The 144,179-nt window shown below is 39.8% G+C and overlaps 1 long non-coding RNA gene across 1 annotated transcript; it reads right to left on the bottom strand.

Annotated features, from left to right (window-relative positions):
• Positions 1 to 65,092: 65,092 nt before the first annotated feature.
• Positions 65,093 to 106,754, bottom strand: LOC132351957 (uncharacterized). Its single transcript, XR_009498546.1, has 4 exons — positions 106,674 to 106,754; positions 105,501 to 105,544; positions 104,277 to 104,339; positions 65,093 to 65,126 (listed from the first exon to the last, which is right to left on the bottom strand). It is a non-coding gene; the product is annotated as an uncharacterized LOC132351957 (long non-coding RNA).
• Between the last annotated feature and the right edge of the window lie 37,425 nt (positions 106,755 to 144,179).

Raw genomic sequence — 144,179 nt, 5'->3', positions numbered from 1 at the left:
CTGGTTGCTGGAAGAATTAAGTGTGTCCCAGGGGACTCCACTGGGAGAGACTCTGGGAAGTTAGCACCAGAGTCCTCTGGATTTCACCCCCTGCTGAATTTGCTTTGTATCCTTTTACCATAATAAACCATAACCGAGTATAATGACATCTGAGTCCTTCTAGTGAATCACCAAATCAGTGGGTGATCTTGGGGACTCCTGGCACAGATAGTATAATATAATATTATTATTGAGAAAATATTTACTGCTCTCCTTCAACTTTCATGGGAAGAGTATACATTCCCATAGGATTGATTTTGAACTGGGTCATATGACTAGCCAGTGACATATGGAGAGAAGCGACTTTGTACCAGCTCAAAGTTGAGACCCTAAGAGGCATTGCATGTTTCTATCTGACCTTCTGGGAGCATTTGACCGTGGGAAAAACATGTCCTGTGAAGCTGCCGACTCTGTCAATCCTGGGCCACGGAATGAACACACACGGCGTAGACCTGGGTCCGAACTGCAGTGTGGTGCCAAGCCTTGGTCAGACCTGCCGTCTGAAGCAGAATCACCCTGCTGCCCAGCCGAGGTCGGAGAGCCAGGAGTACGAGAGGAATGAAACAGCGTCATTGTGGAGCAGAGAACTGACACAGGCAGCCCCGGCAACCTCCTGAAAGAACAGCTGGTGTGTGTCCTCTCTTCCTTTGTCTATTTTGCTGTCTGGAGAACCAGATTTGGTCCTCGAGCTCTAGTCACTTTTGTGGGGAGTGAGGATGCAGGCCAGACCCTAAGGAAGGTTAGGTAGAGGCTGGAAGGCACACGGATCCCTAATGACGTTGGGGAGCCGTCGTATTTCTATGCTGTTTAGACCACTGTTAGTAGATTATATGTCACATGCAGCCTCATTTGATCCTAATACAATCAGGAAATCCTTATTCATCCGTGGACTCTGAGGCTAGAAGACCTGAGGGACCAACGCAAATACAGAAAGCCCGGGGGAACTGCTTTTATGTCTCCTGGAAGGTCCTGAGCTATTATCAGAACACGAGCCTGTCACTGGTTTTAGTTTTGATATTTTCCCCTTTCCTATGTCTGTCTTTGATGGATTTTCCATCAGACAATTTCTCTGTAAAAAATGTTTTTCCTTTTTTACCTCCAAGCTCTTTCAAATGAAACCTGAGTGAAAGCCAATAAGTAAAATAAACATGAGGCAAGATGCTTTGAAAGAAGGATGGTGACCAAGTCCAGCATTGTAAATCTGCCCTCTCCCAGCCCTGGGGGGCTCCGCTGAGGCACTCTGGCCTCCTGAAATCCAGGACTGCACCCAAAAGTGGTGCTGTATTCCCTTCTCCTCTGGATTCCACCCCACTCTTCAGCCCGACCCAGGGCTTTGCCGAGAACACTTTATTGAATGTCACATTATTATTCTCTTCAACGCGCTCTCTCTCTTCCATCTGGGGTGGAAGGGAGACAGTGAGGCAGACAATTACATTGCTGATGTGGGATTTTTAGAGGAAAATCGAGGAAATTACAGGGACTACCCAGCTGTGATAAAAACTCCTCACTCTCTTCCCACAGGACCCATTATTTTACAAACTGCAACTATTAAAAATGATTTATCCTCACTTGCCAACTTTACCATGCTGTTACATTCACTTGAATCTTACCCAGCTCTTAAAAAGAGTACAACGGTCAAAGCAAGTCCTCTCTCAAAATGGCGTGGATGGGATTTGATGACTACTGTTTAGAAGGTTGAAATCTACGGCCCCATCAAGGTCCAATCTTATCTCTCCAAGACCTCCTATTCTATTTGATCTTATTTCCTAGATCCTGTCTCCTATATCAGCTTATTTTTACCTCAGAATTTTCTCTCACCAAAGATGTCTCTGGACTTTCGCCTATCAGTCCTTTCTTTCCAAATATGGAGGAAAACTCTTGAAGTTTTTATCCTTACCTTTTATTTAAAGGCATTCACTATGTAATTATACTCACTTTCTTCCTTTCTTCCTTTCCTGTTTCATCAAGAACGACAGTTACCTGGGATGAGTGATAATCCTGTAAGATTGACCCAAATCCTACTGGCTTGGTGAGCTGACAGGTCCTAGTTTAGCTTAATCTCCCGGTTGCCTTATTATCTTAGAATTTTGAAGAGCTGTGGTACAGATGAGGGTAAACAGTGAGGTGTCTATACGGTAGCAGCCCTGAGCAGATCTGAAGCTAATTACTGAAGGGCAGCAACTCCAAAGCTTCGTGTAAGCTTTGGGGACCTGACTTTAGAAGGGAGCTACTATCTGGTTCACTTCGTTTTTTCACTTCAGTGGCTGCGGCATTATACAATTAACACTTAGGAAATGGAAAGTTTCTTTTCTGGAGAAAATGCTCAGGAGACCTCCCAATAGTTTAGATGGTAGCAAAGGAGATGTCTTGAGTGTGACAAAAGTACAAATGAAGCAGGGATAAAATGAGTCACTTCCAAGATGCGTGTTTAAGAACTGGAGAGTAATGAGCTACTTTGAGGAGACGCAAAATGGATAATCTTACCATCTGGCTATCGCATTAGGTGACTATTTTTTTTAAAGGGAAAGGAACTGAGATGCTAGCTGGGTAGCTTTTTTTTTTTTTTTTTTAAACATGGTATAGAAGAAGGTTTTAATGTTTGGTTTTTATATTATAAAAGTAACTCATGCTAAAAAAAATGTCATGCAGTGGAGGAGAATATTGCATTGTTCAGGGCAGACTGGGCTATGCTGTGTGTGGTCGTCAGCCTCTGAGATGGCCCCAGTGAGCCACCTCCTGTAGTCACAGTCTGGAAATTCTCATCCTCCCGAGCGTGGGCTAGATTTAGTGACTCACTTCAAACAAACAGAACAAGCATAAGTAATGTGATATAACTTTGGAGATTAGGTTATAAAAAGACTGTGACTTCCATCTTGGGATCGTGTGCTCTCTCTCTCTCTCTCTTAAATCTCTCACTCTAGGGAAGCAAGTTGCCTTGCCTTGAGCAACCCTATAGAGAGGCCACTTATGTCTCTGGCCAACTTCCATCAAAGAGCTAAGACTTGCCAACAGCCACATGAGTGGGCTTGGAAGAAGATTCTCCTGCCCCAGTAGAGCCTTGAGATGTCTACACCTTGGCCAACACTTTGATTGCAGCCTCATGAGAGATCCTCAGTGAGAACTACTCCTGAGTTCCTGACCAGTGAGATTATAAATATTTGTTGCTTCTAGCTGCTAAGCTTGAAGGGGTGGGGGAAATTGGTTATGTCCAATGGATAACTAATACGTTATATTAATTAACTCCTAAATCTCAGTGGCTTTACACGATCAGCTCCTTCCCCCAGTACACACACTCACACTCTCACACTGCATCTTTAATTCAAGTTCCTAAAGGACCGGCAATCGGTCCTCCGTGGGAACTTAGCGACCCAGGCTGCTTCCATTTTGTGGCAGGAAAATTGCTTGGAGGACTCACAACTTAAGTATCCCAGACAGAAAGTGATGTATGTCTCTTTTGCTCACGTTTCATGGGCAGCAACCAGTCACACAATTCCACCAAAATGCATGGGAAAATGGAAAATTGAAGAAGCATATGGATAGCCAATGAGAGTCAATGAGAATTAAATGTTTCTGCCACATGCACAGCGTAAAAAGTGAATATCCACTTTTCTCCTTTCATCAAATATTTTATATTTAACTGCTTGAATTGTGGCCTTTCAGGTAAACACACTTATCCCACAAGCATATAGGCATACACATACTGTGTGTGTATATTATGTATATGTATATGTGTAACCACATATGTATATCATACATATCATACATATGTCATACATATATGTGTTAAATAGGATCAAATTTCTACATCAAGCTCTATCTCATTCTCGGTAACATCTGCTTGGTATTCTAAAGTAGGGACGTATCATAATTCATTTAATTGCTCCTCTATCAGTAAAGAATAATCATTTCTATAGTTACAAAAATGTCTTAATAGCTCTATTTCCACTAGTTACATTTCTAACTTGTCCATGTGACACCATGTGCATGCATTGGAACCAGTCCACAGAGAAAACAAATCCTGTTTCCACAGCCCTTGCCTCACCCCACTCTTGCTTGCTTTTTAAATAAAGGGCATCATCATGTTTTTCCCCATTTTTTGAATTTTTTATTAATTAATTAATTTATTTTTGGCTGTGTTGGGTCTCCGTTTCTGTGCGAGGGCTTTCTCTAGTTGCGGCAAGTGGGGGCCACTCTTCATTGCGGTGCGCGGGCCTCTCACTATTGCGGCCTCTCTTATTGCGGAGCACAGGCTCCAGACGCGCAGGCTCAGTAGTCGTGGCTCACGGGCCTAGTTGCTCCGCGGCATGTGGGATCTTCCCGGACCAGGGCTCGAACCCGTGTCCCCTGCATTGGCAGGCAGATTCTCAACCACTGCGCCACCAGGGAAGCCCCTTTCCCCATTTTTTAGGGACAGTGAGAGATGTTAGGGAGCTGGTGAAGTATTCACCTTCACTAGACATCATTCTGATATGAATATAAGGAAAGGGGCAGAAGGGCACTAGCACCTATTAAGCACAAAGTGCTTCTGCACTGTGCTATGAATTCATACACTGTTATCACTAAACCCTTATAGTGCTCCTGTGAAACACGTGATTATTATTTAGCTCCTGTGGTAAAAACCTCTTCATGAGCTTTAAGCATCCCCACCACACATACTCACCATGTAATTTCTTTTTCTTTTCTACTTTTTGTTTTTTTTCTAGAATGCAGAGTTAACAGGCTGTGGCGATTGTTGCTTTTCTTATAAAGATCCTTGTGTCCTTTCCCAGAAGATAGACCATATGTAGTAAAAAAGAAAACATGCAGTGTTTGCAAATTTCCTGGGAAAAGTCTCTGTGTTTAAAAGTATGCTAGTTTGATTGCCATGTCTCTATTAAAGAACAAAACAACAAAAAATAAATATATCCCAAACGATGGGAGAGAGATATGACCGACTCTCTCCATTGGTCCACCATTCCTCTTGGGAATCTATTAAAGGGCCAGAACATCCTCTGCCTTCAAAGCAGTTGCCAGATCGTGTCAAAGTTGTATGAGGGTTGCAGATAAACTCCTCTGGGTCTTTCTCTCTGACCAAGGAAGCTGTTCCAGTTTTGAGGCTTGGGACTGCCGGACGGCAAAGTAGTTCAACTTTGGCAGAGAGATGGGAGCAGGGAGGGTAATATCTGAATTTCCATAGCGTTTTCTCGGATGGGAAATAAAGGGAAAGAAGACTTCCTTGACTCTGGCTTCTGGAGTCCTGCAATTTCCTACTCTCTGCACTAAAAGAAGTAAAATGAGGCTCAGACTAGACAAAGAACCATCTCCAATCCTGGCAGGTACTGAGATAGTATTACCATTTCAACTTTGTAGCCGAGCAAACAGAGGCTTCGAGAGATTAAGGAACTTGACACCAAACTTGGAATAATTACACCAAACCACACAGGCCTCAGGACATGTAATTTACCTGTTCGGATTGCAGCAGGTGAGCTCTCGAGGCCTCTTAACATTTCAAATACATGACATAAACAGAGCTATGGCCAAATTACACACATCTAGAAGAACCCTCCTTCATCCTAACACCTGGAATGCTTTCTCTGGACAACTTAAAAATAAATTCTTACACTACAGCCCTTTAGCTGACGAAGAGTTTGGGGAGCATTGGAGAGAACATTCTGCTAAAGAATTTGATGTGTCCAAAGTAAATGAGAAGTTTAACTATAGACTTGCGCCAGGTTTTTCTGCATATGAAGGTGGTAGAGAATAAAGTTGTGGCTGGATGGATATTATAATGGGCCTTGTTTTCTATGTATCTGCAGGTTCCAGGACATTGAATGGAACCAGTTAAGGGGAACTGAAGCTTCTCTCTAAACCAGGGTTAAATGGCATATCTGTGCTCAGATGGGAAGGTTATACAGATTAGGTAACATCAGTGAACGATTTTCCTTTTCTTAAATAAAATTGGACTGTCCCTTCAAGAGTTATTGTTTATCATCGCGGTGAGTGTGTGTGTTCTAATAGTCCATGCATTCATTATTTACTTAATAAATATTGAGTGCCTACTATGCAAGAAACACTGATGTAGTTTCTGGGAATAAAGTAATGAACAAAAAAGACAAAACTTCTTACCATCTTGGAGCTTTTTTCATTCTGGTGGGGGAAGAGAATCAAAGCAATAATTAAGTAACATAAGTAGCTTGTCATATGCAAAGAATTACTATGGAGAAAAACAAAACAGAGAAGAGCAAAAGTGAGTGCAGGGTCGGGGGTGGGGATGTTTGCAATTTTAAGTAGAATAGTGAGGAGGTGACCTATGAGCCCTGATGTGAGTGAGGGTAGAATGTTCCAGATAGAGGAGCAGCAAATGCAAAGGCCACCAGGAAAGGCTGGGGAGGCTGGGGAAGAGTGGAGTTGGGAGAAAAGTGAGAGATATGGCCAAATAGGTAAGGGAGGGGCCGGACAGGCAGGACTCAGAAGATGCTATAGGACTGGAGCTTTCATTCAGAGCGGGATGGGACACATGGCAGGGATTCCAGCAGAAGGCTGATAAGATCTGACTTATTCTGTAATAGGATCACTTTGACTAATCTGTTGAAATTCAGCTGTAGGGAGGTCATTTGGAGTCTATTGCAATAATCCGGAAGAAAAGTGATGGTAGCTTTAATCAAGATCAGTGTGGTGGACGAGGCAACAAGTCCTTTGATTCTGAATATGTTTACTGACCTATTGAATGTGGGATGTGAGAAATGGGGGCGCAGATGACTCCTACATTTTTGGTCTGAGCAATTAGATGGATGGAGTTACTATTTAAGGGCAATCAGGAGTTCAGTTTTAAACATGCTAAGTTTGAGATGTCAACTGGATATTTAATGATAACCTATGAGTCTGTATTTCAGAGGAAAGTTTTGGACTGGAGAAAATAGTTGTAGGCTGGTACTTATGTCTTGATATTGATGAGCTCACCTAGGAAATGGATGTAGACAGAGAAAAGAAGTCCTAGGCCTGAGCCCTATTTTTTAAATTACAACTGAAAAAGCCTTTACTCTCTTATATGGGCAGTAGAGTGGGGAATATATTTTTAAAGTAACTTAGTTATCCAACTGTAATGAATAGAAAACCGTCAATAAGGAATGGGCACGCTATTTTTTCCCCCTCTTAAAATATTTGCATTTAGTTATATATGAAGCACACACAGGCAGCTTTCTAATCCTTTATCCCTTTATTTGCATAGTGTTTTAAAGCTTCATAATAAATTCACATGCATTATTTCATCTTGTCTTTGAAAAATTCTGGGAGATAAATAATATTGGTGGAAGTCCATAATGAAGCTCAGAAAATAATACCTGAATTATTTACAACAGCCCCGTTAGGTGGGGTTATCGTCCTAATTGTTATCATCTCCAATGTGCAAGCAAGGAAGTCGAGACAGAGTGAGATAAAGGGATTGGATCAAATTCAAGCTTTTCCAATATGTTAGCAACAGAGCTGGGTTTAGAATGAGTGTATTACAGTCATTGTAACTAACTGAGTGCTGATGACAAAGAAGTGAGTCCCATGCAGCTCTTGCCTCTTTCCCAACCTCCGCTTTCCTCTCTCCTTGTTTAGGGCAGGGCTTCTCAACCTGAGCGCCACTGACACGAGGGGCTGGATAATTCTTTGTCGGGATGGGGGGTGGTCCTGTGCCTTGTAGGATGTTTACAGCATCCCTAACTTCTACCCACTGGATACCAGCAGTGCACCCCACCCCCACTGCGGTGACCAAAAATGTCTCCAGGCATTGCCAAATATGCCCTGCCGGGGGACGAAATGTCCCTGATTGAGAACCACTGGTTTCCGGGCTCCACTCTGCTTACACTGGGCTGGGAGCAGCCCCTCTGTCACCAGTTTCCCAGGGCAGCTGAGTGAGGGCATCAGAGGCTCTGGGCTGCAAGCCCTCTGCCTGGAGGTGCCTGGGGTCCCAAGGCTGGCCCGCCGTGGCATCCCCTGCCTGGTGGGATCGCTGTATCGCCTCTTCCACAAGGCCCTCTCCTTTGCTAATTCCTGCCTCTAAGGAGGTTGCCCCTTATACCCTCATCTTACTGCCTCCATTTGCTCTGTTCCCTCCAGTGTCCAGTAAAGAAAGCCAAGGACAGGCCCCTGGTGGTTCTCCTCTGATTCCATGTCTATTAGCTAAACGAACAGCAAGTGTATGTAGCTGTTAGACTGCAGGGGAAAATATTAGATACCTGGACTTGATTGGATTATCTCTGATCAGGCTAAGTCGAGAAGCGGATGGATATTTGTTGGTAGAAAAAAATCCTATCACGTCAATCAAAAAGCATTTACTGAATACCTAACGTAAATTTGCTTACCACAGATGTGCCGTGTCCCACAATGCTAGATGTGACATTTCCACATACCAATAAAGAAGCATGAATTTGGAATTTTACTCTAAGTATCTTATAGTTTTTTTATCTTTCTGATCTTCCCACCCCCTGGATATGCTTAGATTGCTTCAGAAAGCCTGGCTCGGTGCTCAGATTTTGTGTGTTTCAGTATATTCTATTGGAATGTTTTCTTTCAGACACTTGTGTCTGCCAAGTTGGTGACATTTCCCTCATGCATGCCTCGATGAGTCACCAAATGCTTATTGTTAAGCTGGAGCTTAATTTCTGCCTTGACTAACTCAGCTTTAGGCATCCGAACCTGCAAGGACTGTGCTCAGGAAGTGGGTCCAGGAGTGGCTAAGGAGAGGGCAGGGAGCTTTCTGCAAAGGCAGAAAAGGGGGACCTTTACCAGTTTGTTTTCCGATTTAAATTCATCAGGACAATCTATTCCTAATGCAGAGCATGTTGTGATTTTGTGAAAGAATTACTGCTCACTCCTCCACTTTTGAATTATTAGTAAGTGATCACCTGGATGATGAAAGGCCTAGGATACCATTTGGTTGGCAACGTGAAGCACTTGTGAATCTTCTCCCGTATTCCATTTTCTGGTTTTCTTTTTGAATTATTTCCTTATAGGAGGGTTTTCCTTATAGTCACCATGTGAATTATGCGGGTTACTGCTTGATTTGCTATATGCTTCTGTATTATTACAGAGTCATGAAGCTCCAGGAAAGGTTTAAATAGAGCAGCTCTAGAGCATTTTCCCAGGAGGGGTCTCATTTGGTACTGTGAGGTTTTCAGGACCAGTAACTGTCCCAGTTTTGTCGAAAAACCTTCTCCCCTGTCTATCTGCCACTATAAAGTTTGATAAAATTTCCCACTTTCCCAACCTCCCTTTAAGCTAGACCTGGTTCAGGCAAATGAGATGGGTGAGGGGATTTCTGGGAAGGATTTTTCCTCATTGATAAAAAGAGAGTAGTAAACAAGGATAGTACTTTCTTACCACCTGGCTACCCACCTGCTTCCTGCCTTTGACTTTAGCCAAGTAAGATGGCTGCAGCTGCGACAGCCACCTTGTGACCACGAGGGCTAAGTCTCTCTTCAAGGGAGTTGCAGAGATGCCAGACTCAGTACCATAACAGAAGAGGAAACCCAACTAAAAGGGGTTTAAACAGTAAGGACATTTATTGTTTCCTTCGTGGTAGGTGTTTCCATAATCTACAGCTAAAAACAGCCTAACAACAGCTAAAGCTCAATCTCCAAAGTTCAGAGAGCTAATGCTAAAGCCAAGGAATCTTCTCTACAGTAATTCTCTTCCTTTATGCTTCTCTGACTCTGTATATGTAGTGTATAAAGTTAAAGAAACACAAACTCCTTCTACAACTGAACAATAAGAGGTATGGATAATAGTATAGAAAAAGATGTAATGTCAAATTATGTTTAATTTCAAGAATCTTTAAAATTGACCAAATCCAGCCAATAAGATAGCAAATGCAAGACTGAGAGTAGGTCCTAAAGATGCAAATATCTATATAACACTGAAGTCTGAATTAAGGCAAAACAATGTGAGAGCTTTGCAATCTCATACTCTATGATTTAAATGACTTAATAATAATTTAATTTGCCCCTGGTCTCCTTTAGATCCTCCTCCACCCTGAAGTCAAGCTGTGAGTGAGCACATTCTCTTATTATCTGCAAAATAACCAGCATAAACTGGGAGCAGTTCCCCGGTGCTCTGAGCTGGATCCAGACACTTCCCTTTGGCTTTCTGTATCAAGTCTCGCAGTGTAGAAAGTGAAACTCCTCTCTAACGTTCTGAGCTTTCCTGAAAGGACTTGGCCTTTTGTTCATGTTTTGCCTACATTAGAGGCAAACGTAAAGTTGGTAAAAGGCTTGGGCGTGCAGATGGCATTTTGAATATAACCCTTTAAGGTACAGAACCTATGGGATTTGAAAATCAAAATTACGTTTGCACTGGCAGCTTGTATGCAATAAGGTTCATCTCCAAGTAACTTGAAAGAGCCGAGATCCTAAGCTGCCTGAATCAGCCTTTTGAAAGGAAAAGACGAGCTCAGCAGGCCATGACTGTGTTACTTCAGCGACTACAAGATGCTCAAATGTGCCAGATCTAAGCGGAGTAACGCACTGTGATGTGTTCGGAGGAAGAATTGGATTCCACAAGACAAGAAAGCCACTGATAGAGACTTTTATGCAAGTTGATTAATAAACTTCTGAAAGGATTACACCAAAATCAATGGCTTGCTCTAGAATAACGTACAACAGGACGTGAAAACTCCACTGACATCTGGCAGCAGAATTCACTGCAGGAAGGGAGCTGGTGCAGGTAGGATGACTCACGGGGAAGAAGGTGAGATCTGGAGGGCTTGGGTATTGACTGGCCCTGCAGAAGCCTGGAAGGAAATGGCTAACTGTTCAACTCAAGGGGCATTTTTTGTGCTATTGAACGAGGGTATGAGAGGAGAGGTGGATGGGAGGGGAGAGGCGTGAAGACATGGTGTGAGGCTGAGCAACTATAGAGCATTAAGTAGTCCAAGCACAAGGATGCTTGAAGTTCAACCTGAAGTTCTTTGAGAGGTAAACTCTTGTTTGGTCTCCCTCCAAATCTCCAATACAGTTATCTGATAAACACAAACACTGCCTTTGCGTGTGAATGTTTTTTGTGGGATTTGAGGAAGGGGCTGCAACTTACATCTGAATCTGTGCAATGCAGACCAGAGATAACGTCCATGGGGTGGCAAGGCAATGAGTAGATTGAAGAGGTGGGAGCCAGAGGGGAGCATAAGAATTTAAAGGCACCCTTCCCCCACCCACATTTGCTGGAACTGTTTGGAAATCATGGAGAGGGTTTGAGGGCTTGAGTCATACCATCCCATTACTTGCATTAAGACTTGTGAGGCCCCTATTGGATGGGGAGTTGGGTGCCTTCCTCAGGCTCTTCTGTGCGCCTGTGGGGTGAGCTGAGTCCTCCGTGGCTCTGGGCGCATCCTCTACTCTCCTGCCTCCTGCCCTCTGCCCTGAACGCTGGCCAATGTGACCCGGCTTCCCGTTGGCCTTGGCTCATGGGGAGCCCAACGCAGAGCCTCTGCAGGAGGTTAGAAGGAGGGAGGAGAGTGAAGTCAGCATTTCTATTCCCCTGACCTCCTCCCTCTGAGGTCACTCTGAGTTAAATGTGGCCTTGTCTGAAGATCACTTGCTTCCTTGTATAAGGGGACTGTCTCTTTCCAGGTTTCAGTGACCATTCCTTTCTTTTCTACCTCAGCACTAGATGGGGTGATCAACCATCTTCGTTTGCTGGAACTGAGGGTGTTCCCAGGACATGGGATTTTGAGTTTTAAAACTGGGACAGTCCTGGGCAAACAGGGACAAGTTTGTTCCCTTACCCTAGGAACGGTTAATAGCTCCTCTGCTGTTTCTAACTTCAGGTTACTAAATTATCCCTTGTGGTCCCCCTACACCCCATCCCTTTCTTTGTAAATTGTCCTTTTGTCAAACAAACAAACACACTCTCCCAGAATTATTTTACTCAAGGGCGTTGTCTCTTTTCTGTTGGGACTTGACACTTGGTATCCATGAATACTCATGTCCTCTCTACTTAGGTTTCTTCTACTGCCCAATAAAAGGTTTACACTAGAACATTCCCTTACATCTTTCCGGCTCCAACATCATGAAGTTGTTGAAAAGAACATCATGATCTTTATCTCTCTTTTTTTTTAATTTATTTATTTTTTATTTTTGGCTGCGTTGAGTCTTCGTTGCTATGCACTGGCTTTCTCTAGTTGCAGCGAGTGGGGGCTACTCTTCGTTGCCGTGCTCAGGCTTATTGTGGTGGCTTCTCCTGTTGCGGAGCACAGGCTCTAGGCGCGCAGGCTTCAGTAGTTGTGGCGCACGGGATCAGTTGCTCCGCGGCATGTGGGATCTTCCCGGACCAGGGCTCGAACCCATGTCCCCTGCGTTGGCAAGTAGGTTCTTAACCACTGCACCACCAGGGAAGCCCCGATCTTTATCTCTTAAAATTTTGTAACTCTACTTAATTCATACTGTCATCTTCTGGTAATTCTGCCTAAAGAATTCTTGAGGGCATCCGATTACCAGGCCTCAGCTCTGCCCTGGGGAAACTGAGATGCAGGGTACATAGTCCCGGCCCTGGAGAGGGTCATGTGTGGTCTAGGGGGAGGGAAAGAGGGAGATGCCAGACTGTCAGCAGATTATTTCAGCACAATGTGCTACATATATGCTAAATGAGATTTATACAAGGTGTCCTAGAAGCCCAAAGAGGGGTAGCCAACTAAGCCTAGGAGGTCACGGAAGGCTTCCTGGAGGAAGGGACACCTGAACTGAGTTTTAAATAAGGTGTAGGGCCCAGGTGTTGGGGCAGAGGACATGAAAAGGGCAGACAGAGTATTCCTTGCAGAGGCCTGGAGGAGGCCAAGGACATAAGTCCTAAGAGGAATATGGGAGGATTTGGGGGTGGAGTAAATTAGCTGTTCAGTTTGGGTGGACCCTAAGATGTGAGGCAGGAGATGAGTCTGGAGAAGTAGGCAAGGCCAGATTATAGAGGGTCTGGCAGGCTGCTGAAGAAGGTGACCCTTTACCTTGTGGATGACGGAAAGCCACTACATGATGAGCTTTGTCATTGAGCAGGGTGATCTAATATTTAAATATCCAGTTTCTTTCTGAAAATTAAACACAAAGAGCCCCTCTGAACCACCACCAACAAAAAATAATGTGTGTTCAGCAAACTTCCTGAGGTCTTGCTCATACAATGGAACTTGAAATCCACATTTTTAGTTATATGAAATGATCAAGTGATGCTGCTATTAGGAAAAGTCATCAAACTCTGCCCCAAAGCCTTCTCTGCAGGAAAAATAGCAGATACTAGGCTTGATAGATTCACCTTGATTGTCTTCATTCATTTATTTCAATATTCATTTTGGTTCACCCAAATTTTGAGGTTTTGAGGACAAAAACTATATCTTATTTATATTTGCCTCACCAGCAATTAAGACATTGTTTGGCACATGGAGGGGTCAATAAATATTTGTTCCATGAAAAATGTCTGTTCCACTGAGTGCCTGCTGAACAGTAAGTACCAGCTGCACTAAGGCCAAGAAGTAGAGTAACAAGACCCAAAGTTTCTGTCCTCAGTACATTAAAGGCTGCGGGTGGACCTTGAATTGAACAAACCAACTATAAAAGGACATTTTTGTTCTTTTAGTGAAATTTGAATGTGGAGTGGGTACGAGATGAAATCATTATTATTTTGTTAGGTGTAATAACAGTATTGTGGTTGTATGACAAAACATCTTTTTAAAATGGTAAAATTCAAAGTATTTAGAGTGAAATAACACAATGTCAGGAATTTACATTAAAATATTGTCACTTATGCCTCAAAAAGTTTGTTTAAAAACAAAAAAAATATATAAATTACTGCCAAAACAAGAAAGAAAGAAAGAGAGAAAGAAAGAAAAGAAAGAAAGAAAGAAGGAAGGAGAGAAGAGAGGAAGGAGGGAGAGAAGGAAGAAGTTAGCTGGTTCCAGTCTAGGAGAAGCTTCTAGATTTGAAAACGCAACATTTGCAGTGTTATATACACTGGTGAGTAAATTCGTTTTGCGATGGGGCGTGAAGAAAAGCATAATTACAGTGTGGGTAGAGACCAAGAAGCATGAATCCTAGAAGAGGTATATTTTGAGTCAGGTCTCTTAGGTTCATAACAAGAGCTCATGTCAAATTGAAGCCACCCTTTCCTGTTCTCTATTTTAGTAGAACAATGTTTCTCACTTCCTCTCCAAGTATAGCATCCTTTAGAAGAAACATAATGGGGTAAGACACTCTCTTGTGATAACTTGGTTACAATAAATAAAAATGATCTGAGTAGTTATCTAGAGATGATGTTCCTTGGTGGCTAACCGTGTGACCCTGGTTACTGACAATAGTAACATGATTGTTTATTTATTTCCCAAATTCATGAAAATCTTACAGAGTATCTACTCTGTCTTGAGTGATGCATTAGGCATGGCAGCAGAAAACAGGACAAAGTTCCTGCCTTCATGATGCTTACATGCTTGGGCACTATGGTCATAGTTTACAAACAGCTTTTGTGTATAGGATTGTTTTCTTGGCTTCGATCTTGAAAACAATCTGGTGAGGTTAGCTGCGGTTTATATGACCTTCCTTTCAAACGTAAGGGTGGGTTGGTTCATGCCTTGCTCATGGTCACGCTAATAAATGGCAGCAAGTATGATTCAAACTTGGATCTTCTCACTTGGAGTCCAGCCCTGTCCCCAGCGCACCACAGGCTGCTCTTTCTTATGTTGCATCTGTGAACCAAAATGCAATGCAGGTGCCATGTGCACATGGCTGGATGTCTAGAAGGGGGGAGCAGTGCCAGTTCTTCTGGCCACAAGCACACTTTCTACTTGGAGCTGCTCTGTGGTGCAGCTCTGAGGGCGGCTCTGTTAACTACCAGCACGTTGTGACACTCCAGGGGAGATTTTCTGTTACCAGTTAATTATCACTTAAATTTGTCAAGAAGGGAAAAAGCGCCTCTCACATCTTATTTTAAAATATAAAAAACCTTGGAAAAGTTTGAGGGTGATTTGCTGCTCTTCCAGCTCCACAGGCGGCCTCAGCCAGACCTGAAACAAGTATTGGCAGAAGGGCTGTCAGTGTGGTGCCCCTGAGGCACTCCACGGGGGTGGCAATCCCAGGCCGGAGACTGTACACCGAATAAGATGCAAACGACACTGGTGAGTGCCTGGGAAGGGAAGAGAGAGGATGGAAATGGAAGATGGATCTCAAAGCAATGAACTGGAAATGATTTGTACCCAGAAGGGTTGCTGATGCCAAGAGAATAAAGCCAGACACAAAAGACCACATATCGTAGGATTCCATTTATGTAAAATATCCAGAGCAGACAAATCCATAGAGGTAGATAGAAAACAGATTAGTGGTTGCCAGGGGCTGGGAAGCGGGGAGGAAGGATGGGGATGCAGTCGTGGGTCCTTAATGGGTATAGATTTCCTTTTCGGGTGATAAAGATGCTCTGGAACAAGGTGGTGGTGAAGGTTGCACAATATTGTGAACGTACTAAATGTCACTGATAGTAATTTTTATGTTAGGTGTATTTTACCAAGTTAAAAAATATATATATATATATATATACACACACACACACACACATAAACTTAAAAGAATCATCTTACTGGTTGGTTAATCTCAAAACTATTATAATTTTGCAACACACCTGATGAGTGGTCATCCAGATTTTATCAGAATATCTTCTCTGAGAAGAGCATTGTCATCTCAAAATTAAGCTTATTTCATTTTAGGAAGCCTTGATTGTTAGAAAGCTCACTATTAAAGTGACTTAAAAATCTACGAGAGCGAGAGTGACAGAGAGAGAGAGAGAGAGAGAGAGAGAGATTGCCCAGTGATTAGGATGAAAGGGTATCAGGTACCTCAGACATTTCCCTCATTTATATTTATATCTGTGCCTTGAGAGACTGCAGTTGCATTTCTGGGCAAAGGGCAACAGTCTTGCAAAGACAGCTGAGTGAGAGTGTGCTCCAATCTAGAGCGGAGTTGCTACATTTTGGGATGCAGAAGTTCTGTCTGGGATTATTCCAGACCTTGGACTGTAGATTATTCAAAATCTAACTTTATGGAGCACTGCACCTGATAGACAGGAATCTAGGAAAAATTTCAGAATTTTCTGTGGGAAGAAATATACACCCATGCTCGTTTTAAGATGAGAAAATAGGTTCCCACCTGAAAAAAAATGCATGAGAAAAACCACATTACCAGAAATCTTATGGGTTTTATAAGCAGATCTACAATACAAAAAGTCTTTAAATGATGAAACCCCCAAGGACTTTGATTTGACTTATAAAATATAATTTGTCCACTTTTCCAAAAAACGTCTGCTGTGTAAATTCAAGCACCCATGCGCCTTTCCCTTTATTTATATGCTATAACCTAAATAGCACAGACACATACATAGTTTAATATTAGGAGAGATTAATAGTCTAGAAATTATTTTATAATCTGGTTTAATTAATAGTGAAAAAAATCAGTAGAAAAAAGTAAGTGGTTCCCTCTGAGCAGGGCTCAGGGAGTACTGGTGGGAAAGGACGCTAGCAGTTTATTTTGATTCTGATTCACCCAGGGCAGGGCTCCCAGTCCCAGCTCCCTTTCGCGCTTCTCACAGCTCCTCGGAAGTGCCCTGAGTAATGAGAGCTCCCTTCTATGGGGGTGCCAAAGAGCTTTGTGGCAGAACAAAGGAAGATGTGAATTTTGTCCCTGGGAACTAGCGCTGTTTTTTATTTTGAAAGCCCTGCTTTTAGATGGTTCCCAGCATAGGAACATTTGAACAATGTCTTATCTTTTATCATCACTGCAGCGGAAAAATACTAGCCTGAGGCTGTGGGCTGCTTAAAGCTGTCAGAGCCTGCCCACCTTTCGTATTTCGTGATGACTTGATGACGTTAGAAGCTTTCTGCCACCCATACTCAGATCTGACTCAACATGGGAAGAATCCAGAAATACCAGAGCAATTCAGGAAAAACGGAAGAGCAGCAAGGGAGAAGCCAAGAGGAGAGGAAGCTTTGTTTTCGACCCGGATTGAAGGAGACAGAACCAGGTTAAGACACAAAGGATGTGAAAAACATTTATCTTTCCCAGAAAGTGGTGAAAGCTGGGGAACACAGGACCCACGCAAAGCTCCTATTCACTGAAGCTTCGAGGCCTATGATTTTCTCTAACTGTGGGAGGGGCAGGTGGTTTGAGATGAAGGAGAGGCCCAGAACGCAGTGTGATGGTGACAACTTTGCTTCTCCCTCCCTTCCTGTGGATTGATTAGGCGGGCAAATCGGTGTGCAAAGAATAGTTCTGCTGGATAACAGCTGCGTCAGTGGCACGTTATGCAGTTTTGCAGGCACATACTGATCTGCAGTCGCAGAGAAATGAAATTATATGAGGCCAAGGGCTCTGCGGTGCCAGCTTCAGGACTAAGCGTTGGCCTGGCCACTCTCTGCTCCCGGAAGGGTTTTATTTGCAGTCTGTCTCACAGCCTGCAGTTCCCTGCTGTGCCCTCCCTAGCCCGGAGGTGGTGTTTACTCACTCAGGTGAAGAGGACATTTTAACTCTCCATCTTCTCCTCCAGCGTGCAGTATTGATTTTCTGCTGGAAGGAAGGAAGAAAGACCTTTCTTCAAAGTACCTTTGGAGGCAGAGTTGGCCGTGGATCGGGTTTAGTGAGAAAGGACCCATATTCAGGGAACGTGGAATCTCTTTCTCAGTTGCAAATTGTGTTTGTGCAATTTACTAGTCATAACAAGTTCATGTTTCACTGTTAGTTGTTCAAGAAAAATCCAACAGATTGAAGCTGCTTCATCACTTGATTAGTCTAAACAAGTTCGGATAATTAGCTTGGCTAATTAATACCTATGTCTAGTGTGCAGTTTGAGTTGACATATTTTGAAGGTGGTGACAGTTCAAAAATGTAGAAATAATTACTCCATAAAACTGGGCATGAGGCATAGTTCCATGGGATTTCACCTTGAATATGCAAATGCTCTCCCTTTTGAAATGTGATTTGCAACAATGAGGAGTATTTGAAAATTCTCCAATCTGGAAATGCTTTTTTTTTTTTTTCAGGAGTTTATGGAAACGCTGATCCTGCCTTAAAGGCATAAAATGCTTTCCAGTAACATCTAATAAAGGAAAAAAATGAACAGAGCTATCTCTTGCTCTAAAAACTCAGGTATATAGTATGCTGAATTTGTAGTCTTGATAAAGCAGAGAATTTGTTTTTTATTACTTTGAAATTAAGTGCTCAAGTTCAATGCCTCCCCATCACTTCCCAAATTAAGTACAGATTCCCCAGCCTGGGTTTCAAAAGGCCTGAACCACATACCCAACCTCTACAGGCCAAATGTGAGATTGCAACGTACTTTTATTAAATATAAATACCACAAGATACTGTACTTAGGTGTAGGGGAAATTCCGGAGGCCATGAGTGAGAGGAAAAGACAGGAGACCAAAGGAAAACAGATTTATCGATTCATTGATTCCTTCGAGGTCTATTTCCTGAGAAGTAACCGAAGGAGATGCATGGTGAATGGTACTCAAAAGAATCATAAAATGAGAAAAATGTCATTAATAAGTTATTGGCAGCTGGAGGTGGAAATACTAATTTACTCTGCAGCATGCCTTCTTTGTTTCGGAAAGGACCAACTTTGGTGGTGCCACGTAGTTATTAAGATGTTGGGCAGAGAATTCCCTGGCGGTCCAGTGGTAAAGACTCCGTGCTTTCACTGCCCAGGGCCCGGGTTCGATCCCTGCTGAGGGAACTAAGATCCCACGAGCCGCGCAGCGGGGGCCAAAAAAAAAAAAAGATGTAGGGCAAATGTGGATTGGGACCAAGGAGGGTTCTTGGAGGAAGAGAACAAATCCCTTTGCGTTGAAGTTTAACGTTCTGTGTCTGATGGGTTGAAGTGACCATGACTGAGGACAGCTGTTTATAAATAAAGATCTCAAGAGGAAACTCATCTTAAGGAGGAAGGCAGTCTAGAGTGGTGGCCAAGGCAGCGCATCATTAGAAAAAGACACAGGGCATCAGGGCATGGCTGATGCTAGAACACCTCTTGGCCAAGGAGCGTGTGTGTGTGTGTGTGTGTGTGTGTGTGTGTGTGTGTGTGTAAACGTAAAGAGCTGAGTCAACAACAGATTATGGCTTTGGAAGGCCAGGCCAATCACAGAGTTCTGTGAGCACTGCTGTGTGTGAGCCTGGAGGAGAGATGCTCCTCCAGACCTTCCCTCACCTGAGGAAATACCATCACGGCAGCAAGTTCCTGTGGCCTGAGCATGACCAGGAGTGGACAGGGCTGCTCGGGGCTGCCAGTGCCTGGTAGAGGGCACTTTTTTTGGCAGAGACTCCATGTTGCACAGCATGGGGCTTTTCAAAATATAGGCACGATTTTCCAGCTTATTGGAGTTCCTGACTTATCTTGTAGCTGGGGGGTTGGGAGGAGACTTTCTATTGAGGAAGGCATGCATTATTGAGATAAATGGAAATAGGGATCTGAGATGGTTGGTTTTAAAATAAAATTAAATGTGACCTAATCTTTCTTGTGCCCCAAAATGGGCAAATCAGTCAGGGCTCTTCACACAAACTCTATCTATCTATCTATCTATCTACCTATCTATCTATCTATCTATCTATCATCTATCTATCTATCTTCTATCTATCTATCTTCTATCTATCTTCTATCTATCTATCTATCTCCTATCTATCTATCTATCTTATCTATCTGGCCTATCTGTCAGAAATTATACCAATAGGAAGGGAGAGAGACAGAGAAAGAGGGAGAGATTTATTTTATGGAATTGGTTCATGTGATTATGGGGGCTGCCAAGCCCCAAATCTGTAGGGCTGGCAGGAAGTCTGGAAATTTAGGTGAAAGTTGATGTTGTAATTTTGAGTCCAAGATCTGTAGGGCAGGACAGCAAGCTAGAAACTCAGGCAGGACTTCTATGTTACAATCTTTTAGGCAGAATTCCTTCTTCCTTAGGAATCCTCAGTTTTTGCTCTTAAGGCCTTTAAATGGTTGGATGAGGCCTACTCACATTATGGAGGATAATCTACTTTACATAAAATCAGCTAATTGTAAACGTTAGTACATCTACAAAACATCTTCACAGTAATATCTAGACTAGTATTTGACCAAACAACAGGGCATCTATAGTCTAACCAAGTTGAACTGTAAAATTAACCATCACACTGGGGAAACAGGCCAGGCTGGCCATTTACCAAAGAAACTTCCAACTTGATAATGGAATAGTGAATTTATGACAAAACGAAGTATGCAAAGTAGTATGTGGTATGTGTCATAAAAGGGATGCAAACTAAGTGATATAGGGGTTCTGAGGAGTGGGAGCTGGCAAAAACCTGGGGGTGACCCAGACAAGGACATTTCGGATAGAAGCAAAGGCCAGAACAGTTTCAGAGGAAAATCTCAGAGGAAAACATTGAATTGACATAGCAGAGCATAGCATGAGACATGTAGGAAAGCACTAGAAGACTGCAACAGACAGGACACTGAGACTTAAATGGAAAGAGAGGGGGCCTGGTGGGAGTTTCTGAACACGGGAGTGCTTTTGTATACAGTTACAGGGGGTTAAGGGTGTCATGGAAGGCTTGATTTTTTTAATATGGTAGAAATGTGATTAGAATTGTGCTCCAGGAAGACTACTATAATAAAGGTTTTCTGGATAAATGTGACAGAAAGTAATTCAGGATAAACAGTTGGAAGGCTCATAGCTATTATGCAGTGAAGGATGGAAATCAAGGTTGAAGCTGTAGCAATTAAATTAAGGGGTCATGTTTTAAAGATATGACAGAAGTCAATCTATAGGACATGTCAATTAATTGAGGGTAAAGCAAACAGGAATGGGAAGAGTAAAGGCAGATATTAATATTTCCAGACAATATGAATGAAAAAGTAAGGGTAATACTAACAGGACTAGAGAATTCAGGAAGAGAAACTGGTATGGAAGACAAGGTAATGATTTCATCTTCTGACATCTTGAGTTTGACATGCTGGAGGGACAATCTGGTGAAATTCTTTAGAATCCAGTTATAAACATGGTCTGGAACTCAGGAAGGAGGTCAGGATTAGAAATCTATGTTTGTTTCTAACGATTGTCTAGGTTAAGGTATGTCTGTGATACTCCCATGGTGGAGTCTTTGCCCTTCCAGGCAAATATCTCTTCATATTTACAAGGACAATACCATAGAGTGGTTAAAATTTTTCTTTTGGCTTCAGCGAGGTCCTACCCAGTTATTTACAGACTCTGTAAACATTGGGGGTGTTACTGAGCCTCCTTCTGCCTTGGTTTCTTTATCTGTAAGTTGGGAACAATAACATCAGGATGGTTGTATTTGCTAAGTTAATACGCATGAAATACCTGGCTGGGCTACTGTTATGCTCCTGGGACTCTTAACAGAGGTGCCTTTCCTCCTGCAGCTCAGATCCTCACCTGTGGATACCAGACATTCCTCCCTCTCCTGCCCACCCCAAATCTCACGTGAAACTCCTTTTCCTCTGCCAGTACGAGGTGAATTCACCTGGAGTGGTGAGAAAGTGCAATCCTTACCTGTCTGTCTATGGATATTCTTCTTTATTCTCCTCTGTATCTTGAGAGATTAGTTGATGATGTGAAGGTTGGGTTGTACCCTTAGCCTGAGGATGTGTATCTCTGGTTTAGGTCCACTTATATAGACAGAAAAGAAGTTTTCTTTACCTGTTCCCTGGAAGAAGAAAAATCAATCCTTAATCAGACAAACGTACTTGTGTAGAGATGATGGCTGAAGCTGCAGGAGTGGATGGCATTGCCAGTGGAGTGGGTGTAGAAAAAGAAGAGCATCTAGAACAGAACCTTGGTGGATACTATCATTTTTGAGTCTTGGAGAAGAAAAACTTGCTATAGTTATCACTAATAAGACAACCATAATTAATAGCAAGAGTCTTATTTCTTTTGTTCACCGCTGTATCCCCAGCATTTATTCATTCAACAAATACTTATTGATATCTATGAAATATAAACCACTAAATAGGCATTGTGCACATAGCAGTGAACAAATTAGGCAAACAATTTTGGCTTTCATGGAGCTTAGACTGTAGTAGGCACTTTAAAAAATACTTGTTAAATGAATGAATAAATATTTGAACAAGAAGCATGTCTGCAGAAAGGGGGCCTCTAGTATGTGCAAGCACTGCATTTGGTAGGCACTAGGAAGTCTGTAAAGGAATAAAGATAGGAGGTGATTCTTGGAGGATGGACAGGATTTAGAGGAATGGAAAGAAGGGCGAATGTTCGGAAGACGGATGCAGGGAGAGCACAGAGATGGGTATTTGCATGATGTCTTTAAGGAGTAAGAAGACAGTGGCTGGCAAGTTTGGGGGAGCATTCAGCTGCCCACAGGAGTGGAGAGGCAGAGAGTAGAGATAATGAGGTCAAAGAACTTGACTCATGTTGCAAAATAAAGAACATGAGGTTCCTATTTTGCGCAGGAGCCTTCATCCATCATCTCCAAATCAACAAATTTGACCATTACAGCATTTGCTGGTCAGTAAGGAGAGGAAACTAGCATCTGTTAAGCTTCTACCAAGTGCCAAACATTAGATCAGCAGCTATGCGTATATGGGACTTAAATGAATTTATCTCCACAACATTCATGTGCACAGCCATCCTATTTCTTTTCTTATTAAATCAGGTTTTATCTGGATTGGCTCAGACCAGCCAGGGTTGGTGAGAAATTGAATTTCCGTTTTTGCTGGAGAGGAATAGGCTTCGGCTCCCTTGCGGGGCGGGGCGGGGGAAGTGCCGTAGCCTCAGGATCTGCACAAGCCAGGAAGCTTAAAAAGGACTTCTGGTGTTTGGTCCACTGTTACTAAGACGTTTATATTGTGTCTCCTCTCTTCGTCAGCTTAGTGCCTGGACCATTGCTCCTGCCTCCCAGCCTTGAGGTGCTTGATGTCAAGTCCCCACTCATCCACTGGGGACCTCCAGTAGGGCTTCTGCCATCTTTAGGAGCAGGTTTCTGGCTCTCCTCCCGGCCCCAGTCTTCTCAGTACCTGGGGTGGGACACTCGTTTCCTCATCAAAGCACCTGCTCCCCCCCATCTCTCGTCCATAACTGCCCTCCCATACTCTCCTGTGCGGAGGTTGTCTTCAGGGCAGCTCATGCAACCAAAGAAAAAGTTCTTTCCCTCTGTGGTCAAGAAGTCTAAGACACGGGCCTATTCTGCCAGGACATGGGAGGGGGAGGGAAGAGGGGAAAAAAGAAAAAAAAATCAGTTCTTCATTTTCTGGCATTTCCTAGAGAAGCAAGAATAATACAAAAATTAATATGCCAGTGTGTTATCTCGCCATATGCATTATCTCCTCTAATCCTCCAAATCACAGCATGAGATAGGTACTGTTACTAAGATTTTATGGAAGAATTAATTCATTCAATAAGTATTTATTCTCTCTGCCTTACAGTGTCCCAGGCTCTGGAGAACAACAACAACAACAAAAAACCCAGCAACAACAAAAAACAGTGGGGCTTCCCTGGTGGCGCATTGGGTGAGAGTCTGCCTGCCAGTGCAGGGGACACGGGTTCGAGCCCTGGTCTGGGAAGATCCCACATGCCACGGAGCACCTGGGCCCGTGAGCCACAACTACTGAGCCTGCGCGTCTGGAGCCTGTGCTCCGCAACAAGAGAGGCCGCGATAGTGAGAGGCCCGCGCACCGCGATGAAGAGTGGCCCCGGCTCGCCGCAACTAGAGAAAGCCCTCACACAGAAACGAAGACCCAACGCAGCCAAAAATAAATATAAATAAATAAATAAATTTATAAAAAAAAAAAACAGTAAATAAGACAGAAAAAAATCCAAATGAAGACACTAAGTCTCTGAAAGTAAATACTGTGCTTGAGATCACATAATCCATAAGTGGAAAAGCTACGATGAGCCCAGGACTATTTCTCCAAAGTCCACACCATTTTATGCTGCTTTTGCAATATGAGTTATTCTGCAGAAAACTGCTTGGGCTTTTGACAGACTTCTTGGGAGAATAAAGTGTGACATCACAAGCAGTGATAATAATAGTACTTATCATGTAGTGATTGCCTACCGTGTAGCAGGCAATGGAAGAGATTGCCGGCAGTATCTCATTTAATCCTCACAAGAAACCCACATTGTCATTTTTCATGGTTCAAGGAAACTGAAAATTAACAGCACGTTTCTTGCCAAGATCACTGGACCAGCATGTGAGTGAGCAGAACTTCAATCTAAATATCATTATTCCAATCTGGGGTGCTAAAGAGTACTGTTCCTCATCCTGATTGCCTTGGGGTCTTGTTAAGTAGAAGCTCCTCCTTTCTCCCATCTTGGTTCTGCCTCCGGCTGGGAAACCTGTGGTGGGTCGGGTATGGATTAGCCAGCTTCTCATTCTTGTTCCTCAGTTACCAGCATCTACTGTTTTGGGTTTCTGCAGGTCTGGTTATAGAGGTCAGAGAGGACAGGCAAGGCACAGGGAAAGTCTTATGACTTGATCCCTTTCGTGGACAGTGAACGTCCAGCATTAATTCTTTATCCCAAGGGTCCCTACAGACGTTTCTTGTGGGTCCCCCACTCTGGACTAGGCTTCCAGAGGCCCCTTTGGGTAGCCCAGACTCTATTTAGACTTCTCAGACATAATTGAGGGGCTGGTCCCTACAGCCTTTAAACTCCGAAGAATACATGTTTCACTCTCTAAATGGTTCTTTTGAAGCCCCCTTACCTGGTTTAATGTGGCAAAGGGCAGGATCACCTCCTTGTCTTCTGCCCTGGATGGGTGACCCAGAGGGAAGGGAAAAACCTGACCCAAAGTCATCCTCATTGCCTGCCTCTGCAAAGGCTCAGTGAATTTCTTAGTGTCTTTTACACACCCTGGAGTTGGAGGGTGGGCTAAGGTGGCAGGAGTATCCCAGTGGGACCTGCACAGATTGTGAGACTATTTGGAACCTCTGCTGAAAACACAAAAAAAGTGTCATTTAATATCCAGTTTGCATTGGTCCCAGAAGCTGCTTAAGGATGCACAAGATCATAGGCTTTGGAATCAAATTGCCCAGGTTTGCATCTTTTTTCTTTTCCTTACTAGCTATATGAAGTGAGGCAATTATTAACTTTTATGTATATCCATTTTCTCTGCATATCCATCTATAAGACAGGGATTCTACCTACCAACCTCATAAGGTTGTTGGAAGAATATAGGAGGCAAATACGTGTTAACTGAAGCACAACGCCGGTCATGTGGCTAATGTCCCCAAACTGAGCTGTTATTATTCTCACCACGTTGTCCTGTACATCAATTTCTGAGACAGATTGAAGATAAACACTTCTGAGTTTAGAGCACAGGCTTTTGTAAAACCGAAACTCAAGAGGCAGATATAAGAGGTAAAATATATATGAGTTCTTTTAGAACTATGGCTTAATTGGATTTAGGGCTGCCATGATTTCATTTCCCTTTCCAGAAAGGGAGTTTGCTGTCTAGTTTGGGCTGCTGTATTTCTTCCAGTGTGGTGTTACTATTTTCAGGTTGATCAGAAGCAATGTGCCGTGGTAATTAAGCCAGAAGACACCGGGGCAGTCAGACTTAGCCTCTGATCTCGGCTCTGACACTTGATAGCTACTATGACTTTTTGCAAGTTACTTAATTTCCTCATCTGAAACACAAAAACAATACTTGTGCTTACTTCATAAAGTTGTTGTGAGGATTAAATAAGATAATGTAGGTAAAGAGCCTGGCACAAAGGTGGGCTCAAAAAATGGTAGCAATGGTATGGTAGATGGTGCTAGAGTTTGGTTATTGATCATGGATTAGAAGCAAAATGTCTTTTGACTTTTGTTGTCAACAGATCTAAATTGTTAGAACTAATCTCCCCAAAGTAGGTTGGATCTGCTACAGAAAAATTTGAATGTATTAGACTATGAACACACAATCTCAAAAGCTGACATAATGATTGGTGCTGGTGGAGAGGGGTCTGGTTGACTTATTGAGAAAGGCTCAGGTTTCATCTAAATCCCTAAAAATAGTGCTAGAAACAGGGACGGACCATGGGGGTTCAAGGCCCCTCACTGGGAGGTGGAGAGCTCTCTGCTTTCCTCTCAGACTTTGCCAAATGTTTCTTCCACCTTCTCTTCAAAGTATGAGCCTGTTGGTCTCAAAGTCATCCCAGAAGGCCCTTCCCTCAGTCCGAATCCTTGGCATTTATCTGACCATTGGCTTAATCCAGTTCAGGTTAGGATATGCATTTTGTGTCTATTCTTAGTTGTGCTCAGTTCTTTTTACCATATCTTCCTCTTCAGAATATAGTGGAACTGCTCTGGGGACAGATGTAATGAGCCAGGCTCTGACTCTCTCGGCTCCACTCTGTTCTGAAGAGACTCTGCCTAAGCTGCTTTCCTCAGAGGATGCCATCTAGGCTGGGTGTCATCAATGCTTGTTAAATCCCAATATGCACTGATCTTATCTACTTTCTAGCAATATTTTCTTCCGTCCTCACCTTGTAGTTTCGAGTCTGGGCTGGTCATGGCTGAGTGGTTTACCCAGAGGACACAACGATCAAATTGTTACCTAACGCAAGTCCATGTGCCTAGCGCACAACGAGGCCAAAGAAACCAAAATGTCGAAGTTTGGAGCAGAGAAAAGTTTATTGCAGGCCCGAGCAAGGAGATCGGGTGGTTCTTGCCCCCCCAGACCCTGAACTCCCTGAAGGGTTTCAGCAAAGCCTTTTTAAAGGCAAAGTGAGGGAGGGGTGTCTCAGGGTACATGATCAGCTTGTGCACAATTCTCTGATTGGTTGATGTTGAGGTAACAGGGCAGTTAACCATTATCAATTCTTAGGCATCTGTAGGTCTGGGGGCTACATGCTCACGATCATCAAGTAGTTAATTTCTTCCATCTGGCAGTGGTTTCTATTTATTTATTTTTTAAACTATTTATTTATTTATTTATTTATTTAGTTGAGGCATGCGGGATCTTTCGTTGTGGCACGTGGGCTCTTTGTTGCAGTGTGCAGGCTTCTTTCTACTTGTGGCACACAAGCTCTAGAGCGCACGGGCTCATTAGTTGCGGCGAGAGGGCTCTCTAGTTGTGGTGTGCGGGCTCAGTAGTTGCAGCATGCGGGCTTTAGTTGCCCTGCGGCATGTAGGATCTTAAGTCCCTGACCAGGGATCGAACTGGCGTCCCCTGCATTGCAGGATGGATTCTTAACCACTGGACCACTGGGGAAGTCCTCTGGTGGTGTGAAAAACTCAGGAAATATGTATGAGATACTATTATCTGAGTACTTCAGAGAGGAGCTAGAGCAGAGTGTATGGGAGAGGGCTCTAACCCGAGAAGGCCCCATAGGGTCCTACTTGGTTACAATATGGCCCCGTTGATTGGGTCGATTGGGATCCTGTAGATCTTCCTTCTGATAGTGCACTTTGAGCTAGTATTCCTTCTTGCTGGTGCTCCGTCCCACAGGCTCCAGGGTGCTGGTTGTCCAAGGACGCCCCCCCCACCCCCCCAGGGCTTTTGGATGCTGCTTGGGGGACTGTCATTCTCTTTTTCACAAGTTGTCTTCCTCATGTGCTTATCTTCAGATAAAGATTAATAACACAATTAGGAGCTCAGATTTTTATAATTTTTTTAGAGAGAGAAGTAGAGAAAAAGAAAGAGGGAGAGACAGACAGACAGGGAGAGAGCAACTTCTGTACGACAAGAGGTCTTCTTGTCACATCAGAATCATCTGTAGAGCTTTTAAACACACATGCCTGGCCCCATCTCAGATTTTTTTCTGGGCACCCATCTAAGTTTGTTGACTATGAATATTTGTTGATACCAGTCTTTCCACTTGTGTAGTTTCCCTGTCTGGATCCTCTGAGAGGCATGAAAGAGGCAGTGAGGTGGACTCAGCCACAGATGGAAGTTAGACAGGAGAGTGGATGAAGAAAGGACAAATGAGCAAGGATATTGAGTATGTGGACAAGGGGGTGATTGAAAGATATAGAATCAATAAAGATGGGAGAGCTGTTGAAGATCCTGGTGAGGTCTCAGAACAGGTATAGTGAAGCTGGTTGTGCAGGTCACTGGAAGGAGAGGAGGATGTTATCAGAGCGTGACATTTTTCCGAATTAGGATTCGGAGGGAAAAAACTGCAAAGACAGGACAATAATTCAGGTATGCAATAATCAATATAAATGAGCCTCTGGTAATCTGAAAATGGAATGATTTCTCAATCACCCCAGGCTTTAATTCAGTCCTTACTTTTCCTCCTGGTTGCATTACAGTCTCTATTTAACCTCTGATCCCCTTATTTTGGTGTCTCCAGTTTATAGCTTTTCCCATGTCCCTTCAACTATTGACAAAACTTGGACTCTCTGGCTTTGAACCTCGGTGATAGATTTCTATCCTTCTATTGGTATTTCCTACTGCTGGCTGCTCCAGGGAACCATCTGAATGAAACCCTGGCCCTTACACCACATATCAACACTGATTCCTTACCTGGGTCTACCTTGGCCTTTGCAAAAAGTATTGGGTACCAGGTTTCTTGCCTTAGTCCAGTGCTTTTCTTCACACACACACACTGTCATGTTCTCCTACATGCTTCAGAGCCTGGCTTTCTGTTTGTGACTAAGGACCCAGTTTCACCCTCTGGTCATGCACCCTTTAGAGCTCTCTCTTTGGGTTCCACTGACTCTCCAGATCTTCACTCAGTTGCCTTGAGTAGTGATATGACAGCACTATGGGGGTGACCTGTCTGTTGCTGCTCTCAGCTTTTCTCTAGCTAAGTAGCCCTATTTGAGCTCAGCTCTTGAAATATTTCTGAGAATTTTCTCTTGCTTAACTTGTTTGAGATCAGTCAACTCAACTGATTTTCCTAATTCTGAAAGTGATCAATAAATGACTCAGGAAGCCACAGAAAAGACAGTTAGTGTGGAGGCAGAAGATCCATCCTCATGTGATACTGGTGCTGATTTGGGTAATTTTGCATTGACTTGAGTCAGAATGGGAGTGTGCTGTGCTTTAGAACATGAACAAGGTGACAAGAAATAAGGTTAGCTGCTTTCAGGAGTCACTGGCACTCAGTCTATATTTGGAATCCAGGAACTTTTAGTGAAAAATGGTATTTCTTACCAGGCTCCATGCAACCTTACACTTACCCAAACCTGTCGTTAGACGTTAGTAAAAAGGCAAAGATTTCTACCACAAACACATCTTCCCGGAGATCTAGGGTAATGGTAACAAGATGGCAACAACAAGGGATACACTTTGTTAAATTTCTGTTGTTTTATTGTTTAATTTACTTTAAACCTATGTGAGATGCTACTAACTAAGGCACTTGTAAATAACTAGAGTGGTAGAAAGAACGCAATCTTGAATGAGGCAGATTTGATTTTGAATTAGAGCCCACCCACCCCTATGCACTATGTCATCCGGGACAAGTTCTTACTCTCTCTGAGCCTCTGTCTCCTCATTGGTAAAGTGGAGGTATAGTACCTGCCTTACCCAGTTGGCAAAGTGCCTACCACATAGGAGATACTCGTGGATACTATGGATTGGCTATTCAACATCCACTCCAAACCCCCTATGCGGTACCCCCTCATTGCAGAGGCTGGAAAGCTGAAAAGGAAATTTCTCAGACTCTCTTGCAGCTAAAGTTCTGGATTTGATTTCAGTTCCATCAACTACATGCACCCAAATAAGATTTGAATATGGAACAGAGTTAAGGGGAGAGAGAGAGAGAGATTGCAGGAGGTAAAGTGCCCGCTTTGCTGACACAGACTGTGACGGAGACAAGGTGACAGCTGTGAACAGCTCCCCGAAGGAGTGGCTTTCTGCAGCAGCAGGGTCCACTTTCCTTATTATGGGGATTCTGGGGGCTGGGAGTTGTTCCTGGAAGTTTAGTCTAGAGTTCGCTCCCCTAGCCCTTCCAGTAATTGCGGAAGCCCCTGAATACCTGATATAAATCTCTTTATGCTGAAATTGGTAATAACAGTTTCTGCTACTTAAAACTGTAACTGAAACAAAACTGAGTGAATGGTAGCCAAACAGCAGCTAGTCTCCTCCTCCTCCTTATGATGACATATACACTGGGCTATATGTAGGTTCTATATAGGTTGTAGGAAATGCAACAAGGGATGGGGCACAGTTCCCCTTCCTAGGGAGCTTATTGTTTTGTGGAAGAGACACACTTGCAAGTGAACACACTTTAAGATAATCTAAGCACCATGTTATCACCAAACTGCTTTGAGAACCAAAGGATGGGGTAAAATAGCAATGGCTTGATGGGCTGGATCAGAGGGATGGCATTTTATAGTATTGGGAATAAATGCTATAAAAAGATCAATAGGTGGAAAGAAGGGAAGGGGTGAAAGGGGAGAAGAGAGCATTTCCAAATGAGGGGCCCAGTATTTGCAAAGGGGTCAAGATGTGTATGTGCTGTTTAGAGAAGCATGAGAGGCTTGGTGGCTCTTGGCTGCAGCTGGGATGGAGAGGGGTGGGTATAGGATGGGGAGCATTAATGAGTTTGAAGAGTTAGGTTCTGACCAGATTGTGTAGAAATATATGTGCCTAATTAGGAAATTTGAACTTTATCATCCAGTGCTAGTGAGCCAGCAGGGATTTTGAAGCAAAGGAGTGAAAATAAACAATTTTTCTCTTTATGAGGAAAATTCTGGCATCAGTGTGGAGAATACATTGCAGGATGAAGATCCTCAAAGGCAAACAGGAGGCTGTTTAAAAAAAAAAAAGGTGAGAGAATGAGAGTGGCAGTAGTGATGGGAGGAGGGGCAGAATTTAGAATAGGTTTCTGAAATAAATATGTACAGAATGATGAGCAATTAGATTGGAAGGAGAGAAAGTAGAAGGGAATGAAGTAGGTAGTCAGAATACAGGGTTCATTGGAGTAAGAACTTTGTTCATGGAAATATCCACAGTACCTAGAATAATGTCTAGCACTGAGTAGATGGTCAATAAATATTTATTAGGTGAATGGGGTGAGCTACAGTGTCATGAACTGGATGATGAGATTATTTTTGGCTGCCTGTGGAACATCCAGGTAGAAATGTTCACTGTGCCAATCTGATGCTTAGAGGAAAGATCAAGCCTGAGGTTATACACAGAAGTCTTAGAGAAGTTGAGCTTAGATGAGATGTTCCAGGGAGAATATGTCAAGTGCGGAGAGAGCTAATGGTGGACTTCCGGGATGCACCAGACCTTAAAAAGTTGGCAGAGTGGGACTTCCTGTGAAGAAGCTTGAGATGCAGTGACCAACTAGCAGTCAGATCCAGACATGTTGGAAAGGTAGGTTAGGAGAAACTTGTTGGTACATAGTGTTAACTCCGTGCTGAGATCAAATTGGATAAAATCCTAAAACAGGCCATTGGGTTTCTAAATTAGGAGGTCTTTCATCTTTTTTGCTAGTCCCACTTGAATAGAGTTGTAGAGACAGGAGTCATATTGTCAATCGGTTTGGTACTGAATGGAAGGTGAAAGATTAACGAGAATAAGTGTTGATTTCCATGTCAAGAAGTACAAGGACAAGGAGAAGGAGGGGGAGAGAGTAGTAACCAGGAGAGAAGCAGGGCTCTCCTCTTTAGAAGTGGCAGAAACCCACCCAAACTTGCTTAAGATGCGGATAAAGAATGCCGCTTGCCACATCTAGTAAACAAAGGATGTTGTAGACATCAGCCACCAGCCACTGCAGCCCCCCGAACTGTGCACCCTGCGGGGATTCAGGATGGAGAAGAGCAGGATGTTAGCCCTAGATAGTTAAGGTGCCTATCAAAGGAATAATTTCAATCAGCCCAGACTCTTGCATCTTCCCACACATAGAAAAGTGCTAAACTTATTAACTTGAGATGTCTGGTTTTCTTTAATTAGCAGTAATTTTTTGATGTTCCGACTACCTAATCTTTGTTGCAAAAACTCCTGTATATCCTGGCTTCTACCCCTACCTCTTCGGAATAGTCCCTCCGAGCTATCTGAGAGGCTGTGTCTCAGGCTTAAGTCCTCAGCAAGTCCGTGGAATAAAACATAATTCTCAACTTTTAGGTTGTGCATTTTTTTTTCAGTGGACAATGGATGTAAAAAGTTTGGGGAGAGTTACTGGCTTATGTAACCAAAACATGGGTAGGGCAGGGATGCAGCTGGTCTAAGAATGGTCGCATGGGAACTCTGACGGAGCCGTCTTTTGGTCTCTCAGCTCAGCTTTTCTCTGTGTGCCAGTTTTATTCTCTTAGCAAACTTCTCTTTGAGGACCAAGCTACTGGCAAATTCAGCTTCCCACTCATATAGTTTTACCACGAAAGAGGAAAAAAACTTTTCCCTTGCAGTTTTAGTTTGAAAAATTTAGGGAAGGCTTTTGGTTGGTCTTATTTGGGTCATGTGACTGGCTGCCCATTGGACCAGTCACTGCGGTCAGGGACTTGTTCATTGGCCATAGGATCACCGTATAATAATCACTGGGACTAAGTTGATGTGCTCCTGTAAGAAGATGGCAGCTCCTATGTTGCAGTGAGGAAGGATCAGGATGGAGAGAAATTTCTCCCAAAAAAGCAGGGCAGGTCAAACAGGGTCACTGAGGGGATAACTGTGACCCAGACATTTAACCCAAATGTTCTCTACTGTAAGAAATGGCAAACAGAATGCAGTAGATTGAGCGGTGCCTAGGAGAGGGGGGCAGCTAGGACAGTAAATGCACATTTCTCTTTCGAGAAGACTGGGGTTTGTTTATATAGAGAGTGGCCTCGGAGTGGGGGGGTGATTTATCTCTCCCTCAGAGTCTGAATATCCTCACAAAACATCCCCCCCAAAACATACAATACAGGTAAAAAATTACGATTGCTAGGCAAATTTGGTCTGAAGGCCAATCTCCTAGCTCCTGCACTTGCTGATGAAGGGGAGAAACCTAGTGGAGAGGATGAGATTAAAGATACAGGAAATGGAGGAAGGGGCTCGCTAATGGAAGTTCTAGAAGCTGGAAGAGAGTATGTTTGGTTTTGAAGAGGAGAGTCATTTTGCCTCTAAGAAAGAATCAAAGGAGGAACGTGGAAATATATAGATATTGATATCTATTGCTAAGGGGTTGCAAACAAATATGTTTAGAGTGGAAGGGATGGAGGAGAAAATACTTCACGTGGCCATCATCTGCGTTGGGAAGCGAATGGCACAGCCTGGCTTAAATGAAAGGGACAGTATGCACGGAGTCAGGGATTTGAAGAGAGTGGTTGGAAATATTGAACTTCCATGGCGGAGAGTGTGAATAGGAGCAGCCCATGGATAGAGTAAAGGATTTTTGAGCAGCTTTATGGAGCATTGATGATAAACCTGACTCAGTAGAAAGGGAGTATTAACTAAATTTAATCATAAGAGCTAGCATGTTTTGAACTCTTCCTATACACCAGGCATCTTGTGAGGTTCTTTATTTGAACTGCCTCATGTAATCAACTCAACCACAGGTGAGGGAACTAAGACAAAGAGAGGGAGACAACTTGCTCAGTTCATGCATTTGGAAAACAGCAGAGATGGGATTTAGTTCCAGGCCTGTCTGACCTCAGAGTCGGAGCTCTCACCTCTACAGAACACTCTTCTTTTTGGCTGCTTTTCTCATTACATGCCCAGGTGGGCTGTCCACAGGCAAGGGAGGTAGAAAGCTCAGAGCCCAAGTTTTATAGCTTCTCTTGCATTGGGTCATGCAAAGAGCATTTGCATCCCAGCACTGACATTCTTAGCATCGTGGCTTTGGGCAAGGCGCTCAGCTTTTAGGAACAATGAGGTGATAAGCAGCAGAAATGAACCAACTGGCTAGAGTCAGATGGAATATTTGAAGGTACATGGGATTTAGAGGTAGAGAACCCGAATTTGAAATGGATCTGCCACTTTTCAGCTAGTTTAGGGCAAGTTATCTAAACTCTGTACACATTTTTTTTTTTTTTTGCTTCTCACTTTTGAATATAGGTCTGGAAATATGCTCTTGGCAGGAATGTGGTAAAAATGAGAGAAAGTAAAGCATTAGAAGAGTGCCTGGCGTACAGTAGATGCTCAAATCTTAGTCCTTACGTTGTTGCCTTATCATGACAAGGTGGATGGGGGAGAGCCACTTGGCCCTTTGTCTTTACTAAGATAAGCCAGTATATTTGTGCTTTCCTATCTTCTCTCCTAGTTGTATAATACATAGACCAGTGTTCCCAACTGGGAGAGATTTTGCCCTCCAGTGGACATTCGGTTCCATCTAAAGCATTTTTGAATATCACAGCTGGAAGGGAACTACTGGAGTCTAGTAGATAGAGGTCAAGGTTGCTATGAGACATCCTCCAGTGCACAGAACAGTCCCCAAGAACAAAGAATGATCTGGCCATTGGACTGATGTTGAGAAACCCTGCTAAAGAGGACAACACTGATGAAATGAGGCCAGTAGGAAGACATGGTGAGGCAGAGAGGAAGAAGAGGATATTTTCTTCCTTTAGATATGTGACCCAGGTTCATCAAGTAGAGCTTTAAAAAGCTCTGTCAGTGGAATATAAACAGACTAAATCAACCAGCTGAGCAAATGGCCTCCGGAATATTGCTGCCTTTTCCTTTTCCTCTTCCAGTTCTGACAAGAGTGGCTTGATTTGGAAAGCTTGCTGCCACTTCTCCTTGTTGTGAGGGAACACTGCCTGAGGACTCTGTCGTCAGCGTTACCGGGTGTGCAATCAAGACTTCGACCACTTTTTCTGAACTGAAAATTGGGTTACCTGATGAGTCAAGTATGAGCGTATCTATGGGGACAAGGTGACAGGACTTGTAAAATTGGGACAACCTGGAGCTTCCAGCTTGTGTCCTTGGAAAAGAGAAGACAGAAAGAACTCTGGACATGGAGCTGGGAGATCCAGGTACAAATCTCCACTCCCCTGATTACTGGCTGCCTGATCCTAAGACAACCCTAATCTTCTCTGAGCCTCAGTTTCTTCATTTGTAAAATTAGAGTAATGATACTTGCCTCGGTGGTTGAAGTACACATGAATGCCAGGATGCATTTGAAAGTGCTTTGGAAATTGACGAGTCCAGTCAATTAACATTATTATTTAGGGTGTTTTAATAAATAGTACTAGTGACATATATGAGGTGTGAATATATAATAATAACATTATATTTTCTATATAAAAATGTACATAAATGTAACCAGAATTTGGATACTCAACCAAATATAGACTTCTTAGGGGCAGAATCCTTGGCTGCTTTGTTCACTTCCTGGCACGTACGTCAGAGGAAAACCACATGAACAATGTTGGAGTCTTTCTATATTTTTCTTTGCAAATGTAAAGCATATGCAAAGTAGCCGAGCTTTCCAATTAGCTGGCTCTCAGAATAAAGTGAGAAAGTGATACATGTAGGTAAAATTGTTATATGATTGTCAACAATTCTGATTAAATACATTTTGCGTCAGTTTTTGAAAACAGAAAGTTTTGTCTTTGATTAAAATAAAATTTGAAAAACAACACCTCCTCCCTAACAGAATGTTCCTAGCTTTTTTTCCCCCTTCTTTTGTGGCTTATCTCAGGATAGAAAACATCTGAGAAGGCCCTGTAGTTCATTCATGGCTTAGCTCTTACGAGTGAAAGTCTTCAGAAATGTAAATGTTCTGGGTCACGACTGACCATGTTCGCTGGCACTTAGGCTAAGTTTTACTATTTTTGCATAGTAGGCATTTAATAAATAATTGCTGAAGGAAGAAAAGAGGAAGACATGAGATCAGGCATGTGAAGTGGTTATCAGGATGCCTGGCTCATAGTAGTTGCTCAATAAAAGACAGATGCTTGGATTTGTAAACGATGAGATGCCCTGAGTAAGAGTATTAAAAGGAATGTGCTGTGGATTCTGAAGAAGACAAGAAGTATTCTAGGGGCTCCTATAAAAGACTTTGGCCTCTTGGTAAAAGAGATGAGAAACTGCCTTGATTCTCCTTATTTTTATATTGAACCCAGACATGATGCCATTTGTGGCATAAAATGACAGGGGTGAGGACAGAGGTCATATGTCAATGGTGGTTGAGTAAAAGTCCGCCTTCATAACAGCTTAATGGAGCTGACATACCAGCCCTACACTGCTGACCTCCTGACTTGTTGTTGTGTGATTTAGATAAGCCACTAGATGTTGGATTTGTCATTTTGTGCAGCCAGAAGGAATCCTAATGATCCAGCCACACTAGACTCAGCAGGCACATCTGCACATGTGGATCCCACCACCAATGAGGTGCAGTCTTGAGATGGAAAAGCAAAGACCTTCCCCTGTGTCTCCTTTATACTGGCCTTCAGTTTTATTTCTTGGTAAGTTGCCAGTTACGTTTTTATTGATGTTACACACAGGATTATCATTTCTTGAGCTTCCTTCTAGCTCTCATCTCATATTCCCCACGCCTCTTCTTCAGGATGACAATGATGAAGAGGAGGATAGTGTCTATATCCAAGTCCAACTCATCTCAGACGTTTGGTGGCTCATCTCAGAGCCACATAAATTCACTCCTGGAACTGCCCTCTGGACACCGAGGAAGTAGGCAGGAATGTCAGCTCTGCCTACAAGTGCAGAGATGATCTAGACCAGGGGTCCCTTGGAGGTGCATCAAAGACTTACTGAGGTGGGTGGTCTTGTAGGGGTGCCCAGAAGGCCAGGATCCATCCTCTTCTTTCTCTCCTGTCCACTAGGATTTCTCCATTTTGATCGGTATTGCATAATGTACATTAGAAAAAGGGCTCCATGACTACACTCCTGATACACAGATCAGTAATAAGAGGAAGAGAGAGGTTAATCTAGCACACACTTAAACTTATGGTTACCAAAGTGGATAGCAGCGGGGAGAAATAAATTAGGAGGTTGGGATTAACATATACACACTACTATATATAAAATAGATAAATAACACAGACCTACTGTATAGCACAGGAAACTCTATTCATATCTTATAATAACTTAGAACGGAAAAGAATCTGAAGAAGAATATCTCTATATATATCCATATATATCTGAATCACTTTGATGTAACCTGAAACTAACACAACACTGTTAAGTAACTATACTTCAACAAAAAAAGAAAAAAATCTAACATATACTTGTTGAGAGTCCACTATATACGCAACATCACTGTGGGCAGGTCTGTGTGCTGTACAAATCTAAAGGCTGCAGTTCCCATACACTACAATGTGAATGCCGCCCTGGAGTTGTGCAGTGAGGCAGCCCTATCTACAGGTGCCATGTACATGATGAGTACGATGGTGTGCTTACCTTAAGGCACTAAGAATTGTCTGTAAGGAAGGAATGGGGAAGATATGAAGGACACACTGCAGTTCTTACGTAGGGCAGAGTGAGATAAATATAAGACATCTCAACTCAGGATGATGAAAGTTTAAAGAGATAAAAGGTACAAAGGGGGTGGTATCAAACAACTTTGAACAGGAAGCAATATTTAATATGGACCTTGAAAGAAAGCTAGAAGCATGTGTGGATTAGTATAGACTGGGACCACTGAAAGAGGTCTTCACAGAGGATAGGTGATAGGTAATAGGTGAGTACACAGCTCCTAGTGCCTTCATGGGAAGCAAGGTTATTATCCCCATTTTACAGATGAGAACACTGAAGGAACGAGGTTGAAGAGTTTGCCCAAGGCCTTACAGCTAACAACTGGGGGACACAGGATTCAAAATCAGACCCATTTGCTGTCTAAGCCTGAGCTCTTTCTAGGCTCATCCTAAAATAATTTCAGGCAGAGGAGAAGGAAACTACTCTATAACTTGGATTGAAGACTTAATCATCTAACCCTCATGGCAACCCCAGAAGGTCCTGCTGTTATCTTCACTTTAAAGCGACCCCCGAGCCAGATTACACAAATTGGGGTCCTCGTGCAGCCTTGATGATGATCTAAGTATCCTTTATTTCAAGGCAATACACCTTCCTCTCAAGCACATGGCTTCCTCACGTGAATCAAAAAATAAGGTTGGGAGTGGGGTGAGGGAGGATTTGCCTACTCTAGATCTTTCACATAGACGGAATCATACAATATGGGATTTTTGTGTCTGTCTTCTTTCACTTAGCATAGTGTTTTCAAGGTTGAAAAACATATTTTGAAAGGAGTATTTTTGTTGCATCCACCAGCAATTTCGTCCTGCTTGGAGGTGGAAGGCAAGTCCTCCCTGCTGTCACTGCTTGCAGAACAGCGGCCCCTCGTGGACTCCGGGAGAAGTTCGCTTGTCCACCTGCAGACAAGCAGTGAGGAAATGAAGGTTGAGAGGGTTCATTTAAAAAGACGGGGATTTTTTAAAAAATCAAATTTAGCTTGTCCTCACTACCAAAGCCTTACTAAAGCAAGACCGCAGGGGGAAACATCTGTCAAACTGGTGTTAGCAATTGATGGTCATCAAGCTCTGTATTACAGGGAATCTGCAGGGTCGAGATAAGTGTATGGGGTCATTTGCATTGCTTGTGATTACTCCAGCAGGATAGGATGTCCTTGTAAGTTAGCTCCAATAAAATAGCAGCTGCCTTTAGAGAAATCCATACTTAAAGTTATGTTAAATACCCATAAATTAAACCTAAACACTGTTGTGCTATTACTTTGGTTATTAGTAGCAATCAAGTGTTTAAGTGCTGAAAATTGCCCCATCAAAATTCAAGTCCATGGCAACCAAGATAATAAAGAAGAAACATATTCTTATGTTGATAAGGTTATATTTGAAACTTGTCCTCCCCCAGTGAGACAAGCTAAGTAGTTAAATAGATCTTCGGCCAAATATTTGTTCCCATTAATTGGCTCCTCTTCAGCTCTAGCACATTCCTAGGTACATTTTCTTCTCCTGACATAAAATGGACCCAGGGCAATAGAAGAGAGGCACCTAAAGGGAGATTTTGTAGAGAGCAGGTGGGAAGTCAATATTCACTAATCCTAATAAAAGCCTCCTTGTGTGTTTCTTCCATGGCTCCCTGAACTTCTTTCAGCAATTAGTAAATTGTTGATTACTTAATTATTTTATATGTCTGTTCTTCCTCCATGGGGAGATGTGCTGAATATTTATATCTCTGTATCCCTATCTACCTATCTATCTAACCCTCTATGTAACCATCTATCTATCTATCATGTTTCCTAAAGTCCAGAAGAGGGCCTAGCTTATAGTAGGTCCTCAGTAAATATTTTTGGATTGATTGTCTAATTGAAAAGCATTCTGGAAATATGGTTTCTAGTTTTGACTTGGTATCTTGTGTTTTGACTTATCTAAGTTCTTGTGAGAATCAGATGAGATAGTGTGCTTTAAAATAGTACTTTTAAATAGTAAGTTTCCATTTTTTTTACCATTTTTAAATTGAAGTATAGTTAATTTACAATGTTGTGTTAGTTTCAGGTGTACAGCAAAGTGATTCAGTTATACATATACAGATTCTTTTTCCATTATAGGTTATTACAAGATATTGAATATAGTTCCCTGTGCCATGCAGTAGGTCCTTGTTGTTTATCTATTTTATATATAGTCGTGTGTATCCATTAATCCCAAACTCCTAATTTATCTCCCTCCCCTGCTATCCCCCACCCACTAATAAATAGTAAGTTTCATAATGTTACTTATTAAAATGAATGATAATAATTAGCCTTCTGCAGTCTTTGGTTTGGTTCAATGTAATTGATTGAGTGCCTATTGCATGCAAGATATAGGTGTGGACATTGCCCAGGCGCCCCAGAAAAGTTAGGCACAGCCCCTGTTCTAAAAGAGATTTACAAGATTTGATAAAAGAAGAGAACAAGACAAAAACGAAAACAAGCATGTCAGGTAAGCTCTTCAAGTTACTTAACTATTGGTGTGACATAGGCAACTAACAATGAGAACAGAAGTCAGCTGGTAAAGCTGAACATCAATCCTAAGTAGAGGTAAAGTGGGCTTTACAATTATGTCTTCAGTGAAAAAGAGAATAAGGAACAAAGTAATAGTGCTATTCAAACTTTCCCACTGAAGTACACATAAGAGCAAATAAGAGTTTAAAAAAATGTCCATCGATCTGGGCCTGTGTGGCCCCAAATGGCCTGCTATGATTTTGAATTACTTTGAAGTCATGGCTATGTCTCAAACATCATGTACATTTTGCATTCTATACCATAGTGTATCTCATTTACCTTGTGTTATAATATAAAAATACCCTGTATCCCTGCTCAAAACCTGAACATAACTGATGTTCCAGGCAGCCTCAGTGAATTTGTTTAGGACCCTTGGGCATGCTTCCTTGCACTGTGGAGGGTGTACCCCACTTGAGAAGCTGGGGACCCCAGTGGGGAAAGCATGGAGTAAATCATTCAGTCAGAGGTAGACTTTTGTCCCAAAGGATCTAATTCTCTTTTGGGTCTGCACACTGTGTGTGTGAAGGGCAGCGCATCTTCATTTTATTTACCTTTTCTTCCAGTCTTATTGAGATATAATTGACATACAGCGCTGTACAAGTGTAAGGTATACAGCATAATGATTTGACTTACATGCATCATGAAATTATTATCACAGTAAGTTTAGTGAATATCCAACATCTCATATAGATACAAATGAAAGAAATAGAAAAAAAACCTTTTTCCTTGTGACGAGAACTCAGGATTTACTCTCTAACAGCTTTAATAAATAACATACAGCAGTATTTATTGTGTTGTACATTACATCCCTAGTACTTATTTATCTTATAACTGGAAGTTTATACCTTTTGACTGCCTTCATCCAAATCCCCCTTTCCCTCATCCCCCAACTGTGGTAACCACTAATCGGATTTCTTTTTCTATGAGTTTGTTGAAGTACAATTAACCTACAACACTGTTAGTTCCTGGTGCACAATATAGTGATCCAATATTTCTGTACATTTCAAAATGATCACCACGAGGAGTCTAGTTACCATCTGTTATTATACAAAGATATTCCTTTATTATTGACTGTACTCCCCATGCTGTACCTTTCATCCCTGTGACTCACTGATTTTTGTAACTGGAAGTTTGTACCTCTTAATGAGAGACATTTAATTTAATTTATTCCAAGCTTAGAAGACTTGGAATTTTGTCATTCACTGCAGAATTTTAAAATAAAATCTTCAGTTTTCCTGTTTCTAGACTAGTTTGACTCAATTTTTTGTGACAACTATATATTAAATACCTTATATATTGTGCTATAGTAAAAACCAAACCAAACCAAAACAACCTTATTGAGTACTGATTCTTCAATAACCCCATTCTTCCCATGGATGAAGAAATAAAGGACCAAAGAGACTGCCTTGGCCCAGTTCTCACTGTTGGTAGATGGCAGAACCAGAACATCAATTGACCCAAGGACTTGGAATTCAAATCCAGTGCTTTTCCCATCATTACACTTACTTCTTTTCAAATTCAAATTGTGAATATAAATCTTTATTTAGAAAGTTGCCCTTAGGTAAAAAGGAAGGTTGTTTAACGGTGACTCCTGTAAATAATGATGCCCTCAGAAGCTTCCTAAACTACCTGGATGACTTCCCAGGCTCGTAAGGGTGAGCGGGGCCAGAGGTTTGATTAACACTCTACGTCCCCCATGCCAGCCATTCTCTGAGGTCCCTGGTGATTTTCTGAAGACCAAATTCAATTGCTTTTCCTCAGACTCACCTATCTTGACCTCTCTGCAGCATTTGGACATTGGGGACTGTCTCCTCCAACTTGACAAAAAAATTTTTTATTGGACTTCTGTGAAAATACACCTTCTTTCATTTTCTTGTAGTTTCTGCTGTCACTGTTGCTGAGTTTTCTTCTTAAATCTTGCCTCTTATATGTGGGTGATTTTTGATTTTTAACAGTTATGTCTCCCTCTTTACTAATTATCTCTGGGCGACTGCTACTGATGCGTGATGCTAAACAAGAGCCTTCATAGACAATACCTGTGGTCCTAACCACTGCCTGAGCTCTAACTCTGTATCCCACAGGGCAGAAGACTTTCCACTTACATGTCTTCCTATTGCCTCAAGCTAACAAGGCCTGGTTTTCATCTTTTCTAGACCCACCTCACCTCCCGACGTGCCCATTTCTGCCAGTGTCACCACCTTCCATCCTCACAGTCGCTATGGCTCAAAACTTTGGAATCATCTTTCCCTCATCCTTCTCATTTGTATGTACATTATATCCTCCCGGTTACCAATACTTATCAGGTAAATGATTAATGGTCACTGAGCTCTGAAAGAATTAGTATCACGGTTTCACTTAGTATTAATCTTTGTGATTTTCTCATTTTCCTGCCCACACTTTCTGATCCTTTCCCTAGGCTATCTAAGGCAGACTAGGGGGAATTGGGATTTTAAGGGGGAAATTGGGATTTCAATGGACGAATGTAAAGATAGAAAGGTTAGCTTTCAGTTCTTTTGACATCCAAACTGTGTTCTTGAGAATCAAAAGGGAAAGCCCCAGGGCAGGTAGGATTTACTGTTTATGCAAGGATGAAGACTAGAAGGAGACTTGAAGGAGAGCATTAGAGGGTAAAGACCACAGGGATTAGGTGGGAGTGAATTGGGAGGATCTTTTAGGGACGTGTGTAACACACATGGAAGATGGCAAATGCCAATGAGCCTCTGGGAGCCGACCCCTCCCCTGACATCCACCCAGCCCGCTGCATGCCTCACACCTCTTGGAGGAGGTTGGTCCATTCTGGCATTTCATCTCATCCATGGATTATCCCCTAGGGTTCCTGTCTTAACTGCCCTACTTGTTAACACCTACCCCCAACCCAGCAGGGTAGCAGCAGTGGTGTTGAAGTGTCAAACAATAATCAGTATTGAGGCTGCAGAGAAAAAGAGCTTTATTTGGCGGTCTTAGGAATTGTAATTCAGGAGACACGTTTGACTAAAACCGGGAGTTCTGGGGAAGAGAAAGAATCGAGGGATTATAAAGGCAGAAGTCACAAGGTTGCTAAAGTTGTCTGGCAGGAATTATGACTGACCCTGAGACTAGAAGGGATTGATTGCCCTGAAGGGATAGATTGCCATGAGTTATTTAAGGGTAAGGGTCCGATAAGTATCTTGAGTTTCTGAAACATTGGGCAGACGTTCTGGATGACCATGTTAAGACAAAAAGTGGTCAAAATTCAGGTTCCATCCAGGCTGAGACATGCATAAGTCGCACTTCCTCAATGGCTTCCTGGTTCCATTTGGGAGAGTTCTTAACAATACTGACTCCATTTTGATTTTCCTTTCACAGAAGAGAGAGCCCAAAGTTTGGACTTGGGTGGGTCTCTCATTACAAACACCTCAGTGACTAGTATCTGCCAGAGCAGCGTTTTGCATGACATCGTGAAAGGCTGATGGAGAAGCGGAATCCAGCTCCTTTCTTTCTCTCAGCGGAGGTCTCCATAGCCTGGAGGAGGTTTGGAGATATTCGTCTTCCTCTGAGCAGCCCTGAGGTCTGGCCACCTAAAATTAGTGAAACAACAGGGAGACAGATAGGAGGGTATGAAAGACTACCTGGGAGATGATTTTATTTAGGCTATCACAGTAGGGGAAATGTTCGCTAGTGAGAACTATCTCAAAGAAAAGAAAGAAAACCTGGAGTTTTACAGAAAAGCAAGTAAACAAGGAGTGCTGAGAAAAGGTAGGAGCAAGTGAGCCTTATCTGAGTCCTGAAGAATCTCTGCTAGGGCAGGGCGATCCTTTGTGCTCTGCCCTTTCTTGGAACATGATAGCATTGGAGGGGATTTCTTAACTGTAGCCGCTTTCTGGGAACACAGGGCTCAGATAAAGTTCAACGTTGTCAAGGGAAAACTCTAAAGCAAATATGTATATGCTATTTCCCACCTCTGCAGTTAAAGCCTTCTTTTTTAAAAAAATTGAAGTATAGTTGACTTATAATAACATATTAATTTCAGGTATACAACATAGTAATATGATATTTTTAAAGAATATACTCCATAGAAACTTATTATAGAATATTGACTATATTCCCTGTGTTGTACATTACATCCTTGTAACTTATTTATTTTATACCTAGTAGTTTGTATCTTTTAACCCCCTTCACCTATTTCCCCCTCCCCTACCTTCCCCCCCCTCCAATAAACCCTAGTTTGATCTCTGTATCTGTGAGTCTGTTTCTGTTTGTTTATATTTGTTCGTTTGTTTTATTTTTTAGATTCCACATCTAAGTGAAAACCTACAGTATTTGTCTTTCTCTGTCTGACTTATTTCACTAAGCATAACACCTTCCTGCAGTTAAAGGCTTCTTTTCACACAGCTGGCATCCTATCTTGTTCCTGGCTAGTTGTCAACTAATTCTTAATAAAGTGTGAAACACCTGAGGTTCTGATTTGCATAAAAATGGTATTTGTGAGCTTATGTTTGGACTACGTTTTGACTTTTAAAGGAAGAAGAGGCCCATTTTAATAGTAATCTTTAAAAGCGAAGTTTCTGACACATGACAATTCACTTGGACTATTACATGGAAATCCCTGCCACAAAGGGAAGAAACTTGCATTTTCTCAGCACACCCAGGTTTGACAGGACTCCTGTGATCTTAGGTCCTCCTGCAGCTCTGCAAAGTCAGAGTTTCTCAACTTCTGATAATGGGGGCTGGTTAACTCTTTGTGGTAGGGTCTGCCCTGTGCATTTTTGGATATTTTGCGGCATTCCTGGCCTCTCCCCTTTATATGCCATCAGCACTCCCATCCCTCCCTCCCCTCTGCAGTCGGGACCATCAGAAACGTCTGCAGACATTGCCAAATGTCCTCTGGGAGGCAAAACTGTCCCCAGCTGAGAACCAGTGATTAAAGAGTTTATGTTTTAGATTCAGAAAATGTCAGGATTTGAATAGGAATGGAAAATGTAAGCCCTACTTTGAAACAGAGTTTAATAAAAGAATTAGGTTGATAGCGTAGTAACCTGAAACAACATTGCAGTCCATGGAAGTAGGCAGAAAAGCACAGAATAACTAGGACCAAGTGTTAAAAATCCAAAGGAAGGGATGAGGGAAAGACTGGTGCTTAATTAAGAAAGACCTGGGAGTTTCCAAATGAACAACATTAAAGAAAAAATGTGATCAGGAGATTAAAAGTCCACTTAAAGGTCATATGGTATAGTTGTTGATTTCCCATTCTGTTATTTTAATACTTAATTATTTCATATAAAGATGTATATATTTTTATTTTGTTCAATTTATATTAATAAGTGATATTTAAAAGGACACATGTTCAGCCATGGTCTTTTTCGTTTCAAGAGAACTTAATTACTCAGTCCGAGACTCAGTTGTGCCATCTGGTGTTACAAACCTCAAACTGCAGGCAAAAAGAATCCTGAGAAAATTCTCTGGGGGCCTAACAGGCAGGTTTGCTTTTTCTCAGAGACAAAACAAAAGCAAAAACAACAACAAGAACAAAAAAAAACCCACAACAAGGTGGTACTGAAGGCAGTTTAACATGCAACTGTTTTCAGTAATATTTCGTTTTAACAGTATTTTCACTAGTTTTAAATGTCTTGTGGGCAGGGACCCGGTCTCATTTGCCTTTGTATCCCTAGCATGATCCTTAGAATACAGTAGATACTTAATACATATTTGCTGAATAAATGGATGAATACCTGTGGTTTGAGACTCAAAGAAATGGGTCTCCTAGGTAAAATTTCAGGCAGAGACAGGTATGTTGTTCTGGGCAGTGGTAGGACAAGGAAAAAGCATCGTGGCATTTGAGTAGTTTCTATGCCATCATTGGGAAGCGATCCTTAGAGAATAGACCCGTCTAGTAATGTGGGCCCAACATTTCAGCATGGTCTGCAACACTCGTCATGATCTCTGCAAAGAACCTTAACCGGGACCGGGGATGTATTTAGAGCCCTCTCACCTCTGAGCCACAGCCATCATCCTCTGAACTCCAGCTCTATTAAAGAGGACTTAATTCTGCAACCAAAATCCACATAACCAAATTAACTGGTAGGAACTAGAGAGTTTTCTAAGATCCTGTTTACTTGTGAATTTGCATGCCGAAATGAAGATGTAGAAATATCCATGATAGACATTCTCGTGTATTTCGCAATGTGGTTGAGTGTTATGAGATTTATAGCTTGAGAACATAATGCACAGATTTGTAAAATTTCATGGAGTTTTGCCAGAATGGATGGAGTCAGTGATATTCCTCTGATTTTAAGTATTTATTTTATCGACTGGTGAAATGATAATCATTTTTATTCTTTTTTTTTTCTCACTCATTCCTTCTATAAACATGTGCTAACTGAGTGCTTGTTCTGATTAGAGAACTGTGCTAGGAGTCTTTAAAGGTTTGAGGAAGGCAGAGGCTCTTTCCTCTAAGAGTTTAATCCAGTTGGGGTGACTTAGAAGAGGCAAGGCACACTTCCTTTCTACGTATTAAAAAAAAAAAAAAAAAAACGAGAAAGAAGAAAGTTTAATAGTGAAAATGAAAGTTTAAGAGTTTAAGTGAAAATGCAACTGGTGCAACTTTGCAAGCCCCTGACTACATTCTGTGATTACGGTTTGAATTTGAATATGCTTATTTGGTGTAATGAAGGGAGCACTGAGCAGAATAAATTCTCCTTGTTCATCCTGTCGTTCATCGTTTGGTTAATTCATTGAATGCCACTTGAATGGCTGAATATTTGATGATGGACAAAAATGGACAAAATGTGAGTACTGCAAAAAACGCAGTGAGGAGGGGAAAATAGGAACACAGCCTCTGATAGAGGAAAATTCCCACTTTTAGCTAGTTTGCTTTTTGGGCAAGGAGAGAAAGAAAAATTTATTCCTAAATCCTACAGTCAATCAATCTTAGGCCTTACTGCGATTCATATCATCAGTTGAAGGATCTGAGAGGAAATCTTTGTAAACCAACTATAATGCTTTCAATGGAGAAGAAATGTGAAGTTCCTATCTTACCCACCAGCCTTAAGAAGTTTACAACATGCAACCTACCTAAAATCTGAAGAAGGCATGCCACCTGATCTTTTTCTTTTCCATCCTTTAGTTTCCTTTAATTAGCTCTAGGGAGTAGACCTTAACATATCTGGCAGATGGAACATTCACACATTGGATCATTTGCTTTCACAGCCTTTACCTTCCTCAAGCATCACAGTGTATTTAAACAATCATGCATTTTAGTGGTTGTTCTGTTTAGATTTCAGTTTGAACATATGTCCGTTATAGTTTCTGAACTTGAGTTAATGTCTTGAAGTGACAACAGTGAGAAAATCCCTTAATTGGGGTTCTGTTTGAGTTAGATTATTAACGATAATGAGCGTAACTATTTATTAGTCTACTTAAGTCCCTCTGCCATGGAAACATCTGTCATGTGAAAGTACTAAGACTATGTACTACACAGGCAAGTATGGTGTACAATTCCGCTTCAGTGATGAAATGTAATCTTACCACCAATAAAAGGGCCTGCAATTACATAAAAAAACATCCAGCTGAAAAGAGGTGTAAACTTGACTTTATAGAAACGCTGTTGGCCATTGTTCTTTATCCACAAACATTAATCCTAATTTGAACTGGTCTATCAAGTTGTTCTGATCCTGTTCTTTTGGTATGCTCTTCTACCCCACCTTCCAATTTTAATCACTCCTCAAATATTAATTTAAAGCCCCCTTTCATGCTGTAGGTGCAATTGTTGAGAAACTCCTGGAATTAGACCTAGTGGGTGGTATCATGAGTGATTGAGAACAAAGAGTGGGCAGGCTGCGATAATTGCTGGGCATAGAGACGGTTGCTTGTGGCAGTGCAGGTCTCCTCATGGACCAGGGCACGAGATAATGCTGAGTTTCTCAAAGTGCAGATAATGACTCTCTTCACAGTTTTCACCCTATCAATGTATTGCCTGTGCAATTTCTAATTTAAATTTTTCCTTTAAATTAACTCATATTTTAAAAATTTACATACTACTTTAGCCTCATCTTAATAATATCCATGTATCAGAGATGTGATGTGCCTTTTGTATACCTTATTTCATTAGATCTATGGCCCCCATTTTTTCACATTGTTAACATATCTGAAGTCGTGATGTCTCTGTCAATGGATGCCAGGGACCATCCTTGCGTTTTCTGTTGACCAGTCAGCAGTCAGGATGTAATTGTCATTGCCTGACACCTTCTGGTGAGAAGAAGAAGGTACTGGATAAAACCTGAAGAATGGATGTCAGTGGCAAGGATGAAAATCCCAAAGGCAATGCGGGAGCATCCTTGAAGAAATGCAGCCTCCAGTGCCATGCTCTCCATGGCATGGACGATGATATATCATGGGGCAAACCATGGACATTGTTGACCTTGAGTTTCAAGTGATTCAGAAGAATTGGACACTTGACAGTAAAGAAATTTAAGAAATATTTTAGCCAATTAAATTTGTTTGTATGTTCCGTTGTATGTATGCCCACGTGTAATTTATTTTAAAATGCTATACACAAAAGAAGCCTAAAAGAGTTCTTTCAGCAAGAATAAAATAGAAATATTAACTGATAAGAAAACATTGGGTCGTGCTGTGTTTTTTTTCTTAGCAATACATAGTAAAATACTGGTGTATGTTATAATTGAAAGTGTCTTAAATTTAATGAAATATTGTATTACTTTTCTAATACACATTGAATTAAAAATGAAACAATCCATCACGCACCACCTTAAAGCTTCTCAAGTACCCTCAGTGGTACATTTGCTGTGTTTGGGGTAATGTGTGTATAGTGATTAAGTGGAGTCAGTTGTGGGTAGCAATCTGTCCCTATTCACTTACTAGTGGTGTCATGTGGGCAAGTGGCTTACTTGTTAGGCCCCAGTTGCTCTATCTTTTAAATGGGTGTCCCGAGTGGATACCCTCAGAAACAGACCCTGAGACAAAAGTGTGAGTGAAAATAGTGTTTGGGATCCTAGGAAGACGAGGTGGAGGGAAAGTGAGACAAGGAGAAAAAGGAAGCCAGCACAGTTGTGTCCATGGGCAGGTCACCACTGTGGGCAATTAAGCCTGGATCCCAGTGGGATCCTCTGACCCTGGCATGTACGGAACATGCCTCAGAGTTAACCCACCCAAGGGGCGAGGAAGATATTGATTTATCAATTACTTATTTATTAAGTTTTTGATACTTGGTAAGTATTTATTTATTGAGTACTGTTCTGTATTATTGAGGGCTACTTCTGGGGATGTCAACTCCGCAGCAGCTCTGGCTGTCCCGTGCACCTGCAACCTTCTCCCGAGGCAGAGAAGTGCTGGCGCTTGCGGGAGGAAGCTGTTGACACGTGATAATGGTGAGCACTAAGGGAATACAGGCAGGACATCAACAACATTGCCTCCGATGGGAATGATAACACCTCAAAGCACTGTTGTGAGTGTTAAGTGCAATCAGACATAAACACACCTGCATTGTAGTCAAGTTCAACGAACGAATGTCGGCCAACTTATTATTACGTGTCATTCTCACCTTGGACTGTTATTCGTCTCACTAATCTGTTAGGCTGCAGGTCAGTATTTCTCTGGCGGTCTCATACCACACGAGGTTTGGTTTTTGTGTGTCCTTAAGCGTTTCCTTCTTTGCCTCTTGGTTAATGTGTTTTCACTCCAACCGGCCAATCGGCAAAACTGTAAGAAATACGTTCTCCTCTCTTTATTTGAATGTGATACTGCTGCCTCTGTATTTGAATGTGATACGCTTGGCATTTTGGAGGATTGTCCTCTTTTTGGTATTTTTTCACTTGGTTCCACTCTTGACAAATTGTTTTAAAAGTAGATATTTTTTCCCACCAATTCCATAAGAATTACATGCTTATATAAAGCTCAAACAATTACTTCTAATCCTACCACCGTGATAACTCCTGCCAACTTTCAGTGTATATCTTGTCAGGTCTTTCTATATTTTAGTGGGCATTCATCCATCTTCTACCCAATACTGACACCTTCCCTCTAAACTGCACCCAGATTTTGGAGGGTATAGGCACTCTCCACCATCATTACTATGTATAGTAGTCATATGGTTTGGTAGAACAGACCCAGACCACTTCCAAGGATGAGTCTTAACTGGCCTAAGTCTTTCAGAAAATCCCACCTCCTTGATAGAACTTTTGGTTCCGGGATGGGCATTAACCCAGGCCTAAGCCAATCAGTGCATGATATTCCTCTGGTTCAGAAGTAGCCATAACACCTAAAATGGCCCAGTTGGATTTAACGGAAGGGCCTACATTTAATGACTGAGGTGAGAGACTGTCTCCCTTCTTCTGGACCAGAATGAGAAAGTCTATAGCCTTGATTGTTGCTGACAACTTTCCATGCTCTAAATTTGAGAGGCCTGAGCCTTAGCGGTCATTGTGGAGGAGAGAGTAGAAAGAAGTAAAGAAGGAATGGGTTGGGTCTATTTTAAAACACAGCCAACTCTAGAGACTCCTGGAGGGGTGGGGTGGGGATAAATCACATCTCTCCTGATGTTTCCTTGACCTTCCTCATGAAAGATCAGGGTTCATAGAGCTGCATAAGACAAATCATCATTTTTTCATAGACTGGGAGATAGTCTATGGTGAGTGTCATCCTTTTGGGAAGCCATGTGGCCCTAACCAATGTCCTTGCAAGATACCTTCCATCTTGTCTCTGCTATGGTGAAGATGCATCAGGATGTTTGCGTTTCTCAGGGGATGAAGAAGTAGAAGAAGAGTTCTGACATTCTTTTCTTACGAGAGCCTCTCAAAATTCCTCCAAGGTAGCGTTGTGCTCAGAGCCAAGTCACGCAGTTGTGGGAGGCATGATGTTCAACGGTCATGTGTTCAAAGGTGGAAGAGGATGAGAAAGGATGAGAGGTTGCTGGGATCAAGGATTCCCAGTTCTCCAACAGCTCTTTAACACACCTGTAAGTTCTTGAGGGAGCTCTGAGGAGAGGAGATTTGAGGGACTTTTGACACTGGGTCCCTGGTTCAGTTGAGTAGGGTTGGGCTACATGAAGGTACTAGAGCTAAGACTGCCTACATTTGAATCCAAGCTCCGTAATTTCCTACCTTTGTAATCTCAGGCAAGTTACATAAATCCACCGAACTTCAGTTTTCCCATCTGTCAGGAACATACAATAGCAGCACTTACCTCATAAGGCTGTGGTGGGGATTAAATAAGAAAATTATTGTAAAGCACTTAGCACAATACCTGGCACGGAGTTATTGCTTGACACAGTAACTACAGCTGCTGCTGCTGTGGTTGTTATTATTATTATTAATTATTATTATGATTATTATTTGCCTAATCAGACTTAAGTGGATTGTTCTAGAAACAGAAATCCCTAGATCTAGATCCGAAACTTGTGTTTGCACTCTTATCTCTCCCATGGTGAGGAGAGAGCCTTAAGGAGAAGTAAACCGTATGAGTCTCCACCTTTAGAGCTTTTGCTCTGGAGCAAAAGACCTGTGGTCTTCCCAGGTAGGGGCATCTCCTGAGAGAGAAGCTTCTTTGTCTTTGGTCTTTGCTACCTCACCAGCCCCATGGAAGATGTCTTCTCCAAACAGCCAAGCCAGGGAGGCCTTTTCACACAGAAGCCAGGACTTCAGTCTCCCTGCTGGGCCCAACTAAAGCCCTGCTCCCTAGCACAGATGGCTGACTGACGGTGCCCCCTTGGCTGTGGTCCTCCTTAGGTTTCTTCCTGGGTGGTGGGCAGGAAGGAGGGAGAGAGAGTTGTGAAGAGAGGAGGCTTGAGATCTTCCGAGAACAGAGGATCCGGTGGAAACTTTGAAAGTCCAGCTAGTCTATAAGATGTTTTCATCAATATTTCTTTAAAATCCTACTGAATATTAAAAAACATAACAGAGTTCCTTGTGGAAGATATAAAACACATGTGATCCACCTGCATACAAACCTACGTGTACACGTCATACATATTCATGAATGCATTTCTAGTAACCCAAGGAATATTAGCAGTGATTCATTTGGGTAGGAATAGGGCTTGTTATTAACTAGTTTGAGGATTGGGGCTACAAATAGGGAAGAGGAGAGGGGAACTAAGGGGAGAAGGGAACATTTTCTAAGTCCATTTGTTTCATATCTCTTCCCTCATACGCATATGAGCAGTAATTGATAAAAGAGGTCTTATTATTCCCATTGAGCTGATGCCTAATATGGGAGACAGCAAGCAGCAGCGTCCAGCTTCAGCCCCAGGACTGTCTGATTTCGAGGCCCACGTCTTATCCATGAGTGCCACTCTTTCATTTTCATTAAATAGTAAAAAACTGCCTTGCGATCAAGTTAAATGGAGCTTTGATGTCGGTAAGTTCCACTGAGATAATCTGGAATGCCCACCATCCCTTTGTTTACTTACCAGAGTTCTACAAACTCCAGTTCCACCTCATGTATCCAAACTTTTATTCCCTGGATCGCAGCAGAGGCTTCTGCTCTACCAGAGCCGGACCCAGACTCCAGCACATTCCCATCTCTTGTCTATAATGTTTCTCACATCTGGATGCCCTCTTCCCACCAGGGAAACAGCAAACACTCCCTTCCCCGTTTCTCATTACATCTTTCCACCCCTGCCCCCTGGCAGTTACAAGTCTGGCAGTTAGCCCTGCAATTTTCATCCCTAGGTCAGGTGGCAGAAGTCACTGTTTGGGATTTGTTTCAAAAGCTTGGTCCTGGGAAGAAACAAGATATTTAGACAACTGCATGCTAAGTAGGTTGTGAAACCAAAAGTAGATCAAGTTTCCCAGGGCTGGGTGAGGAGGAAAGCAGGAGAATCAGAGGGGTAGGGTTTTAGGTAGGTGGATTCCTAAGAAGCTGACTTTCAAGAACCTGTGTCCTGGGGGTGAGGTGTGCTCATGGAATCTGGATTCATCTGGGGAGTTTGAGAGTAGGGATGGTCTGGGCCCCCAGACAGGAGTTCCTTGTGCTTCCACTTGCTGTGGGGCAGGGTAACAATGCCCTGAGCTGAGAAGGGCCTCAAAGCAGCCCCTGCAGTTCAGAATGTGTGGGGTAAGTAAGTGTTTCTTGCAGAGCAGCTTGGACAGGACATCCAGAGGGCTATCAGACACAAGGGGTCTTGCAGCTGGGAACACGGAGGACACAGCTTTGCGCTGTGTGGACCGATAACCAGATCCCGACGTGAGGGAGACATCTAGCTAGTGAAAGTGGAGGAGGACGACCGGAGGCCCTGTCTCCAGACCAGAATACCACTGCATACCCTCCTCACCCAACTCAATTTAGATCTGACGAGATGGGGGCAGATTATGTTCCTGCCTCTCAAATGGGGCTCAACACCGAAGTTCAGTTCAGTTTAAACAAAAACCATCTGAGTTGGCACAGTAATATTTGGCGACAATTGAAATAGGCCGGTGGAATTGAAGAATGGCCATTCAGGCCCCACAATAGGCCAGCTCCTCTTCTATTCCTTTCCAGGTATCACTTCTCCAATATGGGAAACCTTCTGGTCTTCAATCTCACAAAGCTTGAGGCGACTTCATGCACAGAAGGGACACAGACTGGTACTTCTGGCATTGTCCTGGGTAGCACATGGGGTCAGGGGTACTTTAAAGACAACTTCACTAGCTTTGGAGTCATGTGGAAATTTGCCTGGAGACATTCTATCCAGCACCAGGGGAGAAAGTCACAGGGGAAACAATTAGACATGCAGTTTACTGGCACAAATCAGGTAGAAAGGTTGGCGGGAGTGTCTACAAATGAAAAATATTCCCAAGCAATCAAGCAAATATAAATTAAAACAACAGTTACCATTTTATGATGATCAGATTGGCAAAGATAAGAAAGGAAAGATAACACCTAGTGATGGTGAGGAAAGCTGGTGGGAACACAAATTGTTCAGTTCCTTCTGGAGAGCAGTTTAGTCCCATGGATCAAAATGGAAACTGTTTCACTTTGAGTCAGCAATTCTTCTAGGAATTCATCCAAATGGAAGAATCAGAAGAATATGAATATGTATGTATGAGGAAGTTGATCTCAGCTTGGTTTATAGGTGAAACATGGGAAACCACAAACATATTATTAAAAAGTGAAGTGAATAAATTATCCATATACCAGTCAGCAATCTATATGCAAACAAGCCCAGAGATGTGATGTAGACATTGCAATGATGATGTAGATTTATATTTATTAGCATAGTATGGTCTTTAAGGTATTTGTTAAGTCATAAAAGCAGCTTAGAATTGGCATATTTGGTGAATGAATTAAAAATATGCAGAGAAAAAAACTCATAGAAAAAAATGTGAATGACCACAATTAATTAAAGCCTTGTATATGTTCTCTTTAGAAAGTGCATTTTTTAACCTTACAAATTGTTATGGTCGTAGCACAGTTGTTTTTTCCCTCTTCAAAAAATATGCAGAGAGATAAGAAGCTGAGAGTGTAATGCATAGCATGACGACTATAGGTAATAATACAGTATTATACATTTGAAAGTTGTTGGTAGATCTTAAGCATTCTTACCACACACGGACACACACATGCATACACACACCAAGAATTACCTATGTAAACTATGTGAGGTGATGGTTGTATTAATTATCTTGATCTGGTAATCATTCTAATATATATATATATATATAATCTTGTTTTAGACTTTAAATATATACAATTATATTTGCCAATTACTCTTGATCTGAATAAAGTTAAAATTACGCATACAGAAAAGTCTGGAGGTCATTACACCAAAATATTAAAGGTAAGTGTTTTGGGGGCAGTGGTAATATTAAAACAACTAAAGTGATTTTTACTTTCTCCTTTTCAACTTAAAGAATTATGTGATAAACTTTTTTAGAATGAGCATGAATTATATATTTATATTTATTTAAGTACCATGGGGTGCTGGACCAGGTCCTTCCCTCCCTGCCGTGATGAGCTCTTCCCTCCCCCGACCCCTCCCTGCAGTATTTTCTCCCTTCTCTGAACTCCTGGGACAGTTAAGCCCCAAGTTCTGTCCAAGGTAGAAGTCAATAAAGCTTTTCTGTTAAAGATATCATGGGTTATGAATCTGTCTTATGCTGTTTTTCCAGAAGCTTTGTGAATTCAACTAGATTCTGAATTATTTTAGGGCAGAAACCAAGCATCACTAAGACATTTTTTGATGGGTCTCTATTCTTAGACACTTCTGAGAACCCAGAGGGCATAAATAACCCTTCGTGGATTGATTTGGGTGTAGACAAGTGGTGGAGGAAGAAGACCATCTTGGAGTCAGACGGCATTTCTCACATGGGGATTGAAGACCTGGAGCCGTTATAGGGTCAAGGCCAAGTACCTTGTGATGATTAGAACTGCAGAGCTCTGTGATATGATAAAGCCCAGCAACCACTCTGTCCTGGGATCCTTCTCTTCTCTCCTTCCTAACAGTAAACACAAAAGCTGCTTTTGCCCTGGCCCAAGAAGCTGGCCTTATGGAATGTTGAACATCTGCCTGGTCTGCTTGTGGTACAAACTTCTTATTCTTGGGTAGGAGAGAAAGCAGGGGCTGCATCACCCTTGAGCTTGATTCAGGGGTAAAATCTGAAAATCAATGGTCTGAATTTTATACTTGCTCCCTGACTCTTGATAAGCAAATTGAGATGAAAACTTTGGATGCAAGTAAGTGCAGTCATCCCTTGGTATCCCTGTGGGATTCATTTCAGGACCCCACAGATACTAAAATCTGAGGATGCTCAAGTCTCTTATATAAAATCACATAGTATTTGCATATAACCTATGCATATCCTCCTATATACTTTGTCATCTTTAGATTATTTGTAATACCTAATACAGTATAAATTCTATGTAAATCATTGTAAATACAATGCAAACGTATGTTGATAGTTGCCAGAATGCAGCAAAATCAAGTTTTGTGTTTTGGAACTTTCTGGAATTTTTTTTTTCTGAGTATTTTTGATCTGTGGTCAATTGAATCTGGGGATGAAGAACCCGTGAATATGGAGGACTGATTGGATACCATGGAAAAAGAGAGGGAAAAAAAGGCAGAAAATGAAAATATAAGCAGAAATAAAGGATAAAATGAAGGAAGGAAGGAAGGGTCAGAGGAACAAAGGAATGAAGGAAGACAGGAAGAAAAAAATTTTGAAGAAAAGTGATGGAGGAATTTTGCAGGTACTATCTCTGAAAGCAGTTGTAAAGATTTTTGAAGGCCTTGCACTGTGTTCTCCTTACAGGGCTTTAGGGAGCGTTTGGGGCCCTGGGAACGTGCGAGACTAGCGGTCAGAGAGACTGGGTAGAGGAGGTCTAGCTCTGTCATGAACCAATGCCGTGGCTTTGCCTGAATGCAAGCTCTCTGGATTTCCTCTTGAAACATGGGAATGAGCAAGGAGATGGCAGAGTTTCCTTCCAGCTCTAACATTCCCTATCTTACAAATGAGAAAAGCACACGTTCTGAAGCGGGCCAGTGGGGTTTGTTCGTGGTGGCCGTTTTACAAACTAGCCACCTGTTCAGTTTTCCACTTGCCTTTGTTCCTGCCCTTTGCCCCAATCAGTGACTGTCAGAAGACATACACATAGCTCCCCACAGAAAACGGGCCCTGCACCCATGAAAGCAATGCTTTGTTTTCACATGTGCTTACAATCTGTGTGTTTACAATCTTGTTTTCCTGTGCTTACAATCTGGCCTAAGGGGTGGCCCTAACATTTTCAGTGAAATTAAAGAGATGACAAGACCCCAAGTCCTTTACTCAATGATGTCTAGGTTTGTTAGACATTCAACTTCTTATCTAATTTCCTGAGTATCCATAAGAAATCTGTGTGGGACTTGGCTTTTACTAGGCTACAAAAATGTTATCCCGAGGCTGTTATCTCTCAGGAATGGGGGTAAGACAACAATTATGGCGCTTTATTTAAAAAACTTATTACTGAGATACACCATGCATACAGGAAAGGGGTAACATGAATTAAGTACATTTATCATAAATATTCAGTTTGGTGTTGTACTTGTGTTCAAACCTATGTAATCCCCATCCAGATTGAGATATAGAACATTCTGGCACCACAGAACACCTTCTCATGCCCCTTTCTAATCAATTTTCCCGCCATTCCCACCCGCAGAGGACAGCTATTTTAACTTCTATCACCATCAGTTGGTCTTGTCTGTTCTTAAACCTCATATAATGGACTCATGTAGTATGCACATTTTGGGTCTGGTGGGAGAAATCATTTGGTTCACTTCACTGTAATCACTTATTTCACCGTCTGGTCTATGCCTCTCTACTTAATCACAGCAGACAGTGCCATCAAAACAATTCCTGACATGAAGTACATGTTGTCTGACTGCCATATGTACCATCTCGTGCAACTGTACAATTTTACTCACATGACTTAAACTCATGTCAAGGGTCTTCAACCTCTTTGATCAAGTGCCATAAGAGTTAGGCAATAAATGGTGAACCCAGTGAAACAGACCTTGCTGAAAACAGATGAACCAGGCCCAGAGGTGAATCACTATAATTGTGTAAAAGGGGTAAATTGTTCCCGAGGAGGGGATACTTTTTACAAAGGTGTAATAAGGGGAGGCATCTCACCTCCCAACAGGGTACCAAGTAAATGCCTAATTCGTTTGACTTAACTGGCCTACCCAGAAATGCAGACAAACAACCTGCTATTCTGCATAACGTCACTAGATGGAGATCTTGAGTCGATCATGGCTTGCTGGCTTTATCTCAGGTTTTCTTTATTTGAATCTGCTTTACCAAGGGTCTGAACACCCACAGAATGCAACTTTACAATTTTGGCATTTCACGTTTTTTTGCTGAACTTTTTGGGGATGGTAATTTCAAGTAAAATGGATTTCGTTTTAAATGTATTAGCTTAATTAATTTCTCATCTGGGGTCCCAGTGAGGTGGAAGCGCCCCTGATGTGTAGGCTGCGTGCTGTTAATCTGGTGTGTATTTCTGGCAGAAGCTACCAGTGTTTATTCACATGGCCCCCAGAGGGTGTGGCTGGTTGTAGAGACTGTCATTATACCTTAGAACTGATTAAAAGAGGAAATCCTCACTAGAAATGGCTCCGTGGCCGCCAACAAGTGAACCCAGCTGCTTTATTTCCATAGAATAAGCCGTTTCAACCTCTTTATTTACAACTCTAGCAGTGCAAGCTAAGCTTTTTGTCCTTTTTTATTCTGAATGAAATTCCAAAGTGATTTTTATGTTTAATCACAAATTGACATTATAGAGAAATCTAGAAGCCTTTGCTTTCTCTTTTAGTTGTCAAGGCAGTCATGCCATTCAGGAATAAAATCCTCAGTTTGCCGAAGAAGAAAATGACTGAAGCAGCTTGTCTTTGTGAATAAGTTTTTGAGAAAACTCAGGGGCTGGACAGTTTTGCCTGTGACATGTTGACATTCTACCCAGGGACGATGTGGCCATTTAGCTTTGGCTGCTATCTGAAATGAGTTTGAGTGTCTCAGCTCATTTCATAAGAAACACAAATAAAGCCCACATAATAAAACATGCAGTTTGGGATTATAGCCAGTCTCTGTTCAGAAGGTGCCCAGAACTACATTTCTGAAAACTAAATTCCTGTTCCACGTAGATAGGGACTCTTGTACTTCCAGAGGGGGGCAGTTAGAGGGGAAGGAAGGAAGGAAAAGAAGAAAAGAAAATTGTAAACCATGAGGCATCATGCTGGTGGTGACCCAGGCTGAAGGCCCTGCAGTGCCATCAACCCCGCCTTCAAACTGTCTGAACCCGCATGATTTAAAGGCTCAGGCAGAGGCCGGTCTCTGCTTTCCTATTTCATGTTCTCTTCAGCTTCTTCAAAGCTGCATCATAAGGAATGGTATGGACTTCACTTCTTACTGCCCTTACCTGTCCCTGCCACAGTTCCAACCCATAGAGCAGCCAGGGAAGCAAGAGCCCATAGGCCCAAGGCAGTGAGCTCACTTGTCTTCTATCTCCCTATCAGGCCTGAGAGATAGGTTCCAGGGCCTGGTGGTGGCTAATAAGGAGCTTTGTCCTGTGGGTGTAACTCTGAACCAGTTTTCGTAAGTATGGGGCCTTATCCAAGAAATGTCTCTATTTCAGACTCTGAATGATCATCTCATCAAGAGAGGATATTTTGGTTTGCTTGTGTGTTTTTCCTTACAGCCCTTTATCTTAAACAAAAGCAAACCCACGTTCATTAGAGAGAAGAAGTCTAGTAAATGCAGGTAGTTCAAGAGAAAAAAATTTAAAATTATTTGTAATCTTGCCACCTTGACATAAACTCTGTTAATGCCTTTCTGTATATCTTTCAATCAAAGGTCTGTGGGTATATACATATGTAAAATTTTTACAGAAATAAGAGTTCTTTTGTATATACTCTTTTATGGCTTTTATTTTCACAGAATGCCGTATCATATCTTTTTATAGTAGTAAACATTTATATATAACCTCACATTTAACAGCTGCTTTGCATTCTATTATAAACAATTCCTTGATGTTGAACAGCAGCCTCCCCCATCACCAATTTTATTGATGACACAAACAAAACTATAATTAACACTCGAAAGTGATTTTTATTGTATATTCTAATTTTCAAATATATCCAGTTTGAAGAACTTGACTACTGAGAGATTCCTTTCAATATGAGAAAACTATGCCCTTTACAGGAATCAGGAACATAAATCATCATTTATGAAGAATACAAAAGATCCTCCCCCATATTAAAACACTCCCTGCATATATTTACCTGAATTGTACATATATACCTGAATACTCCCAAGTGATACACCATGTTAATGTAATGGAAAGTAGTTACTTTAATCCTTAGAGTTGATTCTTATGTGGGTAAATGGGAAAAAAAAAATATGCTGGGATACAAGATGCATGAAAAATGTTTTAAAGTCTTTATTGGGCTTGAAATGATGAGAGTTTACATAATTAATCATAAGAGGATGTTTTTAGTCACAGAAATGATCATTAGTACTGCACTAGAGCTAAGTAATCTTTATAGCAATATAAAAATGCCATTTCACCCTTAGATCTTACCGAGATTTTGTCTCTCTTTTATGCTCTTTGGCATTACAACACTCAGTAATTGAATGCTACTTAATAATCAGGGTGGGTAATGAAACCATCTAAGCTAATGTGTCCACGGAAATTTCTGAAGCCCAAACTCCAAATATCACCACAATACATTGTGTTAGCCCAAAGCTCGGAAAAAGATAAATTAAGTGCTATCATTGTGGTGTTTAAAAATTACCCCCACTTTAAAAATTAATATCCTTTGTTCTTTTTCATCTTTTTTTTAATGATGTTTTAAGATGCAAATTCTGCATTTCAGCCTTGGCTTTCATCAATTGCTTTGGTGGGAACAGTCATAAATTTTAACTATCCTTCCTAAATTATAAGAATGTCTGTGGTAAGTTTTTTGATAAACAGATGGCTCCTACTTGATCTATTTTGACAAAGAGGCAATAATAAAGACAATTAGTGATTTTCATTGGCTCACATGAGAATATAGTTCATGTCAATGGTTAACAGTGCAGCTCCTGGAATCAGGGACTTGGTTTGTATCTGGGCCCTGCCGTGTCCTGGTGATGTGAACTTGGGGTGATCCTCTAACTCCCAGAGGGTGTTTCCCCTGAAAAATGAGTATAAAAATGTTGTGAGATTAAATGAGGAAATTCTAGGTGTGTATCACAGTGCCTGACATAGAAAAGTAGTTCAATAAATTGTTAACTATTGTTAAAAATACTGGCTAACCGCAGTTGAATGTTCAGTGGAGTAAGATTTCACTTTATTTTGCTTCCAAAACAAAATGCCTGTGAGTGAGGGTAGTTGTGGATATTTCAGCCTATTTGGTCAGAATTGTGTCATCATCTAACTAAAATCCCCCAAGAATTTAGTTCAGAGATATTAACATTTTTAGAAACAAAAGCACAAAACTGTGGTCTAGATGTTTTGACTTTTCTCTGATCTGTTCAATGAAATGACCCTTGAATTGAGAGACATGTCTTCTTATCACAAAATGTCTTCTCATAACGGCTTTTAGCAAATGTAACATTGAAAATAGGAAAAGCTGCCTAACGTAACATTTAATGAAGCACCTTTAAATTTAAAAAAAAGCAAGAATATCTCTTGTGCCTTCGAAATGGAACTTAATTGGTTCCAAACATGAACAGTTGGATTTTGATCTCCTTTAAAAAAAAAAAATCTTTGATTTTGACTATAAGACCTGGTTTAAAATTTAACTGAAGTAATTGATTTGTAAAATTTCAAAAGCAACTCTTTAATCTTTTACTAAACTATTAATAAGTTAATAACCTCATTTCACTGAATTTGCTCTTTTATTATATTAAGTCCAGCTCCTTGAGTAGGTCCCTGTTCATTCAAAAATATGCTCTTATTTTTTGAAATATCAATCGTGCTATGTAAGAAAAATGAATTTGTGGCATCTTTTCTTGTTGCAGTTTTCCACTAAAACTTACCTTTAAGTGAAAGTGAGGTGGGGGAGGGCAAGAGAGGGTAACCATGGAAAACTTTCTGAACCTCATACTCCAAATTTTAGCAAACCTGGTTTTTAAGTAAGTGGATTCCAATTGTCTTTAATCCTTCCTGAAAATAGATATGGTTGGATAGAAGATCATCAGATTCCTTTGTCTATGTATTTCAAAAACAGTGTTCTTTTTATGACTATTACATAGGAAAGAATATAAATCATGTCTGTTCTGTAATAAATAGACTTCTCAATTTTGTATGAGGAAGAGTTTATACAAACTTTTTCTGTGTCTACACTTTACTTATCAAAATATCCTCACAGCTGGTCACATATCACTTAGCACAATATTGACACCATCTGTTTTAAGCTTGGGATGATTGTCTCTTAACTTTAAGAAGTGAATTTTTTGGAAGTTGAGTTATGTCTGTTCAGTATCTCTCAATTGCTAGAAGACTGGTATATTTAAATGCTCTAATAATGGGGAAAAATGTAGATCAACTGTCTTCCATTTGAGATCAATACACTAACTGACTTAAAAAACAAAACCAGATGAAGCCTTAATAATTTATTTGATTCTCTCAAAGATGGTGACTATATTAGTCTGTGTGCATGAATGGGAATAGCCAGGTTTAGTAATTCATGAGAAGTGGCTCTTCTGTTGGCTTTTAAAAACAAATAGATCCGTGTAGTAGCTAAAGTTAGTTCTAGGCTCCCAGCCCTGCTATAGCATGGTCAAGAAAGATTCCTGAGCATGTATTTTATAATTTGATAATAAAGAATTGTATATCCTTTATGAAAGCTCAAGCCTTTTGATATCTGACCTTACAAGAATTCATGACATTTTTTTTTTTTTTCTTTTTTGGCCGCACTGCACAGCTTGCAGGATCTTAGTTCCCCGATCAGGGATTGAACCCGGGCCCTGGCAGTGAAAGCACTGAGTCCTAACCACTGGACTGCCAGGGAATTCCCTCATGACATTTTTAGATAGTGACTCTTGTGACCCAGGGGCAGATGAGAGATTGAGATATACATTTTTTTGTTCGTTTGTGTATGATCTAATGCCACGACAATGTAAGGTGTATGACAGCAAGTCAATGTTTATTTTATTCACTGTTGTATCCTTAGTGCCTAGAAGAGAATTTGGGTCTTAATAAATAGGGTCTTAATAAATATTTGTGGAATGATGACATCAAGTGAAAAACATAAAAGAAGGGAAAGAATGTGCTCTGAGAGCTAGGAGGTACAGCAGTGGAGAAGTACTGCTGATCTTCAACCAGAGCGGGCAAGGAAGTCCCAGTTTTTCCAGCCCTGAAAGCTTGCAGGAGGGCGTGTGTGATGCCAAGTAGGGACCATGCAGAGAGTGTCATTTTGTTGTCTAGTTTCCTTCTTAAGTAACCCCGGCTCAGAGTGTCTGGCTATTCCTAGCTTCTCAGTTCCTTGGGGGCTTCCTCCTCTCCCAGTTGCCCTCTGCTTGTGCTGACATGAAGCCTGGGTTTTCTGGGTAATGAGCAGAATTGAGAATTCGGGTGTGGGCTTCAGACACATCTGGGCACTGGCCCAGATTCTGCCATCTCCATGTATCTGATCCTGAGCAAGCTCCATCTCCTTTCTTCACCTATGTATGAGGATTGATAATAATTTTGCCTACCTAGTTGGGTTTCTGAAAGATTAGTGAGAAGATGCCTGATATGAGTAACAAATGGCAACGACCTTGTGTGGATGGCTCATTGCTTTCCAGAAGTGGAACTTCCTATAGAGGGAAGGTGCGTGTGAAGCACTCAGCATAGGTCTGGATCGTGAGGAGACTTTGACAACACGTGAGCTTCTGTTTCTGTGTGTGTCTTTTCGTTGATCCCAGTGTTGAGAAACAGGACATGAGTAGGGGCCAAAAGTAGAAAGACTCCTCTGACCCTAACAAGGCATTTGAAGTAAGGGGTATCCTGTATCTAGGCGTCATTCTCCAGAGACTGAGGTGAGTCAGGCAGGTGTAACTACCAACACTGAAGTGATCTACATGCAATAAACCTTTTCCAATCTGAGTATTAAAATTCTTTTGTTATATTATCATAGTCATTTTATTTGTTTTTAACTTTTTATTTTATATTGGAGTATAGTTGATTAACAATGTTGTGTTAGTTTCAGGTATACAGCAAAGTGATTCAGTTATACATATACATGTATCTATTCTTTTTCAAATTCTTTTCCCATTTAGGTTGTTACATAATATTGGAGAGTTTGGGATTGACATGTACGCACTGCTGTATTTAAAATGGATAACCAACAAAGATCTACTGTACAGCACAGGGAATTCTGTTCAATATTATCGTAGTCATTTTAGCTTTGCTACTGTGGAAGACATTTCTTCCCAGACTGTGTTTCTCCTTTCAAGTTGATTTTAAAAACTCCGATAGCATTTGCCATGATGTAACAGGCTTGGGTTTTTTTGGAGCGATGTTTAGTAGGCTGTTTATGCTTCCATGTTATGAAAATACGCTGCTGTTAAAAGGAGTGTGAGATCTCACTTGTGATCTTGTGGTTCAAGTGGCCGACTTCATCATGGGTGTGGTTAAATTGTTAACCTCCCAAGAGAAAGAAAGAAAAATTTGACAGGCTTCTCCTACTTAACTATTACTAAGCCATTTGAATAAAAATAGAATTCCTTGTTAAAATAACTAAGCATAAACATAGGCCAAGGCTACTAATTTTCCTGTATAGACTATGCAATTAGAACAAGATAATAAAGAAAATAAGCACCTAATTACAATTTGATACCTTTATTGTTAACCTTCAACTGTTATGAATGTTAATTCTTTCCCTTGCTTCCCTTTATAACTTTAAACAAAGATGGAAACATTCAGGCAATTCCTTTTCACATAGCTTCCCTGAAACCCCCTGCCTCTTCCCAGATACTGACTCCCCGACTTTTAGAGCTAAAATATTCACATCTTTCTTGAAACCTGATGTTCCCTCCTGCCTCTTTGCCTTCCTGCCTTTTCATATACTGTTCCTTAATTAAGGAAAGCTCTTCCTTAGTCATCCCTGATATTGAGATTTGGTTCAAACAGTATCTCTCCTGTAAGGAATACTCTCAGGCAGAGAACTCTCTAATAAAGAGTTTTGTATTTTGTGGATTCCTTTTCATCACATTGCCATTTTATTATGTGTTTACACATCTGCCTGCCCACCAGCAGACAATGTTTTCAGGGATCAGGCCATGGAGTTGGGTTCACCTTTTCATTTGTTTGTTTGTTTTTGTAACATAAAAGTTGTACTGAGATATAAATTCTTACCAAGTGATTCATTCATTTGTGTGTATAATTCAATGGTTTGGAACATATTCATAGAGTTGTACAACCATCACCACAATCAATTTTAGAATGTCTTCATCACTCCAAGAAGAAACCCTCTACTCATTAGCAGCAACCCTCTTTCTTTCCTCAATAGTCCCACGTTAGCCCCAGGGAACCACTAATCTACTGTCTGTCTCTAGAGATTTGCCTATTCTGGATATTTTACATAAACGTCGTTTGCTTTTAAACTATACTGCACATAATTAGAAGCAAAGAAACTTCATTAAATGCCAGACTCAAAGATACATCCCTAAATATTTTTCCTTAACACAAGAGAGAAATCTACTGGAATGAGTTGTGTTATTTTAATTATGGAATAATGCAAATACCAGAACGTCACAGATTAAGCTTAACAAAGACACTTTACCTGCTGTTTTAGTGAAGAATCAGCCTCAGTAGCAACATACCAGGAAGCAAAGTTATTTCCTCCCCTCACATATTTTAGGGACATAGTTCTGTTCAATTTGGATAAAATTCTGGAAGGAAAAAAGCTGCCTCTTAGCGTTATGTACAAGTCACTTGCCTTCTCTTGTCATAACTGAATGCTGACATAAATCTTTTTTAATAAAATGAACTATTACAATTATTTCTTTCCTGAATGATGGCTGAAACAGATGTATTTTAATCTACAGGACAAAGAAAATGAAATTTACATGTCACTGAGGTCTCTCTGGTTAATAAATGTTTTAAATAGAAAGAAAGCACTAAGCTAAATAAATATGAGACTATGCTGCTTTGCATAGGATTAAAAAAGTAAAATTAGAGGGTTTTTTCTCTACCAAAAAACTGATTTATAAGGTGAAGGTATTTTACACTATCAAATATGTCTTTTAGAATATCATGAAAATGCTGCTTCGCTGTTCTTCTTTAAAAAACAAAAGCAAACAAACAAAAAAACCCTGCAACATGCAGTTCAAAGTATTGCCTCTGCATTTCTAACTTGATTGGTGTGCCTGGTACGTAAGTACCAGCCTGACTGTCTTCACTACTATTGTAACATTTTCTCTATTTTCGAGTGCTAGTGAGCTAAAAGAAATGAGTTCCACTCATAGCCTTGCTCTAAAATTTTACAAAGGTTTTTTTTTCATTATAGAACATATAAGATACACCTAAATTTTGTTTATTGCTGTCAGAAAATGTCCATGATAAAAAATGAGGAAATTAGAACTGCCCTTGAAAAGGCTTGACAATTTTTTTCCTTTTTTTTTTAAAGAAACTTTTCCTGTGTGCTTTGAACTGTTGCCAAACTAGATAAAGGTAAAAATGGCTGACTTTTCCTAAATTGCTTGCATGAAAAACCTTCAAATAACTTTCATAGACAAGCAGTCTAAACACCCAGGGCCATGAATCCATCTGGCCCACCTGGTCACCCTCCCACCCCTGAGGAGATGTAACCCTGGTGGAATCAACCTTGGAAAAATAAAATGGCAGCTCAGATGGTCCGAATCGTACCCCAAACACCACAATGCCTTGAAAGTTACTCTTTTCATTGTAGTCAATTGGCTGAAAATACAGGGATTCTATTCCAAATTCACCTCTCTATCGTTAAAAATTGTGGTAAAAGGCATTTTTCAAAACATGATTATAGAAAGGGCTCAGGTGTTATCCTAGTCTGATTAAAACGGGTTGTGAGTCTCCCCCTGTCCTTTAAATTGCAACAAGACAGACTCTGATATGATGCACAGATGTATTTTTTAACAACAAACTGAGTTCGAGAATTATAATTTAGAGTGTATTGGATGTGTCACCAAAATACAGGGTGGTTGGGCAATTGTGAGGGAGCATTGTATTGCTGCTAGTCTGAGTAAATCTGAATCTTTTCAAGTTTTGGTTGAGTGGGTTAATTCCAGGACCTGAATTACAAGTACAATTTGAATTACATTGCAAATGCTGAATTTCCTTCACTTTTGCAAGGTGCTTTCTTTTCCCCTTCTCAGACTTATGAATTCTAGCTATTTTGATGTTTTTCAAATGTTGCAATATTTCAGTTAGCTGTGAAAAATAGCAGTTCTAACCAGAAATGAAGGAAAAGATTTTTCCCCTTTGCCTCTTTGTTTATTAATTCCTTTTTTTTTTTTTTTTTGGTTTGGTTTGCCTCTATTTTGTGAAATCTCCACTCTTAACATCGATTAAAATTGTAGCAGCTCCTGAAGCATTCCAGGCAGTATACCATTAACCCTTCAATCCTAGGATAAATATTTTGTAGAAAAGACTGCCATGGACAGTCAAAACAGCCCAGGCTTCAAATGGAAGGGGGAACAAAAGAACAGGTAAGAAATTAATATATGATACAAATTGGGATGTCCCATGCATGAACAAGCATTGATAAACATAGTCTCTTAGAAACCCTGTGAGGTAAATCTACACTATGACACTGATTTTATGGACAAAGAACAAGGAAGTTAAGTGGATTGTTTAGAGCTTGAATTCCTATCTCCCAGCTCGATTCTAACCATTCTGTGCTGAGGATACAAAAGTCCTGCAAAGAGCAAACCGGCATGGGGTGGGACCAGGAGCCTCTGCTGTCACTCTAGAGAAAACGTTAGGCATTTCAGCAGTCGGGAGAGGTGGTAGACAAACTGCCCGGTAATTATTTAAGAACATACCAATTTATTTGTAGCATAAAGTCTAAGATCGAGCTGCTCAGGCATGACACTATAGTTTTCTGACTGTGCAGGTATTTATCTCCCACTCGTCACAAAAGAAGTCTGATTGAATAATTGGTGGTAGAAGACAAGAAAATACAGGTTAATATGGGGAGTTCAAAAGCTTGACACATTTTTAAAGAGAACCTGCCAAATGGGGTACTAACACTGTAGAAAATTGCAGTAATCAAGGGCTTTCGGCAAAGAACTAACTGGAAATGAGTAGTCAATCTAGAACATTGTATGCTGTGGTTATAGTGTGTTTGGGGGGCTTTGTTCACCCGTGCTTGTACTTCCTTTCCAGTTTTAAAGTCCCCATTTATTAGAACATCTCCTTGCATGGCACCTGGGTCATGTGGTGCCTCACACATTGAAAACAACACTGGGAGAACTTGCAGGAAACCCGGGACCCCTGTCAGTCCTCACTCAAGAGATTATCACTCCAAACAACACTACCGCAGATTTTTCTGGCTTGCACATTTATTGTCCTTCTTTCATTTCTCTTATTTTTGCAACACCACAATTTAACTAAGACAGACTTATCCAATCGAGCCTTATGCAACTAATGCGGTATTCTATTGCACCACTGAATATTCATAGGAGATGCTAACTCAATTTGAAAATAGTGAAATACAGTCATCTCTCAGTATCTGTGGGGGAATGGTATCCCTAACCCCAATTTCTCCAAGGCTCAAATTCCTTATAATAAAATAGCACACTATTGGCATATAACCTACACACATCCTCCTGTATACTTTGCCATCTCTAGATTACTTATAATACCTAATACAATGTAAATGTTATGTAAATAATTGCCAGTGTGTGGCTAATTTAAGTTTTGCTTTATGGAACTTTCTGGAACTTTTTTTCTGCATATTTTTGATCTTTGGTTGGTTGAATCCTTGGATGCAGAAGCTGTGGATACAGAGGGCCAACAGTATATTATTTTCAGCTCTCAGAAATATTTAAACAAAACGTTATGCTTTCCTCCAAAATTAGAAAGCCCCGAGGAAAACTATACTAAAAATGACCATGGTTCCAGATGAGGCGGGAAAAAAATCATTGAATTTTATTAAAAAATTATTTGATGTTTTCTCTCCCAAATCTATACTTTATAAAAGTTCTCTTCATGGCTAAAATTTTTGTTCTTTGAATAATTTACATATTACACATAAAAAATACCAAAGACAACTTCACACATATTTATTATACTTTTCTACAAATCTGTAACCTAAAATATCTCAATGTGTCATTTAGTTAATCCAAGCAAAGTGGAAATTTTTCAATTGAAAAAACTTTAGAAAGTTCCAAACATGCATTTGTCTCACCTATTAACTAAGTGTTACCTTAATTTAGAATCCTATATTGATAGAAAATACAATGACACTTGTTCCTCTTCTGTTTTCTTTCCATTTTAAGAAAATAGCATTATGAGGATAGGAATGATGCAATATTCAGGCAGTAACTTTCGAAACAAAGTCAGGGGTAGCAAAATTTAACGTTCTCATAACGGCATTAACTTACCCAGGTTGTACATACAGTACATTAAGGAATCGCATTTTGCTGTTTTCTGTGTAATTGGAAATATTCTATATGTACAATTTGAGTGAGTTAATGTTTCTAGGAGAACCTTCACTTTAGCATTTCTTGACTTTTTTATGTCTGAATTTGTAGCTTTAACATTTGCATTAACATAGTTATTTGCATTTCATTACAGCAGAAGTTAGCCTATTCAAGGTCTAAAGTCATAAGCAAGTGTTTACTTAAAGATTTGTTTAAATGAAAATACTTAACCTTTTTTGGGTTACATATTTATGGTTAGAAGATACACTCATTTAAGACTATGAATTTTTTTTTTTTTTTTTTGAATTTCCGTGCATGGTAAGTGCCCAGGAATTGGGCAACAATTGAAATAAATGAGTAAATGAACAATTGCTAAAGTTTATCAGCAATATGGAAACAGGAAAAACTTGCAATAGGATCAGTGGATTGTTTGGATTAAAAAGCAACTCCAGAGAAACTTGTTTCAGAAAGGGAAGACTGTCTTAGCCTTTTATAATATCTTGCTGTCATTTTTCTGTTCTATGTGTTATTGTGTTATCATTTTAAGTATTCCTGAATTGAAAGGAAGGCTAACAATTCTCCAATTTTGCATATAAAGAAACCAAGTTCCTAAGAGATTATGTGATTGTCTTGAAGAGAAAAAAAGAGGGGAGGGCAAGCTACGTTGAAAAAATTTCTAAATCCAGTTGTGTCTTGATTTGCAGAAATTTGTGTGAAGATATGGATATAAACAAATGCAAATGGCAGAGAGAAAGAAGAAAAACTGCTATTTTATTTATGAGAAAAATTTAGCATAGAAATCCCTTCCTCAGACTGTAGACAAGGGCAGGAATTGCCTTGTTTTTGTATCCTAATGTCTAATACATACTAGGGATACATTAGCTCTTTTTCCAAATTACATAAGTAATAGAAAAAATAGCCAATTACATTACTCTATGTACTTCACATTATGTTAAGAGAAAAAGTTATATTTTCAGGGACACAAGTACTACTTACAGTGGAGTGAAGCCAAGTATTCTGTTCTGTCTCAGATTGGATTTCTTTATATACAAAAGGTTTTCAGGCATTTGTGGAAATTGTACATGAAAAAATATTTTAAACATGTATTTAAACATCTATTATAAGGATTATTTTTTCTTAATAAAAAGTTGGTTTGTTAAAAGAAGACCTCAGAAGGTGCAAAACCTTCAACAAAAGATTGAGTTTAGGGCTTCCCTGGTGGCGCAGTGGTTGAGAATCTGCCTGCCAATGCAGGGGACACGGGTTCGAGCCCTGGTCTGGGAAGACCCCACATGCCACGGAGCAACTGGGCCCGTGAGCCACAATTACTGAGCCTGCGTGTCTGGAGCCTGTGCTCCGCAACAAGAGAGGCTGCGATGGTGAGAGGACCACGCACTGCAATGAAGAGTGGTCCCCACTTGCCACAACTAGAGAAAGCCCTCGTACAGAAACGAAGACCCAACACAGTCATAAATAAATAAATAAATAAATAAATAAATAAATAAATAAAGAACGTGAATTTCTTAAAAAAAAAAAAAGATTGAGTTTAATAAACCCATATTAGAGATAAATGTGGACACTATGAAGATTTAAGTTTTGTGGGGAAAGGGGGAAAGAAAAGAAGAAATAAAGGAAGTGTGGAAAGAGTCCAAGGGAATAAAAAGCAACAAAGCACATTTATTTATTCATTCAACAAATATTTATTGAGCACCTACTAACTGCCAGATGACTGGATGCTGGGTATACAGCAGTGAAGGAGACAAATAAAGACCCTGCTTTTGTGAAATTTACTGTCTAGTAGGCAAGACAATAAGAAAAGAAAAGAAATACATAATTAAGATTATTTCACAGAATTCAATGCTGTAAATGAAATAAAACAGGGTGGAAGGGAGCTATTTTAAATTGGGTAGTCAGGGAGAGGGGTGGGTATTTCAGATTTGATGATCAGGGAAGACTTCTCCCAGGAGGGAACACTTGAGGCTCAACATCTATGTCAAATGATGAAACTAAAACAATTTAGTAGTGAATTTGACGTCCTTCATTCAAAGGAAACCAATCCATGGATTGGGAGAGTATAGTGCGTCACAAGTAGTGGAGCACTTTCTAGAGGGATTTTAGGCAAGAGTGAGTTTTATACAGCATTAGAAGAGGCAATGTGGAAACAGGGCATGATTGGGTAAGAGGTGGAGGATTTCTTTATAAGTAGAGCGGGTGCTATTTTCTAGGGTGAGGTAAGCTAGCTGAAGCTAACTTGGAGGATTGTGACTGATGTTTAGTTTCCTTGACAGTGAGGCATTTCCCAGAATTGCAGCCTGGCTTAGGTTGAGATTTATGATGCGGGCTGGGCCACTGGGTCTGCCTCCATTTCGTAGGTCAAGATCTACAAATTAATTTTATTATCTGAAAGGTGGAAGAAGGCAGCCATATGACATCTAGAGGAAGACTTTTCTTAGAGCAAGTAAAGCCAGACTTGGTGTGTTGAAAACCACCAATGAGGTGAGGGTCACAGGAGTTTAGTGAGGAGGAAGAAAATGCTGGCAGTAGCCTGATCACATGAAGCTCCCTTAATGGTGAAGAAAAGTTTGGATTTTACCTTAAGTGCCATGGGAACACTGGAATGAGAGACCTGGCTCAGATACATTCATTCATTCACTCATTCATTCATTCATCCATTCATGCACTCATTTGGTCATTTGCCTTTTTAATAGACTTATTTTTTAGAACCATTTAGGTTGGGAGCAAAATAGAGTAGAAAGTACAGATTTCCCACATCCCTTGTCCCCATATACACACTGAGCCTCCTCCATTATCAACACCGCCCACCCCCGCCCCCGAGGGGTCCATTTATTACAATTGATGCACCTACATTGACACGTCATTATCATCCAAAGTCCATAGTTTACACTGCATTGTACATTCTATGGGTTTTGACAAAAGTATAATGACATATATCTAACATTATAGTATCATACAAACTAGTTTCACAGCCTGAAAATTCTCTGTGTTAAAGCTATTCATCCCTCCCTCCCCTGGAGCCCATTGATCTTGTTACTGTCTCCATAGTTTTGCGTTTTCCAGAATGTCATATAGTTGGAATCATACAGTACGTCGCCTTTTCAGGTCAGCCTCTCATACTTAGTAATGTGCATTTAAGTTTCTTCCATGTCTTTTCACAGCTTGATAACTCATTTCTTTTTAGTGCTGAATAATATTCCACTGTCTGGATGTACCATAGTTTACTCTACGATAATTTGTTTTTTCATTCAACTGAATATGTGCCAGCTGATGTGTTTGCCACTGAAGATATAGTGATTAACTAAATGAATTTAGTCTGTGGAACTCATGGTCTAGTGGGGGAGATAGATGTTAAGTAAATAATAAAAGGAATGAATGTAAAATTATAAGCAGATATGTGCTCTGAAGGACTGGGACATCTTTTGATAGGTATGTGCAAAGAAGGAGCCTTGGAGACCAAGAAGGGATTTCCTGATGAAATGATGCTGGAGTGAAGTGACTTCACCTGGAGTGAAGTCTGAGGGATAAAGTGAAAAGGCAGGCAGTTTGGGAAAGAAGAGCGTTGCAGATAAAGGAAGCCTGGCCCATCCGAGGAACAGAAAGAAGGCCAGTGTGGCAGAAGCATAGCTCTCAGTGGGAGGCTGCGGAGTGGGCAGGGCTCTGCCTGAGTGGGAGCCTGTGGGCCAGAGGAAGGTCACACTTTCATCCCAGAAGCAGCAGGAAGGCCCTGACAGTTTCCACACAGAAGAGTGACATGGGCAGATGGGCATTCTGGAAGAACAGAGGACAAAGGAGGAGACCAGTGAAGAGAATTTTCAGTAGATCTCATAGCAGTCACCATGACTCGGACAAGAAGCGAGGAGGCAAACAGGCTGGAGGGATATTTCGGAGGTGAAATTGATTGGGATGAGAGGCGAGGGTGCAGGAGGAATCAGAGTCTCCTAGGCTTCTGGCTGGAACAAGATGGACGGAGTCAGTGAGCCCTAGAGGAGGACCAGGGTTCAATGTAAAATGATTGTCACTTTTTCCCATATTAGAAAAAAACATAATTGAGCTGCTACCAGGTTTCTGCAGATTCTAGAATCAAAGAGGAGAAATCCCTGTTCAAATTGTACGGAGAAAAACTGTCTACCGGGGATAGCGCTTAACAGAGGAACTGTAAATACAGGATTAGATGTGGAATTCCTTTTCTTGTTTGGGAACTCAGTAACTGAGCAAAAGTTAGACTCATGTAAACTTTAGTAGAACCTTAGACTTGTTTTTAGGATCAGCAAGATGTATGAGGATAGTATCACATTTTCCTACAACTTTAAAAGTAGACTATAGCCTATAGTAAAATAAGAAAAACACTTAGGGAAAGCATAATATGGATGCAGAGTGGTGTTCTGTTTATTTATTATTTGCATGGGTTACTTCCTATAAAACTAAAAAAAAAAATTATTGAATAGATACTCATTATATCCAGCTCTATGCTGGTAAACGTCCAAGAACTGGCCCTTCAGGAGAGCAGGGGCCTCTGTCTGTGGCTCTTGCCAACTGCCTTTTCTGAGGTGTTAATTTTCCCATCGTGGCCGATTCCAGCCACCAGGGTGATGCCACTGAAGACAAGGTTGTGAAGGACTGTGCACAATCCTCTCCCGAATCTGTGTGCACCAGCTCCAACATGCCAGTGACTCTCCCTTTTATTCATGAGGAACTTAGGGCTTGGAAAGTAAGTAGCTCATCCAAGTTCATAGAGAATAAGAGGCAGAGTGAGAATTTACACTCTGGCAGAGACCCTGAAGCCCTGGGGTTTAACTGCCATGCAGTGGATACCAAGAGCTGAATCATAATGTTGAAATAATAATAAGATTTAATTAATCATAATGTGAACTCAGAACCCATTTAAGTCCAACCTCTTTTAACAGGGGAGGAAACTAAGCTCCAAAACATTTTATTGATTTACTCAAGGTTAAAAGGCTGTTTATTGACAAAGCTGAGGCTGTAACCCAATTCTTTGGTCACTGCCCTACACGATGCTGTTAACTACTTGTGTTTTGCAAACCTCCTTCACAAAATGTTTAAGTCATATATCTTTCACAGAAAGAAGAAATGGTGGGGACTCTTTTCCCTTCCACATATTTGAGTGAAAATCTTATCATCTGGCAATGTAATTCAACAGCATCACCATGCTTGGAAGCAGTTCATTAATTGTGCACAGAATTCCTAAAGAATAGTCATGATAATAACAGTCATAGCTGCCAACATTTCTTTAGTACATGTTAGTATATTTTACACAAAGACAACAAACTATGGAGATCTAAACGTGCTACGAGTCATATGTACCCAGTGGTGTGTGTGTGTTTGTGTGTGTGTGTGTAACTGTAAAGCAACAAACCATTAGTTGTACAACTTGTTGCAATAATTAGCTGCATAACTAGGAAGTGAGCCATGTTTGGCAACTCCAAAAGCTCACACTTGAAGAAGCTGGTCCTATGAAATTCCAGCTCATTTTAGGGCCAAACAAATGACACAATTTGCCTTTATCTCAAGTTTAGCATTAGCAGTTTAAAAGAGAACGAGAGGATGAAAATGAATTATGAATTGAACATAAGAATAACAATAAAAATTACAGAGCTTCTAGTGAAACCTCAAAACACAATTTGGCCAAGTTACCAACCTTCCCTAAATCAGGAAAAGTAGTTACTCATCTCACGGAAGTGGTGTTAGGGAAAATTAATTGGTGATGGTAATGCTATCTACAAGTGTCATTTCTAGAGAGATTCTGAATTTCAAGGAGACTCCAGTTAAAGCAACTGAAGATTGAAATATTATTACTTATAAGATGTAGTATGAAAGACATTATTTACATTATATGTTGACCAATAGTTTAAAAAACTATGCTACTTATGGAGAAACATTTTATTTGCTTGATAGTTAATGAGAAAAGACTTGCAATTTATTGCTTGCTAAAAGATTTTATTTCTTCATTTTGCTCTTTACATCAAATCGTAAACTATTGAGGATGGAAATAAAAAATCATTCCAAGAGTTACATGTGAAAATTACTGGGAAAAGAGTGCCTTTCATTAAGGTAAATTCCATTTCTTGGGCTTAAATTTGGCGTATCAGTGTTTCCGTAGCACAGCAAGTAGCCGTGTGGTTTTAGAAAGGAAATAAGAACTGTGTTTTCAAAATATGCTCAGCCCAGATTGAGCCTTTGGAAATACGATATCCAAATGAACATGAGATTGAAGGAAAGTGCCGGATAAAATGAAGATCTTAAGTACTGTATATGCTTGAATGTTGTAGATATTCCTAGGGAGAATTCTTGACCTTTCTTAGAGCTGGCACTTTAAGCCTGGGGACAAATAGTTGCATTTTTGACAGTCGTGTGAAGATTACATTGGGGACTGCAGATGTGAGACTCTTTCTCTCTGTCAGAACTGAGAATTAAACCCACATCAAAAGCATTGCAAGAAGTGGAAGATCAGTGGGACATACTCAGTGAAAAGCTCTTAATGAGCAGATAGACTGCTGTATAGCCTCTGTGATGTGTGTCAACCTAGTCTTGACATAGCCAATTCCCAATTCTCTGTGCAAGATAGAATGAGGGTAACAAGGATAATTGAAACCCACAGATAATCCATGGGTTCCACTTTAACCCTCAGTTGTAACTGACTGCCTTGCAAGCCTTTTAGGAGACCCAGGAAAGAGTTGCATCTCCTTTTCGTGCTGTTGATTCTTCAGCATATCCTGTGTTCCCTGTGTTGGGGAACCATGAAATAAATACACAGAAGAAGCAGTATGGTTCAGGGGCCTGCCAGGAAACAGATGGTATGCTCAGAATGTGATTAACAAGAGTCTAACGAAGGGACCATTTTCAAAGGTGTGGGCAAGGTCAAGAGAAGCCAAACAGGAAACACCCTGGGGTTAGCAATGACCAGGAGTGTTCCCACTCCTTAGGGATGAAGGAGCAAGAGGCCAGAGCTGTGAGGAGAACCAAGAAGAACTGACTGTAGAAGAATTGCTTGTCAGGAGCTGTGGTCTTCCCGGCAGGAAGGCAGCCACTGGCAACCAGAGCTCCACACTGCAGGAGCCAGGGCAGTAAACCCCACACCTCCCTCTCCTCTCGCCCTCTGATCTCCTGCCAATGCTTCCCAGTGGCCAAACCCATCTGGAAGCCAGAAAGAAAGTAAGGCCGTTGATGTGGTCCACAGGTGTCAGAGTCCTGGGGCACAGAGCAGGGTGGAGAAGAGTGAAGAGTGGATCTGGAGGGAAAATAGAGAATACCTAGCCCAGAGGGGATGAGGAAAATGACCATGGGCAGATCAACTAGTCATAGTTACCAGGCCCTGTATTTGAATGCAAGACTGCATCTTTTTTTGTTTTGTTTTGGTTTTTGCATTTTATTTTATTATTAGTAGTATTTTAAACATCTTTATTGGGGTATAATTGCTTTACAATGCTGTGTTAGTTTCTGCTTTATAATCAAGTGAATCAGATATACATATACGTATATCCCCGTATCTCCTCCCTCTTGCATCTGCCTCCCACCCTCCCTATCCCACCCCTCTAGGTGGTCACAAAGCACCGAGCTGATCTCCCTGTGCTATGTGGCTTCTTCCCACTATCTATGTATGTTACATTTGGTAGTGTATATATGTCCATGCCACTCTCAGTTCATCCCAGCTTACCCTTTGCCTCCCTGTGTCCTCAAGTCCATTCTCTACGTCTGCGTCTTTACTCCTGTCCTGCACCTAGGTTCTTCAGAACCTTTTTTTTTTTTTTTTTTTTTACATTCCATATATATGTGTTAGCATATGGTATTTATTTTTCTCTTTCTGACTTCACTCTGTATGACAGATTCTAGGTCCATCCACCTCACTACAAATAACTCAATTTTGTTCCCTTTTATGGCTGAGTAATATTCCATTGTATATATGTGCCACATCTTCTTTATCCATTCATCTGTCAGTGGACACTTAGTTTGCTTCCATGTCCTGGCTATTGTAAATAGAGCTGCGATGAACATTTTGGTACATGACTCTTTTTGAACTATGGTTTTCTCAGGGTATATGCCCAGTAGTGGGATTGCTGGGTCGTATGGTAGTTCTATTTTTAGTTTTTTAAGGAACCTCCATACTATTCTCCATAGTGGCTCTATCAATTTACAGTCCCAGCAGCAGTACAAGAGGGTTCCCTTTTCTCCGCACCCTCTCCAGCATTTATTGTTTGTAGATTTTTTGATGATGGCCATTCTGACTGGTGTGAAGTGTTACCTCATTGTAGTTTTGATTTGCATTTCTCTAATGATTAGTGATGTTAAGCATCCTTTCATATGTTTGTTGGCAATCTGTATATCTTCTTTGGAGAATGTCTATTTAGGTCTTCTGCCTATTTTTGGATTGGGTTGTTTGTTTTTTTGATATTGAGCTTCATGAGCTGCTTGTAAATTTTGGAGATTAATCCTTTGTCAGTTGCTTCAGTTGCAAATATTTTCTCCCATTCTGAGGGTTGTCTTTTTGTCTTGTTTATGTTTTCCTTTGCTGTAAAGCTTTGAAGTTTCATTAGGTCCCATTTTTAAATTTTGTTTTTATTTCCATTTCTCTAGGAGGTGGGTCAAAAAGGATCTGGCTGTGATTTATGTCATAGAGTGTTCTGCCTATGTTTTCCTCTAAGAGTTTGATAGTGTCTGGCCTGACATTTAAGTCTTTAATCCATTTTGAGTTTATTTTTGTGTATGGTGTTAGGGAGTGTTCCAATTTCATTCTTTTACATGTAGCTGTCCGGTTTTCCCAGCACCACTTATTGAAGAGGCTGTCTTTTCATCATTGTATATTCTTGCCTCCATTATCAAAAATAAGGTGACCATATGTGTGTGGGTTTATCTCTGGGCTTTCTATCCTGTTCCATTGATCTATATTTCTGTTTTTGTGCCAGTCCTATACTGTCTTGATTACTGTAGCTTTGTAGTATAGTCTGAAGTCCAGGAGCCTGATTCCTCCAGCTGCGTTTTTCTTTCTCAAGTGTGCTTTGGCTATTCGGGGTCTTTTGTGTTTCCATAAAAACTGTGAAATTTTTTGTTCTAGTTCTGTGGAAAATGCCATTGGTAGTTTGATAGGGATTGCATTGAAACTGTAGATTGCTTTGGGTAGTATAGTTATTTTCACAATGTTGGTTCTTCCAATCCAAGAACATGGTATATCTCTCCATCTGTTTGTATCATCTTTCATTTCTTTCATCAGTGTCTTATAGTTTTCTGCATACAAGTCTTTTGTCTCCTTAGGTAGGTTTATTCCTAGGTATTTTATCCTTTTTGTTGCAGTGGTAAATGGGAGCGTTTCCTTAATTCTCTTTCAGATATTTCATCATTAGTGTATAGGAATGCAAGAGATTTCTGTGCATTAATTTTGCATTCTGCTACTTTACCAAATTCATTGATAAGCTCTAGTAGTTTTCTGGTAGCATCTTTAGGATTCTTTACGTATAGTATCATGTCATCTGCAAACATTGACAGCTTTACTTCTTCTTTTCGGATTTGGATTCCTTTTATTTCTTTTTCTTCTCTGATTGCTGTGGCTAAAACTTACAAAACTATGTTGAATAATAGTGGTGAGAGTGGGCAACCTTGTCTTATTCCTGATCTTAGAGGAAATGGTTTCAGTTTTTCGCCATGAGAATGATGTTGGCTGTGGGTTTGCCATATATGGCCTTTTATATGTTGAGGTAAGTTCCCTCTTTGCCTACTTTCTGGAGGGTTTTTATCATAAATGGGTGTTGAGTTTTGTCAAAAGCTTTTTCTGCATCTATTGAGATGATCATATGGTTTTTCTCCTTCAATTTGTTAATGTGGTTTATCACATTGATTGATTTGCATATACTGAAGAATCCTTGCATTCCTGAGATAAACCCCACTTGATCATGGTGCATGATCCTTTTAATGTGCTCTTGGATTCTGTTTGCTAGTATTTTGTTGAGGATTTTTGCATCTATGTTCATCAGTAATACTGGCCTGTAGTTTTCTTTCTTTGTGACATCTTCCTCTGGTTTTGGTATCAGGGTGATGGTGGCCTCGTAGAATGAGTTAGGGAGTGTTCCTCCCTCTGCTATATTTTGGAAGAGTTTGAGAAGGATAGGTGTTAGGTCTTCTCTAAATGTTTCATAGAATTCGCCTGTGAAGCCTTCTGGTCCTGGGCTATTGTTTGTTGGAAGATTTTTAATCACAGTCTCAATTTTAGTGCTTGTGATTGGTCTGTTTAAATTTTCTATTTCTTCCTGGTTCAGTCTTGGCAGGTTGTGCTTTTCTAAGGATTTGTCCATTTCTTCCAGGTTGGCCATTTTATTGACATAGAGTTGCTTGTAGTAATCTCTCATGATCCTTTGTATTTCGGCAGTGTCAGTTGTTACTTCTCCCTTTTCATTTCTAATTCTATTGATTTGTCTTATTCCTTTTTTTCTTGATGAGTCTGGCTAATGGTTTTTCAATTTTGTTTACCTTCTCAAAGAACCAGCTTTTAGTTTTATTGATCTTTGCTATGTTTCCTTCATTTCTTTTTCATTTATTTCTGATCTGATCTCTCTGAATTCTTTCCTTCTGCTAACTCTGGGTGTTTTTTTGTTCTTCTTTCTCTAATTGCTTTAGGTGTAAGGTTACGTTGTTTATTTGAGATATTTCTTGTTTCTTGAGGTAGGATTGTATTGCTATAAACTTCCCTCTTAGAACTGCTTTTGCTGCATCCCACAGGTTTTGGGTCATTGTGTTTTCATTGTCATTTGTTTCTAGGTATTTTTTGATTTCCTCAGTGATCTCTTGGTTATTTAGTAGTGTATTGTTTAGCCTCCATGTGTTTGTATTTTTTACAGATTTTTTCCTGTAATTGATATCTAGTCTCATAGTGCTGTGGTCAGAAAACATACTTGATATGATTTCAATTTTCTGAAATTTACCAAGGCTTGATTTGTGACTCAAGATATGATCTACCCTGGAAAATATTCCATGAGCACTTGAGAAAAAAGTGTATTTTGTTGTTTTTGGATGGAATGTCCTATAAATATCAATTAAGTCCATCTTTAATGTATCATTTAAAGCTTGTGTTTCCTTATTTATTTTCATTTTGGATGATCTGTCCATTGGTGAAAGTGGGGTGTTAAAGTCCCCTACTATGATTGTATTACTGTCGAGTTCCCTGTTTATGGCTGTTAGCATTTGCCTTATGGATTGAGGTGCTCCTATGTTGGGTGCATATATATTTACAACTGTTATATCTTCTTCTTGGATTGATCCCTTGATCATTATGTAGTGTCCTTCTTTGTCTCTTGTCATAGTCTTTGTTTTAAAGTCTATTTTGTCTGATATGAGGATTGCTACTCCAGCTTTCTTTTGATTTCCATTTGCATGGAATATCTTTTTCCATCCCCTCACTTTCAGTCTGTATGTGTCCCTAGGTTTGAAGTGGGTCTCTTGTAGACAACATATATATGGGTCTTGTTCTTATATCCATTCAGCCAGTCTATGTCTTTTGGTTGGAGCATTTAATCCATTTACATTTAAGGTAGTTATCGATATGTGTGTTCCTATTACAATTTTCTTAATTGTTTTGTGTTTGTTATTGTAGATCTTTTCCTTCTCTTGTGTTTCCTGCCTAGAGAAGTTCCTTTAGCATTTGTTGTAGAGCTGGTTTGGTGGTGCTGAAATCTCTTAGCTTTTGCTTGTCTGTAAAGTTTTTGATTTCTCCGTCAAAGCTGAATGAGATCCTGCTGGGCAGAGTAATCTTGGTTGTAGATTTTTCCCTTTCATCACTTTAAATATGCCCTGCCACTCCCTTCTGGCTTGCCGAGTTTCTGCTGAAAGATCAGCTGTTAACATTATGGGGTTTTCCTTGTATATTATTTGTTGTTTTTCCCTTGCTGCTTTTAATTTTTTTTCTGTGTATTTAATTTTTGATAGTTTGATTAATATGTATCTTGACGTGTTTCTCCTTGTATTTGTCCTGTATGCGACTCTCTGTGCTTCCTGGACTTGATTGACTATTTCCTTTCCCATATTAGGGAAGTTGTCAACTATAATCTCTTTAAATATTTTCTCAGTCCCTTTATTTTTCTCTTCTTCTTCTGGGACCCCTATAATTCGAATGTTGGTGCGTTTAATGTCATCCCATATGTCTCTGAGGCTGTCTTCAGTTCTTTTCATTCTTTTTTCTTTATTCTGCTCTGCAGTAGTTATTTCCACTATTTTATCTTCCAGGTCACTTATCCGTTCTTCTGCCTCAGTTATTCTGCTATTGATCCCTTCTAGAGAATTTTTAATTTCATTTATTGTGTTGTTCATCATTGTTTGTTTGCTCTTTAGTTCTTCAAGGTCTTTGTTAAATGTTTCTTGTATTTTTTCCATTCTATTTTCAAGATTTTGGATCATCTTTACTATCATTACTGAATTCTCTTTCATGTAGACTGCCTATTTTCTCCTCATTTGTTTGGTCTGGTGGGTTTTTACCTTGCTCCTTCATCCACTGTGTGTTTCTCTGTCTTCTCATTTTGCTTAACTTACTGTGTTTGGGGGTCTCCTTTTTGCAGGCTGGAGGTTCGTAGTTCCTGATGTTTTTGGTGTCTGCCCTCAATGGGTAAGGTTGGTTCAGTGGGTTGTGTAGGCTTCCTGGTGGAGGGGACTGGTGCCTGTGTTCTGGTGGATGAGGCTGTATCTTGTCTTTCTGGTGGGCAGGACCGCTTCCAGTAGTGTGTTTTGTAGTGTCTGTGACCTTATTATGATTTTAGGCAGCCTCTCTGCTAATGGGTGGGGTTGTGTTCCTGTCTCGCTAGTTGTTTGGCATAGGGTGTCCAGCACTGTAGCTTGCTGATCGTTGAGTGGAGCTGGGTCTTAGTGTTGAGGTGGAGATCTCTGGGAGAGCTTTTGCCATTTGATATTACGTGGAGCCGGGAGGTCTCTGGTGGACCAATGTCCTGAACTCGGCTCTCCCACCTCAGAGGCACAGGGCTGACACCCAACCAGGGCACCAAGACCCTGTCAGCCACACGGAGGTTTATTCCTTAACCAAATTGGCGTTTTCTGTAGTCTACTCCACCCCAAGGGCCAATAATATTCAGAGCTGGTGAGATTTCTAAAAGTCTTCATGTTCTCTTTTATTCCTGTGGACTTCTTTTTTTTCCATTGTGTGTAGTGTAGCTTCACTTGCTCACAGGGTGCCGCATTCACAGGCTTCACAACAGCCCTTCAGACCAGAGTTCAGGAATCCTCACGGCCGAGCGTCCGGTCTCCGGTGCTGATTGCAGTGTGTGCCCCTCATCTTCCCGTGCCCCTCTGGCCCACTGCCCCCCACACCCAGGCCAGATGCTGGGAGCGGCGGCAGTGGCAGCAACTTGGGCTCCAAGACCACATCTTTCAGAAGAGATACTTTTAGGAAACCAATCAAGACAGAAGGTAAAAAAAAACAACATTCTCTAGGAGATGACCATCTACATGACATGTAAGTATTGGGTATCCAGTCTTTCATTCTTGATAGAGAGCGAGGTAATTACATGAAAGTTAAGATTTAATTGGCTGTTTAAATTTGGTCAGTGGCGGTGGGTAGAAAACCTTGGTTGTGATTATACTATCTTTTATCAACAGGGAGTCCTGAGGGGTTCCTTGATGAAATCTGGATGCATGAGCATTCCAAAGGCCAATTAGAAGAGCAAAAGTTTCCATTGTGCTTTCTGAAATTCAGACCCAGAATAAGTGACCACACTCCTGAGAGAGACAGTTTTACCTGTATCATTAGTTACCATCACTTGGAAGAAAGACATTAAAATGAGCTTTTCTTGGAGATCCAGTTACTGCAAGAAACGGAATACCTCAAAGTATTACAAAAGTATTACAAAGTATTATGGCTTAACTATTTTAATATGGTTAAGCATTCAACAATGTGGAAGACCCTGTGTTAATTCAGCTTTCTCTATCTCACTATTATCTTAGTGGCAAAGATGTTCTTCTAGGGCAGGGGTCCCCAACCCCCTGGCCGTGGACCAGTACCGGTCTGTGGCCTGTTAGGAACCGGGCCGCACAGCAAGAGGTGAGAGGTGAGCGAGCGACCAAAGTTTCATTTGCTGCTCCCAATTGCTCCCCATCGCCCGCATTACCACCTGAACCATCCACCCACCCCACCCTCCCATGGAAAAATCATCTTCCGCAAAACTGGTCCCTGGTGCCAAAAATGTTGGGGACTGCTGTTCTAGGGGATTTCTGGGGTTCACATAAAAAATATAAGAGAACATGAGTGCCTGTCTTCTCCCATTCCTGTCCACTTTCCATGGCAGGATTTGCCCTCTGTCCCGTTCCAACCAGCACTGGGAACATTTTAACATTCTGGCCCAGTATTCGTTGGAGGCTAGAATAAGTTTCACTGACACTGTCTCTAAATCTAAAGTGTTGGGGTGACTTTTGAGTTACCCCTGACCCCAGCAATGGCTTTCAACTCAAGTGACAAATAAGGTTTAGAATTGGTAAATTTTTGTGGCCCTACCCTAAACTTCAATTTGCTTGACCAAGAAATTGTCACTTTTCTTAAACCTTGCCAGATCTTCTCTCTCTCTTGAACAAGATCTGGACCATGACCCCATCATCTTTCATGCTGATCTTCTGGGCTTCTGCTGCTATGTTCTGCCCACCATACTGAGCTTTACATAAGCAACTTCCCCTTTTTTCTCTACCTCTCTACTCCTGCCCCCAATCCTGCCATGTTGTTCTAGCTTGCAGGGGACTGGGCTTCTGTCTCCAAGGCGAGAACTTGGGTCCCCACTGGGATAGATGCTCATGGACAGATTGAGCAGAGACATGCTCACCTCTTGGTTGTGAGGCTTTCTGCCACCTGGCCTCTTACATTTGTTCATCACTTAGTGGCTAGATGTTTTACACTGGCACCCTTCCACAAACCCTGAGTTTGCTGAAGTCCTACTACCCCTGCAGAGGTCAGTCCCACATCAGTTTTGGGATAATACTGGGTTGATATTGGGTTGGTCAAAAAGTGCCTTTGGTTTTTAAGTAAAAATAAAAGACACAGTTTTCATTTTCACAAAGAACTTTATTGAACAGCATATTCACTGTTTTGTTCCACTACCTTCAGCCATTTTTCAGGCAACTTCATAATTCCATCTTCCCAAAACTTTTTATTTTTTTGAGCAAAGAACTGTTCCAGGTGCCTTTTACAGTCTTCCAGGGAATTGACATTTTTTCCCTTAAGAGAAATTTGTAAAGACCAAAATAAATGGAAATCTGAAGTTGTAATGTCTGGTGAATACGGCAGATGAATCAGAACTCCCCAGCCAAGCTGTAATAGTTTTTGCCTGGTGATCAAAGAAACATGTGGTCTTGCGTTATCCTGATGGAAGATTATGTGTTTTCTGTTGACTAATTCTGGACAATTTTCGTTTAGTGCTGCTTTCAGTTGGTCTAATTGGGAGCAGTACTTGTTGGAATTCATCCTTTGGTTTTCCAGAAGGAGCTCATAAGAGAGGACTCCCTTCCAATCCCACCACATATACAACATCACCTTCTTTGGATGAAGACAGTCCTTTGGTGTGGTTGGTGGTGGTTCATTTCACTTGCCCCACGATCTCGATCTCTTCCATTCCACATTATTGTACAGTATCCACTTTTCATCGCCCGTCACAATTTGTTTTAAAAACGGAACATTTTCATTACTTTTAAGTGGAGGATTGCATGTGGAAATACGGTCAAGAAGGTTTTTTTTGCTTAACTTAGGTGGAACCCAAACATCAAAGTGATGAACATAGCCAAGCTGGTGCAAATGATTTTCAATGCTTCATTTGGATATTTTGAGTGTGTCGGCTATCTTCCACATGGTATAAAGTTGATTGCTCTCAATTACTGTCTCGATATGATCGTTATCAACTTCAACTGGTCTACCCGACCGTCGAGCATTGTCCAGCGAGAAATCTCCAGCACGAAACTTCGCAAACCACTTTTGACACGTTCAATCAGTCATAGCACCTTCTCCATACGCTGCACAAATCTTCTTTTGCGTTTCAGTTGCGTTTTTACCTTTCTTGATATAGTAAAGCATAATAGGCCAAAAATGTGGCTTTTTTTCCTTCCATCTTCATTATTAAAATGGCTTCACAAAAATTCACCAATTTTGTTGTCTTTTTTTAAATGCATGCTGATATGACAGCTGTCACATACAATCTAACAAAATTGTTTTGAATGACGTTAAAGACAGCTAAGTGCTACTAGAGCCATCTTACTGAAAAAAATGAAACTTTTGGCCAACCCAATAGCTTCCCATCCTATCTGGTATCTGGTCCCATGTCCTCCTTCTAGTGTCCCATGTTGCTGAAGTCCCCACTCAGCTGGAGGCAGACCCACCTAATAGATGACAGATCACCTCAGATAAATGAATTCCCTATTTTCCAATAATTGATTATGTTCCAGTAAGACATGATATTGAAATGTTAATCTATCAAATTAGAGACACACTGGAGGGCTAGGGCTTTATTATTTGCTCTGAAAATACCATGTAAGTTTAGCAAACTTTAAACTCCTCTTTGGTTATTTCATTAGGAAAAAGTAATCTCATTTACCTGGCACTTTTACATCTACATTTATGCTTTTAAAACAGTGAAGTGAGTGTTCTACAGCTATATAAAAGAAACACATTATCAAAGCATTAGGAAATGATTAAACTGACATTTTCTTAAGAAAACGAAAGGAGCAGGAAAAAGCCATTCTAAAAAGACTGAGTGCTACATACTCTAGATAGTATCTTCAGTGCTTACTCAGGGATCTTTAAAGAAGCTTATTACCAAGTACCCTAAGAAGACAAGTGTGGATGTGTACAGATCAGAGGAATGCAAGTTAATGCACCTGCCAGATTTTACTATCGTACAAGTATGTCAATCAGCACTCAGACCTTGTATTTAAAACTGTGTTCTTTCACGTTTCCCCTGTGCTGTGTCATTCATAACTCAATCCTCCAAGTCAGTAACCGTTCCGCATTGCCAGTTGTCATAAATGGTATAAATGTGTCCCGTGCGTGCTCACACACACGGCTCTTGAGGTTATTCATAACCTTTTTTGGACACACAAAAATATTTTGACACAAGAAAAAGTTAGACTCTTGGCTATCCAAACTGTTAAAAGACTCTTATTCAGCTAACATTTATTAAGCATTTGCTGTATGCTGGGCACCACGTTTCATGATTTCACCCATGCTATCTCATGTGATCAGCATGCAACGCTCCAGGATTTAGATCCAAATTGGTGGGGAATCTTAGTCTTCTATGAAAGAAGAAAAGATGTATGCTGGTTTTATTAGGATGACATTTCTAGCAGTGAGGCTAGCCCCAAAAGGAAGGAACAAGATTAGGAGCTCAGGGTTGTCAGACAGTGGTTGTGAATATTTTTCCTCTTTTCTAAGGCTCTTGCCAAGGATTCTGGAAAACAATGCCAGATACTTGCTTTTGCAACATACATGGGTGGCAGGGGGGTGGAGTGAACAAGATTGGTAGGTGTTCATTATATGTTGATATGAACAGTTTTCAAAATGTGTCTACTGACTTCTTAACAGCAATTGATGTAGCTGACCATACACTCCTTCCCCAAATGCTGGGTTTCCTTGCTTTCTCAACACCATACTTGACAGATTTCCCCCAAAGGGATTGCCTTTTGGGGCAGGAGAAGAGGGAAGATTGTGCTAGGGCACTGAGTAATGTTTCCAAGGTCACACAGTGAGGTTCGTCTGACTCTTGCCCTGAGTAGAGAGACTTGGGACAGTGTGTGTGGCCCCAGTCATAAGAGTCTTGTCCAATAGTCTGTTCTGTGGGAATAAGAATATGAAATAGAAAAAGCAATGAGCTAAGAGTCTGGAGACTTGAGTCTGCTCTGGTTCTTCTCACTATTAGCTGTGTGATCGTGGCTTGGATGCACCCTCAAATTCTTCCTCTTTAAAGTGGGGATAATAATACCTACTTGCCTAACCTCACAGGGCTGATGTTAGGAAAAATTAGATTATATGTATCAAAGCCCATTGAAATTAAGCGTTAATTAAATTTAATGTGAAAAAGAGTAGCACGATTCTTTTCCTGGCCCCAACACTTACTACCTGTGCCATCCTGGCCAAATTAATTAACCCCTCTCTGCTTTGGTTTCCTCAACTGTATAAAGAACATATAAAAAGTAGGTACCTTACAAGGTTGTTTTAAGGTTAAATTTAGATGTGTGACATTTTAGACAAGATTGTCTCATGCCAAAGATTGTTTTGTTTCTTTACTCCCAATACTCATTTCATGATGTCCATTTAGTAAGGAATAGTCCAATTAAACTAGGTCAAGGATTAGAAGACACAGGTACTGTCCCTAGTGCTCCCATTGCCTCCCTGTGTATCTTTGGGGGAATTATTTGACCTTAGAACCCTGAGTTTCCTCCTCTGTAATAGGCACTTTACAGGACCGTTGTGAGGATAAAAAGAGAGTACGTATATCAAGAACTTGGCATGTAGCTGCCACATAGTAGATTCACATAGTAGTAGTAGAGCAGCAGAGTAGGTCCACAAAAATTGTAGTTTCGTTCCTTTTTCTCTTCTTTCATACTTCTTTGACCCCATCTTCCTAATGTGTGAGATGTAGATTTTTATTCTTGTCTTGCATCTCTTTGGGATTCTTTTGAGGCAACATTGAGATACAGCTTATGAAGGCACTCAGGTCATCGTGTAGGTGTAAAATATTACTCACAGCAACAGTGGCTAGTGATTTACTAATTTACTCAGAAACATTCCTGAGTGTCTGTTATATTACAGGCACCATGCTGAGTGTTGGGGATATAGTGTTGACAATCACAGACATAGTCTTTACTTTCAAGGAACTTTTAGAAGGAAAACACATGTGTATATAATCTTTCCTGGTACCTGTTTTAAGAAAACAGAGTATTAAATCTCTGTTGATAATTAAACCTGTTACTTTTGCTTAATCCAGCATTTCTCATCGTTATTTGATCATAGAATGACCTCCCTTGTCATCGTTTTTTGCATTTCATGCAAACCCACTAAGATGTTGTGTAACACACCCTGGAAAACAGTACTGAGGGGGCAGGATTTCCTCTCCCATGTGGCCTGGTATCTATTCCCTCAATGTGCTGTATTTGTGTAAATCATATTATGTAGGTGGCTGCCTGCTTTGCCCATGGTCAGGGCCAGCCCTAGATAGGGCACAAGCCTGGAGTGAACAAAACAGGAGTCACTCCTGGGCAGAGAACACAAACTTGGTCAGAAAATAAATTACTGGAAACATTTTTATTAAAGAAGAGGAGTCGTTTTGAGGGTGTGATAGCTTCCGTTAAAGCTTATGCAGTTAATCATTCCTTGTTTGAGGTTTGGACTTTCTTCCCTTTGATGTAATTAGCCATTAGGCTTTCTGAAGTACATTTTTCATGTCAAGGAGACAATGGTTTCAAAGGAGAGATAGGGTGGGGCTGAAAGGAAGGCCAAGTTAATGCACAGAGCAGCAAAAGACACAGGAAAATATCAACAGTCTTTACACCAGCCATTTGCTAACAGTGCCTTGGAACACGATGCTATTTCACTGTAAATACAGCGATGTTTTACACGGTGTTTTGTTGCATCATAAGGGTTTTCTGGAACTTTTCCCAGGACTGTGGGATGCATGTGTTTGGGAATGGTATGGAAGTGCTTTCCTGGTTCAACCAGAGAAGCTCTCCTATTATGTCTTATTTGTTTATGCTTCAAAGTAAGATGCTATTTGAAAAAATAACGACTGCTAAAAGCATCTGAAAACCTCTGAATAGATGATTCGACTGAGTGAGTCAGGATTGGTTAACCACCTGTTGCTCCATTTCTACCAAAACTGACTTTGCTGTAGCAGAACAAATTTCCAAGTCAAGTTATCCAAAGAAAGAGTAGTTTATCCAAACTCTTTATTCACTCCGTAAATGTTTATTGAAAGTACAGTACTTTCAGTAAACTGGGAGGGACTGTTTGGTTTTGTGTAAATGTAGGAGTAAGGGGCATGTGTGGGAATGGGTGTGTGTATGTGTGTGCATGTACATGCATGTGTATATGTACAGATGTGTATATGTACAGACGTGTGTATATGTGTGTACATGTGTGTATGTGCGTGTGCATGTGTGTGAATTACAGGAACTTCAAAGCTGACACTAATCTAAATTCTACCTTTAAAGAGCTTGGTCAATACAAGAAGTAAGGCACGCATACAAACAGTTATAATCAAAAGCAGAAAGTAATACGTGCCAGGTAGTAGATGATTACTTCACATTTCAAATTTAAATAAAAATATCACCACCCAAGAGGAAGTCCTTGTCTTCATTCTTTGTCTTCCAACGATATAAAACATACAAAGTATACAGGTTAATATTAAAATCACCAGATTTCTGTCACTCCAGACTGATTATTTAAAAATTTCTTTTTGATTGGTGTGAGCCTTTCTCTGGAAAAACTAAGACAAAGTTGACGTTTCCTTTGATCTTTCAATTATGTTCACCTGGGCCTGTATCCAGTCTCAATGATTTTCATGAATTTAGTATATGTCCTTCCAGTTCTTGTTTAATATTTTTCCAAAAATATATTTGTATCCATGTATACTGTTTTTTCCGCTTTTCCAAATGTGCATGTGCAGTATTAAACTTTTTGCATTTTTTCCATTGTAGTCTTGTATTGTATTGTAGTCTTGAAATATATAGATGTTGAGAGCGCCGAATCCTAACCCTTAGACCACCAGGGAGCATCTAGATGTTGAAATAAATGGATATAGCACAAGTTCATTACTTTATTACTGTGTTAGTATCCCATGTTGGGACAATATCTCCTCTTATTTATTCCTTTCTCTAGTGCTGGGTATTAAAGTTCTTTACAATTTTTCATAATTACAAACGATGCTGCAGTGAATATCTTTGCATATGTGTTCTTTCAAGAGATTCTCTCAGGTGAGATTTCCTCTCAAGGTTAATGGAAATGAGGAGTTAACAGGGTGTACACTTACTAGATCCTGCCAAATTGCTCTCCAAAGCATACTACCCATTTCTACTTTGAACATCAGTGAATGAATGTCCCTATTTCTCCACATCCAGGTCAATGCATAGTGGGGTTGAGCTTTTAGATTTTTGCCAATTCTTTTTTTTTATTTGCCATTTCCTGATAACTAGTTAGTTTGAACATCACTTTAAAGATTTAGTGACCCTTGAATTTCTTCTGTGAATTCTTTGTACCATTTCCTCACTTTCCTATTATGTAATTATTATTTCACTGTAACATATTTTGCAAATTTCTTCTTTTGGCAGGTTGTTATTTTTCTTTGAAATCTATTTATATCTTTTGACATTCATAATGTTTGAAGTTTTCTAATGAATGAAATTTAATTTTTATAAGGGTGCAAATAGGGAGTTAATTTAATTTTTTTTCTACAAGGATCATTGATATTCTTTAGGTCTCATTCCATTTGGCATTTTGATTGAAGAGGGCAATAGAGTATGGTGATTAAGAATGCAGGTTCTAGGGTTTCCCTGGTGGTGCAGTGGTTAAGAATCTGCCTGCCAATGCAGGGGACACAGGTTCGAGCCCTAGTTTGGGAAGATCCCACATGCCGCAGAGCGACTAAGCCCGTGAGCCACAACTACTGAGCCTGCGTGTCTGGAGCCTGTGCTCCACAACAAGAGAGGCCACGATAGTGAGAGGCCCGCGCACCGCGATGAAGAGTGGCCCCCACTCGCCGCAAATGGAGAAAACCCTCGCACAGAAACGAAGACCCAACACAGCCAAAAATAAACATAAATGAATAAATAAATAAATTAAAAAAAAAAAAAGAATGCAGGTTCTAGAGCCAGGCTGCCTAGATTCAAATCCCAGATCTGTCACTTATAAACTTTATTGACTTAGATGTCATTTTCTGAGCCTCAGTTTGTTCATCAGTAAAATGGGGGTGATAGAAATATTACCTTTTGTAGGTATTTTTGTCAAGCTAAATTAGTTAGTATATGTAAAGCACTTAGAACAGTCCTAGAATGTAGTAGTATTATATGTGTCTGCTATTATTAATTCCTCATGAGAATAAGTACTATAACCTGAGTTTTAAAATATCTATATCTAGGCTAACTTTTGTTTCAGATAGGATAAATGTATTTGTATAGAGAAAGATGAATCTGGAGCACAATAACATATGTATTCAGAGGACCAAAATGACATATGGCTAACTCTTATTTATATTTATTTATGTCCCTCCTATAAATACCTCATTTCTCTTTTTATTCTTAGAAACTAACACAGTGCCTGGCATAACTAAACACTCATTCAGATCTGATAAATGAATAAATAGGGCTTCCCTGGTGGCGCAGTGGTTGAGAATCTGCTTGCCAATGCAGGGGACACGGGTTCGAGCCCTGGTCTGGGAAGATCCCACATGCCGTGGAGCAACTGGGCCCGTGAGCCACAACTACTGAGCCTGCGCGTCTGGAGCTTGTGCTCCGCAACAAGAGAGGCCGCGACACTGAGAGGCCCGCGCACCACGATGAAGAGTGGCCCCCGCTCGCCACAACTAGAGAAAGCCCTCGCACAGAAACGAAGACGCAACGCAGCCAAAAATAAATAAATAAAATAACATAAATGAATAAATAAATGAATGATTTTCTTATGCTTATGTTTAGCCATATACCCCACTATTTCCTGTCAGTATTTTCTCAGAATGAAAATTGCCTTAATATCAGCACAAACAAACCCAAGAGGATCAATCAGCTGCAAAATTATTATGCAAAGCATTCCTGAGCCAAATGTAAATGACTTTTGGATTATCTGATGTTACGTATTTTCTGCATCGCTACCCCCTCCATCAGTGTGAATATTCAGCAGATAGGTGTGCTAAGCAATCAAGTGCCTGCTTCACCATCAGGGAGTCCAAGAAAGTGAAAACATTCCAAATTGTTTTAGAATGGCTTCCTCCTTGTTAATGCTACTCACTCCATTTGTGCTCCTGAGTTGATCACAGTATAAGGCACTCAGAGGTTTTTAAATTGAATTTATTGTGATGAAATGTATTGGTATCTGAATTAGGGAGGGTGAATGTCATGCCATCGTTCATATATCAAGTTACTGCCCATCCACTCACCCACCCATGTGTCCATCTATTCTACAGATATTTAGGGAGACCCTACTGTATGCATGTGTGCATGGGCGGTGCTGTGGAGGACGCAGAGGATAATGTGCTGTATCTGTCAGTTCCAAGGACCTGTAGAAAATCACGATGCCCAACCCTTGAAAAATACACACATTCTAGTATGAGATTCTCTACCTTCCAGTTAAAGCTCTCATATTTACTGTGATGCTTGTAGCAAATATTTAAACTTCCCTAAATACCGATAAGGAAATGCATATACAATTGTGTGGGAAATAGTAAATGCTCTCTAAAGTTTAGTTTTTATTCCTACAACTGTGGATATCAAATGGGTAAAGAGGGATGTTCACCTTAAACGCAAGCCCGTAATTCTGAAAACATGAAAATCTGACAAAGGTATTTGTCAATATTGGAAACTGCGGATGGGGCAACCCTGGCTATGATTCAGCTTCAGCCTCTGCAAAGCCATGTCCATGCCATCATTTATGGTGCATATTTACTGAATGCTTACTATTGGATAGGGTCTCTTGTAAATGCTTTTACATCTATTAATTCATTATTTTAGTACTTCCAGAAATAATGTGCAGAGGGTTCTATTATCCCAAATTTACAGATGGAGAGATTGAACCAGAGTGAAGTTAACCATATTGCCTCAGGTCACATGATAGAAATTGTTAAAGTCAGATTCAAATCCTGAAGTCTGGCTCCAGAGCCCATGCTCCAGCTACCTGTCCTTGCTTAAGATGATGGTTGAAGACTACTGGACTCCGCTCATTAGACCAGGCTTCGTTTGTTTCTAGGAAGCATAGGGGCCCATGACATGTTGCAGACATGGAAGCCAGATTTATGCTTCCCTCAAGCCAAAGAAGTAGCTCCTGGTTTCCCAGAAAAAATTTTCTTGACCTCTAGTGATGAGAGTACGCCCCTCTGATTTTGAGTCTAAAGTAGAGTTTTCTTGTATTTATACAAGAAGTATTTCTTGAACGCATACATTTATCAGATGAGGTATTGTCAGGATATAGTGGATAACAACATGGGCATGGTTTTGGCCCTGAATGAGTATATTGCATTGTACATTGTCACTATACTTCAATTTATTCTAATTTTGGAGAATCAAAGGATTAGTTGAAAGTATTCAAAATCTGATATCTATCATCAGAATTATTACTGTTATTTGTTACTAATTTGCATGTATTATAGATAGTTCAAGTTCTCCTGAAACACACAAAGAATCTGTTTCAAATTAATTGGGTGTAAGGACTGTGTAGTGGGTTCGAAAAGCTCTCTAAGCACATCCCGGACGACGCTTTGCAGCCTGTTTTGCACTTTAGGTGTGGCTGTGACCCAGTGCTGGCCAATGGGGTGTGGACTGCAGTCTGAAGCAGTTTTTAGCAGAAACAAATACCCCTAGACGTCTATGTTCCTTTAGCAAACACCCAGTCTCCTACAGAATTAGAGCCATCGAATCTAGAACCTGTTCCCCCAAAATGAAGAAGATATCTTCCCATCAAAGCAAATGGCTAGGAGACAGGTGTTCCTCCTTCCCAAGGGTGTAGTACTTCCATTATCATTGAAATGCCACCTTTTTTCACTTTGTTGGGGTCCTGTGGGCCAGCCATTTTCATTGTATTCCTTTTCTTGTGTCAGTTTCTGTTCTACAATGATAAAATATTTGAAATCCTGGTATTGAACTTCATCTCCTCCTGAGACTTTCTCATTTAGAGACATGGCTCTTTAGCAGTGCCAAAGTTTTAGCTCCTAAACTTCAGAGGCAGAGATTTAAAACCAGTGGCAATCTGGGCAGATGTCAGCAGGTGAGAGGTTTCCACAGCCAGTCCTCATAAAGCACATGTCCATACCGCACTGTGGCTTCTAATCCACCAATAAAGCACAGATCCTGCTGCGATCATCGGCAGTCTTATGTCCAAAGGCAGATATTTTATTCAAATAATCTCACACTGCTCTGTGGGAAATACTATTTTCATTATGTTTGCAAACATGTTAGCATTCATTAAAATGTGCACTGCCTGCAAGAAAGATTCATGGCAAGCTTTTCCTGTTAGAGGACATATTTGTGAACAGCTCTCAGGAGGCAGAAGTTTATAACACTGGCGATTTGAAATGTGTGATACTTTACATTGCTACTCTCATCAGAAAGCTTCAGAGTGCAGGCATCTGGGGTACGTTCCATCCCTCCAGCCATCTGACAGGGCCAGGCCTTCAAAGTCCTGGAAGGTCCTTAAGCTCTGTTTTTCCTTGTGGAAGACTTCATTCTGGACTAACTTTTGGTTTTATACTGTTGTTTTTTTGTTTTTTTTTTCCTATTCCATCATGGTATCCTTATCTGATTAATACTTTTGAAGGCCTTCCTTTTGTTTCTTTATTATTTCTCTTATGCCTTTTTTTGTCTTCTGTTTAGGTTATTTTCTTGTCTTAACAGCTTCATAGCCTACTTTCTCTGTTGAGAACATGCTTTGTCCTTTTCATCCATTGTATATTTTTTATTACCTGTCTAGGTATTATTCTGTTTTACAATGGATGGGATACTAAAAACTCAAAAGCAAAAAGTGTTTATAAGTTGAATGTAACTTTTATGTAAACATACATTATGTTTTTAAAGATGCTTCGTGTTAGTCAAATGAAATACTCTCTAGTACCAGAGGTGCAGTTAGAGTAGATTCTTTCCTTTCTAAATGAATGGACATTTGTACAGAGGCAGAGATTCATAGAGTATGGATAAAAATTTAAGTAAACTTTAATTTCTAAATGAATGTGATCCCATAGTCATGCTTGTATTTCATGTACACGCACACACATGTATGTACACACACATGCAAATACCTATACTTCATGGTAGTGGCCAAGCAGCAAGGGCCTGAAGTCTAATCATGTCAAAAATTACTGGTGTCTAAGGGTGGGTTGGATCACTGAAGCCCTCAAAAATTCAAGTCCAGATAGACAAGGGTTAGCCATCACCCCATACGCAGGAAAAATAATCTATTTATCACTAAAAATTATGTGAAGTGACAATCACATCTTTCATTTTAAATAAAGTCTTTAAAGCTAAAACCAAATTGCTATGTTGTTAAATACCTTAGGAGACAATCTAGTGACCAACAGAAGAAAATCTCATCCTTGGGAGCCTCTTGCTAGCAGTGAGCTGGGAGAAAGAGGTGTCTAGGGATTTTCTCTCAAGACTTGTTATTTTTATCTTCATTCCAATGAATTTTAAATCAATTGAAAAAGTATTTGCTTCTTTGTCAGTGATTGGTAAAAATGGTTGTCCCGGTACTGAGCAAGTTATTTAACTTTTATTTCCTCCTTTATAAAAGGAATCACAATTCCAACTTAATTGAGATGTTGGGAAGATTATGGGATGTGAACCCTGTAAAGGTCAGAATAAAACCTGATACCTAATAGGGACTCCACGTTGGTGGCTCTTCCTGGCACTATCTTTTGGTGACGACTTTCTGTCTAGTATCTCGTTGTCTCCAAACTTTTCATCACCTATTTGCATATACTTCCAGAAAATCTAGGGCCAGAGGTCTTGCTGGAGGACTTCACAAGGATCTGCTTTCCTCTTTATGGCTTTAAGATGCTTCCTGGTCTCATAGGGTCTGCTTGTTGCAACTGGTCCCTAGACCTTCATAGTTCTTACATGTATTGTGAAACCCTGTCTATTCAAACTTGGGATGGGATACATTGGGATCTATGTAGATTCAGTTCAGTCATTCTACTTTAACCCATAATTTGAAGCTTACTATATCTCCTTACTTCCAAATTGACAGGTAGAGAATCATATTCTAATCAAAGCATTCATTCTAACCCAAGTAAGGATCAGTGACTTCTGGTGGTCAGGGCCTGAGTGTTTTGGTCTAATTTGAAGGAGAGTTCTAACAGCAAAAAATTTCAGAATAGGAAAGTAAAAAAAAAAAAAAAGACCTTAGTATATATAATAGAATTAAAATTGGAAAAGATCTGAGAGATCCTGTGCCTCAAGTTCTCATTATCCAGATCGAACTGAAGACTAGAGGGGCTAAGTAAAATTTTCAAGGTCACTCAGTGAATTAAACAGGGAGCTGAGCCTAGAAAGAGTATTCTGATTCCTAGTGTTTTGGGTTTTTTCACTTGTACTCCATTGTCTTTTAAAAACAGATGCTTTCTTGCTGGTTGGATCCACGGGCTCCTCAACTCATAGAGCATGGAGTGTGGGCAGCTGGTTGCTTCTGTCCTCACACTTCTATACCCTGGCTTTTATTACCCATCTTTTCTGTCTTTTCTGATAGTCAGAGACCGAAAAGCCCTATGTCAGCAGTGTTTCATTCATTGAGAAATACTGTAATAATGTTACACTTCATTAACAATAAAATTGTAGAAATGCAGGGTTCATCAGATATATACTGAACACACGTCAGACATTGTGCTAATACAACAATGGACCATTTATAGTTTCTGTCACAGAGAAACTCACAATCTTGTGGGGAAGGCGATTCATAAACAAATAACTGTAATTCAGATAAGTACTACAACTTATAATGTAAACAGGATCCATTTCTAATAGTTGGAGTATAATTGGGAAGGATGTATAGAAATAGTTCTTGAGTATTATTTCCTTGTATTGAGATGAATATATCAGGTTATTTATAAATTAATTATTTTCTTCCCTTCTCTCATCCCCCTAACATTTAACATAAATTGTGTTAATAATCTCAGTATTTAAGTTACAGGATATTCAAGTGGGACATTCAGCTAGAAGAAGAAAGGACATCACCCCAAAATGGATGAGGAGACATTTTTGTATCATTTTTTGTTGAGAGAGTTTGCATGTTTCAGTTGTATGAGGGATAGTTGCATCATGTCAGGTGTAAGCACAATTTTGCTATTTATTTAGAGGTTAAATAAGGTTAAAAGAGGTTTATTTAACCTCTAAATAAAAAAGACCTTCTAAATAAAAAAGAGTTAGACTGTGATGAGTTTGTGCCATTCAAATGAGCTAAGCTGGAACTATAGCTTTCAGAATTCCCTTAACTACGTGGCTCCTTTAGGGAAATTGTGTGATACGTGGAAGGAACAGTGAAGCAGCAGCCTTTATGCTTTGAGGTTCCTGGGGGTGTTGGATGCCACTGCAGCTCATGCGCCTTGGGGTGGATTTGTGAACTCACTTTGTGACGCCCTCTGGCGCCATCTACTCCTCCACCCCCCACTGAGCAATCTCCTTCAGTTTCACATAGTTCTGGCCCAGGTGAACTTGCAGCTTCACGGAGAAGGGCACCCACTTCTTTCGGCAGATCGTCCATGTCACTGAGTTGCAGGTGGTAAGAAACATATGCAAGTTCCGGTTTGTCCTCACTCTCCTCTCTTCACTTATAGTTTTTCTTTCTGATTAGCTTCTCTGCTGACCTACAGTGAGTTCAGGATCAGATTTCTTCCCTAATGTTCATGACTGTATAAAGTCTAATCCCTATTTTAAATTCATTATTTGTGGTCACGCATAGCGATTCTGCTTCTTTGAAGGAAACATTTCATGTTCAAAATGAAAACCTTGATATTTATAGTGTTTAAATATTATGTGTGTGTTCCTGCTGTTGTTGTTTTTCAGTTTCAGTCCTTCACTTCAACCTATGTGATTCTCTTTAGATGTTGATTATGGCACCAATACAATTCGTGTTCTTCTGAGTTTCATGTCCTCTCCAGTTTTGGTGAACAGGTCATCTATATTTTCATCCACATCACATATAAAAAGATTGGTTTGTTTTAGACTTTAGCACATTTTTTGTAAGTTACATAACCATAATTATCACTTCATTCAGCGAACACTTCTTCATCTTTTCCATAAAGATTAATAAGAGAATTTGTCAAAAACTTTGGTCATACTCAGATATGCTACATTTACTATACTTTTATGATTCCACAAGTTACTAATTCTATCTGTGAGATTAAAAAGAAAGTTACTTTTAACTCAATTAGAAAATGGGCAAGGACTTGAATAGATATTTCTCCAAAGAAGACATACAAATGGCCAACAGATAAATAAAAATGTGCTCAAGATCACTGATCATCAGGGAAATGCAAATCAAAAACACAATGATATATCACCTCATACCTGTCAGAATGGTTAGTATCCCAAAAACAAAACAAAACATAAGTGTTGGTGAGGGTGTGGAGGAAATTGGAAGACTTATGCACTGTTGGTGGAAACATAAAATGGTGCAGCCACTATGGAAAATAGTATAGAGGTCTCTCAAAAAATTAAAATAGAATTACCATATGATCTAGCAATCCCACTTCTGGGTATTTATCCAAAAGAATTGAAATCAATATCTCAAAAGAGATATCTTTATTCCCAAGTATATTGTAACATTATTCACGCTAACCAAGATAAGGAAACAACTTGAATGCCTATAAATGACTTAATGGATAAAGAAAATGGGGTATATAATACAACGGAATATAATTCAACCTTAAAAAAGAAGAAAACCTTGCATTATGCAATAACATGGATGAACCTGGAGGACATTATGCTAAATAAAAAGCTGGTCACAGAAGGACAAATACTGCATAATTTCACTTATATAAGATATCTGAAATAGTCAAACACATCAAAGCAGAAAGTCGAATGGTAATTGTCAGGGACTTGAGGGAGAGGGAAATGGGGAGTTGTTCAACAGGTATAAAGTTTCAATTATGCAAGTTGAATAAATTCTAGAGACCTGTGGATCAAAATATTGCCTATCATTAACAATACTGTATTGTTTACTTAAAAATTTAAGAGGGTAGATTTCATGTTATGTTTTTACTACAATGAAAAAAAAGTTACTTTTACTTAAATAGTTCTTAAGAAAATCAATTTTGGACCCTAGTGACCCATTTAATGATCTTTAAAAAAAAATCTATCCCTTTATGATTTATAATTGACTCTTGCTCAGGTTTTAACATCCAACTCACTGCTGTATGTTTTGTATAGTCCATCCTCCCATTTTTCACTCCCTTATTTGAAAATTAAAATGATATTTATATGTCTTAAATATTCTGGGATCTTTCTAAGCAACAAATATCACCACCAGTACATGCTTCCCCTTCTCTCTCTGGAATGTAAAACAAGTGACTTTAACTTATTTAGAATATCAGGAAATCTTTTTGTGAATTTCTTTTCACCTCTTTTGGGCTTACCGATATTAATTTTATCCATTTTAGTCTGAACATAATTCCCTTTTACAGAGAAGAAAGAAGTACATTTAGAATTGAGGAATTTATTTTTCCTCTGTAGACCAAGAACTTCTTTGATCAGTCCAGTCTTCCAACATTGAGGAATTATAATTTTGGTACAATATTTGCTCAGTGCTGTTGAAAAATTCCATTAGCTTCATGAAAGATGTGATGACTTCCACTGATTTTTTTCTTTCCTTAATAGCAACTATATTCTTTTAAAATTTAAATTCATCTATAGAATTTATGGTCTGTGCTGTTTTGGTAACATAACATTTATATTTTCTGAGCAACAGATAAAAAATAAAAATGAATAGTTTAAAGAAAGTTGGAAAAGTTAATTATTTTGTATACAGAAATGCCTAGCATTACACAAAAGCTGTTGGAAGGGAAAAACTATAATACTTCTTATTAATTACCTTTTAAAAATTAATACTCCAAGGATGAGATAAAATTTAGAAGTTTCTGCATCTTCTCTCCTCCATGTCTGTACTCATTTGACCTAGGCATTCTAGAGAAGAAGGACGGCAGTGTTTCCTAAACCCGTCTATGCCAAGAGTCACCTGGGTGCTTGTTAACTTCACAGATTTCTTCGATTCTTCCTAGGAAATTTTGGTTCTTTAGGTTTAGGGTGGGCTTAGAATTCTGTATGTTTAACAAGCACTGCAGATGATGGTATCATCAGGTAAACTTGGGAAACAATGGAAAGAGCCCATAACTTGAACATCAGCCTGACCTATGTATGAATTCAAGGTCTAAAGCTTAACAGCTATATAAACTCAGGCACATTGTTTAACCTTCTTGAAAGTTAATTTCTTCATCATTAAAGAGGGAATGTTAACATCTTCCCCAAAGAAATTTTGTGTAAATTCAATGATATAAAATGCAAAATGTGTACCTAATTCTAGTGCTATCATTATTGAAAACTATGTCGTAAACTTTTTTCTAATCTTTTAGTCTTTACTCTTGCTGCAGGAGAAAATATAAAATTCTGAAGCAAAACAAATGCAAATATTCAAGTCTTCTTTCTCAGTGTAAGCAATAGTAGAGTCATTTACTCATTTGTAATGTGTCTGAGGCACAAAGGCCCACATTTAGAAGACTGGTAAACTAATGAGTGGTGTTACCTTTCCGATATTCAAAGGCAACACCACAATTGCTATATTTCCATCTTATTAAAAGCAAGATAAAATAATTTTTGGTAGATTATTTTTCTCCATACACCTTTAAAAAAAAAAGTCTATAGGAAGTTTTTATGCTTATCAATTCTTTAAAACACTGGTTCTCAAAATGTGGCTCTTGGGATGCAGCAGCATAACCTGGGAACTTTTTTTGAAAAGAAAATTCTCAGTCCCTACTCCAGACTACTAAATCCTAAAGATGCCACCAGAAAACTACTAGAGCTCATCAGTGAATCTGGTAAAGTTGCAGATACAAAATTAATATACAGAAAACTGTTGCACTTCTATACACGAACAACAAAGTATCAGAAAGAGGAATTAAGGAAATAATCCCATTTACCATCGCAGCTATATTAGAAACTTTTGAAATGAGGCACTGCCATCTGTGTTTTAACAAGACCTCTGGGTGATTCTCACGCAGGCTCAAATTTAGAAACCACTGTTCTATTTCCAGTGTCCGATTGCCTCTCCCCTTCCAACCCGTTCATCTGTTGCATCCCTGATCTCAGTTCATGGAAACACTAACTTTCCAGATCTTCAGGTCAAAAATGTGGTCATCCTTAATTTCTAATTTTCTGTCTAGCTCATATCCAATATATCAGAAAATCCTGTTGTTTTACCTTCAATTACCAGGATATCACCATTCATCCCTCCACTGTTAATAGCCTGGTCCTAGTCTCTATTTTCTCTTGCATGGATTATTACAACAATCTTCTAACTGATCTCCCAGCTTCCACTCTTTTATTCTTCCAGACTGTTCTCAACACCAAAGCCAGAGAGATGCTTTTAAAATAAAAGTCTGATTGACCCACAGACATGGAGAACAGACTTGTGGAGTGGGAAGTTGGGGTTAGCAGATGTAAGCTATTATACATGGAGTGGATAAATGGTCCTACTGTATAGCACAGGGAACTGTATTCATAAACCATAATGGAAAAGAATAAAAATCTATGTATATATATATATTTAACTGAATCTCTTTGCTGTACAGCAGAAATTAACATTACATTGTAAATCAACTATACTCCAATAAAAAAAGTCTGATTATGTTATTTGCACTGAATTATCTATTGGTTCATTAGAACCATTCTTACTTTTCATAGTCTCTCCTGTATCCTGGAAGCTGGGAGCCTAGAAACTTTATTTCCCAGAATTCCTGCCACTGGAATTCTAGATCAAATGTCAACAATGGGAGAAAATTACTCTAGAGATTTGGAAGGTGGGATGGAAGCAGAAACCATAGCACTTTTCCTCTAGCACAGTAGAGAAAGACATGAGATTTTGTAGGAGCCTCAGGGATTCTTCTTTGAATCACCTGTTTCCATGCTGGCATTTTTCCAGCTGTTCCTTCAATTCCCATAACTTCTGAACGACTCTGAAAGTTAGTCATGAACCTAAGAACTGGTTGGCAGCAACCTTCTCTGATCTTCATTACTCCAGTCCTGCCAATGATTTTGTAAACACAAATTTCCCTGCATACATCCCTTCCTGCTAAAATACGGAGTTGTTTCTAGTTTTCTGAAAGAATACTAATTGTTCTTCTTATCAAAATGCTTGACTCCCTTCCCATCTCATTCAGAGTAAAATTCCTTCAGTGCCTACAAGACCCTGCACAGTCTGGTCCCCTATACATCTCTGACGTCACTCCCTCAATGCTTTCGTGCACAAACTCTGCTCCTGCCTGACTGGTCTTCCTGCTGTTCCTCAAAGTGCCTTTGCACTTTCTGTTCCTTCTGCCCAGAATGCCTCTCCTCCAGAGAGCTGCCCAGCTTACCCTCTCACCTCCTTCAGTTCTCAGTACAAATGTCATCTTTTCAAAGAGGGCTTTCCCCTGACGACCCAATGCAAAAGAACCTCTACCCCCCAGCACAGGTTGTGGAAGTAGTCGGTAGAATCCTCTCCATTTAAAACACAGGAAAATATACAACTAGGAAAAGAAACTCATCAAAGTCTCATAGCTTTTAAATGTTAAACCTAACATTTATCTTATCCAAAGGGCCTAGAAAAGAACCTTTAAAAGGGTGGGTGGTTAGTAAACATTCGTGTTGATGTTGCAATGGTGGCAGGGGTGGGATAGAGCAGGGGGTGATTACAACTCTTTTAAGGAAGAGCAGTTAGGCCTGACCAATAATAGGGAAGACCACTGGAGAGTGAGTGACTGCTAGTCATAGATTTCACAGTTTATGATATTCTTTGGGAGGTTAGACTGGATCCCTTTTTTTTTTCTGCAAAGGCAGGTCAGAATAAAAGAAATTCCAATTTTTTTTAAAAAAATGGATCTTCTAGTCTAAATACTGTCCTAAATTCTGGTTAGGACATTCAGGACCACTGGCAAATTTCCTAATATCAGCATGTTATAATGATAGGCTTATTTATGTAAAATTACTCAATTCCTTTACTCTTTGTTCATAGTATAAGTATTAAGGAATTTATTTATTATTATAAAGTTATGGGTAAAACGGAATTGGAGTTCATGAAAAAGTAATGGAATGCAATCAATATGGCAGGAATAATTAATAGTTCTTCATAACCCTTTTTTAGGATGTATGCACTGATTATTTTCCTGAAAGCCTGGCTGGAAGGGAGTGGCAAGAAGAGCATTTTTATGTAGAAAAACTTTCAGGTTTTTAGTATCGAGAGTAAAAATAAATCAACTGGAGCCAGAGTAATATTGAAAAGAGTTGGCAGAGCTGACTAGAAAAATAAAATGCATCTAGTCATCTCTGTGACCTGGGCTATTTAGCCACAGACAGTGCTCTGCCTTTAAAGAAAGCAGTGAACTCTTCAAGAACAAAAATAAGATAACTCTCTTAAAGAACAATGGAAAGAACAATTCAGGAAAAAATGTAGTTGAAAATGGCAAAAGAACACACAAAGGACAAAATTGCCCTTTATCCAATTTAAGGAGTGAAAAACAACTAGAATTGTGCTGGAATTCTTTGCTGGAAGAAATTCGAAGAGACAAAATTGAAGGTTAAATTTATGGTCACATTTCTCCTGGAAATGGGCTTTATGTAATATCTGGGCACAGACAGAGAAAAAGCATCCCATCCATAGCTGGCTTTTTGTTGTTCCCTGTAAGCCCCAAATGACAGGGTTTTTTCCCCCCTCTTTAAGGTTCCCCAGTGACAGTAAAGGACATCCACAGACTTTATCTCCATAGTTAGGTTTCTGCTTTGGGTTATGAAAACAACTGCTAACTTGATTTTTCTTTCTCTAGCTTTGCCCTTACTATCTTATTCTCACAAAATTCAGTGTAATCTTTATAAATGCAAATCTGATGATGTCTGTTGCCTGATAAAAGCCATTCAGTGACTTCCCATTGAAGACAACAGCAATTCCCAAAGTTTACTCCAATAACTGCCATAAACTGTTAGTATATATTTTTTAAAAAATGTGGAAAATTCCAAGTTGAGAGTAAGCATTTTTCTTTACAATAGTTTTTTTTGTTTGTTTTTTGTTTTTGATTGAAGTGTAGTTGATTTACAATATTGTGCTAGCTTCTGGTGGACAGCAAAGTGATTCAGTTATATATAGAAATATATATTTTTCCAATTCTTTTCCATTGTAGGTTATTACAAGATATTGAATATAGTTCCCTGTGCTATACAGTAAATCCTTGTTGTCTGTCTATTTTATATATAGTTTTGTGTATCTGTTAATCCCATACAATAGGTTTTAATGCTGATGTTTGCTGTGAACTGCTAAAAAAGGGAAGGATATAATATGCAAGATGTCCCAAACTTTTTGAATATGGAAGCTGTTTCTTTTTCATGGGGTGTCTCACAGGACTAGTTTGGTGTGGAACACATCTTCAGAAATACTGGCTTATACTGCAGTTCCAGTTTGTGAGCAAAGCAAGGAATGGTCAGAATGATCTGGAACCTGCTTACCTTAGTTGGCATTTCCCTGACACATTATGCTTTCTTTCTCCTCTGTGCTGCACAAGAAGTCCCCTAGAAGATAGAAGAAACTCAAATGAGTAACAATAATTAAAGAGAAGATTATAGCTATGGAGCACAGAGAATAGAAATTTAGGCTAAAGTTAACTTATGTTTCTAAAGATGAATCCAGAATAAATGCAACAGAAGCAAAACCCATAAATGGAATAAAAGAAGCTAAAGAAATACCTCAGAGTGTATGTGGAATGAAACCTCCTTCTGTGTACAAAGTTAGGAAAAGGAGATTACTATCTAACCATATCCAAAAAAATTTAAGACCACAAAGTAAAAGAATCTGGCAAGATTCCCAGGAAAAAAAGTTACCTACAGAAGTAGAAAATTCAGGCCTGCCATGGTCTTCTCCTTAACATTAAATGCTGGGACATAATGACGCAAAGTTCACATAATTTTGAGGGGAAAGTTTGTGGCTCAAGAAATTTATATCTAGCCATATTGTTGTTAAGATGTGAAGGTAATAGAAAGACAATCAGATTTACTTCACATGTCCTTTTCTGAAAGAATTACTCAAAATATGTCTTACTAAATGAGAAAGGAATCAAAATAAGAAACTCAAGAATAGAAAATTGTGTATGAACCAACTTATGGTAAGCATTCAAACCACATCAATATAGACTTATGCATCATATTTATAAAAATGGTTGATATATAACTCAAACAGAAAAGCTGTCAAAATATAAGGAATAACAATCAGAAACATAGTACTAGAAGACTTAAAAGCGTCCTTATTTCATAGGTCAAATTGGGAAAATAATTATTAAAGGATTTAATTAGTATGTATAAAATTGATTTAATAAATACACATTTCATTTTGTGTACTAAATAATTTTGACAAATAATTTTGATTCTATATCGTCATATATACCTGGATTGGCAATTAGTAATAATAATAACATATAATAATTTCTACTTAGCCATGTTTAAGTAATGAATAATGATTAATATTTCTGGTGTCAATTATAGTAATAAACACGGTAATTAGAAAATAGGAATAGTTGTGCCAGATTATGATAGGACTTTTAAGAAAAGTTCTTTATTTTCTCTCTTTTGTTTTTTTGTTGTTCTTTGCCTGTCTCCCACTAAAATAAATGTAATATTTTCTGTCTACAGATGATAGTATCTTTACTGTGAAATCTCTAGTGTGGCCCTTAAATATACCTGGAAACAGATGTAATGCTCTGGGGTAAAAATAAGGCTGCAATCTGGAGATGAAAGAAGAGAAGGACACAAATTCAGAAAAATCTTCTAAAAGACTGAAATGAAAAAAGAGACAGTTATTTCACAAAAGGAGCTTAGGACCTAATTTTCCTTGTGAAAGATTCCATGGGATCCCAACAAGCCCCTAATGCTTTATTTAATAGAGTTTTAAAAAATTCTACTTCTGGCTTTACTATTTATCTATCCTTTTCTTTCATAAAACATTTTTTTGGTTTTACACTGTGCCAAACGTTGTTCTAGGATCACAGAAAGGAATGATGACCCCAAAATAGACACAATTACATTTCAGAGCAAAGGTACAAGTTGGAGTTTATCAAATCAGGTTCCAGGACACTGAGAGAAACCAGAGTAGCCTCATGAAGCAGAAGGTGAAGTTAAATTATATTTGACTCTGGTAAAATTTCTATTTCTGAACAGCCAACATATGTAAAGGCATCTATTGTTGGTGATTTGCCTATTTTCTTTCTCTTTTAGTTTTGAGTCAGTTTTTTTTTTTTTTTAAGTATGTAAAAATTTTATTTGTCAATTATATCTCACTAAAAGAAAAAATAAAATAATGTTATATGTTCAGTGAAAATATGGTAACATCTTAATTTACTGTGTACATAAAAATGTTATTTTTTTCCAAATTATATTTAGAATGCTACCTTGTAGGTCAGTTTTTTTATGATGATATACCTTTAATTCACAGCCACAATAAGGATCAGATACTCTAACTACATGACACTTTTGACTAAAAACAGTGCAAAATAAATTGCTAAAACTGAAAATATATTAAATTGAAATGCGTAAGAGAAAGGCATTTCTAAAACATTTTAACATAGACATACTTATCCCAACCAAGAGTTCCTATCTCTTCAATAAGGCTTGAGTAGAACTGGGGAGGAGGAGGTAGTACATACAGCTCTTTTTTATTCTTTAAAGCAACTTCCAAAACCATCTTCAACTCCACTATAAAGCTCATTAGATCAGGAGAGTGCTGCATTCTCTGTTGCACTACGTGATGATATCCATTAAGTATTGCTTTCAGCTGCCAACTACATAGTAATCTTGCATTCCTCAGTTGTAAATCTTTGGGCAGCAATATTCTAAGATGGAAATCTCTTCCCTGACCTGAAATGAATCCTTCATACACGGTTTTCGCCCGGTTCTGGGGTAGAAGCAGCGGGAACTGGCGCAGCAAGCTCGCTTCCGTCTCCGCCATGGCTCTCGGTCCGTGGAACCGCCGGGGGACCAGCGGCCGCCGGGCCCCGCACATGCGCAGTCCTGCCTGTGCCTAGGGCGCAGAGAGGCGGAAACCCGCGCCTTTGGCGGGAAGTTGAGTCAGTTTTTAATATTAAAATATTAAAAACTGTTTTAATGTTTAAATGTTTACTGTTTTAATGTTTAAAAACTAAAATTTTAGCCCATCATTTATTATTCACAGAGGATCTAGTTTGTGTGGGTTTAGAGTGTAAGATGATTTTTCTGGGGGGAATTGCCTTGGACTGGTAAAGATTGTCGCAATTCATAGCACTACAACCTATGTCTTTCCCCCCCATTTTAAGATTTAGCTTTGCTGTTATTTCTTTGACCTGCCTCCACTCTGCTTCCGATTTGTATACTCATGTTTCATGTATCAGTGATGATTCCAATTACACGCTAGGGAACAAGAGTTTAATAAAATGTGGCAATAAATTGTGGAAAGACATCATGCATGTGAAAAAAGTGTATTAAGAAATGTGTTCCAGGTAGAGAGCTTCCAGTATTAAATGACTAATCACTTCCACACACATATACAAAGTGAAGGTTTTATTTAGTGGAACTTGGCCTTTCAAAACTAGAAGGCCAAGCAGTGCCTTCTAACTGGTTTTCTAGCCTGTCTGAAGCAAGTTGCTGTTGTTTCTTTTTACTGAGAACTTTTTAGATGGTCTTCAATAGTCCTTCAGCTGAAAGGAGGTAGGATATCTTGTTCAAAGCTCATATTATTTTGATTTAAATAGCAAATGGTAATAAAAAGAATGTGCAATAATTTATACTCAGTACAGCCTAGTGGTCAGATGACTGGAATTGAATCCAGGCTCTTCCTCATAGTAGATATGTGATGTTAGGCCAGTATCTTACATGCTGCAGTTTTTTACTGGCAAAAACTGCAATAGTAACATCTCCTTTACTGAGATATGGTGGAAGATGAATAATTTTTTTTTTAATGTAAAATATTAAGTCCTACATGGGCCACTCAATAAATATATTATTATGCAGAGAGAGTCTAATGCAAAGGTTTGAATAGGTATAACAGCTCTAGAACAAAACAAAACAGGTTATGTAGGGGCAGAGATGCTGTCTTGGTTTTTGATTTCGCTGTCACTCCCAGGTTATGCTTTACGAGACCTTCTCCATCAGGTGTAGCATCATTTGGGTTTAATTCCGCTCACCTCACATTCACTAAGAACTGCTATAAGGAGGCCTAAGTTTCAGCAACTGCTTGCTGAGATAGGAATCATAAGTGTAACTCATTCCTGTCCATTTCATTTTGCAAGCAAACATTCAGAAAACATAGATATTAAGGAAACCGTTTGCTGATGACCAGGTTGATCTTACTACACATACATCAGGAACATTCTGAGAACCCATAAAGGAGGTAGCGGTACCTGTGTTCTATCTGTGCAGGAGTGTGTTAGAGGGAAGGGCATCTGGGTTGTGGGCTCAGAGAGCCCATCACTTTCTCACTGTGTGATATTGAGAAAATTATTTAATTCTTCTGTACCTCTCTGTTCTCCTGTGTAAAACGGCAGTAATGATACATGACAGGGCAGCAGTAAGAATTAGAGAACAAATGTTTCAAGATGCCCAGGACGGAGCTTGGCAAATGATAGTCATTCAATAAAGGCTAGTTTGTTGGTATATTATTGATGATTTGTGGGAATAAAAGGTCAAGTTAGATGGGAAGACTAGAATTGAAGCATTATATGTTTATAAATAAGTTAACCTTGCAATACATAAAAAAGGTTACCCATGTTTTGAATATAGAAAAATTATGGTGAAGAACAAAGACATCAGAGCCTACATTTTCTTCATAAACAAATGAGTAAGAATAGAAGAGGTAGTCCAACAATAATTGAAATTGTAGTATCAGTTGGTATGCCCAATATTAGATCCTGTTCCATGGGTAATTTGACTCTGAAAACAATGTTATATTAAAAAAAGAGTTTTATTCAGGGATTTGGGGCTCCCTTTCTATATCTGTTCATGTGTAATAGTTATAAAAATAGTAAGTACTTGTCTAGTGCTTACTATTCACTTAGTGTGTTTCTGAGCGTGCTCCAAGTGCATCACTTACTTCTCACATCAACCCTAGAAGAGGATACTACTGTTCTTACAGTACTACATGGAAAATGAACACTTTCACTGTTTCTTCCCAAAGAAGGGTGATCTCCTTTTTCCCATTGTCCAAGAGATTTGGGGAACCATAGCTTGCCTTGTGTGGAAGGAAAAAGAGAGTACCCAAGATCCTTAGGAGGGAAGGAAGCCATACCTTGGAGAACCTCTTATGATGCCAGTACAACTTATGATGATGGTGATAATAATAATAACCATGTCACTATTATTATTGTGAGTAAGACTCATTGAGTGCTATGTTTCATGCATTTCTGCCTTATATAATGACATTTCTGGGAATGAGCGGTATCAGAATATATTCTTTTAAATTAATACAGGTATTATAGTGTACTGAAGTATTCACTGATGAAGGCAACACATATCTTTTTTTTTTTAATTAATTAATTAATTTATTTATAGCTGTGTTGGGTCTTCGTTTCTGCCCGAGGGCTTCCTCTAGTTGCGGCAAGCAGGGGCCACTCTTCATCGCGGTGCGCGGGCCTCTCACTATCGCGGCCTCTCTTGCTGCAGAGCACAGGCTCCAGACGCGCAGGCTCAGTAGTTGTGGCTCACGGGCCCAGTTGCTCCGTGGCATGTGGGATCTTCCCAGACCAGGACTCGAACCCGTGTCCCCTGCATTGGCAGGCAGATTCTCAACCACTGCGCCACCAGGGAAGCCCGGCAACACATATCTTGTCTAACAACTTGTATACATAATTTTTTGTTTTGTAAGATCTATTAAGTTATAACAAATGTAAAAACCTTATATGGGGGAAAGAATAATCAAGGAGAATGATTTCTGATTGCTTTGGCTCAGAGAGTCAGCTAAACTTTGGGAGTACTAGCACACTCTTGTCTGGGGTTGTCCTGATTTAGTGACATTAATATTGAAGGTTTCAGGTTCTTATTTTTGGGAAAGGATGTCAGCTGAGTATTTTTGAGTTAATGTCAATGGGATTTGGACTTAAGCTAGAATATGTATATAAATAAAATACTCTATAAGAAATAAATTTTTAATAAAAATATTTTTAAAATCACACCTTTGTCAATGATCTATAATAATTGTACTTTAGTGATTTTTATAATAAAATATTATATTGTAAGTAATTCAATTCAGGTTTACCTTGCTTTACCTAAGTTAGATGTTTTGAAAATCTTTAAATAATGAATTATGGGCATTTGCTTTGCCAAAAAAAATCTTTACGTATAAAAAGACTTATGATAGGAGTCTTTTGAACAGGAAATCCTTTAGAATATCTGAAATATGTGTCAATTTAATGAAATTTGACTTATACATGTGTTGGTTATCATAAAAGACCAATGTTTTTACTTAAAATCATGTAGACTTGCCCCTGAGTTTTCACATGACTTCTATATTATTAGTTCCTTGTGTGACTTGGGTGTTGGACTAGATTTTTTTCTCTTAGTTTTGTTTTTGCTCTAACATTCTAAGGTTCTGTAAATGTTTTTAAAATGCCCTCTTGTCTAACAAGTCCCCACCTTATTTGAAAGACAGTACAGTTGACAGACTGTAGAATGAGAACAACTGGGTTCCAATCCTTGTTCCAGACTCTACTGGATGTGTGCCCTTGGCCAGTCACTTAACCTCTGAGTCTCAGTTCTTCACTCGAGACATGGATTATGTAGCTATCTGATAGGAGTTTCATGAAAATTTGCAGAACACTTAGAAGAGTGGCTGGTACATTAAACATTATACATGTTGTTGTTATTTCATTAATTAATTGTTTATTTAATTAAAAATCCCAAGCTTGCCTTGTCCAGACATGAAAATTACTGAAACATCTGTGATTAGAGGATCTTCAGTTAAGGAATTTAAGAGCTGGTGAAGAAAACAGGACTGGGGAAACTATGAAAACTCTTATAAAAAAAAGAAGACATTTATAGTCAATGAAACAAGACAGTAATAATGGGAGACTAAAAAGATGAAATGGAATGCTAAATTGACTTCCAACCATATTTTCTACATTTTAAAATTAGCAATAATGGTTTCTCCACCCACAATCTTTTAACTAGAAATATTTCAAGTTCTCCTTCTCTGACATTTACAACAAAAACTTTGTGATTTTGGTTTTTTGTTTTGTTGCTAAGAAGCACTTTTTACCCCCATGGCTAGTCCTCCACCAAGATGTTGACAACCTTCTTAAAATTTAAGTATGTTGGATCTGTAGGTTTCTGTTCATGATGTGGAGTTTCAATTCAATGTCTGTATGTTCAAAGTAACTCTTATTCCTACTCCACCAGGCAGGGTTAATACCACTACTGCCCAAGGCCAGAAATGCTCCTTCTCTCAATTTCCAGACAGAAGATTCCTTCCTAGGAACATCATGAAAGATATGGAACTAGTGCTTCTGGCCACTTGTTGGAAAATGCAAGGATATTTGTTTAAATGGGAGTGGATGGAATTATTATTATGTTCCTTTACAGATGAGGCAACTGAGATTGCTTAAATAACTCTTTTAAGATTATAAAATTAGTAAACCATTGGCAGGCTGCCACCAAAGCCCATGTTCTTTCCATACAATATGGGATGGGAAACTATCAGGACTTATATGATATTGTGCTTGAGAGCACATACTTGGTACCTTCAGAGGGAAAGGGAGAGTTGGGAGCGGATGAGTTTTTACCTAGTAAAGTCTATGTGCTAAGCTTTGTCTATAAGTTTAAATAACTATTTCTTTGATTATAGAAATATTACACAATCATCAAGAAAAACTTGGGAAATACCAAAAAAACAAAGAAAAAGATGATGCAAAAATTCACAACTCAGAGATAACCACAGTTGACATTTTTGTGTATTTCTCCTCAGTGTTTTCTTTTTAATAAGAGATTGATATCTGAAATGACATAACAGGGTTCATACAATACAAGCAGTTTCCAATACTGCTTTTTCCATTTAACATTATGTCTTATGCATTGTTCAAGTTAACATGAGAATAACTCCTTGAAATTTTGGGAAATTATAATTTGGCCTGTGTTATTCTTTTATTGAGCAGAAAGGCTTGATTTAACTAAAAGGATGTGAAAACACTAAGTTACAGGTTTTCATAGAAAAAAAATACGGAAAGGGAGCAGGTACAAGATAGCTTGGAATTTATCAAAAATACGATTCATGTTTAGCAGGCCCACCATATGTGGGTGTTCTCTTGTGGAAAGCTCCTTGGAGACATGGCAAGGAGCCTGATATAGGGGAGATGTTCAAACTGAGTAGACTCCTGACTTTTGACCTGTTTTCTAGAAGGGATCTCAAGTGGGCCCTAGCAGACTCCAAATCAGAGGTCGATCTTGGATTTGGATTTGTCCTGGAATGACCTGGAGCTTCTCCCCTCTCCTCTATTGTAACTCGTTCAACACAGCGCTTTACTGAGCTCCCTCCATGGGCCGGGCACTCTGCTAGGCACAGCTAATGAGACTAACATGACCTCTGCTTGCAGAGAGCTTATAATCTGGTAGAGGAGAGAGGCTCTAAACCACAATTTGCTTCTTGACAGCTTGGCTAAGTACGATGGTGGGAAATGATATGGAAGAAAAGCAGGTGGTATGAGTCTTGGGGCAGGAGCTGGTGGAGAGTGGGCAGTTAGGGAGAGATTTCCTGAAGAAGACGTATTTCACCTGAGGCTTGAAGGATGAGTAAAATCTGTCCAGGATAAATGCAGGTAAGGAGCTAGAGGGAGGAGAACATACAGTTTCCCTAAGGATAAGCAAGAGGATAGCAGCTTGGGTTTGGGGGGAAACAGAGAGGCCAGGGTAGTTAGAGCATAGTGATAAAGTGATTTGAGGTGAGTCTGGACAAATACTATAGTCTATTCTATTCTGTATTCTTTGAATAAACCTCAGTAGAATCTAATAAATGCCGACCAAGCGTTAAAACACCCAAGTCATCCTGGCAATTGAAATTTAAATGGGCCTAGAAAAGGAACAATTTTAATTGTTAGGGAAGGAAATATAAATAAAAGAAATTGGGAAGACAAATGCAGAGGGAGATTGAGACAGAAATGACTAAACTTAAGACAAATTCAAAGGGCAGTTTTCCCTTATTTTAATTTTCAGTGTTTATTCATAGGATCATATGGACATATTCATAAGTTTAATGCTCTCTCCTTGAAAAAAAATTTTTTTAAACACCAATTTTTATTTCAAGAACAGAGGAAGCTAATGCTCACATTTTTATTCTGAATGAATTGCCAACATTTTATTCACCAGTTTCACAAGAGAGCTGGAACCTCACTGAGGTTTCTGAATTAAATTAGCTTTCAGAACCATTTAAAGTTCTTCCATTCTATTAATTCAGCAGACAATCAAGTTGTTCACTTGTTGACTTTTATCCACATGCACTCAATCAAATCAACTATTGAAGAGAGATACCTATTAGCTGTTAATTTCATATGTTAGATAGGAATCCTAGAACTCTTGTTTATATCTGTTTGATAACCTTCTAATCTTTGCCACAGTCTCACTAACAACAGCATTAACTAGTCTGCCATCTATCTTGATTAACAACACAGGGACTCAAAAGATGCTCAACATCTGATAAGCCTAACAATCCAAACTTCTAACAATGCCCATAGCCCTATGGAAAACGGGCTTCTACCGCCATTCTTACAAACCCTTTAAGTTGTCTTTAAATCACAATTTTGCAAATTATTACTTTAAGAAAATGAGAAGAGCTTGTCTTAGTGTAGGAGCTCTTATGAATAATTGGTAAGACTGTTTTGTGACATTTTTACCCTCTATTTTGCATCCTCTGGGTTTGGGTTTTAGAAATTATTTTTGCCTTATATTGAATTATAAGTGTACTGTTATCTCTGGATCAGATGAATTCAACCCATATTTGCTAATCTCTATGTGCTAGCACTTATCAGGTACATAAAAGGTATAGAAAATAGAGCTCTACATATCATAAAGTTCCATTTTTTGAAATCACAGCAACTAGATTTGTCTCACAAGTGGAATTATGTTGGCTTTTATGACAGAGAAAAGGAGGAAGGGAGAGAGGAAATATAATCTTTGCTCCACATGGTAACTTCCAGGTTATTCCTCATGTAGTTCTTTCAAAATCTATTCAGTCATTTCATTCTTTATCCACTTTCATTGCTGAAATATTAAGGACACTTTACACACCATCTATGTTGATTTTAGCAGCTGGCAACTTTTGTCTTTAAACTATTTTCAGGAAGTCCTTGGTGACTTCCATATCCACCTTAATGATGGTTCTACCACCACGATTTCATGGTTTCATGTTTTTAAAACTTCCACTGACCCTATCCTTTATTTCACTTCAGACATTCTTAGGCAACGCTACACTGTCGAATTTGGCTGGGATCATGCCATCTCCAATACTGAACTCTGAAAAATTCCTTTTGAACTTCTCTGAATTTTGGTCTATCTTCTCCCTCAGGCAGCTTGTAGAAAGTAAATATCAACAAGAGGTTAGAGCAGAAGAATACAGAATAAATGTTTCTTAATGTGAAACAGCCCTACATACACCTAAAATAAAGGGCATAGAGTTGACCGAGAAGTGCTGAATTCTTATATAATCTCATGAGGGCTTTGAACTAGCACATTTTAGATATTAATGTGATAAAATGTAATTTAGATAAAATTCATACCCTCATGATGATGGACCGTAAAGACATCCACATTGCTTTCTCAATTCCCATTTCTGTGCAGATGACTCCCTAATTTATTTCTGAAGCCAAGGTCACTCGCTTTGTGTTCTAGTAATGAATTTCCAATGACTTGTTAGCTATCTCCAAATGCATCTCCCAAAACACCTTCAAGCCCAATGTATCCCAATTTGTATTCATCATTAACCATCTTACACTAGTATTATCTGGGAATTTCATTGTCCATTAATAATACCACCACTCTTTAACTCATCCAGTTTTCTTATTTTGTTCCTCCACTTCCAATCCATTGCCAACCTCTGGCAATTCTTTTCCTTGAGATTTCTCTTAAGTCTATTCTTTTTTTTTTTCCATTCCAAATCTACTTCCCCAATTCAACTCATCATTATATCTCATTCTGAGTATTGCAATACACTTCTTTCTGTTTTCCCCAGACTCTCACTCCTCTAATACATCCTACCTATAACCATAAATTGCTTTCATAAAGCTACTTTAATATAGTCATCCCTGCTCAAAAATTTTCAGTGATCCACCTTCTCAATGAAATTCAGACTCTTGAATCTGGTATCCTGGTCCTTTACAACCTGCCCAAACTTTTCCTTCAATTTTATTTTCCTGTCATGTATATTCTTCCATATAGCTTTCTCCACCCATTACCTTGAGTTTTACATCTCATGCCTTTGCTCATGAGGTTTCTTCTGACTCTATTTCCCCTTTTCTACATATCTATTGGTCACCAAAATAATTTTCAAAACTCTAAAAAAGAAAATCCTTCTTCCTTCCTTTCTCTTTTCCCCTTCCTTCCTTCCTTCCTTTTTTCCCTCCCTCCCTCCTTCCTTCCTTCCTTCCATGAGTAGATACATTAATAGGCACTTATTATGTTCCAAAAGGGCATGCACATCTACTGCCATAAAGGCTCTCACAGTCCAGGGGAGAGATGACCAAAACGTCAATAGGTAAAGCAAATATGAGAGCAGAGAGGAGGAGACTACAATACAGTCTTGGTGGGGAGGATGGGAGGTGAATCAACAGGAAACTTTTTGAAAGAAGTTGCAGCTATGTTGAATCTTGAAGTATGACAAATAAATATCCATATGAAGAAGGCTAGCAGAGAAGGAAGGCCTTTCCAAATTTTAGAGCTATCATGAGCAAAAAAAAAAGGAGGTGTGTGATGAAACCAGCAGGAAGTAGAAGTTGCTTGAGCTCAAAGGATGGGGGAAGGAGCAATAGAATATGAGAACAGAGAGGTAAGCAGGGCTTGGGTAGAAACTGATGTACAATGTTTAAAACTGGAATTTGTCCTATAGGTGATGGGAACCGTGAATGGCATTAAGCAGGGGAGTGACATGGCCAGATTTGCATTTTAGATAGACCAAGCAGGAAGCTATGTTAAGAATGGATTTGAGGAAGAAAGACAACAGCCAATGACAGTAGATGGAAGATATTAACATCATCTATGGGGAAGAGAGAATTAAAAGGAGGGAAAAATACTTAGTAGCTAATATAGGTAGCACTCTTTTAATTGATGTTGGAGATTGGAAGAGAGAGGCAATGATGGCATCCACATTTTAGTTTGCATAATTGGGTGGATAGTGGTGCTACTAAGCGAGATTTTTAAAAAATGCATAGGGAGCAGGAGAAGTGAGAAGGAAAGTTTAAAAGATAAATTTAAATGGCCTCATTATCTCATGAGGTGAAGATGAATAGAGTTAAGTATTATACAAGATGCATAGTATACTACCTGAAGCTCAGGAGGCAGGTCTGAACTGAGCCTTAGAGTTGAGATTAATCTGAACACAGGTGGTATATTATACCTGGGTTGTGTCTGTAGCAATGAAGTGCACCCTGGAAGAAAACCTAAAGGGATAGATGGAGGAATAGGAGGCGAGGAAGTAAATAGGGGAAAAAATAATCAGAAACATATTTTCCCTTTATTGCAATGTCCCTCTTTTCTTTGAGTTCCCAAAGCATTTGACACTTTTTGGGAGGTAGGAGTTTCCTTCTATCATCTCCCTTATTCTTTACAATACCCCAATTCTGGTCAGATTAAAGGAAATTTATAGGACCATGTTTACTAGTGGATGGATTTACTCTTGCAAATTGATGTACTCTTGGGCCAAGACCTCTTTTTTCTTCTTCCCATTGTCTTCAAGAGATGTAATTGGTAAGCTGTACCAAGCCTTTCTTGAAAGTCTCTCTTGCTCCTCTTTTCTTACAAACTTCTAAATTCACATCACTTCTGGTGAGTAGTTGGGGAATTAAGACTGGGACATGGTAGCCCTGTATGGGCTTTGGACATCAAACACATTGTCCAAACCAGCTTTATCAGAGAACCCTGCACTAGGGTATTGGGCCCTGGCTTACCTAATTCTAAAGTGGTAATGTAACCATTCTTCTTTGTCTCTTGTATGTATGGCTTCCTCAGTGCTTCCAAGACAGAAGAAATTGTTGGGCAAAGATAGAATTCAGGCATTCCTATCTTTCTCCTTCTACTTCAGTATTCCTTTGTGGCACATATTAGTTTTTACCTTATATTTATATATATTTATATTTTATATATTTTATATTTTGATTATTTCTGCCTGTCTCATTGTAAGAATGAAATTTCAAGTCACTGAAATTTCATTCTTACAATGATTAAAAACATTCTTATTTTTAACTAAATACTAGATCCTTAGTTTGAAAGATTATACCAACCTGCATCATTCTAAGTTGACAAAAACTAGGTATTGAAACATGAAATGACAGCATTTTGTATGATGACTACAATTTTGACTTGAAGCAAGGATCATAAACAAAACCAAGACTTGTGATAATATGATATACACTTTATAGTAGTAATTCAGGGTCTCACTCAATGCTTTATAATCATATTAGTGTGATATCTTTTCCTCTCCAAGGAAAGCCCTGATGTATATGGGCTTTCCTACAGTCATTCCAGCAGATGTTAGGAGTATTATGGTATTATGGTATTTGGGGATTTCAATGTAAAGTGGGAGAGATGTCATAATTTTGATATTGATTTGGTGGACAATAATGAGAAAGCTCAAGTGCACATGGGGAATATGCAATGTACTTTTCACTTTTAAGACACACAGAGGACCTGCAGTGAGGAAATGCCTCTGTACACTGGCTCCTTATCGATGTCATTTTTTATACTTAAGCTTCCAATTAGTTTACTCTGAGTATCCTACTTGCTTGGCTGATTGGTGCATAAGTGACACGCTGTTGTCTTTATTATTTTCTCAGAAAACCCTTCCCAATGGTAAGGGAGTTACTTAGATGTATATGTGTGTGCGTGTGATGCAATTAGCTAACATTTTGGAACATGTACTTTGAGCAAAGTACAAATCATTTAACTTCCTTAAAAAATAAATTTGAATCACTGGTGCTATGAAGCTAGAAGTGAGTATTAGGTCTCTTCACTCTGGAGTGAATACAGCTGACTACTCAACACTATTGGCTCAAACCAACCAGGCTGTTAGACTCTGTTTACACACAGTAATCCTCCTTAAGGATGAAGGGTTTACTTAAAAGTTTTCATTTGTAACTTAATGAATTTTTAGAAAGAAAATCGTGTATTAAGGAGATAGTAAAATTTGGAGATTCTCAAAGATATTATGTCACTTCATCACCACTTTGTCAATACTTTTTAAACTGTTAAGTGTAAGGCAGAACTCCTATCTTCAAGGAGTTTATGATTTAGTTGAAGAGAATGTGAAAAGTTAAATTAAAAGGGGTTCACAATACAAAACTAGAGCACATGAAATGTCAAAAGGCAGTTACCCAATGAACATGGGAAGGCTAATATCATTTTGAGATCCTGATTTCAATTCTTTTGGATATACACCTGGAAGTAGGATTGCTGAATCATATGGTAATTAATTTTTTGAGGAACCTCCTTACTATTTTCCATGAAAGCTGCCCATTTTACATTTCCACCCACAGTGTAATAGGGTTTCAATTTCTCCATAGTCTCATGAACACTTGCCTTTTCTTTTTTGATAATAGCTATCCTGCAGCACTCTTCACAATAGCCAAGATGTGGAAACAACCTAAATGTCCATTGAGAGATGAATGGATAAAGGAAAGTGGTCTATACATACAACAGAATACTATTCAGCCTTAAAAAAGAAGGAAACAGTGCAACATGTGACAACATGAATGAATCTTGAAGCTATTATGTTAAATGAGATAAATCAGTCTCAGAAAGACAAATATTGCATGATTCCACTTATATGAGACATCTAAAAGAGTCAAATTCATACAATCAAAGAGTGAATAGAATTAAGATGAATAAGCTCCAGAGATCTGCTTTACAACATTGTATCTGTAGTCACCACTCATGTACTGTACACTTAAAACTTGTAAAGACAGATCTCCTGTTAAGTGTTTCTACCACACAAGGAAAGGGCAGTGATTCAAACTTTAGAATGAAGTTTAAATTTATCTTAATAAAATATTCCCGTGACCTCTTATAATTCTGCAAACATCCCTGGTTCCTGTTAAATGCCTGGGAAATGGAGCCATTGCAAGTGCTGAGTCCATTTTGTAAGGTGTGGATAATAACTTTTGAAAATTTAAGAGAGAAGGAGTGCTTTATCAATGAAGTTGAATGAAACGCATTATATCATATCATGACCATCAGAGTTCTATTTTTCCGGAGTCACTCAGGTATGGCCACAGAGCCAAGGCTGGGATATTGCTGTCTTGTTTTCAGCCCAAATGCTGGCAATCACGGAAGGCAAAAAAATTATTATATTTTTGATGTTGATGATTCTGGTCTGGGTTCCCAATCTGAAAACTAAATCTAGAAATGACCTGGAGGTTTGCATCCTTTTGATGACTGCCTTCAATCAAATCCCATTTTTCCAGATTTCTTGGCAAAAGCATATTCTCCCTCATTGAAACCTAACATTTCAGTCTCTCCATATCCTCTGTTCTGAGCTATTGTTTACTTCCCTTCTCTCTCACTGCAAATGATAATAACGGCAAACTTCAGCTTTGGGGAGGGCAGATGGGCTGCCTTTCTTTTCGACCAGGTCCCCCCTCTGGAAAACAATATTAAGTGGACCTTTCTTTTTTTTCCTTTGCTTTAGTATTTTCATTTGTCAAGTACTTTCAAATCTGTTCTCTTCCTGTGTTCTGAAGACAGGAAATCTGTAAGCAATTGCAGAAATTTTGTTTTATACCTTTAGTAATTTTTACCTCATCCATATAAATCTAATTTATAGTGAATATTCAACTGGGTCACATAAGCCTGGACATTCAATTTCCATGAGAAAGGCTGGCTGTATGGGATGTTTCTCCATAACTAGATTAAGATTATCTATATATGTGATATCTCCCCTGGACCCTTGCCACTCTTTTTGTTTTAAAATTTATTTGCTCTTTGTTTTGTTGCATTTTGCAGTGCTCAAAAAACAAAATAAAATCAGACCTCTTCCTGCCTCTCCATGTGGCATTTAGATAAATTAAAATTGTGGCTAACTTGCTATTAAGTCTCATTTTTTCACATTCATCCCTTCCAATAGTAATGAGCACATCTTAGTTACAATAATTGTATTAAATTTTTAACATTAAAAGCACTGAGGGAGCATTTCAAAGCTGCCTCTCTTGATCTGACAGCCACAGAGGGATCCTCTTGAGCACAGTTTACTGTAAAGAGAGAATATTTTCATTGCTAAAAGGAGATGTGAGAGAAAGAAAATTAACATTTGTTGATCACATAATATGTAGTAGGCACGAGGCTAGATATCTCTTCTCAGTCTTTTTTATAATAACCTCATGAGGTAGGAAATAGTATGCTCATCTTATAAACATAGCTTAGAGATGACGTACTTTGGCGAAAGACACAGGACTAGAAGATGAATAAAGCTGGGGTTGAACCCAAGTCTACCTGGCTATGGAGCCCATGTACTTGCCTCAGTGTATTCTGTTGCCTTCTAACATCATGGTAGTATGAAAAGCACTGCACTAAGGAGGAAAAAAACTGGGTCTAAACTCATTTATAGATGTGAAGCCATGAGAAACTTTGACTTCTGGGCCACTGTCTCTCAATTTGTCAAGTGAGAATAAAATACCCCCCAAGTTGGTTGTGAGACTCAAATAAGATTGTTTATGTGTAAATCCTTTGTAGAAAATAGTTATGCCCAACTTGTGTTCACCTGTATGGTGGCCATTCTACTACAGACTTTTAAAGTAGCTATTAATTTAATTATTATAAAAACCTTATGTAGTTATTTATATCCCCACTTTACATAAGGAAACTGAGGCACAGAGAGGCTAAGTAACTTGCCCAAGGTCACACAGTGAGCTAAGATGCAGAACCGGGATTTGAACTCAGGAAACCAGGATCTAGAATGCAAGTTAGTAAGCACTGCTGTATATTGTGCTATAAAATGCAGGGATTAGTATGATAATTTCAAACATCAAAATAAGTATCAAAAGAATACAAGAATTTAGGCAAGATCAGTGTCATCTAACAGCTTTGGAGAAGTGGAGATGTAACTGTTCAACATCCTGGCGTCAAAAATGTGCCATAAGACTTATTTTAAATAAGGTCAATCTAGTCCACTATCACATGAGGATGGAATCAGGCAGTCCTTGTGGTTCTACTTGGGCCCAGTAGCAATACTTAGACTAGCTAAAACATTCCACTCTTCCCAGGGAGACTCAAGTGTCTTGGTGACATGCTCACTAAAGAAGAATTCAAAGGATCCTAGCAGGACAGCACGCCCTTAGAGACATAAGCAGAATACTTATGCTCATAATACAAACATAAAAAGAGGGAACTCTTCTTGGAGATTTATGTTAACAAGGCCCAGAATTCAAAATATACTTTTTTGGCTTCAGTCCACTCCCAGCCCTGACCTCATAACTATGACCTCATAACTCTACAAGCATTCTTTTCCTCTGGGCCTGAATGTGGCCTTAGAACACTTGTCAACACAAATCTTGGACTTTACTACTAATTTCCACTCTGGTCTTTATTATTTCCTTTCTTCTGCTTGCTCTAGGGTTTGTTTGCTCTTCTTTTTTTTCCCTGTGTCTTAAGGTGAAAGTTTAGGTTATTGATTTGAGATGTTTCTTCCTTTTTAATATAGGCATTTACATGTATAAATTTCCCTCTAAGCGCTGTTTTAACTGCAACCCATGAGTTTTGGTATGTTGTGTCTTTATTTTCATTCATCTCAAATTTTCTATTTTCTAATATCCATTTTGATTTCTTCTTTAATCCATTGTGTTTTTTTAGGGGTGCGATTGTTTAATTTCTACATATCTGTGTGTTTTGCAAATTTCTTTCTGTTATTGATTTCTAACTTTATTCCACTGTGGTTAGAGAACATATTTTGTGTAATTTTATCTTTTAAAATTGATTGAGGTTTGTTTTATGATCTAGCATATGGTCTATGCCGCAGAATGTTCTATGTGCATTTGAGAAGAATGTATGTTCTGCTGTTGTTGGGTGAAGTGTTCTATGTATGTCTCTTAGGTCTACAGATATAACTCTCTGTAGATTTATAGTGTTGGTCAAGTCAGACAGGAGTCAGGGGAAGGAGGGTTGGGTGAGGAGCTAGGGAGTGGGGATTCAAAGCTAAGGGAACTGAGTATGCGAAGGTCATGAGGCAGAAAAGAACTTGTCACACTCAAGTAGGAAAGCCAGCTGTGAACAAGGGGAGAATGACAGATAAAGTTGGTAGGGCCCAGACATGAAAGGCTAATAAACTGGGATAAGTGTATACATCAGACCTCATTTAACCCTAATTATCTCCCAAAGGCCCCATCTCCAAATACTATCACATTAGTATTAGGCTTAGGGCTAATATTAGAGTTAGGGCTTCAGCATGTGAATTTTGAAGGGACACAGTTCAGTCCTTTCAGTCCATGGCACTCCTCCTGGTCTCCCCAAACTCCAAACATCTCAGAGAGACTTGTCTGACCACTAGTCTGTTTTAGAGACCTTCCTTTGTTCCCATAGTACACTGTGCATGCTTCCATCACAGAACTGGTCATGCTGAACTACAACTGCCCAACAGACCCAGCTTCCTGAGTGGTACCTGGCCTTATTCATCTCTATATCCCAAGGGCCTAGCACAGTGCCTAGCGTAGAACAGTTGTTCAATAAATTTTGTTAAGTGGATAAACCATTCTTGAGCAACACACTATTACTAGAAATGCCTCCTTTATTTTAAAATAGTGACCAGATATTTGGAAGAGAACTAACTAAAATGTTAAAAATATACATCGGTGGTGCATAAACATACTCAGAGGGAAGAATATATTTTAACTTGATTTAAGCTTCCTGATGACAGGATAGATTTTGGGAAAATGTGGTTCTACAATGCAGATTCCACCTTACATGAGGAGTGCAGAGCTGCTTGTGGCTACGGAGATGCCTTCCTGTATGCAAATGCTGACATGTCTGACTAATGTAGTCTCCCTCTCTTTTGAGTTAAAAAGAAGATTCTTACCTGAATTTTTTTCAATGCAAATAGAAGCATAAATAAAGATTTATGTAGAAATTGCAGATGGCTGAGACAGAATGAATGCGTAAAAGAGGTCAGATGAGAACAAAAACATTCATGCTAAAGTTGTCTCCATAAAAACCTTCATATTTCTGTGGCTGTGGTTTGTTTTGTGTTTTTATATAATATTTATTGTTTACTATACTCCAGGCACTTAAGCATCTAACATACCTTATCTCGTTTATCCACATGACAGCCCTGGGAGGTAAACTAGTTAATTTTAGTTTATGCTCTGAGTTTGTTACTAGCGCTCATGGACTAATCAGGATTTTGGGGTAGATCCTTAGATATATTTGCTAACATGCCCAACCATAGTAGGCCTGGCTTCTCAATTATAAATATGACTGTTATCTCACTTTTACTTTTCCGACAAATAAATGAACATTTGTGCATTTACTATTCTGGACTGATAGAATCTTTCTTTAAGGTTAAACATTGTTCATTGAAAAACCTTTCCATGGACTCATTATCGTTTGAATGTAGCCATTCTTTTTACTTCCTCTTGTGTTTGTGGTTAATTGAGGAATTGTAACGAATCCAAAGAGTAAGTCATTATGACTGACTAAGGCTTCAAACTCTTGAGGAAATGCCGAGTGCCATGAACCACAACCAAGACAATTTATCTAAGCCCAGTCCCAGCTTCAAAGATCCATAGAAGGATTGCTTTGTGTTGTGACTATACGAGGATTAGGGAACTCCTTGGCCTTAGTGTATGAAGATGCAGAGGAAGCCAATGGTACAGTTACTGGAGTAAACAATGCTCCCAGGAGTCCCTTCTTTATTCCCCCAGGCCTCGAAATGATAAGAAAGAGCTGAAAGTCTCCTGTACCTTTCACCTGAGTCTTTCTCTGGATTTTTTTCAAGAACTGTTCTTGTTCCTTGGTGAAAACCTCTCTCTCAAAAATCCTTCCAGAAATACTCCCTAAATATTATTGTATTAGAATATTCTAAAACACAAACTTTTAACTCCTGGAGTCACTCAGCTTTGTAAAAGATCATTAAATTTAGAGAAATAAAAGTAGTCAGTCTGGTGGGTTTGCAATCAGTGGTTTCTACCACGTGACTGTGAGTAATCATCAGATTACACAGTGTAGGTTATGCAGGTTCAAATTTAGATACATGTGCTTAACATGGTAAAGGATGAATTTACACCTGGGCATTTTTTTTACACCATGTAACTATTTATGAAGCACTTAATTTGAAGATTATACTTGGAGATATTATAATAAATTGTGATAGTGCATTTTACTCAGTTTACATTTAGTTTCAGGATGCTAGCATTCTATAAAATGTATTTCAAGGCTACCTAAAAAAGACAAAATAGACACTCTTTAAGCAGTTTACAAGATACAGATCTTTATCTCCTACAAAGGAAGGGGAACAAGAAAGCTGTAAATAATAAGTTCTGAATAGGAATGACATAAACTGCCTAATCAATGTCTTCCAGAACTGGCGAGTGACACCTCTTTGTTTTTTGCAAATAAAAACCTTCTTACCATCACAATATAAACCATTATCTCTGCAGGCAAGGTATATTTAGAAATGTACAAAATGTACATTTCCTGCCAGCCTCTAGATCAGTAGGTGGAGATCTAAAGTCATGCAAATATTACAGTAAATGCAGGCAACCAATTTCTAATTATTCCATATCAGCAGATTTGTGAGGAATATAATTTATTAAAAAAGAACAGTTTATGATCAGCAGACCTTGGTTATGACTGTTTAGGAATTCAGTGCATTTTGATCTAATCACAAAATCAAAATATTCATGAAACACAATGATATCTCCCCAAAGCAGCCGGGCAGCCATTAATTTTGAAATTCGGGTAATTTATTAACACTTATCTGAAGCTGTAAAAGCTTACCTCTGTGTTTGTAATACGGGGAAAACTGAAAGCAGTTTTAAAACTGATTCCTAATGATTTATAATGGTTTGCTGTAATTTGAGCCAGAAATTCAATTAAAATGTATGTTTAGTTTTGTTTCAAGATCTTTAGTTAAAAATTCTATTAAAATTCTATTTCCTTCTTGCATTAAATGTATCTGTTATCTGCATATACAAGAAATATAAGAGAATTCTATCATTTATTCCCCAGTCTCCATAAATGCTTCAAAAAAGCATTCATTTTAATTTCATAATTCTGCTAAGGTAGCATTTGGAATTTATATATAGTAGAGGAAGAATAACTGTATATTCCTATTTCTCAGTAAGGAAAGAAATCTAACACTGAATACTTTAGGAACAAGTCAAGTGATCTTTGCCACTTTATCAAACTAGAGGAAAACAAATAAAATGAAACAGACATTTTTGGCTCCAAATTATTCACCTAATAGGTTGTCTCTGAGGTATTTTAAAAAATATAACTTTCCAGAGAAAGGGGTAGGAGTTGGGGTGAGGTGGGGGCGGGGAGACTGCTCAGCCCCCCTGAAACAAATGCAAACAGATTAAAAAAAACTTTGAAAAAGTTGTCCTCAGATATGAGATTCTTTAGGTTCTTATTTTCTCTAGACATGAGTTTGGTAAGTCGCTTAAAGGAGAACCCCATTGGCTCTTGCTTTTTGTTTTCTGCTATTTTCTTGAACTGCATGAAATCTTGCAATGATTACTCGATTTATGGCTTGTGTCTTAATGGTTTTTGGTAGCAAGAGCCTATAAGCAGAAATAGTAATGATGCTATAATTTATTGAGCATTTGCTATGTGTGGATGAATGAATTACATGGATTTTTAAATAGTTCAATCACCTCAATAGTATTTGTATTATATACAGATATTATTATTCATATTTTACTAAAGTGGCGGCAGAGGCACAAAGTTTCATAGAGCTGATAAGTGGAAGAGCTAGGATTCGAATCTAGAAGGGTTATGACTGATCTCCTTTTCAGTTTGATCATATGGTGATGGGGGGTGGATGACGGGCCTTCACTTCATAAAGCCAAGAGTTGGGATGAAAGGAGCTAACTCCGAGTTTGTGGACTGTTTCTGAGAAAGGGGAAGATTTGGTTAACAAAAGCTGATAGGCACCGGGAAGAAGCAGAATGGCACTTTGCTTGGTGTATCTCTCGTACTCTAATAATTCCAAGGTTGTGGCCCTACTTGTCTTCTTTCTCGTGGGGAATTGGGGACCCGAGCAGGGTGCAGAGCTTGAGGGATGTAGAGCTGAGTGTCAAATGCCAGAACACAAACAAGGTAAATAATAGAAAACTTGGTCACCAAGCCAAATGAGTTGAGAGAAAAAGAGAAAGAAAGAAAGAACAAAAAGCAAGAACAAGCAAGTAAGCCAAGTTATAATGTCATACGAGCCTGTGACAGAGGGAAGCCTAGGAATGAGACTGTAGAAAAGCCAAAGGAAGGGAGATAGGCCTGGAGCAATTCCCAAGTGGAGGAGGCTTTAATGCTGTCCTGACGGTCCTCCATGAGGATGAACTGAAATCATAAAAAGGGATAGACACCAGTAGACCACCCACTTTTATTTGACTACTCCCTTAGACAGAATCACACTGAGATTTCCCTTTGCTTACTTGTTGAAAGTTACTAATGGCCAGTGAGTTTCTATTTTGTACTCCCAGGTGGGCCAGGGTCTGACAGCTCTTCCCTACCCATACTAGGGTTCCTGATATGGGGTCATCAGAATCAGGGCAGGGTTTTATTGGACTAGGCTTGTTGATAAATAATGGAAGTCAGGGTGGATGCCAGAACTGCTGTGAAAGTGGGTGTTGATAAAAGCAGATTCAGGGATGAGGTAGGTGGCACAATTGTATTGATATTACAGATGGGTACCATATTGATGGAGGAATTTTTCTAGGCATTAATATGCTCCATGTATCCATCAGACAACAATGGCTAGGTAGACATGAATCTGAAAGGCCTTAAACAATGTTACTAAAGCAGTGTTGCAAACTGGGATTCATGGTCAGAGGGAGCAGGTAGATTAGAGGTAAGGAAAATGGGAGATCAGGAGTCAAAATGTACCACAGCTACCAGAGTGGTCTCATGGTTGAGGAAAAGGTAGTCAGAGATGCAGCGTAATGTGGTAGTATTTGAGGATATCCTGGGAGCAACGTTCCCTTGGGTTGGCTTGGCCCATACTTGACACCTGCACCATTTCCTGTTGTGGGTGTGCCCTCCAGCAGTCTCTACACTTTGTTAAAAAGTTTGCATGGGCCAGGCTGGCCAGCCAGATGGCCCTATGGCATAACCACAGTGTCTAGATTCAAGTCTTCCTGGCATGTTTATATAGTTGACTACTTTTCTAGAATAGGTCCTTTGGCATTCTGAACTTCCCAAGGCCAGGCTTGGGAAGCCCTGAATTTTGGGGAATATGAGGCTAAGTGCTAGGTGAATTGTCCAATTATATTCTTGATGAGGGGGAAGTTTTGGAGTCTGTTAGAAAATACCTTCTGTCAGGCAACATACTTGCCCTATGCTGGGCACGAGAACGATTGATAGGGACGTTCTGCAAGATGCAGTCATTTCTCTTTACAGAATTCTGATGTCACGCAGATGGCATGTGTTTCTTGGGAGGTGGCCAACTCACAAGCCTCTAGCCATGTTCAAAATGGATGCAGGGCTTCCCTGGTGGCGCAGTGGTTAAGAATCTGCCTGCCAATGCAGGGGACGCGGGTTTGAGCCCTGGTCTGGGAGGATCCCACATGCCGCGGAGCAACTGGGCCCGTGAGCCACAACTACTGAGCCTGCGCGTCTGGAGCCTGTGCTCCGCAACAAGAGAGGCCGCGATAGTGAGAGACCCGCGCACCGCGATGAAGAGTGGCCCCCGCTTGCCACAACTAGAGAAAGCCCTCGCATAGAAACGAAGACCCAACACAGCCAAAAAAATAAAATAAATAAATAAATAAAATCCAGGCATTCATTTAAAAAAAAAAAAAAAAAATGGATGCAGTTACCTCTGAGTTGACTTGTGGCTACGGCTCCCTCTACAGGCTCCCCGATGTGGCCGAGCCAAGAATGCATAATAAGCAAAAATGGAGTAAATGATGATTAGGGAGCAAGATGACAGCTGTGGAAGAATTATAAACAAAAGAAGGTTTAGGACCACATGTGGGCGACTTAGAGACTGTGAGATGACCCTGGTTCCCCATGCCCTTCTCCCCTCCACTGCATGGGAATTGAGCGAAAATCCTTACACAAGAATTATTGGGCTCTTTCTGAGCACTTAGCCTTTTTGTTTGCAATGAATTGTCTCTGTTAACTAAATTTCTTCCTATAACCTTATAATAAGGGTGCTTTTTCTGCAAGGCAGATGGCACATGAAAGGAATATCTCTAAAGGCTATTTGTAGAAGACTGTGACTGACAAAAGAGTTACATGGCAAGGGTTACATTCCCAAGGTTTACCCGGGCAAGACAAAATCAAAAGGCCTTGAAATAAAGTTACTGATGCTGAGTGACTGTTAAATAATGCTGCCTTTAAGAACTGGGATGGGACGTGCCATCATTTGATTCCATTTACAAAAATCTAATAGACATAGCGTCCTGGGGTTATTAAAAATAACATTAAAACACTAAAAAACATGTTGGGAAATACCTGTTTTTATGATTCTAAAATATTCAATATAATATAAAATTGGAAATAACTTGTTAAAAATCAGGACAACTCATTCAGAATTAATTGTCATAGCAAGTAAATGAATACATATTGTTTTGGCAGATATTCATTTATTGGTTCATGTTTTAAATTCATCAGTTAACTTCAAAGCAATACCATTATTCCTTTACCATCAAACTTCTTGAAAAAATGTTTTACGTTTGATGATTTTACTTTCTCCACATTGTCTCTTCACTCTGCTATATAGTCTAGTTTATGTTCCTCCTATTCTAATGAAACTTCTTTCATTAAGTTCTCTAATAATCTCATAATTATCAATCTTTATGGCTTGTTTCTAACCATCAAATTTCTTGATTTCTGTAAGGTATGTCTTCCTGTCAGTCACTCACTGCTTACCAGTCTCCCTTCTTTTCAGTTTTTATCAAGCTCTCCTGCTCTCTTTGAGTCTTCTTCTTCCTTCCTTCCCAGTCCATTTTGTGGTTTCCTAGGATTCTGTCCTTGATTCATTTCCAGGATCAAACCCATGTTCCAGTCCCTTGGGTCAGGCTTTTTTCTAGGCTGTCCTATCCCAGACAAAGGTAAGGGCAGGTGGTACCCATTTTATATCATACTAAAGTTCGTTATGTTCTTAGCTCTATTTCTGGGTTACCTATTCTCTTCCATTACTTTGTCTATGTAGTCTTATCACATCTTCAATCACTGCAGCTTTATAATATATTGAGCTCTGGGAAGGTTAGCATCTCCCTTCCTTTGTTAAACTTTTTTTTTTCAAAATGTCTTTAGCCATATATTGCTGTTTATTATTACTTCGACAAATATTGGTGTAGTTTGTAGCGTTCTGTGTGTTTCTCATGTTTCATGTTGCCCTAAAGAGAAACTTTCATTGCAGCTATAAGGAAGGCTTTTGGCAATGTATTTTGATAAACGTATAGGGTTTTGTGAAAAAAGCCCTAGATGAAACAGAAGATACAGATTCTAGCTATGACTTTGAACAGGTTACAATTTCTTTTTTTTTTTAATTAATTTTTATTGGAGTATAGTTGATTTACAATGTTGTGTTAGTTTCTGCTGTACAGCAAAGTGAATCAGTTATACATATACATATATCCACTCTTTTTTTTTGGCTGCGTTGGGTCTTTGTTGCTGGGCGCGGGCTTTTTCTAATTGCAGTGAGTGGGGCTACTCTTTGTTGCAGTGCATGAGCTTCTCATTGCAGTGGCTTCTCTTGTAGCAGAGCACAGGCTCTAGGTGAGAGGGCTTCAGTAGTTGTGGCTCGTGGGCTCTAGAGTGCAGGCTCAGTAGTTGTGGCTCACAGGCTCTATAGCACAGGCTCAGTAGTTGTGGTGCACGGGCTTAGTTGCTCTGCAGCATGTGGGATCTTCCCGGACCAGGGATCGAACCCATGTCCCCTGCATTGACAGGCAGATTCTTAACCACTGCGCCACCAGGAAAGTCTCTATATCCACTCTCTTTTAGATTCTTTTCCCGTATAGGTCATTACAGAGTACTGAGTGGAGTTCCCTGTGCTATACAGTAGGTTCTTATTAGTTATCTATTTTATATATAGTAGTGTGTATGTGTCGGTCCCAATCTCCCAGTTTATCCCTCCCTCCCCTCTTTTTCTCCCTTGGTAATCATAAGTTTGTTTTCTACATCTGTGACTCTATTTCTGTTTTGTAAATCAGTGCATCTGTACCATTTTTTTTAAGAGTCAATTTCTTTTACTATCACCTTCTCACTTAAAAAGTGAGAGGCTTGTTCTACACAATTTTAAGCTTTCTTTCAACTCAACCTTTTTACATACAGAGTTCTGATGTTAGAAGTTTAAATAATTTATTTATATATACATTTATTGTTTCATTAAGTTTCTGAACACTTGGGAACAATGGTGGGAATGGTGGTAGGGATGGGATGGAAGGAGGCAAGGGGATAAGCCTATGTATAAAATACAGTTCTAATCTTCAAGTAATTTACTAGATATATTTGCTTATCTCTGACACTAGACTGTAAACTCAGGAAGGGCAGAGCTTACACTTTTTTTCTTGTGCCTTCTTACAAATAATAAATGCACATACAGGTGATTTGTTGAATGGATAAGCACTGACTTCTACAAATCAGAAGAACATTTTGGGGGGCCCTCCAAAGAGACTAAGGCAACAACCCCATAGCCTTCTTTCCCCAACTGTCCTTGTCTATGAAAATCAACCTCTTCCTGTTTTAATCAGCCAACTCAGTTTTGTCTTCCATCCTACATTCTTGGGCCTAAGCTCCAGCGACTCAAGATGAGAAGCTGAGTACACAGTAGGATAAATACCAGACTCCTGCCAGCCCCTTAGTCAATTCGAATACATGAGGCAACAGAAATGGGACGAGGGACTTAACCCAATCACCACTCAGGATTTTCAGATATTTCCCAAGATCCCTCTCTTTCTTATTTCCAACCTTCCTTCACTTTCATCCTGTCTCTTGTTACTCCTGAACTTATCTCTTCTTGTGATTCTTTGGAGTTGGTTTTCATACTTGATATGTCTTGTTTAAATCACAGCTTTTCCTGACTCTGAAGGTCTGCCAATCTGGCTGTGGGTATCCCAAGACTGTTTTGTGTAGAAACCTCTGTCCAGCAAAATGCCACCCTGAATTTTAATCTTGTCGCCTCCACTTATACTTACCTAGACCACCTCCCTCACCCTGTGAAGAACTGACTATCCAGAATCATTGGGTAGCCCCAGAATAAACTTCCAAACTGAAGAGAAAGTGCTGCTACTGAGAGAGTGTTGGGAATCTATGGTTTTTCCTTTTTTTTAATTTTAAAATTGTGGTTAAATACACATAATATAAAATTGACCATGTTGGGCTTCCCTGGTGGCGCAGTGGTTGGGAGTCTGCCTGTTAATGCAGGGGACACGGGTTCGAGCTCTGGTCTGGGAAGATCCCACATGCCGCGGAGCAACTAGGCCCGTGAGCCACAACTACTGAGCCTGTGCGTCTGGAGCCTGTGCTCCGCAACAAGAGAGGCCACGATAGTGAGAGAGCCGCGCACCGTGATGAAGAGTGGCCCCCGCTTGCCGCAACTAGAGAAAGCCCTAGCACAGAAGCGAAGACCTAACATAGCAACCAATCAATCAATCAATCAATAAATCTTAAAAAAAAAAACCAAAACTGACCATGTTAACCATTTTAAGTGTAGAGTTCAGTAGTATTAAGTACATTCATATTTTTGTGCAAACATCATCACTCTCCATCTCCAGAATGCTTTCCATCTTGCAAAACTGGGACTCTACACCCATTAAATGACAACTTCCTATTCCCCTCTCTTCCCAGCCCCCGGTAACCAGCTTTCTACTTTCTGTCTCTATGAATTTGACTATTCTAAGTACCTCATATAAATGGTATCATACAGTAATTGTTTTTCTGTGTGTGTGACTGGCTTATTTTACTTAGAATAATGTCCTCAAGTTTCATCCATGCTATAGTACCTATCAGAATTTCCTTCCTGTTTAAGGCTGAATATTATTCCATTTTCCGTGTATATCACATTTTGCTTATTTATTCATCCATCAATAGACACTTGTGTTGCTTCCATGTTTTACCTATTGTAAATAATGCTGCTATGAAATTTGGTGTGCAAATATCTCCTCGAGACCTTACTTGCAATTCTTTTGGGCATATGCCAAATTGCTAGATCATATGATAATTCTATTTTTAATTTTTTGAGGAACTGTCATACTGTTTTCCGCAGCAGCTGTGCCATTTTATATTCCTAGCAACAGTGCACAAGTGTTCCAATTGCTCCATATCCTTGCCAACACGTTATTTTCTGAGCTTTTAAATTTTATTCATTCAATTATTTATTTATTTATTTGTTTGTTTGTTTGTTTATTGATTTATTTATTTATGGCTGTGTTGGGTCTTCATTGCTGCACGTGGGCTTTCTCCAGTTGCACTGTGCAGGGGCTATTCTTTGTTGCAGTGCACGGGCTTCTCATTGCTGTGGCTTCTCTTGTTGCGGAGCACGGGCTCTAGATGTGTGGGCTTCAGTAGTTGTGGCAAGTGGGCTCAGTAGCTGTGGCTCGCGGCCTCTAGAGTGCAGGCTCAGTAGTTTTGGTGCACGGGCTTAGTTGCTCCACGGCATGTGGGATCTTCCCGGACCAGGGATCAAACCTGTGTCCCCTGCATTGGCAGGGAGATTCTTAACAACTGCACCACCAGGGAAGCCCTGAGGTTTTTTTAAAATAGTAACCATTCTAATGGGTGTGAAGTGGTAGCTCCTTGTGCATTAAAAATGACTGCATTTTTCTAGTGATTCATGACGTTAAGGATTCTTTTTTATGTGCTTATCAGTCATTTGTGTATCTTCTTTGGAGAAATGTCTATTCAAGTCCTTTGCTCACAGGAGCCTATGTTTAAAACACTTGAATCAAATCTTTTTTTACTTTTTTCAAGTTTTCCAGGATTTAACTTTACTTCAGTAAACAGCCAATTTTTGCCTCTTCTATGAAGCTATCTCTGATTTCCCTAGGTGAAATTAGCTGCTTTTCTTTCTTGTTTTCATCTGTATCTTCTATACCCTCTTTTTTTTTCTGTATTATTTTTCTTTTAACGTTTTTATTGGAGTATAATTGCTTTACAATGGTATGTTAGTTTCTGCTTTATAACAAAGTGAATCAGTTATACATATACATATATCCCCATATCTCTTCCCTCTTGCGTCTCCCTCCCTCCCACCCTCCCTATCCCACCCCCCTAGGTGGTCACAAAGCACGGAGCTGATCTCCCTGTGCTATGCAGCTGCTTCCCACTAGCTATCAGTTTTACATTTGGTGTGTTTAATGTTGTCCCAGAGGTCTCTGAGACTGTCCTCAATTCTTTTCATTCTTTTTTCTTTATTCTGCTCTGCAGTAGTTATTTCCACTATTTTATCTTCCAGGTCACTTATCCGTTCTTCTGCCTCAGTTATTCTGCTATTGATTCCTTCTAGAGAATTTTAAATTTCATTTATTGTGTTGTTCATCATTGTTTGTTTGCTCTTTAGTTCTTCTAGGTCCTTGTTAAACGTTTCTTGTAGTTTCTCCATTCTATTTCCAAGATTTTGGATCATCTTTACTATCATTACTCTGAATTCTTTTTCAGGTAGACTGCCTACTTCCTCTTCATTTGTTTGGTCTGGTGGGTTTTTACCTTGCTCCTTCATCTGCTGTGTGTTTCTCTGTCTTCTCATTTTGCTTAACTTACTGTGTTTGGGGTCTCCTTTTTGCAAGCTGCATGTTCGTAGTTTCTGGGTTTTTTTGGTGTCTGCTCCCAGTGGCTAAGTTTGGTTCAGTGGGTTGTGTAGTCTTCCTGGTGGAGGGGACTAGCGCCTGCGGTCTGGTGGATGAGGCTGGATCTTGTCTTTCTGGTGGGTAGGTCCATGTCTGGTGGTGTGTTTTGTGGTGTCTGTAACCTTATTATGATTTTAGGCAGACTGTCTGCTAATGGGTGGGGTTGTGTTCCTGTCTTGCTAGTTGTTTGGCATTGGGTGTCCAGCACTGTAGCTTGCTGGTCGTTGAGTGGAGCTGGGTCTTGGCGTTGAGATGGAGATCTCTGGGAGATTTTCGCCATTTGATATTACGTGGAGCTCGTAGGTCTCTGGTGGACCAATGTCCTGAACTTGGCTCTCCCACCTCAGAGGCACAGCCCTGATGCCTGGCTGGAGCAACAAGACCCTCTCAGCCACATGGCTCAGAATAAAAGGGAGAAAAAAAGAAAGAAATGATAAAATAAAATAAAATAAAATAAAATATAAAAGTTATTAAAATAAAAAACAAAAAATAATTATTAAAAATTATTTTTAAGTAATTAAAATAAAAGAACGAAAGAACAACCAAACCAAAAAACAAATCTGCCAATGATAACAGGTGCTGAAACTATACTAAAATAAAAAAACAGACAGACAGAACCCTAGCATTTTACAAATGGTAAAAGCAAAGCTATACAGACAAAATCACCCACAGATGCGTAGGCATACACACTCTCAAAAAGAGGAAAAGGGAAAAAAAAATATATATATATATCTTTGCTCCCAAAGTCCACCTCCTCAATTGGGGATGATTCGTTGTCTGTTCAGGTATTCCACAGATGCAGGTACATCAAGTTGACTGTGGAGATTTAATTCGCTTCTCCTGAGGCTGCTGGAAGAGATTTCCCTTTCTCTTCTTTGTTCGCACAGCTCCTGGGCATGATTTGGCCCTGCCTCTGCGTGTAGGTCGCCTGAGGACATCTTTTCTTGGCTCAGACAGGACGGGGTTAAAGGAGCAGCTGCTTCGGGGGCTCTGGCTCACTCAGGCCGCGGGGAGGGAGGGGTACGGAGGAGGCGGGGCGAGCCTGCGGCGTCAGAGGCCGGCGTGACGTTGCAGCAGCCTGAGGTGTGCCGTGCGTTCTTCCGGGGAAGTTGTCCCTGGATCACGGGACGCTGGCAGTGGCGGGCTTCACGGGCTCCCGGGAGGGGCGGTGTGGAGAGTGACCTGTGCTCGCACACAGGCTTCTTGGTGGCGGCAGCAGCAGCCTTAGCGTCTCTGGGGTCCGCGCTGATAACCGCGGCTCGCGCCCGTCTCGAGTTCGTTTAGGCGGCGCTCTGAATCCCCTCTCCTCGTGCACCAGGAAACAAAGAGGCAAGAAAAAGTCTCTTGCCTCTTCGGCAGCTGCAGACTTTTTCCCGGACCCCCTCCCGGCTAGCTGTGGCGCATTAACCCCTTCAGGCTGTGTTCACACCGCCAGCCCCAGTCCTCTCCCTGCGATCCTACCGAAGCCCCCGAGCCTCAGCTCCCAGCCCCGCCCGCCCCGGCGGCTGAGCAGACAAGCCTCTCGGGCTGGTGAGTGCTGCTCGGCACCGATCCTCTGTGCGGGAACCTCTCCGCTTTGCCCTCCGCACCCCTGTGGCTGCGCTCTCCTCCGTGGCTCCGAAGCTCCCCCCCTCCGCCACCCGCAGTCTCCGCCCGCGAAGGGGCTTCCTAGTGTGTGGAAACCTTTCCTCCTTCACAGCTCCCTCCCACTGGTGCAGGTCCCGTCCCTATTCTTTGTCTCTGTTTTTTCTTTTTTCTTTTGCCCTACCCAGGTATGTGGGGAGTTTCTTACCTTTTGGGAGGTCTGAGGTCTTCTGCCAGCGTTCAGTAGGTGTTCTGTAGGAGTTGTTCCACATGTAGATGTATTTCTGATGTGTTTGTGGGGAGGAAGGTGATCTCTGTGTCTTACTCTTCCGCCATCTTGAAGCTCCTCTCTATAGCCTCTTAAAACATTTATTCCAGTACCTTGTAATCATCCTGTCAACAACTGTGTTTCCTCCTCTTTATACAGGAGGTCAGCAAACATGTTTTATTAATCTTTGCATACATATTATTTATTATGGCATACAGTAAGTGCTTAGTGAATTTCTATTGAATAAATCAATATATTAATCACCTACTTTTAATATAAAATGCTTATTTTTATAGACAACTGAATATTTCAATCATGGCTTCTTAGGAAATTAATAAATGGTGTCTTTTAAGGCCCCCTGCATTATTGCTCTTTACTACCAAAAATGGTCGGTAATTCTCTACTCTGGTTTGACATGCAAATTGTCTCAATTCCTGGGTTTAACCTCAGAGATGCCAGGTGAGGCTTGGGTATTGTATTTTTTAATAGTTCCTCAGTTAATTCCAATGTGTGGCCAGGGCTGAGAACCATGAAGAATCACCAAAAACTGTGACTGCGAAGTCTATTGCTCCCTCCAGCTTTCTGGGGCTGAGTCCACTAGTATCACATTATAGGGAACAGGTAACACATTTATGAAAATTAGTTTGTAGATCTGCTCACTTCCTAAGTTTTCTTGTCTGTATTGAAATAATCCAACACCGCCCCTCTATACTTCACATCTTTTATATTCAATCATATGATAATCTAGTTGGTAGTCCAGCAGTCACAAGGATGTTCCTATTTTATTTTAGTTTGAGAGACCTAGTTCGGGTTCATTAATCCAGGCATTTAGAATCCATGGAATCAGGTAAGAAGCATGACATATCTCTAAGTCTGAGCTATTTCCACGTGAAATGTTATCAAAGTTGGCGGGGCAATGTTGGTAACCTCTTTGCACAGGGAGATGTGGATTTTATAATTACTTATGACTTTGCTTCTTTTATTGTCTCTGGCTCTAGTCTTGGCATTCTTTTAATGTGCATTTCTGTACAAATTAGAAAAGCAAGAGTTAAGATGTAGAACTTATGTGTCTGGCCACAGATGTTCAGAGCAATTCAGTGTGTCAAGCTGAGGTCAAATGAATAGGGAATGTCATTACTAAATGGTAACATTTTTCTGAGAGCTTTAAAGAAATTCAAGTCCTTTTTGAATCTACATTTATTTTATCTTTTTTTCAGGGTGATAGGTTGCACTTCTAGTTCTTGTCAGAGATTCGTACATTAAAATGACTTTAAATTTAACTATTCTAGAAACCAACTTTCCAAATAGTATTTCAGGCAGCACCAGTAGAAGACATACCATTTTATTTGAGATATAGACTTCCTTTTTAAATTCAATGAGATATGCTAGTTTATTTGTAAAGCTGATGTGACATATGCCTATATATCTTTTTGATGTATTAACAAAGACACTGGGGATTAGGACATGTTTCCAAATTCCATGATCTGAAGTCTATGTATCTTCTTATAGCCCATTAAATTTAAAATGCTATAATGTTCAGAAGTTTAGGACATACTTATACCAGTTTGAAAGCTAACAAAGTGAAATACACACCTGTGCATTCATGTTGTGCATTATGATAATACACTTTGATAAACAGGGGGGTTTGGGTATAAAATACTTTATGCATATTTCAAGCCAATGGTGTAGCAATTATGGTACAGAATTTGCAAAAATGGTTGAAGGGCAAACTAAGTTATTGAGTAGCATTTTCATGCATGCCATCTCTATCATGCCATTAAGGAACCACGTTACATACTGAAAAATAGAAAACTGGGGATCTACACCTCTTAAGTATCTCTGGAATAGAGGTGAGCAGAAATACAGCTAAATATATGGTGGATTGGTATAGCATACACTGTTGGTACCTCATACATATCTTTTGGACCTTTGCATTTCCTGCTCTCGTGCTGATTTTCAGTCATCAGCATCTCCAGCTTTTTGTCTAAGGACTTTTTCTGAAACAATAGAAGTCTGCTCAGCCCACTCACAGGGCAGGATGGAAGGGCCAGGGAATTATCTTTTTAGACACACTCCTCATCCAGTGATGGATGGGAGTTGATGGAAAAGTACTCTGGTTTCCTTTTCCGCAAGTGGGAGAACTCTGAGGCACTTGTTCTATTCCATCTTCCAGACTTCCCCAGGTGGATTATCTCTAAGTGCCCAGTGGGGCAATTCGCTGGATTTAACACACCAATAAACACAGCCTTTATTGTCTTATTGCTTTATTGGCACTCTTTCCAACTATCTTACATCCCCACTCCCACACCAGCATTTCCTGCACCTCCCAAACTTGCAAACAAGCCCTTGTCTTAAGGTCCACTTTTAGGACAACTCAAACTCTGAATATTGACAGTGGTATGTGATTTTTTACTTTTGTTTGAAAATGGAAATTTATGGGAATTCACCTAAAGTGTATTTGCAAAAAGATACTCTTAGGAACTCTGTGGCTTTGAGCAACTCACATCTTCCTGAGCTTCAGTTTCCTTATTTAGAAAATAACAGATGAAATAAATGATCTCACTTTAAGATTCTATTATTTTAAGACATGAATTAGGGTTTCTTTCTCCCTCATCCTAGCATTATTTCTGCAATTCACTGCTGAGTGTTACTTCTCTGTGTTGGTAAAGACCATTCTCTTTCAAGGTCCTCTTAGCCAATGTGAGCAGAGCTTCCGAAAGGTCTTTCTGCTGGATGCATTCTTTGAGTTCTTTGTTCTCACTTGTCATAAGCACAGAGTCTGGGTACCATTACTCCTACTGCCCCCCCCCCCCCACTTTGAGGTTGATAGTTGCATCCTCCACTATAGAGCGTCAAGATCCCAGGCCCCATTCTCTGGGAAGCCCTTTGCTTTCTTCTCCTTCCCTCCCAGCTTTGTTCTGTCTTGACGTGATCAGAATCTGCCTCTCCGTGGGGCTCCCATGGTCACTCCTTACAGAGGTATGAGCACTTGCTCCTCAATCTGATTTTATTTGTACACTTTAATGAAAAGCGATTGCCTACCATACTCAATAGATGTGTCCAGCATGACAGGCTGATTCCACAGATGAAGTTGGTGCCTTTTCAGGGGTCGAAATAATTGTGAGAACCACCAGCATGGCTTGCCTTCAGGGGGATGGAAGTAAAGACAAAAAGAAAGATGAAGTAAGGCGGTGGCGGGGGCGGGGGGGAAGCATACACGTTAAATATTTATTTTTTAAAAAATGCAAACATGATTGTTATTTTCCAAGCCTTGGCTGGTCTACAGAGGGCCGTCTTGGGTTTCCTGAGCACCTGCAGCTCTGCAGTCTGTCCTCTTGGCAGACAGAAAGGCTTTTAGATTCTGGGTATTCGTTTTCTTTTGCTTGCAGCTATTCTTGGATTTGGAATAGACCTGGGAATAGATAGAGTACTATGGAGTGGGCAACATGGCATCACTGTTGCTCAGAAGGGGCTTCCTGCAAAAGGGCTGTCACTCATCATGTTTTTCAGGTGGCTTATCTCGGTTTATCAGGGCTTTGACATCCACAGCCTCAGGATCACAATAATTCCAACAGACATCTCACAATCCAAACGAATGAGAACAAATGTACGAATGTATGTGGGTTCTAGGTATTTTCTCCTTAAGTTTGGTTTCAACTGGTTGACATTTTGGTTTCATTTCTCCATTGATGCAATACTCCCATTTTTATGTATACATTTTAGGCCTCAAAATGGTCTATACAGTGATGAGTAAATGTGGTGGTATTAAAATAGTGGATGGTAACAACTATGTATACGGACCTGATAGAAAATACGGTGATAAGCAAACTTACTGGAAGTGTCAAAAAGAGGGTGTAAAGCCAGATTGCGTACTATTCTAGGAAATGATAACATAGCAGTTTGCAAATCCTTCGGTGAACACAGGCGTCCCTCCCACCCATTAAGACCAAAAGTTTACTAAGCTATGGCAAATATAAAAGAAGTGGCTAGTAATTCACAACAGTTTTTGAGAGCATTAACGACCTATTCTTTAGCTAATTTAGATGCAATGCCTTGTCCTTTAATGCCGTCTTTACCACAGTTATGACACTATATTAGAAGTTGGAGGCAAAGGAAGAATCAAGTTCCTCCTATCCCCCAAAAAAGAAATGGTTACCTGATTCCTGATGAGTATGAGTTTCTTGAAAAAGTTTTGCTGTTTGATAGTGGAGAACATGATGCAGACAGGATTTTGGTATTTGGCACAGAATCTGGCTTAGATGACTTGGGGAAATATAAACACTGGGCATGTGATGGAACACTTAAATGTTGTCCAGATATGCACTACCAGTTTTATACATTACATATATTGACAAGAAATAGCACTATCCCTCCTCTGTTTCTTTTACCTCCTGGGAAATATGAAAAGACTTTCAAGCAGACTTTTTAATATTGTAAAGAACTTAATGTCCAACATTAGATCCTGAATCCTTAATGATCCACTTTGAGAAAGGAAGAATCATTGCTTCCTGTAAGATGAACCTGAATACAAATATAACCATGAATAACACATTTTAAACAAATTCAAATATTTTTTGTATTTTCTTTTTCATAATAAAATCTTAAAAATGTTTATTATTAGTTTTTCATGATTCATTATGTCTTTTTTAATGTCCCTATTTTATTTTATTTTTGTTATTTTTATCTTTTACAGCACAATTATCTTATGACCTATTAGTTGTGTGGCAAAATCATTTGCAGTGAAATTGCTTGAAGCAAAGATGTTTACAATGAAACTATCGGACTCAATTTATGTGGACTTGATTAGACTCATGGCTAGGCACTAAAGCACTGAAACGGGATTCTGGAACACAGAACCTCATGGAGGAACCAGATTTCCAGCAGGTGAATAAAGACAGGCCCCCAACCTCTGCCCCAGGAATGAATTGATACGACAGTGATGTCCAAATCCAACAAAACTTCCAGTGTGGGGTGGTGGACTTACTCATATCTGCTAGAGTCTGTGATAATTTTAGGGTTTTCCAAGTTGCTTTATTCACATTTGTTCTGAGTAGGCTCAGTTGTATTACTATCTTGAACTGCAGAAGTTTCCCAGGTTAGCAGGTCATTTTTAAACTCTCCAATCTTTCAAGTTCAAATCTGATCAAGAGAACATTCGAGTGGGTAAACCAGGAGTGATTCAGAATACTCACAAATGACCTAGACTCTTTTTTTTTTTTTTTGTCTAGATTGGAGCAAAGGGCGGGGAGTGGCAAGGAGTGTCTAGACCCAGCCAATCTGCTGATAGTCCTCTGCAAATAATCGTGGTTGGATTTTGAGGCAGCTCCAGAAGGAAGTGACTTCAGAATGGTATTTATCTTGTGTCTTGTGTTTTGATAGTGTTTTTTCTTCGCCAGATTTGAAGCCCCTGGTTGGCAGTCTCTTCATTTTTCTTATTGGTGATATCTTTACACAACGTTAGTGTGTCAGGGACAATCATTTTCATCAAATATGCTTCCTACATTCCTGGGCCCCAGGAAGTTAGGTGGACCATCTGGATAGTTCTTGCCAATGAGAATGATGCTTGTCAGTGCTAAGTTGAGGCAGCAAAAATCCTGTGAAAGATCCTGCTGCGTCTCTGTCTTCTGTTTTGGAGGATAACAATGTTCCAGATGGTGGTGCCTCTGTCAGTCTGTGTTCATGAGTAACTATGTGAAGGACAGCCCTATTTTGGCTCACAATGAGCATGTCACGTGTGTGAGAAATATACTATTGTTGTATTCAGTCACTGAGATTTCAGGGTTATGTTACCACAGTATAATCAGTCCATCTTGATTAGTATAGAAATTGGTACCTGAAACAGGGTGGTGCAGAACAAAAGCATGTCACTTTGGCTTAGTGATCAGGTCACAGGTAGTGACTAAACTGATATTGGAAACTGGAAAGGTGGTAATTGTTGAATGCTAGCTGCCCAAAATAACCTCCTGATAAGACAAACCTGGGTTATTGTTTACCAGGGTAAGAAAGAACACCATGTCGATGGAGCCCCTCGGGAAGGGTCATGATATAACAGTGTGGGGTTGGTGGACACAGTGAGATGTAAGTGAAAGTGACAGTAGATGCTTTCTTTGCTAGGGCAAGTGTTTGAATAAACAGACTTCACTAATTTGGTTTCTAACTAAAATTTGTTTTTGACACAGTAGAATTTGAATTCGAAGGTGTTATTTAAAAGACCTACTCATTGAAAAACAATTTTAAGTTTTCAAGTTTTTAGAATCTAGTGGCTCCAGGACACTTTAACAGCCATGAGCTACCTACATAAAGTATCATCTTTCTCAAGCTGATGCCCAGTGAGATCAATTAGCAGCTAGAAAATGATCTCTTGGTTTTATCAGTCGCCAAAACACAGAGGACTACAGTGGGCTCTTATTTAATTATTTATTTAGCCCTGTAACCCAACAGAAGTGCAAGGTGAGCCTTTATTTGTATTGTTTCCTTTCCCTTGTTTCTCATCCACACCCAGAGAGGTTCTTCTAGGCAAAGATTTAATGATGTATTCTTCTTGAGTCTTCCACAGATTCTCTTAATCACAGCTAATCCAATACTACTCTGTGCTCTCAGGGCACTTTATTTATCTTTCTATTATAGCATTCACCATGGGCTGACTTTGTATTCACCGTTATCCGTGTCTATGTCTCCCTTACGTCTTCTTTAGTCTCCGTGCCTGGGCTAAAGCTTCCTAAATTTCAGATGAAGTGGGCCATCAGTGGGAAAAATTAACTGTGTTAAATCAATTCTTACCCACAATGTTAAGAGAATAAATTTCTCTTGTGCAATTGCTCGATGTGTATTAGTCAGGATGGGATAGGTCATAGTGCTGTAACAAAAACCTCCCCAAATTTCCATGATTTGACACACACAATTTTATATCTCACTCACACTACATGTGAAAAATGAATCAGTATGAATTTCTACACGATCAGTGACTTAGGGACACAAGATGACAGAGGACGTGACGTCTGAAATATTCTTGGTAGCTGTAACAGAGGAAGAAAGATTCTGGAGAATCATACATGAGTTTTGCACTGCCTCAGCCCAAACAGCTCATGGATGGATATCTGTTAAGGTATCAAAGAGCCACTGCATTCTAAAATCTATGTTTTAAAATTGTTATTCAATGAGCAGGTTTTTCTTTTTTTAGCTAACACTTCATATGCAAATTCTACTGTCCCAAAACCAAAACTAAGCAAGAAACCAAAATTAGCAAAGACCATTTATTCATATGCTTGCAAGAGAAACATCTCCCATCACTTTTGCTTCTGCAGGAGTTCAAAGAGAGTTTGAAAGGAAGGTGAACTTTATGAAGTAAAAAGGAGACAATGTATTAGGGTGAGGTTTTTGGAAGGGGTGTGGGGAAGTTTTGTGATTGGTCTTTAGGTATTGTATTTGTTTGTCCTTGTTTGGTTGCAACTGAACAGAAGAACAGTTTTGGGAGATTTCCAGAGAGGAAGAGGTTATTCAGTCTGTGGCTGCCCATTTCTTAGAACTAGTGGGGGTCGGTAGAGTGTTCTTTATGGTTAAACTGATAAAATATTTGAGTCATGGTCCTCAGGTTGGGTGGTGGTGACAGTTTCTCAACTGAATTATTAATCTTACTGAGTTTTGGAAGCAGCACTGAATTGTTGCATTCTTATCTGGTGTGATGAATTATGAGGGCTTGGACCAGTCAACAATTCTCTCTTGACTGTGTTTTCTTCATACAATGAAGACAGTGAATTAGGTGATGTCTAAATTTTCTTCAGCTGCTTTCAAATCTAGGATTCCATGATGACGTCGGCCACAAACTATTGATAATTTAATTACCTCATGTTTATCAATTGCTAATTGAGATGAATAGCAATTTGTCTCAGGGTGTGTACAGGGAGAAATCATGTTACATCAAGAGCTTTACAAATGAATACACCCACTGAGTTATGGAACTCTCTGTAATAATCAACCGTTCTCTCTTATTTAAAGGTGACAGCATTTGTGTGTGTGTGGGTCTTCCTTCCAAGCATATGTATTTGTGACTCAAGAGACTGGTGGTGGTATGCCCTCCTCCTTGTACATCCTTGAAGTAAGGGCTCTTCTTCGATTGTGGATAAAGCCTTGTCTCCCAGAACCTAAGGCCATTCACGACCTTGCCACTTAGCTGTGCAGTCAGCTGGAAACCTTTATTCAAAGGAGCTGTTTTAGGCTTAGCGGCTGCCAAGCTGATGCAACTTGCCCAGCTGCCCACATCTATGCCACGAAGTTGGAATCTATGCCCTGAAACAACCTGTATTCTTTTCTGCATATGGTTTCTCCACTTCAGCTCACCGAAGTCTGCAGCAGAGT

This window comes from Balaenoptera ricei, chromosome 17, assembly GCF_028023285.1.
Source record: "Balaenoptera ricei isolate mBalRic1 chromosome 17, mBalRic1.hap2, whole genome shotgun sequence".
Lineage (NCBI taxonomy): Eukaryota > Metazoa > Chordata > Mammalia > Artiodactyla > Balaenopteridae > Balaenoptera > Balaenoptera ricei.
The sequence above is the reverse complement of the archived record's forward strand: the minus strand, read 5'-3'. Positions and strand labels throughout refer to the sequence as shown.